At 40.9% G+C, this 144,179-nt stretch overlaps 8 protein-coding genes across 15 annotated transcripts in view; 2 read left to right on the top strand and 6 right to left on the bottom strand.

The window, feature by feature from the left end:
* The window catches only part of tns2b (tensin 2b), a 24,709-nt gene extending 4,565 nt beyond the window's left edge, over window positions 1-20,144 (bottom strand). For 2 of the 5 annotated variants that reach the window (XM_053683605.1, XM_017480485.2), the window contains exons 1-18: window positions 19,821-20,144; window positions 14,817-14,913; window positions 14,587-14,624; window positions 10,100-10,131; window positions 9,835-10,018; window positions 9,689-9,739; window positions 7,843-7,965; window positions 7,496-7,560; window positions 7,327-7,410; window positions 7,100-7,212; window positions 4,737-4,797; window positions 4,576-4,651; window positions 4,351-4,480; window positions 4,163-4,228; window positions 3,921-4,037; window positions 1,636-2,910; window positions 992-1,085; window positions 87-859 (exon numbers count right to left, since the gene is read on the bottom strand). In XM_053683605.1, the coding sequence (XP_053539580.1) occupies window positions 87-859; window positions 992-1,085; window positions 1,636-2,910; window positions 3,921-4,037; window positions 4,163-4,228; window positions 4,351-4,480; window positions 4,576-4,651; window positions 4,737-4,797; window positions 7,100-7,212; window positions 7,327-7,410; window positions 7,496-7,560; window positions 7,843-7,965; window positions 9,689-9,739; window positions 9,835-10,018; window positions 10,100-10,131; window positions 14,587-14,624; window positions 14,817-14,913; window positions 19,821-19,934 (3,493 nt within the window). In that variant the 5' untranslated portion in view covers window positions 19,935-20,144. Of the gene's footprint in view, window positions 1-86; window positions 860-991; window positions 1,086-1,635; window positions 2,911-3,920; window positions 4,038-4,162; window positions 4,229-4,350; window positions 4,481-4,575; window positions 4,652-4,736; window positions 4,798-7,099; window positions 7,213-7,326; window positions 7,411-7,495; window positions 7,561-7,842; window positions 7,966-9,688; window positions 9,740-9,834; window positions 10,019-10,099; window positions 10,132-13,191; window positions 13,313-14,586; window positions 14,625-14,816; window positions 14,914-19,820 lie in introns of those variants that run through there. The other 3 variants (XM_053683606.1, XM_053683607.1, XM_053683608.1) reach the window with 3 other exon arrangements.
* A 7,724-nt stretch (window positions 20,145-27,868) lies between these two features.
* eif4bb (eukaryotic translation initiation factor 4Bb) lies at window positions 27,869-49,398 on the bottom strand. Of its 2 annotated transcripts, none has more exons than XM_047158727.2 (15): window positions 49,306-49,398; window positions 44,259-44,399; window positions 43,703-43,908; window positions 43,108-43,224; window positions 42,948-43,002; window positions 42,146-42,286; window positions 41,922-42,053; window positions 41,694-41,837; window positions 40,893-41,139; window positions 40,600-40,673; window positions 34,232-34,451; window positions 34,114-34,148; window positions 33,876-34,023; window positions 33,517-33,583; window positions 27,869-28,019 (listed from the first exon to the last, which is right to left on the bottom strand). In XM_047158727.2, the coding sequence occupies exons 1-15, from the start codon at window positions 49,316-49,318 to the stop codon at window positions 27,942-27,944; spliced, it is 1,818 nt and encodes a 605-aa protein (XP_047014683.1). In that variant the 5' UTR covers window positions 49,319-49,398; the 3' UTR covers window positions 27,869-27,941. The 2 variants fall into 2 exon arrangements, with proteins under 2 accessions (XP_047014683.1, XP_017335983.1); XM_017480494.3 differs by having other exon boundaries at window positions 42,134-42,286; window positions 49,306-49,396.
* Window positions 49,399-56,262: 6,864 nt separating this feature from the next.
* On the bottom strand, window positions 56,263-60,068 carry LOC108272229 (serine protease 27). The gene is made up of 7 exons (XM_017480528.3): window positions 59,960-60,068; window positions 59,613-59,633; window positions 59,347-59,515; window positions 58,971-59,242; window positions 58,404-58,549; window positions 58,097-58,272; window positions 56,263-56,576 (listed from the first exon to the last, which is right to left on the bottom strand). The coding sequence occupies exons 1-7, from the start codon at window positions 60,006-60,008 to the stop codon at window positions 56,570-56,572; spliced, it is 840 nt and encodes a 279-aa protein (XP_017336017.1). The 5' UTR covers window positions 60,009-60,068; the 3' UTR covers window positions 56,263-56,569.
* A 12,570-nt stretch (window positions 60,069-72,638) lies between these two features.
* LOC108272230 (serine protease 27) lies at window positions 72,639-75,653 on the bottom strand. The gene is made up of 7 exons (XM_017480529.3): window positions 75,528-75,653; window positions 74,585-74,605; window positions 74,294-74,462; window positions 73,918-74,189; window positions 73,434-73,579; window positions 73,127-73,302; window positions 72,639-73,012 (listed from the first exon to the last, which is right to left on the bottom strand). Exons 1-7 carry the CDS (start codon window positions 75,574-75,576, stop codon window positions 73,006-73,008), a joined length of 840 nt encoding a protein of 279 aa, XP_017336018.1. The 5' UTR covers window positions 75,577-75,653; the 3' UTR covers window positions 72,639-73,005.
* Window positions 75,654-79,629: 3,976 nt separating this feature from the next.
* On the bottom strand, window positions 79,630-82,675 carry LOC108272226 (serine protease 27). Its single transcript, XM_017480522.3, has 7 exons — window positions 82,492-82,675; window positions 82,193-82,213; window positions 81,914-82,085; window positions 81,552-81,820; window positions 80,370-80,509; window positions 80,065-80,240; window positions 79,630-79,964 (listed from the first exon to the last, which is right to left on the bottom strand). Exons 1-7 carry the CDS (start codon window positions 82,538-82,540, stop codon window positions 79,922-79,924), a joined length of 870 nt encoding a protein of 289 aa, XP_017336011.1. The 5' UTR covers window positions 82,541-82,675; the 3' UTR covers window positions 79,630-79,921.
* A 14,073-nt stretch (window positions 82,676-96,748) lies between these two features.
* On the top strand, window positions 96,749-113,389 carry LOC108272228 (transmembrane protease serine 9). The gene is made up of 14 exons (XM_017480525.2): window positions 96,749-96,878; window positions 98,206-98,226; window positions 98,310-98,478; window positions 98,567-98,835; window positions 100,116-100,261; window positions 100,387-100,579; window positions 102,415-102,417; window positions 105,114-105,188; window positions 106,376-106,396; window positions 106,523-106,691; window positions 106,787-107,058; window positions 107,333-107,478; window positions 107,871-108,071; window positions 113,180-113,389. The coding sequence occupies exons 1-13, from the start codon at window positions 96,818-96,820 to the stop codon at window positions 108,063-108,065; spliced, it is 1,740 nt and encodes a 579-aa protein (XP_017336014.2). The 5' UTR covers window positions 96,749-96,817; the 3' UTR covers window positions 108,066-108,071; window positions 113,180-113,389.
* A 21,916-nt stretch (window positions 113,390-135,305) lies between these two features.
* On the top strand, window positions 135,306-139,362 carry gpr84 (G protein-coupled receptor 84). Of its 2 annotated transcripts, none has more exons than XM_017480512.3 (2): window positions 135,306-135,466; window positions 136,794-139,362. In XM_017480512.3, exon 2 carries the CDS (start codon window positions 136,795-136,797, stop codon window positions 138,007-138,009), a length of 1,215 nt encoding a protein of 404 aa, XP_017336001.1. In that variant the 5' UTR covers window positions 135,306-135,466; window position 136,794; the 3' UTR covers window positions 138,010-139,362. The 2 variants fall into 2 exon arrangements, with proteins under 2 accessions (XP_017336001.1, XP_017336000.1); XM_017480511.3 differs by having other exon boundaries at window positions 135,312-135,466; window positions 136,791-139,362.
* Window positions 139,363-140,016: 654 nt separating this feature from the next.
* The window catches only part of stat2 (signal transducer and activator of transcription 2), a 26,342-nt gene continuing 22,179 nt past the window's right edge, over window positions 140,017-144,179 (bottom strand). For both annotated transcript variants that reach the window (XM_017480488.3, XM_017480490.3), the window contains one exon: window positions 140,017-143,733. In XM_017480488.3, the coding sequence (XP_017335977.1) occupies window positions 143,438-143,733 (296 nt within the window). In that variant the 3' untranslated portion in view covers window positions 140,017-143,437. The remainder of the gene's footprint in view (window positions 143,734-144,179) is intronic.

Below are 144,179 nucleotides of genomic sequence, written 5' to 3'. Positions count from 1 at the left end.
CAAAAACAACAACAAATTATTTAAATTACATCCTTTTCTAAAAAGATCTTTGGGTATAATATAGAAAAGTCTGTTCTATATCTTACATTGATCTCTGGAGATTCCAGGCTTGTACCAGAACTTGGAGGTATCCTGCACAAACTTGGCACTGACACTATTTTCCGGTTCTGGAGTTACTTTTTGTCTGGTGTCTGCAGTGGGTAAGAATGTGATTTGAGCCTGGAAGGAAGAGGTGGAAGATGCTGTGGATGATCTGACTGAGGATGCACTTGTGGAAGAATCCTGGAGAGAACTAACACGCTGTTTTTCAGGGAGAGGGGGTTGAGGAGGGTAAGAAGGAATGGTAATTGCAGTGTAGCCAGTGTACGGAAGATGAGGCACAGTCAAGAGAGGGTAGTTGGATGATGACAAAGGGAACAAAGGTGTGATGTAGCCATCAGGCACTGGGGAGGGAGCTCTCAAATCACTATTACTACCATCCTCATTGGATGAAGCCCTGTCGGTTAAAGAGGTCAGGCTCTGTCCCTCAGATCTGGGGCCCAATAAAAGAAATTCACAGGTGGAGCTTCTTTCTGATGGGCATGCAGAGTTCTTTTCCATCTCAGTAGGTAATGAGGTATTCCCTTGTACCTGAGTGACATACACAAGAGGCTCTGCTCCCAAAGCTGTGACTGGTTGTTCAGCGGTTTGGCTAGGCTCACTCGGAAGGATTGTAGTGGATGTGGACTCTGTGACATCTGCATTTTTTGCCTCGGACTGTTGTACCTCTTCGGTGAGCTCAGCTGAGGTACTGCTGTTAGGTGGAGAATCTCTAATGTCATTATTGCCCGACTCTTCTGGGTCTATTGGTGGTCCTACACTGTGAAATTCAGAGGAGATTTAGTAAATACCAACCATTGACGTAAATATTAGAACACAATTCCTAAAATTCATGGCAGAAATGGAGGCACAAACAGAAGAATATGAAAGAAAATATTAATATTGTATGTACTTGTTTTGGACTTGCAGAGAAAGAGCATTATTACAATCCTCTTTTGTAGAAACCTCATGGGGATTTTTCAGCTTTGAATGTTCATCTGAGACTTCTGTAAAACAAGAAAATCTGTTTATATATTTGAAACATATGATCTTATTTGATGATAATAGTGTTATATAGGTCAGGTTCGGGTTAGGGTTAGGGTTAGGGTTACCCTAACCCTTGCTTGGCTCCCAAATGGTGCAACAGTAAAGTTGCCCCATCAGTTTAAATGCTGATAATGCAACAGTCATCCATTGCTGGGAGCAAAATTGGTTGTACTCTCTGGATGGGAGGGATGGCATTACTCTGTCCCCTGTCAATTAAAGTGACACTAAGCAGTCATGGGTAGAAGAGGGCAATAAGCGCTTTCCTCCAAGTGTGATCATCTGCCCTGTGACATAGCATGAGCAACAGATCAAAAAAACATGCAGTGTCTGGCTTCATGTCTTAGCCCTCACATTCCCTGTTTGGTAGCTCTTGTGTGATAGGTGCGAGCTAGCTAGTGTGTAGGAATTGGCAAATGACTAAAAATTGAGAAAATGAATTAAAACTTGATATGTTGCTTGATATGCAATATTCTGTTTAGAACTGTTTATATAAAATGCAATAGGTCATACCTGTGTGGTTGAATTGGATATCTTTTCCAGACATGGGGTTCTGAATGTGATGTTGGGTAAGACTGGTCCTTTTTGGGGAAGGGGTGTGAGTTAGTGGAGATGAGTTTGGAGACTGAGCCATGGAAGCATAGCCAGGACTGTCTCTAATATGTGGGGGGGAGCAGGGCCAGGGTAGATGGGGGCTGTGGTATCCACTGCTGTGGGGGCTTGTATATGGACTTGATGAAGGGTCTGGTCGGGGATCTGCTCCATAGACTGGACGGTCTTGTTTAGAGATGGAATGGCAATGTCTATGTCCATGTCCAAAGGATGCCATCATGGGTGGCATAACAGCTCTGTGCTGCCAGCAGTCTGGGTCCTGAGACTCCATATCTCCATCTCTTGTCCAGTGCACAGCCCCCTCCCGCCTATATCCAAACCTTGGCTCTCGGTGCCAAGGGAGGCTTTCGAGTTGGCTCACTCTGAGAGAGTGGGACAGATCCTCCCGCAGGTGTGAGCAGTCCCTGCAGGAACAGGAAGTAGGTGAAGTTGAGCTGAAGCGTAACTCGTGATAAGGACTGGAAGGCAGGGATTGGTGGGAAGACTGAGATGGTGGAATGTGGGTGTGGTTGTGGGCTAGAGCAGAGTAATGGAACAGAGGGCATGTATCCCCTGAACAGAATACGCGAGCTTGTACAGGAAGTGTGTGCGCATGGGACGGACGAGTACAGGTATGAGTGTGTGTTTCTGGCGAAGAGTAAGGGTAACAGGACCGAGTGCAGACGTGATTCTGACAATGCCCTCTCTCCCACAGAAAGTCCGGCTGAGACCCACACGGCTCACAGACAGGCAGAGTGGAAGTACGAGTACAAGGCAGCGTGTAGTGTTTGGGATGGAGTTTTTGAGGGGGTGTTTTGGACAAATCAGGGCCCAAGTAGGAATGAGGGTGGGAATAGGGACGACCACAGCAAGAGCGCTCCACCCGGACATGAGAGCAATCCCCATCATCAAGTATAGCTGTCTCTCGATCCTTCTGTCTCACATTTGGTTTATCCCTTTCCCTGTCACTCTCTTTGTCCTCCCTTTGGTGAGGATAATGGGATGAAGAAAGTCGTGGTGGTCCCTCAAGCTCTGAGTGAGTGGAACGGTGACCTGAGTCAGAGCTAAGACAGGGTAACTGACTGGGAGTGGAGCAGTTGATGACTTGTGGGTTATTGGTAGTGGATCCAGGTACGCGGCGCTTCTTCACCTGGGCGTACAAACTGCCATCTAGTGGGCCGCGAGTGTGACAGATATCTACACAACAAACAGAGACACAGTAAGGTTACTTTATGGATGTTTATGTAGAATTGAGTTAAATTTACCTAGGAAGAATGATTGGTGTGATGTGTGTATTCCACTCTGCTATAAGAGGACAAGCCACCAACTTCTCGAGACACTGCAGACAACCATTCACTTTCAGAGACACTTAGACCAGTCCCAATCATTTGCACACATACTTAGACCACTCCTGCAGATTCTGTGACCACTCATGCCTGCTTTTGCTGTTAACTTGGCCATGCTCACCATGCCCAAATACTCTAACACTTCCCTCCTATTCCTGCAAGTTCTGTGATGATTCCTGCTATATTTCATAACTGCTTAGACCACTCCCACAAACACTCCTGCCTCCTCCTGCAGAGACTCTGACCATTCCAATCCATTGTCTCAGATACTCTGACTAATTAATAACTAATTGAATAATTAAAGTACTCTGACCACTCCTGTCCATTACTTTAGATATGCTTACTGCTACCACCCATTACCTCAGATTCTCTGACCACCCCCATCTATTGCCTCAGATATATTGACCACTCCCATCTATTGCCTCAGATATTCTGACCACTCCCATCTATTGCCTCAGATATATTGACCACTTCCATCTATTGCCTCATTTACTCTGACCACTCCTGTACATTACCTCAGATACTCTGACCACACCCCTCTATTGCCTCATATACATCAGGGTATACCACTCCTGTCCATTACTTTAGCTTTTCTGACTGCTACCATCCATTATCTCAGATGCTCTGTCTAGACAGCTCCTTCCTATTATCTTGGATTCTCTTACCACTTCGGCCTGTTACTTCAGATGTTCAGACCACTTCCACAGATACTCTGACCACTCCCTCCTACTTTTGCATTTACCCTAACCAATCCTCCCTGCTCCCATATACTCTATCCCAATGCTGATTCACACCTCTAGTGTGCGTATAAAGTGAGTGTATATTGTGTTTGTGTGTGTGTGTGCGTGTGTGTGTACATACCCTCTATACTGTCCTCATGGTGAAGATTAAAGTTTTCATATGAGTCCCAGCGCACTACAGGATCCGTGCAGCTGATAACTGGACTCCCCCCAGGATCCTTCCTCTGAATCTCCTCTCCTGAACACACACACACACACACACACACACACACACACACACACACACTGCAGTTAAAGGAGATTGGGTATAACTGTTGACAGGTATGATGGATGATGTGGGTGATGAAATGACAAAATCAGCACCTCTCTTTTGGTCTGGATTAGTGGAGAACACAAGCTCCACTGTAGCATCAGCTGGATAGCGTTTATCTAAAAGAATAAATAATGTCACATATAACATCAGACAAATGCATTGTGTGCATATGTGTGTGGGGGGGTTGGTTTTCTGTTTATTTTAAACTTCCATACTTGCCGTGTGTGTAAATACACACCTGAGCATGCACGATCCAGCTCTTTTTTTCCGAACCAAAGCTGTGATCCGTGAACGGTACATGTATGAAACTGCACTCTGAACACACACTCTCTTTCACACACATTTGAGCGCCGATGATAACACTTCACCTAGAGATGAGAAGATAGAACTTACAGGGTTTTCATTTTCTGACTTATTATGACAGGTTATACACTGCATGGCAGTACGGTTCTTCATATCGTACCATAATGTCCCCCTTCAACAGTAGAGCCGGTTCTATTTTGATGCACAACATTTGCTTCCTGGAGCTGTTGGTTTCACTGCAACAAATACAAAAGAGTTTAGTCCTGCAGCAGATATTAATGATCATTAATTTGCAATAATGAAGCTTGAGACTCGACTTACTATATTCCTGTGGCGTAGACCAGTTTCAGAGACTGATAGATCTTCAGAAATGGTGCATAAGCTGAGAGAGAGAAATTTACAACCATGCTCAAAACATCAGTACATAACATATTTTACACAATGCTATGGCAATATTGATCCATCCATTTTCTGTATCGCTTATCCTACACAGGGTCGCAGGGAGCCTGGAGCCGATCCCACGGAACTTGGGGCATAAGGCAGGGGACATCCTGGACGGGTGCAAACCCATCACAAGGCACAATCACACACACACACTCACACACCCATTCACACACTTCAGACAATTTAGAGATGCCAATCAGCCTACAACACATGTCTTTGGACTCGGGGAGGAAACCGGAGTACCCAGAGGAAACCCGCAAAGCACAGGGTGGAAGCAGGAAACCTCCAACCCAGAAGCAAAAGTCACTGTGCCTCCCGTCTATATTAATGTTTTATCCTAATACAATTAAACAAAGTACACAAACAATATACATTCATATATTATCCTGTAGGTGGCAGACATGACACTATTAATATTTCTTTAAAGAAATTTAAAATATCTATTTTTTTTTAGAAATTAATAATTAATTTAGGAAATAAGTAAGAAAAAAAATCATTTAAGAAATAAGGTTCAAGAAATGTAAGAAATATTTTAGAAATGAATAAATTAATCTACGAAACAAGATTAAGTAATAAACATTTATAATTAAAATTATAATTATAAAGATTATACTTAACATTTTAAAGATACATATGTAATAGTTATCCTTATATATATATATATATATTTCACACTTTTGTGAGATACTGTGTATATATATATATATATATATATATATATATATACATATATATATATATATATATACAGTATCTCACAAAAGTGAATACACCCCTCACATTTTTGTAAATATTTGATTATATCTTTTCATGTGACAACACTGAAGAAATGACACTGTACTACAGTGTAAAGTAGTGAGTGTACAGCTTGTGTAACAGTGTAAATTTTCTGTCCCCTCAAAATAACTCAACACACAGCCATTAATGTCTAAACAGCTGGCAACAGAAGTGAGTACACCCCTAAGTGAAAATGTCCAAATTGGGCCCAAAGTGTCAATATTTTGTGTGGCCACCATTATTTTCCAGCGCTGCCTTAACCGTCTTGGGCATGGAGTTCACCAGAGCTTCACAGGTTCCACTGGAGTCCTCTTCCACTCCTCCATGACGACATCACGGAGCTGGTGGATGTTAGAGACCTGTCTTCAGCAAACTGTTTGCGGGCTTTCTTGTGCATCATCTTTAGAAGAGGCTTCCTTCAGGGACGACAGCCATGCAGACCAATTTGATGCAGTGTGCGGCGTATGGTCTGAGCACTGACAGGCCGACCCCCCCCCTTCAACCTCTGCAGCAATGCTGGCAGCACTCATACATCTATTTCCCAAAAACACCCTCTGGATATGACGCTGAGCGCGTGCACTCAACTTCTTTGGTGGACCATGGCGAGGCCTGTTCTGAGTGGAACCGGTCCTGTTAAACCGCTGTATGGTCTTGGCCACCATGCTGCAGCTCAGTGTCAGGGTCTTGGCAATCTTCTTATAGCCTAGGCCATCTTTATGTAGAGCAACAATTCTTTTTTTCAGATCCTCAGAGAGTTCTTTGCCATGAGGTGCCATGTTGAACTTCCAGTGACCAGTATGAGGGAGTGTGAGAGCGATGACACCAAATTTAACACACCTGCTCCCCATTCACACCTGAGACCTTGTAACACTAACAAGTCACATGACACCGGGGAGGGAAAATGGCTAATTGGGCCTAAATTGGACATTTTCACTTAGGGGTGTACTCACATTTGTTGCCAGTGGTTTAGACATTAATGGCTGTGTGTTGAGTTATTTTGAGGGGACAGAAAATTTACACTGTTACACAAGCTGTACACTCACTACTTTACACTGTAGCACAGTGTCATTTCTTCAGTGTGTCACATGAAAAGATATAATCACATATTTACACAAATGTGAGGGGTGTACTCACTTTTGTGAGATACTGTATATAATTATGGATATATATTTTTAACAGGTCAGCAGGAATAATAATACAATTTGAACCTTTTAGGCTTATATTTAAATAGTATTTAATAATTTATTAATAATTATATTATTAAGTGATTGATAAATAAATAAATAAAAAGTAAAATTGATAAATCATCAACGTTACGAACAAGGTAAAAAGTTCAGGATTGTTTGTGTGGGGCTGGTTAGAATATTTTTTTCTGTAATTGCAATTTCAGGTAGAAGAGGGCGCTAAACATTATAAACTGCTATTTGAAGGCTGTTTATCAAGACGGTATAAAGTGTGAGTACCTTCACCGGGCTCATAGTTGGTTATAGCTGGAATGTGAACCTGGTGCAGGAGCAGGGATGAGCTGTTTATCTTGATTGCACCAGACAGAAGCCCGGAAAAATAATAAACATATCTGTGTGGGAGAGGAATAAGATTCAGCGTGAATGAGGAAAAGTATTCTTTAGATTAAATGCTTCATTATTATGATGTCAGATGTCAGTAATCAGGCTTCAGGCTGGTGAGGAACCTGTTCTGAGACGGCTGTAGAGAGGAGGAGATTTTATCCTCACAAAACTTCCTCATGGCGACGGTGGTCAGAGCGTGATCTGCCCTGAGACACAACCATCCACGGATCATGAAACTGTGTAAAGTGCGTAACACGACACGACTGTATGAATGTGTGTGTAAATGCTTACCCGGCTGATATCTTGCTGAAGTGCATGTACGCTGATATTATTACTCCAGTCTTGCCACGGTTACCCTGAGAAAATTGTGTCATTAACAGTTATTATTAAAGTCGTCGTTAAAGGTGTAGTTCATAGTCCAGTAATAACCACGTCATTTCAAATCCCCGTATTAAACTGTCCTTTGTAATAATTCCAGCTAACAGATCTGATTAGAGTCTTCATTTCTGGCTTCTGTTTGAAATTTTCTGGCCCTGAAATTAGCTCCTCCCACAAGATGCTCAGTTCTAAAGTTACTCAGTTCTGCACGTGTAATGCTTTAAACAACATGACATTTAGGATGAACTTTAACCCCTGACCTTGCAGTGAAGCACGATGACATTGCGGGGGTCGGAGTTCAACCAGCCTTCCATAGTCTTACACACGGTGCAAATCTTATCCAGGGGTGGGGCATGTAGGTCCGGCCAACCAAACTCTTCGACCTGACAGGTGCAGAACATGTTCAGCTCATTGTGACTTTACTAATAATTTTAATCAAATCTGAGACGATGGTGATGGTCAGCACTGTAAGAAGGATTATTGTGTTTTCCTTTGTGATGTTGATCCCAGATGTATCTCCAGGTAAGCAGAGTGAAGAGGAGAGTGGGACGGTCTATTCAGAAAGGGATTTGTTTCCAGAAGTGATTAACTGTTGTGTGGTCCCATATGGCATGTATGGTTTATTTTGTGTGCACTGCGTACAGACGTCAGATTCCCTGAAGCCCATTCTATACATCATATGACAGGTGTAGTGAGTTCTATGGATTATTTTGCATTGTATCAGGTGCAGACCTGATTATTAGCTATGAGGGACATGTTCTGTAAGAATTGTGGCCAAAAATCTTCTCTAGGAGAGACTGGTAAGTCGTCTTCCAATGAGGGGGATGATGTAAAGGTGTTGTTTTGATGAGGTGCGTAATGCCCTTTTCTACCCATGTGGAGATGTTTGTTATCTGCGCTGTGTTTGGGGTCGTTCCATATGGGAGTGTGTTCGGTTAGTCGAAGTGCTGAATTTATAGTTTTATTACATTTCCACCAAGCTGTTAAAGTTGCTGCAACTGTTGGACTTTTGAAGCAGGGGTGGTGTTTGATAGCAGGACTAATGAATGGTAGTGCCTGTTCTGCATCTATCCAAATCTCACTTATCTGACTGGGTTTTATCCATTTGATTATATATAGGAGTTGGGTAGTGAGGTAACGTTGAAAGTCCTCCCTGATATAAATAAAAGTAACTGGAGTTGAGAGATTTATACCAGGAAAGTGGAGGTCGAGCAGGGATCATTGAAAATAAGTAATTAATTGTGGGTAGTATCGTCAGTTCTATGGATGCTGTTCTGCCAATGAGAGAGAGGGGAAGGTATATCCGGCATTGTAGGTCATTATTTATGGTGTTCAATAACTACTGAAACGGTGACTGAAAAGTTAAACAAACCTTCACCAAGTGTGAGTAGAAAACCTCAAAAGTCGGTTGAACATGGAAAAAGTGCTAAATAAATGATTTTATAATGATATAAATAATACATTTAGGACGTTTTATGTGTCGCATGCAGTGTTTCTTGGTCTGACTCTTCAGAATACATGGTATTTCTGCAGTGCTACAGCTCTGTGCTTTGGCTTTGCTTAGCAGGTCACATTTACAAAAAAAAAAATAAAATTAATTAATAATGCTGGCAGGTTTGATTCACTTCCTGCACTCGGGTCGATTCAGAGTCTAATGGCGTTCTCACTAGGGTTTACGTGAAAGTGGACTGAGACCACCTCGCTCAGACACTTTCAGACCCGAGTGTAATTGTCGTGTTCTCGCCTGCCTAAAGAACCTCACCGAGGGGCAGAACACAAAAGGGTTCCATGTGGAAAGCATCGTGAATCAAACCAAATGCAAGAAGTGAGTCAACACTTGATTCATTGCTGCTGAAAGAGTCGCGAGGTACAAACTGAGCCAAGGAGAGACCTGTAGAGCATCAGAAATGCCAGAAATTTGGACTGACCAACTGAAAGAGAAAATAAATGGATGTGATACAGTCATTTAAACTGTTATTTACTGCATATAGTAATCTAATCATTATTTAGCAAATAAACCAAGGAATCAATTTCACCATGATTCAGACTCGGATTTCCAAGCATAGTAACTTTTTAGAGTATTGAGATGTCGTCTATAAATCGTACCTTGGGGTTTAATCTGTAGATGTCATGACGCTTCTCAGACAGATTTATGACCTGAAAGAGGAAAGGATGCAATTTAACCATCAGTTCTGTTTCACCGTGATACAGATTACGAGCTGCTGCTGCTGATGTTGATTAAAATAACCGACCAGAAACTTCTCCTGATGTCTCGATTTCAACATGGCCGCCACTTCCTTCAGGTTTCTGCGATAGTGGTGTTCATCCAGGTCAGGCAGGAAAAAGACAGAGATGATCCTCTCGGTGATGTAGATCAGGTCGAAATCATAACGGCTCTCCATGACGTTCTCCATCACGCAATCCACGCTGTCACTCCTTTAAAAAGGAGAAAATAGCTGCAATCATCAAAGAACAAATATCCTGACATCATTATTACATTGGCATGATTCTTCATACCTGGGAGGAGCGGTGCTTTGACTTTTAGATGACTAAAAGAGAGAGAAAAAGGAGACAGGGTTGCCAAATAGATCTCGTACATTTCAACACTTAAAACTGTAAACATGCCAGACTTCTGAGACCGTTGAATCCTGTTTTATCCCATAGCCCATGTTATCTTCACAGTATTCATACGAGGAAGACCAGAGATGGAGATCTGAGAGGCCAGTTACGTCCAGACATCTTTCAGAGATCTTTCCATGTTCCTGAACATTTTGAGGATCTAAACAGCTACCGCATGAGAGAAAACACCACGACATCCTATTTCTATCACATAGTTTATGTGACAAGCCGTGGATAAGACAATAAAACCAGAACGAAGAGAAAGAGACGAAACTACAGAGATGAGTACGTTTGAAATAATGATTGCTGAATACTTGATGCTCCAGCTACGATTAAAAATTGAATCTTTGTATATAACACTGGACGCTGAGATCCCTCCATCCCGGAGTGTTTCTACAAGACGATAGGTCCTCGTGAAATAGTGGCCCAGTGAAGAGAACTTCATGGCACCGATTTCAACCAAATCCCTTCATGCATCTACTTTTACCTGGGGATTTAACAGCAATTAAATGGCAAATGTATTCAACTTCATTTGTATTATTCATTGTTCAATTGTGTCATGCTTGATCTTCTTCCTCAGTTTAAAGGTGAGTGTCGTCTCAGACGCTACTCTCGAAACCTCGTGATCTTCACACTGGCGATTTTTAATACTCCGCGTCCAGAAGATCGACTTAAGCGTGTGCATAACCCAGCTCTGAATACACAAAACTTTCCCCACATACATGCTGATATATCTTTTGGACTTTCTTTCTTTTATATGAAAGAATGTACGTATCTGTTCTGTCTGGAGGAAGAGAATTGTGTTTAAACACACACTTAGACTCACACGTACATGTACATGTATACAGGCTACGCTGAAAGACTTTCAAAGCCCTCGGGTTAAATGTTAGGCGACTTCAACTCCCCGAGAGAAAACAGGAAGCGAGTGGAGGATGAAAGAGAGCAGGATAACTTCAAACCACACATTTATACGAATGCTCTCCTTCTAACATGCTACTGTCGCAGCTCGTTCACAGGGACTTGTACAGAACACACTCCATACACACGGATTAAAAAACACGTGTAAGTGTTGATATTGTGAAATTTTCTGTAAAGAGATTAAAACAACAACAAAAAAAGATTCATCAAAGGTTTATTAAGTTGAAAGTAACACACTGGTGTACAATACAAACTGTTCATAAAACATGCACAAAAAACCTGATATAAATGTGTATAATGTGTTTGTTTAAAACAGCGTGATTGTCAATGACAAGTGCTTGTGTTTATTTATTATTGTTGCCATAGTAACACAAACAGATGTGCACAAACACTGCGGAGTGTCCCGGTGGTTTTAAAGACATCCTCTTAGTTCATTAATTTAGTGTCACGCTGGGAGACATCTGCTAATGCTTAACACCAGCATGTGTGTGTGTGTGTGTGTGTTTATCACTGTGTTGATATCTCTTTAACCTAATATAAACAAATATAACAATATGATTGAATGTGAGTTTCCCCCTATTTACACACAATATGACTGTGTGTTTTTTTTACCATCCAAATGGCAGAAACACTCCATCTCACTCTTACAGCTCTGTTATTCCTCATTAAATACTGAAACACTGCAGACGATACAAACATCACGGGGAAGTGTTTTCCAGGAGAGTGTTTTATAGATTATAGGTCATATGACCAACCCTAGGCATTTAGGAATTTCATTTATGTCCCAAATGTTGACACGCAAAACACAGAGAAAGAAGTAAAGTTAGTGAGCTTGGTTAAAATAGCGAGTTGAGTGACGCAGAGGGAGATGAAAAGAGAACCGGAGAACAGCTGATGGAGAGAGAATGGAGGATGAGTGAAATGCTTACTGGATTTAAGGAACTATTTCTATAACTCTATTTCAGAGGATCAGCTGGTCTCACTGACACACTGCGTGTGTACATTTAACACTTGTCTAACAAACACTACACACACGCACACACACACTGCACACACTAAATACTAATGAATTTAATATCTGCATTAGTGCAGTCTGGACACAAAGTTCAGAGCAGACAGGAAACAGGTCAAGAGAGTGTAATAATGAGAGACATGAGAGAGACTTTACTGCATCCTGTCTCAGCAGGGTGATAAACAAACCCCTCCGAGTGACTAACAGATTTACTGACCAACTGACTGAATGACTCTCTGACTGACTGACCAAATGACTGACTGACTGACTCACTGACTGACCAAATGACTGACTGACTCTCTGACTGAATGACTGACTGACTGACTCTCTGACTGACTGAATGACTGACTGACTCTCTGACTGACTGAATGACTGACTGAACAACTCACTGACTGACTGACCAAATGAATGACACTGAATGACTGACTCTCTGACTGACTGACAGCAGGTTGATAAACGAACCCCTCAGACTGACTGACTGACTGAATCACTGACTGATTTACTGAATGACTTATTGACTTTCCACATTAATGCCACCATCAAACACACACACACAAACACACACACACACACACACACACACACACACACACACACACACACAGACATTATTCAAGGCATTTGTTTTACAGAAAATTATTCACTTTAAAAAGTATTAATTATTTCACTATTACATCTCCAGGAAAAAAGAGAAGAGAAGAGAAAAGGAAATATGAGAAGAGAAAAAAAGAAAAGAAGAGTGGAAACGGGAAAAGGTAAGAAGGGAAGAGACAAAATGGAAAAAAAAACCCTAAATAACAGAGAAAAAGATAAGAAGCAAAAAAGAACAGATGGAAGTTTACAGAAAAGAAGAGGAGAGAAGAGAATTGAAACACTAACGGATTAAATAAAGTTCTAATGGTCTAATCTGTTTGGAACACTGTGCTTCTATCTACAAAGCGAGATTAAAAGCACACTGAGAGAATTTCGTACATGCGACCACTCCGTTAAACCGTCACTTAAATTACTGGCGCCAAGCACACGTGGCTTTCAGGTCCGATAAACAGGAAGGTGTTTTTACCTTTCAGGTGACTGGTTCTCCGCTCTGGTTCCTTCTCATGACACGGGTTCTAACAGCATTTACAACAGTCTCCGATCCTGTTCTCCCTCTCAGCGTCACTACACCCCCTGTCCCCCCTGTCCACCCTCGCCACCCTCGGTCCCACCCTCGTGAGAGAAATCGGAGAACTCTGAGATTACAGCCGAACAGCTGCGCTCTGTGGTTTGGATCAGCTCCAGAAATATTGGCACCCTCCATTAAAATGAATACTGTATATAAAATGAAACAGCAATAAGTGATATTTTGAGCTTATGGGGACAATGTCTCTCTTTTTTATTCATTTTATTCTTTATTTTTCAAACCAAAATTTTACCTTTGGAAATGCTAGTGTAAAAAGTATTGGCACACCGGTGGCAACACTTTAGCGGATCTTGAATGGATTTCAGCTCTCCGTTGTGAGAATCCTGAGACTGACATGGTTATTGCAAAGCAGCTTGGGTTCATCTAATCTTAATCTCATGGCAGAGGCAACCAGGTTAGCCAAGTTTATCAGCCTCAAATCAACTCAAAAGCATCACCGGATTTTAGTCTTCATTTTTCAATGTCTGGAGCTCCAGTGAGACTTGGTAAAGTTCAGGAGCTACATTTTCTGGGTTTGTGTGGAAACATCTATGGTTCAGCCTTAATCGTTTATGATTGAGGACCAGGTGAGAATAAAACTGACCTGCGGAAAACCCGATCCACTGAAGGGGAAAGGACGCAGGATGTGAAAAGTGCATTTGCAGTCAATTTATCTAGGTGAACTTTGACCTTGTGAACCTCATGAACAAATTAGTGAGGATGATATGATATATTTTGCATTTCCATGTTGATATATCGGTCATTCGCTTACACAAGTACATGGTACAAAGTGCAGAATGGCACGTTTTCTTTCAGGATGTACTACTGAGTATACATAACGCTTTCTTTTTTTAATGTATTGACGTACGTTCTGCTCAAGAACTTGTTTGGTGTTTTTCTTGATAAATATAATCAGGGTTTCATTAATCATTTGTAGCCACAGTGGTAATCCTGTTACTTTCCAGACACTAATTGGAAGTACTGGACTTGGTTCTGGACAGATATCACAGTTTGACTCGTTTGTTTCAGAAATAATGTTGAATTTTTATGTGAAAAGGGGGAAAGTAGCTGTGTATCACAACAGCACTACACGTCCACTTCCTGCTTGTTACAGGAAAAGCTACGTGATTTGGTGAAACAAAACCGTCAGCTACTGCCACGCTACTGAAAGTGTGGTTCGGCTAGTAGCATCCGTACTTATAGCTAGGTGTTCCTGACAACGCTAACAGCGATGGAAAACACTGCAAACTTCTCAATATACTCAATATCTTACACAGACGCTGATCAGAGACATACCTTCATTTCACTGTTACTCTTAACTGCACTTTTACATTCTGTAAGAGAAAAGAACATCATGTTAGAATGAACCTTTGTCTTTATTGTGTGTGTGTGTGTGTGTGTGTGTGTGTGTGTGTGTGTGTGTGTGTGTGTGTGTGTGAGAGTGTGTGTGAGTGTGTGTGTGTGTGTGAGTGTGTGTGAGTGTGTGTGAGTGTGTGTGTGAGTGTGTGTGTGTGTGTGTGTCTCACCTCTATAACAGGCTCCATCACTGTCTAAAATCTGTCTACACACAACACAGTGGTTTTTCTTCTCAATCTTTCCCCCTTTTAAAGACTGTGCTCCAACCTACACACACACACACACACACACACACACACACACACGCACACAGAGACATTATTAAAGCCTTTTGTTTTACAGAAAATTATTAACTTTAAAAGGTATTAATTATTTCACTGTTACTTCTCCAGGAAAAAAAGAGAAGAGAAGGGGGGAATATGAGAAGAGAAAAAAAGAAGAGAAGAGTGGAAAAGGGAAGAAGGGAAGAGACGAAATGAAAAAAACAGAATAACAGAGAAAAAGAAAAGAAGAAAAAAGAACAGATGGAAGTTTACAGAAAAGAAGAGGAGAGGGTTAGGGTATTCCTCTCTACCACAGTAATTTGCCAACGAATAAACTTTTCTTCACATCGTACTTTTATCCGTTTATAGTTACATTTATTATTGGTGAAGCAGGTCAGTTCCTGTTCTCGCGTACGTTAGAGAAGCTATAAACACTCGTTCCTTATCCATCCCTCTCTTTCTTTTTCCTCTCTTGAAGTCAATAAGACACAAAAAATCCCCGCAGCGTGTCGTGTTACTGAGAAACCGCAAAGAAGTGTAAACTACTTTCTGACTATCACGAAATGTAGACTCCTTCCGTAAATGTTCAATAAACAAACATCTCTTTATAGAAAGTCTGCATGTGAATGATTACACGTGACGGGATCGTTGTCGTTAAGAACGTGTGCACGTGTCGATGAACTCTGTCTCTGTGGAATCTAAACACTGCACTTGTGTTGTTGAGTGAGAAACAAATGAAACGTGACGTGATTATGATGTGTTGTGTTTCTCTGGAACATGAACACGCTGCTCGGGTGCGTTTTCTGATTCTGACACTGTAACACAGTTCACACTGTAACACAGTTCACACTGTAACACAATTCACACTGTAACACAATTCACACTGTGACACAATTCACACTGTAACACACACTGTAACACAATTCACACTGTAACACAATTCACACTGTAACACACACTGTAACACAATTCACACTGTAACACAGTTCACACTGTAACACAGTTCACACTGTAACACAATTCACACTGTAACACGCCAAGACACACGTTTGAGTGCGCTGAGGAAACTTTACTGAATTCAGGGGAAATTAACGGAGGAGAGAAATTTAGGATAGAAATGTTTCCTCGGTTTAATCCTCGCCTCCACCCTCCTCTCTGTCTTCAGCCAAATCCCCGCTCATGACTAAAGTATTTCCCTCCAATACACACGGGGCAGTGCGCGCTCTCTCTCTCCCTCTCTCTCTCCCTCTCTCATTCTCTCTCTCTCTCTCTCTCTCACACACACTCTCTCTCTTTCTCCCTCTCTCCCACTCTTTCTCTCACCCCCGTTTAAACTCCCAGATTATTCTCACATATGTGTAACAATGTAGACGGCATTTTAATCTTAATCTAAGTATCATCAGATTAATGCTATTATTACATTTCAGCAAAGTTTGGCAAAGCTACATTTTATCCCTGTAATCTTATTCTCTTCAATGTTCCTGGGCACTTATAATCTGATATCTTTCATTTTCCTTTTTAATCCAACAGAGAAAGAAGCTCATTTCTTCCGAACCACACATAGACAGACAGACAGACAGATAGACAGATAGACTATTAGAGAAAGAAGCTTAGATGCAGACAGATGGATAGATAAAGGAAAAATAAGTATTGTGACACTTTTGTTTTTTGTTTTTTGCACCATTGTGTGTAAACTCTACAGACTGGTGTGTGTGTGGAAATCACAGAAGATCAGCAGTTTCTTAAATACTCAGACCAGCCGATCTGGTACCAACAACCACGGCACGGTTAAAGTCACAGAGATCACACGTTCTTCATTCTTATATTTGATGAGAACTGAAGCACTTGACCTGTATCTACATGATTTTATGCATTGTGCTGCTGCCACATGATTGGCTGATTAGATAACTGCATATATAAATATATATATATTAATTAATATCAAACATAATTACAATAATAAATCAGTTTCTTGATATATATGCTACAAAAAACTTCTCATGCAAACTGCACGTGTCATTGTCATTATAAAAGATGTTGTATTGGTTGGAAAGAGATCACACAAGTATAAATCAAGGTGAAGGAGCTTCCTAGAGTTCTCAGGGACAATACTCAAATGGAAAAAGCAGCAGAGCTGTAGCAAAGACCTTAAACATCCCTGTCAGTGCAGCTGGTTTGGTAATACGCAGGTGGAAAGTTCTTGGAACTACAACCTCAACTAATCATCACTGGACAGGTACATAGATCTCACACTACACACTCAGATGAATGATAGGTAAAGTACGAGGAAAGCCCACAGTCACCTGAACAGAGTTGCAGGACGACCTGAAAGCAGCAGAGCAGTAGTTACGCAGAGAACAAAAAGCAACGAACTGCACCGCAGTCACCTCCGTTCTTACACCTCACACTAAACTCCACTGAGTAAACGTATTTATACAGGTCAGAACTCTTTTGAAATAAAAGATGAAATAAAAACAGAACTCAGTTCATCATGTTTGGAGAAAGAAGTGCTATGTGTATAATCCCAGGAACACCACACAGAGAAACCCAAACAACATCCAACTTACAGTTGCTATCAAAATGATCAATTATCACCCCCCCCCCCCCCCCCCCCCCCCCCAAATTGCAAATCAGGTTTCTACTTATAATGATTTCTCCAGACTCAAAATTATTCATCCCCTTCATGGCGAGCATCTTTAGTACTTAGTAGACCTCCTTTATGACCGTTATGACCTGCTGTTATGACCTGCTGCAAACGAGATGCAGATCTTCTGCAGCGTTCCTGAGGAATCTTCTCCCGTTCCTCATGAGCACTGGCCTCCAGTTCAGTAATATTCTGGGGTTTGCGTGCTGCAACCGTCTTCTTCAAATCCCACCAGAGATTCCCTATGGGGTTCAAGTCAGGTGACTGTGACGGCTCTGTAGAATCTTCCAGGACTTCTTCTGCAACCAAGCCTTGGTGGAATTTGAGATATGCTTGGGATCGTTGTCCTGTTGGAAGGTCCGATGATGCTCAAGCTTCAGCTTCCTCACAGATGGCATGATGTTTTCTCCTAGGATTTCCTGATACTTCAATGAATCCATCTCACCTTCCACACGCTGCAGGTTTCCACTGCCAGAGGATGCAAAGCAGCCCCAGAGCATCACCGACCCTCCACCATGCTCAACTGTGGACAGAGTGTTCTTTCTCCATTCTTCTTCCTCCAGACATACCGCTGATCCATCGTGCCAAAAAGATCCAGTTTAGTTTCATCGCTCCACAGAACAGAATCCCAAAACATCTGTGGCTGAACGTCTTGGAGTTCTGGCATGGAAACCTTCTGTGTTTAGTACGCTCCTTACTGTGCTCGCTGAAACCTCAGTGTCTGTTACACCAAGTCTTGCTGCAGGTCTTTTACTGTCACTCGAGGGTTTTTCACAACCTGCCTTCTCACAAATCTGCTTGCAGCCGTTTATAGTTTCCTTTTTCTGCCCTTCCAGGTATTTCATATATTTTCTACCCCTGGCCAGTTCAGGTATTTCATCAATCAATGAAGCCCTTGATTAGTTTAGCATCAGGTGTGCTTGAGACAACACCTGTTCTGCATATGTGTGCTGTTGTGAGGGATTCTATTCAGGGAGGTGAATAATTTAGAGACTGGAGAAATCATTATAAGTTGCATTTTCAGTTGAATTTGGGGAAAACACTTGAAGCATTCGTTGTGTTTGTTTGATCTGTTCATCGTAAACAGACGAAAGTCTGAAAATTTGAACAACAAACCTGATGTGCACTGGGGGTTGAATCATTTTGATTGCAGCTGTATATATATTATGAATATAAAAACACTACTTCTAATTAGAAACAGCCCTAAAGTCAAATAAAAATTGTAAATTAAATAAATTTCTATGCATTTGTCAGAAAGAAATCAGATTAGGGAGTAAAATCCCTGGAGTTTACTGAATGTAAATCAATAAAATCAGATTTTATGTTGCAGTTTTTCAGATTTTATTGAAATGAACGTAGACCGCTAACATTCCGATGTGTGCAGCCACAAAGGTCCTTGAAATTGGAACTCTCAGGCCACTCACAGTAACAGATGTGTGCGCACACACACACACACACACACACACGGTAAGTAAATATTCAAAGCAGCAGTAGACGGCAGCAGGTGGGAAACGCATGCCATGACTCCAGGTTGGTCTGCTTCCACCGTCCCAGAATTCCACTGTGTATTTTTATCCTGCCCGTGTGACCCGGGCTAACACGTGTGTGTGTGTGTGTGTGTGTGACTGTGTGTGTGTGACTGTGTGTGTGGGCTCAAATATCGGAATAACTGCCAAATATAGATAGGAAATGTTTTGATCCATTAGGATACAGAGCATGGGAGATTCTTCAAAGCTTGTTGGTCAGATCTACACTTCATTCACTCACACACACACACACACACACACACACACACACACACACACACACACCCCAGTTTCTTATCACATTTAGCCAAAGAATCCATGGATTGTTTTAGATGCTCCATTCCATTAAAAAGATTTGATTATTATTAGTAGTAGTTTTTATTAATAATGTAGATCTTTCTCATAAACACTTGAGTCTGAGAGTCTGAGTGGTTTCAGTGCTCCTGTGTGGCCTTCTGCAAGTGAAGTGAAGTGAAGTAAAATGAAAAGAAGCAAAGGTATAGTAAAATAAAATATCAATAAAAGTATATTTTAAGAAAAATACAATGAATAAAACTGAAAAAAATGTACAAAAATCTAATACATTACTTGAAAAAAACAAAAATAAAATGATTAAAAATAATAATAATAATAAATAATAAAATATAAGATAAATTAAAATTATCCGTTAATCTATACACAGATGTGAACCACCTGCACTGATCTATAAACATGTACACACACACACACACACACACACACCTCAGTGAGGCTGAGGATCTCCGCATCCTCAGCGCAGTCCCGTGTTTGAGGCCCGTCAGTGAAATGGAGAACTCGTTCCTCGACTTTACTCCGTTTGCTGAAGAAGCAGCCCATGATCTCTCTTCCTCTCTTCTCTTCTCTTCCTGTCACGCTCTCATCCAACTTTCTTTTCTAACTCCTGCGTTAGTCCTTTCTTTCCTTCACTGTAAACACTGTGTACTGCTGCTCACACACATTCTCTCTCTCTCTCTCTCTCTCTCTCCCCTGCTCGAGGTGTTTCCCTTCTGCTCCTCTCCTGCCGTCTCCCACATGCATTCTTACCATCTCTCTCTCTCTGTCCGAATCTCCACCCCCCTCTTCCCCCTCCCCCCTTCCCCCCCTCCACCAGACCCTCACCTCTCACTCCCTCAGCTGTTTTTGGAAGCCTTACGTCACAATCTTCCCCTCTCTCTTGGACACACACACACACACACACACACACTTTCTATCCTCAGGCCAAAATCTCCAAGTGTACAACAAGAATCCTTATGTCCATGTTTCAGACTTTTCTTTTTTTTATTTATCAGATCACACATCACTCTCAGTCGGAGCACAAAGACTCTTTCTGTTCTCGCCTTCTTGCCCATTTCCCATTTCTGCTCTACGTCCAAAACTGGTCTTAAAGAACAACTCTGGTGTTTTTCAGCCTCATCTCTGCACTGCATATTGTAATAGTGTGTAATAATAAAAATATCTAAGTAGCAATTGCCTCAAGATTTTCCAAAATATCCAGACTGCAAAAAAAAAAAAAATGTGTGTGTGTATATATATATATATAAAGTGGATCGAAAAAGTCTACACACCCCTGTTAAAATGGTGTAAAAAAAAAAAAAAAAGAAAGAAAAAAGAAAGAAACCAAGATAAATAATGTCAGAACCTTTTCTAGGTTTATTGTGATTTATTTAACCTGTTAATTAAAGTGAAAAACAATCAAATTCATTTTTAGGAGGAAAATATTTAAAAAAAAACAAAAGAACTTCCAGTCTCCAGTTTGCGTAAGTTTGCACACCCTTTTATATTTGGGAATGTGGCAGTGTTCAGAATCAACCAATCACATGCAAGCTCATTTAAATACTAATTAGTGTACACCTGCCATCAATTAAAGTGACTGATTAACCCCAAATAAAGTCCAGCTGTTCCTATAGGATTCTCCCGACATCTTCTTGATACGTAAAGATCTTACGGAGCAGGTCCGGGATCTCACTGTTGGAAAATATCACTCAGGAGAGGGATACAAGAATATTTCCGAGGCATCGGATATACCCTGGAACACTGTAAAGACGATCATCAACACGTGGAGAAAATATGACACGACGGTGACGTCCCTGTGAAACTGATGAGAAGATCAGGAGGAAGTGGTCAGGGAGGCTGCAGAGAGGCCTACAGAAACATGAAGAGATCTGCAGCGATTACTGGCCAGTACTGGTTGCTCCCGACATGTGAGAACAATCTCCTGAATTCTTCATATCTCTGGGTGATGGGGTAGGGGGGCAAGACGGAGGCCTTTTTAACCAAAAAAATAAACAAACAACACATCCGATCTCCCAAACCCATGTGGAATGACGTGTTCTGGTCTGAGGAGAGCAAAGTTGAACTTTTTGGCCAAAATACCAAAAGATGTGTTCGGCACAAACCCACAGCACATCACCAGAAGAACTCGGTCTCCACGGGGAAGCACGGTGGGGGCGGAGTCAGAGTTTGGGTCTGTTTTTCTTCAGCTGGAACTGGGGCTTTAATCAGAGCGGAGGGAAAAATGAATAACTCCAAATACCCGTCAATTCTGGTGCAAAACCTTCAACGCTTCAGATGAAGAGGAATTTCACCTTCAGCACGACAACGACCCGAAGCAAACCTCCAGATCAACAGAGGAACAGCTTCACCAAAACCTGCTCAAGCACGTGGAACGTCCCAGCCGGAGTCCAGACCTAAATCCAGTCAGAGATGTGTGATGACCTGAAGAGGGCAGTGTGCAGGAGACGCCCCGCCCATCTGACGGAGTTAGAACGCTTTTACCAGGAACAACGGCAAAATATCGCCAAGTCCAGACAAGACGCTCCACACTGACCCACTCTCATCCAAAAAGACTGAACGCTGCTTCAACTCGGAATTAGTTTAGGGGTGTGCAAACTTATACAACCAGGTTATTGTACTTTTTTTTATTTTGTCACCTAAAATGAATCTTACCACAAAAAGCTGCCATTTTAGCAGGGGTGTGTAGACATTTTACATCCACTGTAAACAAGTGAAAACATATTTTGTTCTTTAGATGCTTTTACACATTTCAGGCTTCATCTTTACGTCTCCTATTGACAGATAACTTTGCTTCAGTCTAGAAATAAATGCTTAAAATGAGAAAAAAAATGTCTTCCAACAAAACAAGGTTATTTCAATAATAATTCACTTTTTAGTTTAATAATAATTTTTTTAAAAACTGCAAAGAAGTGTAAACTTCTCACTACTTACGAAGCTCTGACACTGGAGACTCCTTCCATAAATGTTACATAAACACATTTCTCCTTACAGGAAACTTACGCGGCGCGGTCATCGGCCACGCCCCTGTGAACGAGCGGTTACTATAGAAACAATAACGTATCAGAACGAGCGCGTTAATATAAACCTGAGCTGCTGTTATAGAGGATGAATCAACGATTCTGACCAATCAGAGTGCAGTATTTAACAGCACTGTGTTAATAGGACATTTCTTTTGATTTTGTTGTTTTTACGAGGTTATTTACTCGTCAGTTTTCATCTGAATGTAAGCGAGTAAACTAATCTCACCAAACTGAGTTACCTTCACTGTGTTTTTAAAGTAAAAAGGAGATTACGCGCGGTCCTGAATGAGACACAGTAATGTGTCTCAGCTGTCTCTGATGGGGTTTTTTTTCCTCCTATTTTAAAAGTCTCTCGTGGAGCATGTGCTCGAAGTGCTGAAGACTAAACAACTAAATCATTTACGCTTCCTGTTCTGTTTATGTCTCTGCTTTCATTTCGTGCACATTTAAAGTGAAAAAAACCTCACCACGTGCTTTATTCTCTACACCTAATTTTGTTGATTTATTTGAGATATTTTTATTCAGTAGTATCATCAGATTAAAAGTTAACATTCTATAGATTATTACATCAATAATATCTGCTCTTAAAAGAGAAAGTATCGTCTGGATCTAATCTGGAATTAGAGATTATTCACCTGTTTGCACTGTTAGATGATAAATTCTCCAGATTTGACTTTCCGCTCTCTTTCTCTTGGCTTTCTAGAACGCTAGTTTGTAAGAATGTCCTTCATTTAACCTACAGATACAACATGATGTATGCTACTGTTGTTTATTTCTCACATTCAGTGCGTCAGTAAATTAGAAACCATTAAAAAGTTCTGGATTGTGATTGGTCAGAAGATTAATTGATTGTTAATGGATTTTCTGTAACAGCGGCTCTGAGAGTAGCGCAGGTTTGTATTAATGCGTTATGAACGCAACTATAAATGAATTAAAAAGTCATCAAGTCGTTCTGTAATTAATGAAATATTGTACTAGTTGGCAGGTCGCTGTGGTGTAGGAGGAATAAAACACTCAGGGACGTGCTGTTAGAGGAAAATAATCAACTTCAGGGTGGGAACTGGAAGTCCGCTTCATCACACCACACCATCTCTCAGTATTTTATTGTAACACACACACACACACACACACACGTTTGTAATGGTAGTTTAAAGGAATGTATGTTCTTAAAGGTTTTCGATAATTTATCTGAGTTTATTCTGATGGCTCGATTAGGTTCTGGTGGTATTTAATGGTGATCAGAAATTCTCTAATGGAAACCATTAGAGATTTTCCTCATTTTTCAACAGGGTTATGAGTGAAAATATTCAGATATTTTGAGCAGGTGTCATTTGGAGTTTTGTGTGAATATGATTAAAATATACAGTATTAATCATTAATAAAGTGAAATGAAGTATTTTACCACTTAATAAACAAAAAGTGTAAAAATATCCAACACCGTGATTGACACACGTCATAATGACACACAACCATGAAGTGGGCGGAGCTTATAGCTGAAAGTTTCAGATCATGTGTTGGTCATCCGTGTCCAAACACTGTGAAACGATCATTTTATTATTAGTGTAAAATAAAACACCATGTAGATGCAATTTATTCTGAAAATCTGAAACGTTTATAAACACTATAGAGATTCATGTCTGTGATCGTCACACTCTACGATCGAGCAAAACAATACGACTTAGATGTGTTATTTATCATGTAAATCATTCCTTAAGTCCATTTCAGGTGATTTAAACTGTCTAACACAACGCTGTAATAAAGAAGAGTTGATTATAAAATAGATTTAGAAATTATTTACAGGTTCAAATCTCTGGAATATTTCTGAAAAGTTGTGTGAGGTCCCTCGAACCTCCACCGAACACCAACTGCAGCTCTGAGCAGCGAGCACAGCAGGAGAGAAGTGTAAAACACACCGTCTACATCTGTCACGAGCCTGAAACTCAAAACACTCGTTTCTGTCACCTTCACTCAGAACGCAACCGGAGATGGAACCAGAAAATATCATTAGCCCTAAAACTCGAGATCAACGTCTCGACACGGCCGATTTCCTAAAGGTTTCAGAGTAAATACACACATTATATAACTACATGTTCATTTCTTTCTCTCTTTCTTTCTTTCTCACCACCCCACTCTATGGAACTACAAGAAATGGACTTTGTTAGCAATATATGAAGCTAATGGTTTATTTTAAAACTGACTTTTAAAGCCATTCCGAAGAGAGGGAGAGGACAAAGTGAAGGAAAGAAAAGAAATGGGAAAAAAAATTATATAAAAAAATCTAAATATTTTCAAAATCGAAATGAGAGAGAAATATTATGTGCATTTGCATGTGTCCTTTAATCAAAAAGAAACCACAATTTGTGCAAAAAAAAGGACAAAAAAAAATTCGAGTGGTACAAACTTTTAAAATACAATCAGTTTTCTTTTTTTTCCCATTAGAATTTTACACTTAAATTAAAATAATAATTATTAAAACAATATACTGTATTTAACAATGAATTGATGATATTGATACAGGAATTTCTGCAGTGGAACTTTTAAAAAAAAATGCACATTTATTTATGGAAACAAGGTTTCATCTACAGGTGTGTCTCAAAAAATTAGAATATCGAATATAATTTCATTTTCCTCGTAATGTAACACAAAAAGTGGAACATTCATATATTATAGATTACTTACACGTAAAGTGAAATACTTCGAGCCTTGTTTTATTTTAATCTTGATTACAGCTCATGGAAATCAAAAATCCAGTATCTCAAATTATTAGAATAAAGAATTTATAATACAGAAATGTGGACCTTCTGAACAGTATGTTAATTTATTAACTCGATACTCGGTCGGGGCTTTAACCCTTTTGCAGGAATTACTGCATCAGTGCGGCGTGGCATGGAGGCGATCAGCCTGTGGCACTGCTGAGGTGTTCTGGAAGTCCAGGTTGCTTTGATAGCGGTCTTCAGCTCGTCTGTATCGTCGGGTCTGGTGTCTCTCGTAGATTCTCTATGGGGTTCGGGTCAGGCGAGTCGGCTGGACAATCAAGCACAGTAATACCACGGTCAGTAAACCAGTTACTAGAAGTTTTGGCACTGTGGGCAGGTGCAGAGTCCTACTGGAAAAGGAAATCAGCGTGTCTATAAAGCTCGTCAGCAGATGGAAGCATGAAGTGATCTAAAATCTCCTGGGAGACGCTGCATCGACTCTCGACTCGAGAAAACACACTGGACCGACACCAGCAGATGACGTGGCAACCCAAATCATCACTGACTGTGGGAACTTCACACTGGACTTCAAGCAACTCGGATTCTGTTCCTCTCCACTCTTCCTCCAGACTCCGGAACCTTGATTTCCACATGAAATGCAACGTTAACTTTCATCTTCCCCGTGATTGTGTGTGTACTGAACCTGAATAAATCTTTCATTCTAATATTTTGAGATTCTGGATTTTTGATTTCCGTGGGCTGTAAGCCGTAATCATCCAGATTAATAAATGGTAAACAGCGCACTTATATAGCGCTTTTATCCAAAGTGCTTTACACTGTCTCTCATTCAACCATTCACACACACACACACACACCAATGGTAGCAGAGCTGCCATGCAAGGCGCTAACTTGCCATCGGGAGCAACTTGGGGTTCAGTGTCTTGCCCAAGGACTCTTCGGGATGTGGTCACGCAGGCCAGGAATCAAACCGCCAACCCTACGATTAGTGGACAACCCGCTCTACCAACTAAGTTACAGCCGCCCAGCTCGAAATATTTCACTTTATGTGTAATGATTCTAGAATATATGAAAGTTTCACTTTTTGAATAAAATTACAGAGAAAACCCCCAAAACTTTTCCACAATATTAAAATTTTTTGAGATGCACCTGTAATTAAATGTGTGTACACTTGAGATGCTCTCGCGTTTACACTGACTATTTTGAATGGTTTAGAATTAATATTTAACGTTCTGGGTACGTTTTTCAAAGCTTCAACAAAAATTCCTTTTACACACCTACTGCACAAATTAAAGAGAAAAAAACTTTTTTCCACCTCAGTAAAAAAATTTTTGCATCAGAAATAATCTCCATAAGCCACTGGGTTGGTCACATGACCTAGTTTGGATTAGACCGCGGGCTGTGTTTGTAAAAGCAGAAGCCGCTCTTATAAACACGAGGGTGGAACGTCTGAGAGAGCCGCCAGCGCAGGACCTAGTGAAGAACCGGCTCGAGGTGTTTGTTTAATTATTTTTAACCGAGGATCTCTTTATAGCCGGATTTACATTCCACCGTCGCTCCATCTAAACACACAGTGAGAAGAACACTGTCCAGGAGCTGCAGGAAGGCAGAAAGGGTTCTCTTCTGATCCATCAGAACACCAAAAACACTCAGAGGAACAACTACACCGGACTAGCACTCTGTCCATGCTACACTCTCTCTCGAGTGCTCTTCAGCTCTCTCTGAGCGAAACCTTCTTAGTAGTATGTAGAACACTGCTACGTGGAGACTGGAGGCTCAGTGGGTAGAGCTCTGGCCTGCGGATGGGAAGGATGATGGTTTGAATCACGATATAAGCAGGCTGCCACTGTTGAGTCTCTGAGCAAGCTGTTTACAGTTTTAAAACCCAGTGGGCGTGGCCTAAACTGGAATATATGCATATTTTCCTACTTAAAACAGAGAACAAACAGTGTTAGTCAGCATTATAAATTTATCAGGACAATACATCTGTATGTTGATTGATCTAAAGCTAATATATAGTTCATGCTGCGAGACATGTTGATCAGACGTCAGGGACGAGAAGACGGTCCCGATTTCCTTTGTCTGCTAACAAAACTTTTAAATGAACGAGAGATGAGACGACGAATGACGACGCCATGTTTACAAACGGTCTGGCAACCACTACGCTTCTCCCCTTCTGCGGTCGATTAGTTGTTACTTTGTCGCCGTCCTGGATGCACCAGGACTCGTTTGCTTTGACAGTACAAAGGTTATCTGGCCCCAGACCACGTCCGAAGGTGTTTTGATTGATTGGATCACACATTGGATCCGGTTCAGATCTGTACGTAGGGCAGATCTGTACTTACGATCCGATCACCTGGATCTAATGCTAACCGCTCTCAAGCGTGAATGCAACTGGACACAAAACGTATGAAATGAACGACGCAAGTCCAGAACACAACACAGAACAATGAATAAATGCACAAACGACTCCTCTTTTTTTTTTTTTATACATACTTTTCGAATTTATTTATAACAACAACAACTTGCAAATTACTCATTTTTAAATCCCTAAATGCATGTACGAGCTTATATACGTTTATACGCTGTTCTTTACTGTTACTAATTAAAACTAGTCAAATTTTGGATTACCTTTTAGAAAATTTCAATAAACATTAAAGAACAGCTCTGAGAACCCATGCGACGGTTCTCCTCAGTCTATCACCACCTTCACTGCAGAAACCGGTAGATCCAAAGTCTCAGCAAGTATTTGATTTTTTTTTATTATTCAGTATTATCCACATTTGTGTGTTTACTCTTCTTTTCTTTCTTCTTGTTTAATCCTCAGCACCTTCGTCCTCTACCTGCTCACCGTCCATCAGCAGCGCAGCATATTTACTGGCTGAGCTGAATTTCTGAGGGGAGAATTATTAAAAAAAAAGAAAACACATTCAAGCAACTAAGAAAAAACAAGAACTGATGAGTATATAATATACAACAGGAATAATTTCTTAAATCAATTTTTTAAATGTAGACGGTGGCGGATGTGGTGGATGTGCAGGACAGACGGTGGCGGATGCGGCGGATGGGCAGGACAGACGGTGGCAGATGCGCAGGACAGACGCTGGCGGATGCGCAGGACAGACGCTGGCGGATGCGCAGGACAGACGCTGGCGGATGCGCAGGACAGACGCTGGCGGATGCGGAGGATAGACGGTGGCGGACGCGGTGGATGCGGAGGACAGACGGTGGCGGACGTGGTGGATGCGGAGGACAGACGGTGGCGGACGTGGTGGATGCGGAGGACAGACAGTGGCGGATGTGGTGGATGTGCAGGACAGACGTGGCGGATGCGGAGGACAGACGGTGGCGGACACTGAGGACAGACGGTGGCGGACACGCAGGACCGACGGGGGCGGACACGCAGGACCGACGGGGGCGGACGTGGTGGATGTGCAGGACAGACGGTGGCGGACGCGGCGGATGCGCAGGACAGACGGTGGCGGACGCGGCGGATGCGCAGGACAGACGGTGGCGGACGCGGCGGATGCGCAGGACAGACGGTGGCGGACGCGGCGGATGCGCAGGACAGACGGTGGCGGACGCGGCGGATGCGCAGGACAGACGGTGGCGGACGCGGCGGATGCGCAGGACAGACGGTGGCGGACGCGGCGGATGCGCAGGACAGACGGTGGCGGACGCGGCGGATGCGCAGGACAGACGGTGGCGGACGCGCAGGACAGACGGTGGCGGACGCGCAGGACAGACGGTGGCGGACGCGCAGGACAGACGCTGGCGGACGCGCAGGACAGACGGTGGCGGACGCGCAGGACAGACGCTGGCGGACGCGCAGGACAGACGCTGGCGGACGCGCAGGACAGACGCTGGCGGATATGGCGGATGCGCAGGACAGGCGCTGGCGGATATGGCGGATGCGCAGGACAGGCGCTGGCGGATGCGCAGGACAGGCGCTGGCGGATATGGCGGATGCGCAGGACAGGCGCTGGCGGATGCGCAGGACAGGCGCTGGCGGATGCGCAGGACAGACGCTGGCGGATGCGCAGGACAGACGCTGGCGGATGCGCAGGACAGACGCTGGCGGATGCGCAGGACAGACGCTGGCGGATGCGCAGGACAGACGCTGGCGGATGTGGCAGATGGGCAGGACAGACGCTGGCGGATGCGCAGGACAGACGGCGGCAGATGCGCAGGACAGACGGTGGCGGATGTGGCGGATGCGCAGGACAGACGGTGGCGGACGTGGTGGATGTGCAGGACAGACGGTGGCGGACGTGGTGGATGTGCAGGACAGACGGTGACGGACGTGGTGGATGTGCAGGACAGATGGTGGCAGATGCGCAGGACAGACGGTGACAGATGTGCAGGACAGACGGTGGCAGATGTGGCGGATGCGCAGGACAGACGCTGGTGGATGCGCATGACAGACGGCGGCAGATGCGCAGGACAGACGGTGGCGGATGTGGTGGATGCGCAGGACAGACGCTGGCGGATGCGCAGGACAGACGCTGGCGGATGCGCAGGACAGACGCTGGCGGATGCGCAGGACAGACGCTGGCGGATGCGCAGGACAGACGCTGGCGGACGTGGTGGATGTGCAGGACAGACGGTGGCGGACGTGGTGGATGTGCAGGACAGACGGTGGCGGACGTGGTGGATGTGCAGGACAGATGGTGGCAGATGCGCAGGACAGACGGTGGCAGATGTGGCGGATGCGCAGGACAGACGCTGGCGGATGCGCAGGACAGACGCTGGCGGATATGGGAGATGCGCAGGACAGACGCTGGCGGATATGGCAGATGCGCAGGACAGACGCTGGCGGATGCGCAGGACAGACGCTGGCGGATATGGCAGACGCGCAGGACAGACGCTGGCGGATATGGCAGACGCGCAGGACATCCGCCGGCGGATATGGCAGACGCGCAGGACATCCGCCGGCGGATATGGCAGACGCGCAGGACATCCGCCAGCGTCTATGGCAGACGCGCAGGACAGACGCTGGCGGATATGGCAGACGCGCAGGACAGACGCTGGCGGATATGGCAGACGCGCAGGACAGACGCTGGCGGATATGGCAGACGCGCAGGACAGACGCTGGCGGATATGGCAGACGCGCAGGACAGACGCTGGCGGATATGGCAGACGCGCAGGACAGACGCTGGCGGATATGGCAGACGCGCAGGACAGACGCTGGCGGATATGGCAGACGCGCAGGACAGACGCTGGCGGATATGGCAGATGCGCAGGACAGACGCTGGCGGATGCGCAGGACAGACGCTGGCGGATGCGCAGGACAGACGCTGGCGGATGCGCAGGACAGACGCTGGCGGATGCGCAGGACAGACGCTGGCGGACGTGGTGGATGTGCAGGACAGACGGTGGCGGACGTGGTGGATGTGCAGGACAGATGGTGGCGGACGTGGTGGATGTGCAGGACAGACGCTGGCGGATGCGCAGGACAGACGCTGGCGGATGCGCAGGACAGACGGTGGCGGACGTGGTGGATGTGCAGGACAGACGGTGGCGGACTTGGTGGATGTGCAGGACAGACGGTGGCGGACGTGGTGGATGTGCAGGACAGACGGTGGCGGACGTGGTGGATGTGCAGGACAGACGGTGGCGGACTTGGTGGATGTGCAGGACAGACGGTGGCGGACGTGGTGGATGTGCAGGACAGACGGTGGCGGACGTGGTGGATGCGCAGGACAGACGCTGGCGGATATGGCGGATGCGCAGGACAGACGCTGGCGGATGCGCAGGACAGACGCTGGCGGATGCGCAGGACAGACGCTGGCGGATGCGCAGGACAGACGCTGGCGGATGCGCAGGACAGACGCTGGCGGATGCGCAGGACAGACGGTGGCGGACGTGGTGGATGTGCAGGACAGACGGTGGCGGACGTGGTGGATGTGCAGGACAGACGGTGGCGGACGTGGTGGATGTGCAGGACAGACGGTGGCGGACGTGGTGGATGTGCAGGACAGACGGTGGCGGACGTGGTGGATGTGCAGGACAGACGGTGGCGGACGTGGTGGATGTGCAGGACAGACGGTGGCGGACGTGGTGGATGTGCAGGACAGACGGTGGCAGATGCGCAGGACGGACGGTGGCAGATGTGCAGGATGGACGGTGGCAGATGTGGCGGATGCGCAGGACAGACGCTGGCGGATGCGCAGGACAGACGCTGGCGGATATGGCAGATGCGCAAGACAGACGCTGGCGGATATGGCGGATGCGCAGGACAGACGCTGGCGGATGCGCAGGACAGACGGTGGCGGACGTGGTGGATGTGCAGGACAGACGGTGGCGGACGTGGTGGATGTGCAGGACAGACGGTGGCGGACGTGGTGGATGTGCAGGACAGACGGTGGCGGACGTGGTGGATGTGCAGGACAGACGCTGGCGGATATGGCAGACGCGCAGGACAGACGCTGGCAGATGGGCAGGACAGACGCTGGCGGATGCGCAGGACAGACGGTGGCGGACGTGGTGGATGTGCAGGACAGACGCTGGCGGATGCGCAGGACAGACGCTGGCGGATATGGCGGATGCGCAGGACAGACGCTGGCGGATGCGCAGGACAGACGCTGGCGGATGCGCAGGACAGACGGTGGCGGACGTGGTGGATGTGCAGGACAGACGGTGGCGGACGTGGTGGATGTGCAGGACAGACGGTGGCGGACGTGGTGGATGTGCAGGACAGACGGTGGCAGATGCGCAGGACGGACGGTGGCAGATGTGCAGGATGGACGGTGGCAGATGTGGCGGATGCGCAGGACAGACGCTGGCGGATGCGCAGGACAGACGCTGGCGGATATGGCAGATGCGCAGGACAGACGCTGGCGGATATGGCAGATGCGCAAGACAGACGCTGGCGGATATGGCAGATGCGCAAGACAGACGCTGGCGGATATGGCAGATGCGCAGGACAGACGCTGGCGGATGCGCAGGACAGACGCTGGCGGATATGGCAGATGCGCAGGACAGACGCTGGCGGATGCGCAGGACAGACGCTGGCGGATGTGGCAGACGCGCAGGACAGACGCTGGCGGATGTGGCAGACGCGCAGGACAGACGCTGGCGGATGTGGCAGACGCGCAGGACAGACGCTGGCGGATGTGGCAGACGCGCAGGACAGACGCTGGCGGATGTGGCAGACGCGCAGGACAGACGCTGGCGGATGTGGCAGACGCGCAGGACAGACGCTGGCGGATGTGGCAGACGCGCAGGACAGACGCTGGCGGATGTGGCAGACGCGCAGGACAGACGCTGGCGGATGTGGCAGACGCGCAGGACAGACGCTGGCGGATGTGGCAGACGCGCAGGACAGACGCTGGCGGATGTGGCAGACGCGCAGGACAGACGCTGGCGGATGTGGCAGACGCGCAGGACAGACGCTGGCGGATGTGGCAGACGCGCAGGACAGACGCTGGCGGATGTGGCAGACGCGCAGGACAGACGCTGGCGGATATGGCAGACGCGCAGGACAGACGCTGGCGGATATGGCAGACGCGCAGGACAGACGCTGGCGGATATGGCAGACGCGCAGGACAGACGCTGGCGGATATGGCAGACGCGCAGGACAGACGCTGGCGGATATGGCAGACGCGCAGGACAGACGCTGGCGGATGCGCAGGACAGACGCTGGCGGATGCGCAGGACAGACGCTGGCGGATGCGCAGGACAGACGCTGGCGGATGCGCAGGACAGACGCTGGCGGATGCGCAGGACAGACGGTGGCGGACGCGGCGGATGCGCAGGACAGACGGTGGCGGACGCGGCGGATGCGCAGGACAGACGGTGGCGGACGCGGCGGATGCGCAGGACAGACGGTGGCGGACGCGGCGGATGCGCAGGACAGACGGTGGCGGACGCGGCGGATGCGCAGGACAGACGGTGGCGGACGCGGCGGATGCGCAGGACAGACGGTGGCGGACGCGGCGGATGTGCAGGACAGACGGTGGCGGACGCGGTGGATGTGCAGGACAGACGGTGGCGGACGTGGTGGATGTGCAGGACAGACGGTGGCGGACGTGGAGGACAGACGGTGGCGGACGTGGTGGATGTGCAGGACAGACGGTGGCGGACGCGGAGGACAGACGGTGGTGGACGCGCAGGACAGACGGTTGCGGACGTTGGGGACGCGCAGGACAGACGGTTGCGGACGTTGGGGACGCGCAGGACAGACGGTGGTGGACGTTGGGGACGCGCAGGACAGACGGTGGCGGACGTGCAGGACAGACGGTGTCAGATGTGGTGGATGTAGAGGACAGACGGTGGCGGATGTGGTGGATGTAGAGGACAGACGGAGGCGGATGTGGTGGATGTAGAGGACAGACGGAGGCGGATGTGGTGGATGTAGAGGACAGGCGGTGGTGGATGTAAAGGACTCACCGGAACAGCAGTCTCCTCGAACGGCTTTGGCTCTGGTGCGGGCCTGGGCTCTCGCCTGCTCTCTTTCCTAATGATCAGAAATACATAAATTTATGTGGAATTTCCTAATATTTACATATTCATACTGAAAAACAACAACAAATAAATGCAAGCAAATAAATAACAAAAAAGTAAATACACAAGCAAATAAACAAACAAGCAAATATCTAATTAAATAAATAAACAAAGTAAATATGCAAGCATGTAAGCAACTAAAGAAATGTATATACAGAGAAAAAAAAAACACCCCAAATTAAAACATTAGGAATTTATGACACACTATGCAATTTTCCAAACATTAGATTTGTCAATGTTCTCACTTGTCTGTTGGTTCTCGTTGTCTGTCTTGGTCAGGCCCATCCCCTGCTCGATCAACTCCTCGACCCCATCCTCCTCCTCTCACTGCCCCGCCCCCTCTTCCCTGAGACACGCCTTTCTCCCGTTGTACACCATCCAACTGATTCTCATCTAAACACACATAAATATAATAATGTGCCTGCATTTGCTATTTAAGCTGCATTTCTGTTTATGTGCACTAAGTGGGTGTGGCACTCAAACCTTTTTCAGATATAGGTTCATCCGAATTTGAGGAGCTGGAAAGAGAAAAAGAAAAAAGAAAAAAAGGTTAAACGCAACAAGCAAATGGTGCGAAAATACAGTCACTGCGATTTCTCACCTGCTTGACTTCGGAGCCGCGCTTCCGCGCGCGGATGAAGGTGCAGTATTAGGCCCACCCCCTGTGCCCCGTTTTGCCCAGGCATTCTCCTTTGGCGGAGGAGCCGGCATCACCTTTAGTTGCAGAGCTCCTTGACTGGGGGAGACTGGTGGGCGGGACCCAGGAGAGGTGGGTTCCTCCACTTCATTTTCTGAATGCTCACTTTCATGATGCTTAGAACCTACACACACACACACACACACATCAGATTTAATCAGCGATGTCCAAAACAAACCCTAAAATATTCATAGATTTCTGTAAAGCTGCGTTGGGACAGTGTCCTTTGTTAAAAGTGCTACACAAATAAAACTGAATTGAATTAAAATATAGCAGAAAGCAATGATCAGTGGGGTCCAAGCACCTTTCACAAACAGTGCCCCCAGTGGCCAGTTCATTCCAAGTTAGATAAAACACTAAAGAGGCCACAGATAAACATACTGTTCAAGTCTCATGACAGCGGCTATGTAATTAATTAATTTATTTTTTAATATAAATAATGCCGACTATTAGTTTTGCACAAAAAAAAAAAACAAAAAAAAAAAAGATTACCACAAATATGATGTACACCAAATTTCAGCTCAAAATGGCTTACGGTTCCCAACAAGCATCGATTGAAATTTAACCCCGCTTCCTTTAAATGACCACGCCCCACACGTCATCAGAATCTTCTCCTGAACGTGCTTTTCGACTTTTTGCAAATCCACACGACCAACCATGAGTTACAGCTCCTTGAGTAAATAAAGCTCTGCGAGCATTGATAGCTGCAGCACCTGGCGGCCATGTTGTTTACACACACGTTTCTGAAAATGATTCCGATAGAGACAGGTCATTTTACAACCAAGTTTGTCACAATATTTGGGGAAAATCCCAAGGATTGGTCCTAGACCTCTAAATTAATTTAGTATATTACGCAAAAGATTATACTGTAAATGTGAGTGGGCGGAGCTAAATGGTCCAAATGTAATGATAGCACTTGGTGCATGGCCCCCTAAAAATGTCCGCTGTTGTTAATTCATTGGTTGATATTTGTTGAAATGTCAAAGCTGATGAAGCGTCACTATTTGCAGCTAGTTGAACAGCATTATGGGTAATGTATTAAACTGTTAACAAAAGTGAAAACAGACCAACAATAAACCCTGCAGATTTTACTACAAAAAAATGTAGGATGACATTAAACGTCTCATCTAGTGCGTAAGGTAATGTTTAGTGCCTCCTACTGTCCGTGAGGTGATCTGCAACAAAATATAAACAACTTATAACGTTTCTTTTGAAGTAAATAACCAAATCAATAAAATAAAAAAAAATAAACAAGCAAATAAATAAACTAATTAACTAAACATGGAATCAAACAGGTAAATAAGCAAAAAGCCCCAAAACTGACTAAATAAGTAAATAATTAAATAAAGAAGCAAGAAATCAAAGAAACCCCGAAAAAAAGAAGTAAATATCCAAACATGCATACAAGCAAATAAATAAATAATAAACATAAGTAAATACACAAGCAAACAAACAGCCTAATTACTAAATCAATGAAAAATACATAAATATCAGTTTAAATAAAAGTAGCAGAATTGAGCAGTGATTATGGGGCGGAGATAATTTCTGGCAATATATCTGAAAATTTTTAGGCTTGTAATAATCACATAAATGTTACAAACTGCAGCTTTAAAACATCTACATTAAGCAAACAAATAAATGTAAATTTACAGCAAAATAACCTTTCGCTTCACCCCCCCCAACGTTATACACTCTTATTCTAGGACATCCAACCCAAATCTGCTGATTTCCATCCTTTAGCACACCCGTCAGGCGCGCCACTGTTTAAACCCGTCAGGCGCGCCACACCCATAAACCCCGACACATGGCGTTCCATTCCAATTACTTATCGGACATTTTCAATTAGTATAAGCAAATGAATTATTGTATCACCGCAGTTCTGGTGTAAGATTAGTCAGGACACTGTTGCTTTCTGTGTGTGCAGTTTCATGACTGTGTGCTTAACTGCTGGTGAGCAGGGGGATGGGAAAGGGGTGGAGTTTGAGCCCCCTGCTGGGCAAGCAATTCACACCTCCCCATAAAAACACTGGTACAGAGATAAATCGGAGAGCACGACTAAAGCTTTTTTGATTATAAAACACCGTATACAACTGCCACAATAAAATTATAACATTTAAACCCAAGATCGGATTGTATAAAGGTTTACTACCTTACATTACCTACATAGACGAAAATCCAGTTCGCTCGAGGTTTTATAAATCACGCACATTTCCGTCGGTATAAAGTCCATCAGCTTCATTGAAGAAAACAAATGCAAAGTTCCATATTTAGTCAAAAATGTCCTCTTCAAAATGCATTAAGTGTTTTGGTATCCCACTCCTCTGGAATTTAGTAATTAGCCATAAACTGAACTGAGATACATTCTAAAAAACCTAATCAAAACCTGGACCAATTGTAGACAATTCGAGCTTTCAAACGACACCTCAATTGCTAAAATTGACCATTCAGAGACAGAGTTATAGCAATGCGTAAACGTCGGCACTCGCCAGTTTACACGCCACTTATTGGTCTAGAGCTGTCTATATGCTGGCAGTCAGCGCGGACAGGTGAATCAGCTTGTAGGGCCAGACGGGTTTGTTATGCAACCACCCTTGATGGCTATTTACACCTAGTTGACTTCCCCCAAAAGTTGATAGTGAGTTTTGGTGTGTTTTGGTCTTTGTTACATTTGCGGTCTCAGATAGTTTTCTCAGCAGTTTCCTTTGTTTTTCGCTCAGCACGCGGTTTATAACGATGGCGCATTCCCAAAAAAGCCTGGCTTTGCCAGAGGTTTTGGAGGAATATTTAGGAGTGACACTAGCGAAGAATTCGAGGGTTTTTCGGAGGAAGATAGCGTGGATACAGATGAGGAGCAAGCATTCCAGCAAGGATTGGACCCGCTTCTTGACATGTAAGCTATTTTGCTATGTTTTTTTCTTGTATTGTCAAAATTCCCGTTTACGTGTAGAATGGCACTGATTTTTTGCATGTAGCATGACGGCAGGTTTTTTTGGCATGGCACATGACTGCGGGGTGGTTTTTGGCATGTAGCATAAAAATGTTTTGTCTTGCACTTCATGTAGTAATAAGCAACTTGTGCAAAAATTATACAATAAATGTTGTCTTTTATACTAAATATTATGTAATAATTATGTTGGGTATTTTTCGTGATTAATTATTATTGCAAGGAAGAAGAAAATGCTCCCGATCCTCCACACACTTCTTCCGAGTCCTACTCCCCCAGCACTCACCTAGAGCTTTCCATAGCAACTACAACCCCTCCCCCAGCCAGACCTGTCAGAAGACAGAAGAGGCAGCACTCGTATGTCACCCATTTCTACCATTAGGAGAGCTAGTGCTCCTGCACTTGCAACACAACCGGAACAGGACAGGTGGCACAATATTGATGAAGATGATGTGTCTCCCATACAACATCCCTTTTCTCCTTCCCGCACTCCTGGGGTACAGCTTGACGGGCATCAGCCACATACCCCTCTTGAGCTGTTCCAGTTATTTTTTGATAAAGCTGCAATTATGAGTCTCTGCAACAACACAAACCTGTATGCAGAGTACAAGCAGCAGAAGGGCATGAAGACACCGTGGCGTTCAACAACTAGCCTGGAAATGCACAAATTCCTGGGCCTAGTTATTTATGGTGGTCTAATCAGGTCAACAAGAGTTGGAGATTTATGGAGAAAGGATCAGCTCCACAATTTCCCATTCCCCACCTTGGTCATGTCAGGCTGCAGATTTGAAGCAATATTCTGGAACCTGCATATGAGCAATGTTAAAGACGACGAGCATAATGACCGGCTGAAAGGCTCCACTGGCCACGATCGTCTCTTTCGTGTGAAGCCCCTTATGGAGCAGCTCTTAGTGGCATGCAGGGCATATCACCAGCCTCACCAGAACCTGGCCATTGATGAAAGGATGGTAGCCACAAAGTCTCATATTGGCCTGAAACAATACATGAAGGAAAAACCCACAAAGTGGGGTTTCAAATTGTTTGTCCTGGCCGATCCGAGGAATGGCTACACCTTGAATTTCAGCATCTACCACGGAAGAGTTGGAGTTTGCATGTTCTCCCCGTGCTGCAGGGGTTTCCTCTGGGTACTCCGGTTTCCTCCCCCAGTCCAAAGACATGCATGGTAGGCTGATTGGCATGTCCAAAGTGTCCGTAGTGTATGAATGGGTGTGTGAACGTGTATGTGTGCCCTGCGACGGATTGGCACCCTGTCCACGGTGTACCCCGCCTTGTGCCCGATGCTCCCTGAGATAGGCTCCAGGCTTCCCCGTGACCCTGAAAAGGATAAAGCGGTATAGAAGATGGATGGATGGACCAGGGAAGAGGACAGTCCCATTCTGGAAAGGGCCTGAGCCATAATGCTGTTCTGGACCTGTTGACATCCTCCTCACTTGGCACAGGGTACCATATATATGTAGACAAATTTTACACTAGTACCACTCTCTTTCAGGATCTTCACAGGAAATGGTATGGGGCTTGTGGTACCATCCAGGAAAACAGAATTCGTTTTCCAAAGACAAAAATCAATGTTCTTCCTAAGAAAGCCACCAGGGGGAACATTAGATGGAACATAAAAGGTTCATTCCTGTATGTCAAGTGCATGGACGCACGCGAGGTCACGGTCTGTTCAACAGTCCACAAGGTATATAGTGGAGACACAGTTCAGCGTTGGGTCAAGAAACCAGATGGCACTTGGTCTTCACAAGCCATCCCTGTTCCTGAAGCAGTGAAGGCGTACAATAAGTACATGGGGGGAGCTGACCTCTCCGATGCTCTCATTAAATACTTGACTGTGTCAAAAAAGACAATGAAGTGGTACAGGAAACTCTTTCTGCATTTTATTGATATAGCTGTGGTAGACTATTTATATTATTCATAAAGAGCAAACGCAAGATAGACAGCAGAAACCTCTCACGCAGAATAAATTCAGAGAGGTCCTGTGACAGCAGCTTGTGGATTTTGGGAGTGCTGAAGCCACAAGTTCGGATGGAGCCCCCGAGCCAGTGGAAGCTGCAGCTGTTGGCGAAGTGTTGCAGGTTGCAGAGAGCTGGCCATGCTACCCAGTAACCATCATGGACGTCTTTGCCTCTGCTAAGAAAGACAAAGCCTCAGCTGGGAGGAGACACGGTGTACTCTGCCTTCAAAGGAAGAAGTACAGCAAAACAATTTATAAGTGCCAGTCTTGTGATGTCCCTCTCTGCATTATACCGGACCGTCTTTGTTTCACTGAGTGGCATGATCTCAAGGACAGCCAAGCTCTGTGAGCTCAACCGTTCAGAGCAATTTTCAAACAGTCTTTTTTTACTTGTTCAAATGTTTTGTACTTCTATTCATGTTCTCAATTTCTAGTTCCAATTTTTACATTTTTCTGCTTTTTTTAAATAGTTTTTTTTGCCTCCTAACATCCAACCTCACGTCCATGTCATCAGAGGTGGAAACAGCACCTTCTGCATGCCTATATGTGACTAGAATATTATGCGACAGTGCTGGCTAATGGGGCTCTGGTGCTATTTTTAATAAACATTATATTTTATGAGTAGGTTTCAGACTTTTTTTGTGTGTGTGAAATTACACATTGTGTAACAGACTTCATGCTACTGCTATTTGTTTTTATATTGAGAGGTTATTTTATGCATTTAAAAAAAAAAGTTTGCTATTTCTAGAAGTCGGCAATTTATAAAGGTTTTGTGCCTTTTTTTAAGCTTTGTGCCATTTAGAGAGGTTTTATGTCATTTGGAGATGTTTGGTACCATTTGGAGATGTTTGGTACCATTTGGAGATGTTTGGTACCATTTGGAGAGGTTGTGTGTCATTTTGGAGAGGTTTTTACCTGTGTTTTGATAACCTTACACACAATTTTAGTGGTTAGAGATAACGTCCTTTTATTTTGGGTGTTCATGGACAAGTACTTGGGGCATCTTTGAGACCAGAAATGGAGTTGATATCAACATTTGCTGTGAAGATATAACATGTGTGTTAAAAGTAAACAACAATTTAATTTTTTTTTTTTTCCAGAATATATTGCCCCAGGTAGGCTAGGTAAAAGAAGAAATACTTGAAATAACTGCTAGTTCTTAAAGTATTAAGTGTCCACTTTCATATGAGCCATTAACCACTACTGTGGTGTGTGATATTACAAAACAAATCAATGCTGAACACAGGTACCCCAAAACAGACAAAAATGCCATTTTTGGCTACTGCGAAAAGAACTTAAACCAGTCAGGCGCGTCACTGTCGGACAAATGCATGTGTTAACGTGTTACTTTACCTCTATAGGGTGTGGACTCGCTCGCTGTGCGCTCGTGTTCACCGGGCGTCGCCTCGCTGCGCCAGCTCGGGTCCCTGCACACAGCAGAACGGAAACGCTAGTTAACGTTACCTCACCAAGCACAACACTGACGCGGTAAAGCGACAAATACAAACGACTGGCACGAACTATAGTATAGGACATAGGATAAAACGTTCACTGTGCCGTATTTTCTCCCCATTTTCCCCTCAATCTAGATTCTCTCCGTCTTTATGCAGATGCTTTATGGCTAACTCCATCCTCCTCGTCCTCACCGGTCTCGAGGTCGTCTCTCTGAAGGTCTGGGCTTGTCCTCCTCCAGCTGTCTCTGCAGTCGCTCCTGCTCCTTCTTCAGACGCTCCTCCACTTCCCTCTCCTTGGCCGCCGTGTCCACGGGTTTCGCGCCCCCGAATATGGAAGCAGAGCGGCTCGGGTTGGCCTGAGGAGACGAGCCTCCGCTCTGCTCCTCCTCTTTCGGGAGGCTGCGGGGTTTCAGGTTCAGTTTGGGTCTCTGAAGAGGAGCTTGGGGGGGGGTTAAAACAAGATCGTATAAGTGGAATCGCATTAACTGGATGCTTGAAAAAAAAAAAAGCATAAAAGATCTGAAACGACTCCATTTATATTAAAAAGTCAATTAAATACATTTTACGCTACAGTAGGAACCTTGTTTACATCTTTACAATATCTTTATAACGCTATATTATGGTTGGATGAGGAGGGAAAAAATATCTATTAAGAAACACCCCCAATTGTACAGATTTACAAATTTTAATTAATTTTAAGATTACATTTTAAAAAATGATCAAATTATCAGCTTCTATTCAGTCTATAATTATTAATAAATAAATAAATAAATAAATAAAAGTTTACAAAAAAGCCATCATGATACCCATGATCTCTCCGAAGTGTCAATTTATCACAAAATCATAAAATTTTCTATATTATAAATAAAAAGAATGTAAAATTTATATATATATATATATATATATATATATATATATATATATATATATATATATATATATATATATATATATATATATATATATATATGAGAATGAGAGACAGTCCTGTACCTCTCTCTTCACGCCCGGCGTCACGCCCGGGGTCACGTCTTTCGTAGCGGTCCTCTCCGAAGCGATCTCCATCTCGCTTGTCGTCGAAATCACGCCTGTAGCCACTGCCGAACGCCCGCCTTCCTCCGCCACGGGAGTCGTAACCTGCGGATCACATGACCACGCGCTGACCAAAAGCTCACACCGAGACAAATAAACATGATAAATATTTTCCGCTGAGCCACTAACCTCCACGGTCATAGTCCCTGCCCCCTCGGTCATCGTAGCGCTCCCGGTCGTCATAGCGATCGCGGCCGCTGAAGCGATCGTCGCGCCGCGGCCCATCCCTGAATCGATCGGGCTCGTACCGGTCACGTGACCCTGAGAAAGAAAAGAGGTCTGTAAACGATAAAGATGTAAACACATGGAGTAAAACTGTGGTCATGTGATATATCACACACTCTCTCCGAAACCGTTGTCTCGACGCGGTCCGTCATCCTGCTCCGCACTGGGACGAGCCCTCCAATCGGAATCCGTCTTATCAGGACCGCCATCGCCGCCACCGCCACCACCACGCCCACGATCACGCCCCGACATCGAACCTCCATCTCGCTCTGCGGAGGAAAGAAATCACAAAAGCGCTCATGACAAGCATGTACCGATATTTATTATCACACAATAATATGTACATTATTATTATTATTATTTCCTTCTTTATTCAATTTTTTTTTTTTACAACTTTAGACTATTTACTTATTTTTTATCATTTACTTTCTATTTTATTGCTTATATAAATGAAAGTCGTGCTGCATTCCACTAGCAGGCAAATTGCCTGCTAGTGGAATAATAAACTAGCTCAAGATGATGACCTATAATTCATTTAAAGAATAAAAAAAGTCTAGCAACGGGTTTAATATTCTCTTACATTTACAAATACGATCAAATCGATAGCAGAACACGTTTATCTGTAAAACACATAAATAAAGACGTGAGGTTTGGTTTCTTCTACAACTGCATTTTCAGATAATAAAATAGGTGTATATTATTATCACCTTTAAAGGCAATATAAATTAGATCTAAAGATATTTCTCTAAGGAAAATATATAAACATGACTTGACCATCTATACCGTATATATATAGATATATATATATATATATATATATACACACACACACACATACACATATACATATATATATAATTTAAATATATACACACAAACACACCAGTCTACAAGAATCTCTCAGAGTTTATCTCCACCACATTCACTTACCTTTATCATTGGACTGATCTGCGATATCTACTCGAATGCGTCTGTTCCCCAGGTTCTACACACACACACACACACACACACACACACACACACACACAGTAAACACTGAATGTAAAGCACTGAACGATGACGTATATAACAGTCACGTGTGTAACTCTACCTCCTCATTGAGAGTGAGCGCACGGAGCATCGAGTCGACGTCATCAAACTCGGCGTAACCGAAGCCCTTCAGTCTCTCAGGGTTACTGGGTTCACGTGGCAAACGCACGGCACTGATCTGAGAACACACAAACCACAAATTTACACACTTACTCTCTTACATGCGTGTTGCAACACAACATAAAACAGACACAAACGTTCCCTAAAATGACGTGAGGTGTGTCCTTTTTTAAGTTGTGTTTGACTCGCTTCCTCAAGGTGCAACATCAGACTGTAACGTGAAACCTGAAAACGTAACGTCAAGGTGTAACAGGAAAGTTAAAACTATCAGACAATCAGCCTACAGAACATGTTTTTGGACTGGAATGTTTATTGGGCATTAGGTAGGGTGCCATTATTTATTTAGAGCGCTTCAGAATATCGGCCCGGCTGTGTCCTGGAGGATGAGGGTAAAAACGTGAATCCCTGGTTGCTGAAGAGAAAAGACCGAGTGGCAGTTTTCACTGTTTGTGTGTGTGGTTTACGAGACATTATAAGCTCATGAATATTCATCTGAAAGCATATTAATTCTAAACACCGGACTACACCCGTCTCACCGCGAGGCCCCTGAAGAACTGTTTGATGGACTCTTCAGTGACATCATAGGGCAGATTTCCCAGGAAGGCGGTGTAGGGTGGGCTGCGGGGCAGACGTGACCGGTCGACGTTGGGCTCCCGGGCCGCACGAGGAGCCGTGGGCAGGATGGAGCGGTCGATGGGCGGGGCACGATACGAATCTTCAGGGTTGTGCCAGGAAGTGGACACTGCGGAGAGACAGAGAGGTGTGTGTTAGAGGTTTTCTCACACTGTTTTCAGCTCACTAGACCACGAAGTTCACGAACTCACAGTTCAAAGTTCACATAGATCAAATCTATGAAGTAAAAAGGTTCAAACTGTGTGCAAGAGCGGCTTCCACATCCCGCATCCTTTCCTTTTCTTACAGCGACTGGGATTTGACAGCAGGAAAGTTTTATTCACATAACAACTGTTTAGTTTTCAGTGATATCGCCATAGCGATGGGTCTCAAATTGTACACGCTACAGCCAAACCCTCCGTGTTAGCACCTCTGCAGAAGTTGTAAAAACATTTAGCCCCTGTTTTAACTCTTGCTCACCTTCTCCTTCTAGGTCTTCAGTCTCATCTGCCCAGCTGGTGGCCTTCGCGGGGGGATACACAGTCGTTCCAGATCCACTGCTGTCCTCTGCCAGGAAGTCCGTCAGAGTTAAAGTCTTCCCCTTCTTCTTAGTCTTCTTCGCTGCAGAAAGAAAAAGAAACACCACGATCGATCACTAGAGGTCTAGCGATAGCGGATTTTACGATAACCGTTTGATCACCCGATTTTAAAACCGATACTGAATGAAAACAAACACTCAATATACATATTAACCATTAATAAATGTTAAAGTAAATAAAATATATACATCCTAACTGAACCAAAAAATAACGCTCCGAATAACAAATAAAAATAGAGAAAATGAATTTAAAAAAAAACCCCTTCAAATAAAATGGCAAAATGTGTCAGCGATAGTAACCCAGATAGTTCCAGCGATGGATTATCGGTTATCAAAACCAACCAAACAGTCAATCCCTAAAGATTTAAACCCCCATTTCAACAGAAACAAAGCCCTATTACTTATAAACATCAAAGTGCTGTCGAGTTCTGGATCATGATTGATCAGAAGGTGCTGATTAATTTTCTCTGACAGTAGCGCAGCTGCAAATCACAGGTTTATATTAATGCTCTATTATATTAATATAATCGCTGGCTGTGGTATGAGAGGAATAAAACACTTCAGGACGTGCTGCTGTAGGGAAATTATTAACATCAGGAAGTCTGCTTATCGCTCACTCATATATTAGCAGCAGGACACAGTGGTTTCTTCTGTGTGTAAGTGTCAGTGGGTTTAGACGTTGAAAGCGATACTCGCTCTAAACCACGTGGACTTGAAGATAAACATAGTCAGCGGGGTGAAGAGAGATAAGCAGTGCGATATCTCCAATACGCCTAAAAAACCGACTGATATTTGACTTGAGCCCTTTCTTTTTTTTTAGAGGGCGACACCCAAATAAATAAATAAATAAATAAATGCCTTATACTAGCCATGGCACAGCGACATGGACAAGAACTCGTTGATATTTGTGCGTTTTTGGCTTTACTTTTAAGAAAGGACAGTTTACGTTCTTTATTTCTCTCAATAAATACAATATGATCAGGACCGAGCCGATACGCTGGAGCCGAGATACAAGACGAATCCATGTACAGGCTTCACCAGACGTTGACACAAATAAACCATTAAATTTGAATCCGTGTGTTCTGTAATGATAACAAATCAAACTGCTGCAATATCGGCACACTGTACTGTAAGACAAGCGGATCAGGGTTTATAATGTAAGGTGTAATTTCACCCTTTTGTTAACGTTATTGTAATCTGCTCCATGGCAGCGCGATTAATATGGAAAGGTTGTTTGTTTGGCGATAGATTTGACTTGAAACGACTAAATGAATAACAAATTATTCTCCTCACATCAGCTCCTCCTCCTCCTGCTGTCTGACCTCCACCTGAACGCTCGAGCGCGTCACACTTGCCTGTTTCACCGTACAGATCAGGAAAACACTCGCCGTAGGATTTCGTACATTTCCTCATCGCTCTGAAACGAGTTTCTGGTCACGTCACAGCACGCAGTGCTTCTGAACGGTTTTAGACGTGAGAGCGCCTCACATCAAGCACAGCTCTGATTTTAACTCGTGTTTCAGAGTCGTGATAGAAACCCGACTGCACGAATACTCGCAGGTTTACGGTAAATTCCTCCAGAAACTACCTGTTAAGTAGCACGCATCGAGGCTGTTCGGTTCCCACTCGCAAACTTCCTTCTCTGTATCTTACCTCAAACACCGCCGCCGCCTCCACGTAGTGTGCACGAGGACGTCGAACTCACTCATAATGAATATTACACAGAAATATCACGATGCGAGCAGCAAATTCCTCTCTCCGCTATTCTGTATCACGATATTCAAGACCATGGAGTTCTGTCTCACACCTAATTAACAGCGTAAGGGAAAATGTCCGACGTTAGGAAGATAGTAAACAAGGTCAGGTAAATTCAGGGCTGCACCATTAACTGTAGTAACTATCACAATTTCTTTAAACTTCCTCAGTTAAACAAGCTCACCAATATCCTAACTCAAGTTTAACTACACTGAGCAAACTGTCGCTTAGCTAAAGTACTACTCAACTGACTGTTAGCAAAGGCTAAATACTCTTACTTTCTTCCTTCTTATTCTAGCAAATATAGGCTGCATGTAATCCGATCCAAAGTTGTGTGTTGGATTGGAGCAAGGTTTAGTCTCAATGTTACCGTGACAACAAGAAGCATGTCTCATCAAAATGTTTGGACTCCACCAATCCACAGTCAGACAGATTGTGTACAAATGGAGGAAATTCAACACCAGTGTTCCCCTCCCCAGGAGTGGAGACCAACAAAGATCTCTCCAAGAGCAGGACGTGCAATAGTCCACGAGGTCACAGAGGAACTTCTGACCATCTAAAGTCCTCTCTCACATTGTCTAACGTTAATGTTCATGAGTCCACCATCAGGAGAACACTGAACACCAACAGTGTGCATGGCAGGACTGCAAGGAGAAAGTCTCTGCTCTCCAAAAAGAACACTGCTGCTCTTCTGCAGTTTGATAAAGATCACGTGGACGAGTCAGAAGATTAATGGAAAATGTTTTGCGGACGGATGAATAGACCAAAATAGAACTTTTTGGTTTAAATGAGAAGCGTTATGTTTGGAGAAAGGAAAACACTGCATTCCAGCAGAAGAACCTTCTCCCATCTGTGAAACATGGTGGTGGTAGTGTCAGGGTTTGGACCTGTTTTGCTGCATCTGGACCAGGACGACTTTTCATTATTGATGGAACAATGAATTGTGAATGATACCAGTGAACTCTAAAGGAAAATATCAGAACATCTGTCCATGAACTGAATCTGAAGAGAAAGTGGGACATGCAGCAAGACAACGATCCTAAACACACGAGACGTTCTACCAAAGAACGCTTAAAGAAGAATAAAGTTCATGTTTTGGAACGGCCGAGTCAAAGTCCTGACCTTAATCCAGTAGAAATGTTGTGGAAGAACCTGAAGCAGCAGTTCATGTGAGGAAACACACCAACACCCCAGAGCTGAAGCTGTTCTGTACTGAGGAACGGGATAAAACTCCTCCGAGCCGATGTGCAGATGATCAACACTTACCCCAAACGTTTATCTGCAGTTATCACTGCACAAGGAGTCACACCACATACTGAATGCAAAGGTGCACATACTTTTACCCCTCACAGATATGTAATATTTTCCTCACTAAATAAATGACCAAGTATAATATTTTAGTATCATTTGATTAATTGGGTTCTCTTGATCTACTTTTAGGACTCGTGTGAAACTCTGACGATGTTTTCAATCATATTTATGTAGAACATTCACTGTGAATGCAACACTACAGTTTAGCCAAGCAGTTTGATAGTAAATGCACACATTGTGACACGTTTTGTGCATCACAAAAATGTCTTCAACTATCATGATGTTTTTTTTTTTGGTCATATCGCCCCGCCCCTAACACACCCTAATAATCCATTAATAACCCAGAGCTCAGGCAGAATATAAAACAAACACCTTAAACTGAATAAACTGATTTGATCATTTTAATAATCTGTTAAACAGAATAAAAGTTCAATGTCTACGCACATGTGTTTGAGTCTCCATTCTCTCCTAGTGCAACAAAAACATGGGAAGAACAAAGCAGTGCATGTTAGAGATATTAATCAATCTAAAATAACTGGGAGCGGGTGGACAGGCATGAAAATAACGTTGACTATAACATTTAGAGGACGTACACAAAAAAACAACATGACAAAGCCTTTATTTATTGTGAGGTTATCCCCGGAACAATTATGCCCATTACCGGTAGCATTAGTAAATGAGTAAAAGGCATTATTGATCTTGTTAAAATGAACAACTAGTCAAACAGAAGACAGTCTCAAAATAAAGCCCTATTCAGATGGGATTAATGTATAGTTCTTACTTTACAAGACACTTGCATAACGTTGGATCGGATTACGCGTAGTGAGCATGTACACAGAGATTAAATATACGGAGTGTATAAACAGCTCATTCTGTAATCTGCGCTCATGATTGGGCAATTTGAACGCAAGTCAATACTAACAATCATTTTTACACACAGATTAAACGTACAGGTCCCATAGTGAATCTCCCAAAGTGAAAAGTAATCAGATATCAGACGGCTATAACTCTCGAAAAGGATTAATGGACATTTTAATTCCCTTAATCTATTTGTGAGTTTGTTTACGTGACATTTTAATCATGATGTAAACTGGGTGCACAAATGATCTGATAAGACGTGTGGAGTTCACGTAGCTGGTCAGTACACGCGGACACGTTAATTCTCACATCCTGGACACTACTGCCATGAGGAACAGTGCAGTATTCAGTGGTGCGTGTGTTCAGTCTGTACACTGTAAGCCATCTTGGACACAGCCTCGACCCCTCTGCTGGTTAATAACTGTCTAAGTAAAGATTATATCAATTCAATACTTAGAGTTTCTTAAAACGTCACCGGGATGTTGTGTTTTTTTTTTGTACAGGCTGCGTACAAATCGTAATAAGAAAAAAATAATAAAAAAACGTCTGCGGGTGACAACCCGTGTGCGACGACACTGCTGCGCACTACACGTGGAAAAGCCCTCCTCTGAAAGCGTTGTGCGCATGCGCAGAAAACGCACTTCGTCATTAGCACGCCACTTCGCTGCGCACAAAACTGCACAATTCAGCGCCGATTCTTATAAGAAAACTACTCAAGAACGGCACACGTTTGCATACGACTCAACGACGAGACTAAATAAAACAACCGACAGCGCGCGAGCAAGACAGACCACATGACTTGCTAGCTAGCTAGCGAACTGACTGGCTAACCCGCCGCTTGCTTGTACAACACTCTTTTCCGGTAATTTTTCCCCACAAACGCCTCACTGGTTATCATGAATAGACAGTAAATATCGATCTCGCTAAAGCAAAGCTCCAGTCGAAGACATTGCTTTTCGAGTTTCCTTCAAAATTCACACAGACCGCAGTGCACATTCAGCTCACCTGACGCCGCCATGTTGGAAAGTGTGCACGTCACACAGAACCCGGATGAAAGCGTCACGCGTCATAGAGGCGCGTCAGAAACGTTGACTGACTGCGTCAGTGCACAAAATCCAGCTTTTGAGACCTAGCATGTGATTTTTCATAAAGCATGGTTCTTGTGAAATTTCTTTTAAGCTTTAATTTTGCACAGCACACATTTACTTATATGGAACAATCAACACGTAATATCAGATAGTGAACTGATCTGAATATTTAATAAATGAATGAACATGGGGACTTTCTTGAGTTCTTGATAACTTCTTGGTATTAAAAAGAGATGAATGTTTCTGTGGAAGATTTCATCAACATTACAAAAAGCATTTCAGATCATTTTAGAGCTCTATTATAGGACACACCTTCGTTATAGGTCCTCAGCCAATAGCATTCCATTACTCTCAATCAGTGGTAGTGATATTGTACATTTTAATAATAATAATAATAATAATAATAATAATAATAATAATAATAATAATAATAAATAATAATAATGGTAAATCTTTAATGTCTGCGAACAGGCTTGTGTCCAGTATATGCTCTAAATGGAAAACGTCATATGTCATATGTGCAAAGATAAGTGAAATGTGGATTGCTTCTCGCAAAGTACTTCTAAAATAATATAAGTTTATAATAAGATTCTTCATAATTACTCTCCATGTAACACATTTTCAACAGATTTTTAAAATACAACATTTTCTGAAAATTTGCAATGATACTTTTTAATCATTTATTTTACCAATCGAATATGTTTATGTTTTAAACAAATGTTGCAGATTTCAGATTGTATGATATTTGGCTTACACACAAAGACAAATGTTGTCGAACTTGATAATGTGATAGTTTTATTTTGTCTTTTAGGGAGGTTCCATATTCATAAAGCCAGAGGTCTTAATACTAAGCCTACATTTAGGCGTTTTTGTTTCGCTCATGATAATAAATTATCTACAACTGATAGTTACAAAAGACATTTACTGTTAACTGACTTTTTTGTGTTGGATCATATAGACTTTGATGAGTAAATGTGTTTGTTCTGACTGACGTGGTAGGATTCAAAATCCTTAAATGCTACAGCTAAACTGTACTTATTGACATCTATGCAATTTGTGATGAAATGCTTTGTGTAATGATGTCACTTCTGGTCGCCCAAGGTTTGTTTTGGTAAAAAGTTGCATGTGACAGGTTTCCATGAAGAATTTTTTTTATATATATAATGAAAATCTCTGCCTTGTCCCTTGCCTGCTGATAATTCAACAAACCAAATCTATTGACCACAGTGCATGGTCACCTAAAATTTCAAGTCTGCCCTTTATATTGTCTGACTTCCTCTTACAACTCTGATGCATGTATCCTCTACGCCACACGAGTGTCTTCTTACACAAGAAATGTGAGTGAGACAGGAGCAGAAAAAAATATCTACCCTAGTAATATCATCGTCATAAAACAGCACTGGACTGTATTGGAATCGCCAGACTGGTCTATGGTAAGAGGAAGTCAATTAACATATTCTTACTTCATTATATAATTATATAATTTATGTAGAATTACATAAATTATATAACTTACCAAATACTGTATATTTTATATTTGTGTGTCAACAAATCTGACTCAAGGTTTATAATGACATAATTAGTTGGCACAGATGTATTACAGCAAGCCACCATCCCAATGATATAATAGCATGTCTCAATACCTACAGGAATGACATTTAACCAGTGGCATGACATTCCTATGTTTAGAGTTAATTACAAGTACATTTGACAGACAATTTTCACACTAACATTTGGAAGTGCAATATTTTTTTTATTTTTATTGTGACACAAAGGTTAATTAAACAAAAAAAGCAGACATTTCTTGGTTGCACATGTATTCACGCACATAGGGGGTAGAAACATCTTTGGCTTGTCACAGATTCTCAATCACATTGAGGTCTGGACTCTGACTGGGCAATTCTCACACATTGAAGCACTCCAGTGTTGCTTTGGCCGTGTGCTTAGGGTCAGTATCCTGTTGGAATGTGAAGCTCCAGACCATTCTCAAGTCTCCTGCAGACTGGAACAGGTTATCCTCTAGGGTTGCCCTGTACTTTGCTCCATCTATCGTGTCCTTAATGCTGACCAATTTCCCAGGTCTACCTGATGAAACATATGCAACAACATGATGCTACCACAACCATGCTTCAAGGCAGGGATGGTGTTCTCAAAGTTATGGTTTCTGCTAAACCTAGAACTTTGTGCCAAGGACAAAATTTTTAATTTTGCCCTCCTCACACCAGAGAAACCTTTCCCACATGTATCCAAAATGGCATTTGGCAAGCCTACAGTTTATGACTTATTTTTCTCTCCTCACCACTTCTCCATAAAGCCAAGCTTTTTGGAGTGTCAAGGTTATGAGTTGTCCTGTGATCAGTTTCACCCATCTGAGCTGTGGATCTCTCCAACAACACCTTCAGAGTTACCCTTGGCTTAGAGCATTAATGCTCTTCTAGCTGAATGAACAGAAATCCCCACAGCCACACCCCAAAACTTAGCGGAAAGCTTTCCCAGAAGGGTGGAGCTTATTATAACAGGTGAAATAAATCTGGAATTCAACAAACACATTTGTCACACAGAACCATGACAGACCTGGTAGCTTTTTTCTTAATTTCCAATGGGAAACCAAATACTGTATATTTTATATTTGTGTGTCAACAAATCTGACTCAAGGTTTATAATGACATAATTAGTTGGCACAGATGTATTACAGCAAGCCACCATCCCAATGATATAATAGCATGTCTCAATACCTACAGGAATGACATTTAACCAGTGGCATGACATTCCTATGTTTAGAGTTAATTATTACAGGAATAGAAAGGGTAAAACCTCTTACAGTAAAATGCTACAGAATAAACAACAACGCATCATTTCGAGAAGTCACTACACGAAAAATAGCATTGCATAATCACATCTTACATAAAGGCATAGCGGAAAAAAACTTAATAACACAGCTTACAAAAATCATGCAAGAAAAACAGCACATGCTTGCATTTTGGTTTATGAAATTTATAATACATTTCCCACTAGTACCTGTTTTCATTTTTAGTACCTGTGCTAGTCTGTTATATTTTCAAATACACAAGTGTGTGTGTGTGTGTGTGTGTGTGTGTGTGTGTGTGTGTGTGTGTGTGTGTGTGTGTGTTTTAATAGCACTGTGGTCTTTGACAAATGGTCCTGGTGCAATCATTTTCTCTTCACAGTCTTTTAAACATGCCTTAAGAAAACACGCAGAGAAACGCTTACCCTGTCAGTATATGAAGCATATTTATGGTCAATGTAGATATTTATTGTTACCAAAGTGATATATACATATACAGTTCGTGCACGGTGTATTAAATAGAAATACTCAGTGAACTTTCAGTGAAAGCCCTCGATGGGAGAGGGGTTCAGGATGTACATGGAATACATCACACATGGAGTACAGGGTGTGTGATTGGTTTTAGTAGAAAGGTGTTATAAGTGGGAGCAGTTATATATGAAGGTGTTAATCCAGGTGGGGTCCTCTTACTCTTATTGAGTACTCTTACATTTCTAAGAAGAAAAAAATAACGCTTTTTATTCATTATGTTTTTATTTAAACCTTCAAAGTACTCATTACAAAAAGGTCTCTTCTTCTCTGATCCAGCTAATCACTGTATGCTATACGTCAGTTGCATTTTATTTACATTTCAGTTTAAACTCTGGCAGATGGGATTTGGAAGTGGTTCCAAAAGTCTCCAATGTTCCAATGTTCCAAAGGTTTCTGATGCAAAGAATAAACAAATATACAGGATATTGGTTTATATTTGGTTTTGTGAACTTTCCTCTCTGAACACAACTTTTTTGAATGATTTGTCTCAGCAAAGATATGGCTGATCCATAGCTCTGGTTTTATGGTTATAATCATACATATACCTATCAATAAGTCAGTAAAAAAACCAAAACTATATATATATATATATACATATATATATATATATATATATATATATATATATATATATATATATATATATATATATATATATATATGTCAACATTTCAAGCTCTAGAAAAAGAATCTGCTTCTGACGATTAGATAATACATGAGATGACTCAGCAATCAAGAGGCTCATTATAAGTAATTAAAGTCGATTACAGTATGTAGGCTGGTGTACATGTAGTAACATACAAGACTTCAAACATTCATCATAATTTCAACAAAACTTAAATACAATGGCTAAATATTAAATGTATTAACCCACTGAAGACCTGGGAACAACAACTTCTGTCCAGGAGCCTGTACCATGAAGGCAGTTGAACAAACTCAGGGTTACAGGATTAGTTTCGAGTTGACAAAACCAAACCAATCCAATCGGGCTTTATTGGTACCATGACGCTGGTTATCAGCATTCTCTGCCAACTCAGGTTTTGATCCTTAAGCTATGATTAGTCCACTTGAAAAGCAAGTAATTATATTGGAATTTAAACCTACACTAACCGCAGACAGCAATACTGTTGAGGCTGCCAAAGCTCAGGAACGTTGCTGATTGTGTACATGCGTAAGTTTACTTTTAAAGGCTTACAATGAGAATAAACGGATTGAAACTTATAACGCCAACATCTTTCATGTAATTTCATTTAATATAAATGTAAATTGTTTTAATTAAATGTTCCTCTCCAAAGTGCTCTTCTTACAGTTTGCATTGGGGAGTTGAATTAGATGCGTCACTTATATATCCCTTTGCTCACAGCTGATTGGGTTTTTCTCTTACCCAGAACATAACCCGCCCCGGAGCAGGTTAGCCATGGAGCGTAAGTTACTATGGCAATGAACACCGGCAAAAGCCGAGCCACTTTCATGGTACATAATACCCAGGGTTGGCACAAACTAAACTGAAACATACCTGGCTAGACACCTAAACCAGCTTCATGGTACAGGCCCCAGGTGCAAGACCATTTAGTGCTTTATAGGTCAATCTTAAATTTGATTTGGAGCCAATGCAGTGTGGATAAGATCGAGGTGATGTGGTCGTATCTCCTGGTTCTAGTTAGGACTCTAGCAGCTGCATTCTGGACTAACTGGAGTTTGTTTATGCTCCTACTGGAACATCCAGACAGTAAGGCATTACAGTAATCCAACCTAGAGGTGACAAAAGCACACAGTAAAATCCCTAGTGTTGAAATAATACCCAGAGTGTTTATTTGAGTCCAATGGACTTATATAAACACTGTAGGGTGTGAATTCAACACTGTGGGTGTTAAATCAACACTAGTGATTTTGCAGTGCATGAACTAATATTTCTGCATCATGTAGTGACAATATATTTCTTATCTGAGCAACATTTCTGAGATGAAAGAAGACTATCCTAGTAATATTATCTACATGAGCATCAGATGATAGACTGGAGTCAATAATCACTCCAAGGTTTTTAACTGCTGTACATGATGAAACAGAAAGAACATCCAGAGTTACTGTGAGATCAGAAAGATTATTTCTAGCTACACGTGGGCCTAGTACAAGTTCTTCTGTCTTATCAGAATTAAGTAAGAGGAAGTTAATAAACATCCAACGTCTAATGTCCTTTACACATTCCTCAACTTTACTAAGCTGCTGTCTGTCATCTGGATTCGCTGAAACATACAACTGTGTATCATCAGCATAACAGTGGAAGATAATTCTGTGTTTATGAATAATTCTACCCAGTGGTAGTGTAATGGGTATGGAAAATACTCCATAAATTTAATGTGTAGAATTACACAAAAAGCATGTGTACCTGGTGTGACTGCCTGTTTGTCTGAGTATTTTTCCGTTTATTGTCATGATGTCATTGGTTTGTGTAATTTCCTGTTTTGGCTTCTCCTCTTCCCTTTCGTGTTATGGTTGAATGGGAGAGGTAGATTTAATTTTGAATTTTCAGTAATCTTGTTTCATCTTTATTTAAATCATCATTTATATACTTGTATACCCATTTTAGTTTGTGTGTATAGTGTTATTTTATTTATCTGTGTGATTATTTTTGTTGTTTTACCCTTTTTTTGAGTGATTTTTTTGTATTTTGTTTCAACATGTGCCCTTTTGTGTTATGGTTGAATGGGAGAGAGAGAAGAGAGAATAAACAGAGTTGACCCAGTTGCCGTCCGCCTACGTTTTTTTTCTGGATTAAATAAAACACACAACGCAGACTACAACCAGTTAAAGTAGCATATATAAAGAAAAAAGCAGTGGGCCTAAAGGAAAAGGAAAATGTAAGGACATCTGTCCATGAACTGAATCTGAAGAGAAAGTGGGTCATGCAGCAAGACAACGAGTCTAAACACACGAGTCGTTCTACCAAAGAACGGTTAAAGAAGGATAAAGTTCATGTTTTGGAACGTCCAAGTCAGAGTCCTGACTTTAATCCAGTAGAAATGTTGTGGAAGAACCTGAAGCGAGCGGTTCATGTGAGGAAACACACCAACACCCCAGAGCTGAAGCTGTTCTGTACTGAGGAACGGGATAAAATATCTCTGATTTAGAGATATCTCTGATATCTCTAAATCTGATGATGTTTTGGGTTACATTTATGCAGAAATATAGAAAATTCTAAAGGGTTCACAAACTTTCAAGCACCACTGTACATCTACAAAATGATAACGATTAGTCAAATAAGACTTGAGCCAGGAGAGCGCTGTTTTCTTAACTCCAGAAAGATTTCCTAGTCTATCAAGGAGAACAGTATGATCAATGATTTAAAATGGTGCACTAAGGTCAAGCAACACATGCAAAGAGTCACAGACCCTGATCTGACTGTGGGGTCAAATGACGTGCTGTAGCTTTATTATTGCTGATTATGTGCAGTAGCTGTATGAATATTCGAATGTTTATGTTGTATAGAAAGTTTTCTATATTTAATCAACATGAAATAATAACTCACCAGCCAAGAGGTTTATGTAGGTAATTAGCATTTAATTATGTACTTAATTAAAGTGATTACATTATAAACTATCAGCTGTACATGTAGTATCATATAAGATGATTATCACAACATTCATCATTATTACAACAAAGCTTAAATACAATGGTTGTATATATAGAGGATTTATTAGAATAATCTCAGTAAAAAAATATATAAATATAGACCTGTATTGAAAAACATATAGACATTCTGTGTAAAATAATAAATGCTGCTGTTAAATTAAAATGCGTTAATTCTGCCGGATCCATCAGTACCGCCACCGATCGTCCCACTGTGTTAGTACCTGGGAAGACACAAGAACACATTATGACCAAGTCAATGACTCGTGGCCTGAGATTGTTTATATATATATATATATATATATATATATATATATATATATATATATATATATATATATATATATATATATACATTTGCTGTGCCCTCCACTAAAGAAGGCTATGAAGAATTGTCCTTGTTGTTTAACCTTTGAGCTTTTGTTAAAAAAAATCACAAAAATACTTTGCTCTCATGGATCTCAAACAATTGCAAAGAAAATACAGGTTTATAAAAAAAATCTTCATTAAATATAGGTGTGCAACAGTTATTGGCACCTCTATCAAAAATATATTTGAAGTATATTCCCATTGACATTTTACATTTTCTTGAGTACACTTGGGTGACTAGGAACAGGAGATTGTTCAACCATGACTTCCTGTTTCACAGGGGTATAAATATGAGGTAACACATAGGCCAAATTCCCTTAGTCATTCACAACAATGGGTAAGAGCGAGGAATATAGCTGTGATGTGCGGCAAAAGGTTGTAGAGCTTCACACAATGGGGCGTGTCTATAAGAAAATAGCACAAGCATTGAAAATGTCCATTTCACCATCAGGGCAATAATTAAGAAGTTCCAGTCAACTGGAAATATTATTACATTTACATTTATTCATTTAGCAGATGCTTTTATCCAAAGCGACTTACAAATGAGAAAATACAATGAATCAACCTGGAATTGGACGTGTGTCTATATCGTCTCAACGCACTGTGAAGAGGACGGTTCGAGTGGATAAAACATCTCCAAGGATCACAGCTGGAGAATTGCAGATGTTAGTTGTGTCTTGGGGTCAGAAAGTCTCCAAAACTACAATCTGAAGTCACCGACATCACCACAAGCTGTTTGGAAGGGTTTCAAGAAAAAAAATCCCTCTTCTCTCATCCAAAAACAAACTCGAGCGTCTTCAGTGGGCCAGAAACTACTGGAACTTCAACTGGGATCAGGTTCTATGGTCAGATGAAACCAAAATAGAGCTTTTTGGTAATAAACACCAGAGGTGGTTTTGGTGCACACAGAGAGGTAGCCATATGTAAAAGTACCTCTCATATGGTGGTGCCAAACCTATGGGGTGAACTGAAGAGGAGAGTCCACCAGTGTGGACCTCGAAATGTGAAGGATCTGGAGAGATTCTATATGGAGGAACGCTCTCAGATCCCTCGCCATGTATTCTCCAACCTGATCAGGCGTTATAGGAGAAGACTCAGAGCTGTTATCTTGGCAAAGGGAGGTAGCACAAAGTACTGACTAAAAGGGGGCCAATAACTGTTGCATACCTATATTTAACAAAGATTCTTTTGATAAACCTGTGTTTTGTTTGCAATTGTTATCCATGAGAGCAGAGTATTTTTGTGAATTTTTGTAACAAAAAAATCAAAAGGTTAAACAATAAAGATAATTTTTCACAGCCTTCTTTCCTCATATTTACCAAGGGTGACAATATTAGTGGAGGGCACTGTATATGTTCATAAAAAAATATCTTACGTGACAAAGCCAGGCAAGTTTTGGCCGACGACGCTGGATATCCAGGTCTGGTACTGGGACACCAGAGTATACACACCAGGTGAGAAGCGCTGAGCACAGCCATTACCCCAGCTAGTGATACCAGCCTGAATCCAGACTGCACCCTGCTTAGTCACAAGAGGACCTCCAGAATCCCCCTTTTAAAAGAGAAATAACTTTTGTTGTTTTTATTGTTAAGTACCATACACAATTCTATTATGTGTTCACACTACAAGGATGAGCTAGGTTGTATTATTCAGATATTTCTTCATATCGTATATCTATGTACCTGACAAGTGTCGGTGCCTCCTTGGATATAACCAGCACACATCATGTTTGTGGTAATGGATCCAAATCCCAGTAGAAAATTACAAAGATTTGTACTGAAAGTGGGCACCATTGCCTCCTGCAGCACACCAGGAGATGGCAATTGCACTACAAACAAACACAAACAAATACAAACATATATTAAAAAAGCAATAAATGTTAGCCCAGATTGTCTGCCAGAACCCACCTATGCACCCATTTGCTCTGCTTTCGGGTTTCAGGTTCATCAACAACTATTCACAACCCTTAAAATCAGCCCCAATGAGGAACAGAGTCGCCAGATAGAGGAATTTCGGGCAGCTCATTCTAGATTAGTTGTAGCCACCCCAGGCACTTTCAGAATCCTTACACAATTTCCTGTCATTTGTGTCACTGATCAGCAACCAAACCCTGAACACCTCTACTACTACTGAGACACTTACGTGATGATGCAAATTAAAAAACCTCTTCAGTTGATAAGCACAATATTGGTATGCTTAAATTTGCAAAGAAACCTAAGTTTGTTCGTGCCTGTGTATATATAATTTACCTCCAGAGGCAATGCTTCCCCAGCCTGAGATCCAGCAATTGGTGCCATCTGGAAAACGGATGCCTTGACCTGCCAGGCACACTGGTCTGATGTAGTTTGTGAAGGTAACAGAGGAGTTCAGTTGTAGAAGGGCGATGTCATTGTTTTGGGTTGCAGTGTTGTAGTTGGGGTGAAGGATCACCTGTGTAACACCTCTTGCAATTTGATTGGGATTAGAGCCATTTAGAGTATGTTTCCCCAAATACACAGTCAGGCCAGAAGGGATTTTTTTGCTGAAGGGATAAAAAAAGAAATTCAAGTGTTTATTAGTTTCTTCAGTTACCTTTCTGAGTAGTGTCAGTACAGTGTTATGTGCAGAAATGTGTGTGAATTTAACCTGGAGAAACAGTGGGCTGCTGTCAGAACCCAGTCTTTGTTGATGAGCGATCCTCCGCAGAAATGGCCCCCGTAAACAGGGCTCTGTAAACTAACCTGCCATGGCCACACCCCATCTGAGGCATTCTGTCCACCCACAATACGCGTGTTAAAAGGTGCACTACCGCATTCTGAAAAAAAGATTTACATCAGATACAATCCATTGTCATGAACAGAGGAAACTAAATGCAAACAGTGGAAGTGATTAAGATTAAGAAAAATACCTACCACTGAGCTGGGAAAGGGAACCTGCAATGAGAAAAAGAATATGTGTCACAAAATGCAGTGTTGACTCTGTTGTAATAGAATATATGGTTTGTATTCAGAGTTCAATTATTTATATATTTATGCCAAAAGTCCTATTAAGAAGTTACATCAGAACTGTGTATGCAGGATCGAATTAGCCTAAAACAGTAGCCACATTTGCAGTGATTAATGTGATAATTAGAACTGTGAATATTCATGCAGCAATGTTTTTCTTTTGAACAGTTTTGTGTTCAATTTCCATCACAGGAAATGTAAAAATAATTATAAAAACCTTTATCAGCTAAGAGTGATAATTGCAAATGCCTTACCTTTTAAGTACAGGACCAGGGCCACGACCACACACTGATATCTCAGCATATTTGCATTCAGCGCTCTGTCTCTGTAAGTCAGCAAGTACCCTTGTCCTCTCTCAGCACTCTCTTATATCTACCCAGTATTGCCACAACTAACAGTGTTACTGGTTAAACCTGTTCCATCAATTACCCAATTACACATACAGTTCAAATAAATAGTTTGAATTCCATGAATCTGAGAGTGGAGAATGACACTTGGCAGCAGGTCAATACATACTATACCTTACTAAATCCTTATTACCACCAACAGGGCATAGTCCTTTGCCAGGATGTCTATGAAGGTGGGGCCACATTGAAACCTGTCATCGTTCAGGAAGTGTATTTTTAACATCTTAATCTTGATTTCCCGCTCGTCATGATAATTGCACATCAAGTATGTAGACTATATATAGTTTGACTAACCAAAAAACTAACTAGTTTGACTAACCAAAAAATTGGTAAAAATGTAAAAGGAAGACAATCCACTGATATATTGTTATATTAGAAAATATAAAAGTTTAGACATAAATGAATGTCCAGAGAGGACAAGAGCACTTGGTGAGTGCTAATATACGGAGATTTCAATGTGTGGTCGTGGCCCTGATCTTATATTTAAAAGGTAAACCATTTGCAGTTATCAGTCTTAGCTGATGAATGTCTTTATAAATACCAGTTTTAATAATAATGACTATAAATGGTCTGCACTTATATAGTGCTTGTTTTTTTTTTTAACCTTAGTGGTTCTACAATGCGCTTTACACTGTGTCTCATTCACCCATTCACACTCACACACCAATGGTAGCAGAGCTGCCATGCAAGGCGCTAACTTGCCATCGGGAGCAACTTGGGGTTCAGTGCTTCGCCCAAGGACACTTCGGCATGTGGAGTCATATGGGCCGGGAATCGAACCTCCAACCCTACGATTAGTGGACAACCCTCTCTACCACCTGAGCCCCAGCCACCCCACATTATAATAGGAAATAGAGCACAGACTTGTTCGAGAGAAAAAGATGCTGTTTTGCAGTTTAAGCTACTAGGAAGTTTTGTTTGATGATATAAAGAATATGAAATCAGTGTGTAAGATTTTTCCAGCAAGACTATGTCAGCTGGCAGAGCTGCGGTCAATGCTTTTCTTTAAAATAAACAAATCCAAAACACAATCTTAATCACAGAATCCAAAGTCAGGCAGTGGGTCGGGCGATGTACAAACAGGTATTCAGAGGATAAGATAATAATCGCGAAACATGAAAAGAATCAAGGAAATAGCAAAGATAGTAAATATGAAAAAAATTAAACATAACAGAAACACCAATCATGAAACAAATGCTTGGAATGTCAGATGAGAAACAGAGCTGAATGAATACTTCACAAAGAGTCTGTGATGTGAGCATCCTTATGTAGTGTTGTGGTGATTGAGTCCAGGTAAATGGTACCAGTAATAAGGTGAACTTGAGTGTGTGAACTGGGAGTTGGTGTCCACAGCACCAAGAAATATGGACAGAAGGGTCACATATTGGTGTAATAATCTAGTCAGTAAGAGGAACTTGAATGTCTGAAGAAACAGACATGCCACATTCATTTGGTTATTCCTCAGCACTCCTGAAGCAGACTCCTGCGAAACCACACCCCCACCTGCCACAAATCGATTACCATTTTATCTGTATGAGGTATATATATATAAATATAATTTTCTAAAAACCAGCGGTGCTATAGCATTACATTGTACTTAATTCAACAACATTAGGTGTAGAACTTTTCCTGTTATAGTTCAGGAAGTAATAAATTTAAAATCCCTGCTTTTGTCATCTAAGTGGAGTTATGACTCTAATTTCATATCAAGTACGTAGACTGTAAATGCTATAATCATTTCCGTAAGGCAAGGGGGATTTCTAAAAGTAAGGTAGGACATTCCAGTGACACTGAGTATTATACCACTAATTGTGTGAATATCCCTCTTCCTTAGGCACCTTGCAGATGGCTGGTCTCATGGGTTTTGAATGTTGGTAATGAACCATATAGGTGTATGCAAAAGTTTAGGCACACCTTTCCAAATGACATATTTTGTTGCTTATATTTTTTCAAGTGAAAAGAAGGTACTGTTAATGCATAGATTCGTATATTTGATTAACTTAAAAAATAGAAAACAATACTAATTGTGGCATGTGCAAGTTTGGACACAGAGCTTGCAGGACTTAAAGTCCCAGAACTCAGGCCAATTGACTCAACTGGGAAGGTCAAGAGTTGTCATTAGGAATAATAGTTCCAGTGCGTAATAAATTCTCTGACCCTTCAAACACTGCAGCAGTCCCTGCTGTCATCCCTGCTGTGAAACTGAATAGTGCATTATAAGCTGTAACTATTGTGGTGGAAGGTTTTTGCTCTGAAGATCCAGTCGGATCACTACTGCAGAATGGCTCCAGGATACAGGCCAAGAGAGGGAGGGAGAGAGAGAGAGAGAGAGAGAGAGAGAGGGGGAGAGAGAGAGAGAGAGAGAGAGAGAGAGAGAGAGAGAGAGAGAGAGAGAGAGGGAGGGGGAGAGAGAGAGCGCGCGTGAGAGAGAGAGAGAGAGAGAGAGAGAGAGAGAGAGAGGGAGGGGGAGAGAGAGGGGGAGAGAGAGAGAAAGCGAGAGGGATAGAGAGAGAGTGAGAAAGAGAGAGTGAGAGAGAGAGAGAGAGCGAGAGCGAGAGTGTAGTTGTCCTCTAAAGTTCTGCATCTGGAACTCCCAGCTGAGACACTTTCACATACACATGTCTGGCCTTTCAACATTCAATATCTGTTGTTATACTGTAGGACCCCTGTCCATTCAGTAATGCCGCCACTTGCTCTCAGGACTGAAGATTTTTAAAAAATGCTGTAACTTTACTACAAAAAGTAAATGATGACAGGCTTGAAATCTTTCCAAGATCAATACTTTGCTTACTATATATAATACTTAACTTTGTTCCTTTACTTTATTTACTCTGTGTGCACTTGACCTAAATTTCTGTCTAGCAGATTATCACATACCATTTCTGTAGACTGGAAGTTACAATTATAGACTTTCCAGCTACGGACCAGCTTGAGATTTGGGGTATGACTGGGTACAAGTCAAGTTCAACACAAGACAGTATAGTAACTACTAAAACAGGACAATAGGCACAATAAGTGACAGTGTAGCGACAACCAGTACACAGTTCTAGTGTGGAAGTGTCCGATATAATAAGTAGTACAAAAGAGTAACAATATAATAAAAAATGCTGGGATTGTAAACATAGCATGCTATGACAGCAAAAACATGGAATATAGTAGAATGTGCAAAAATTGCAATGGCAGTGGGATGGTGTTCAGTTCAGAATGTGTGTGTGTGTGTGTGTGTGTGTGTGTGTGTGTGTGTGCTTGTCAGTCCAGTCTCTGAGTATTGAAGAGTCTGATCTCTTGGAGGAAGCCATCTTTGCAGATGCAGCATGTGGTGTAAATGGTAAATGGTCTGCACTTATACAGCACCTTTTAACTTTATCTTTACACTGTTTCTCATTCATACGCCCCAATGACAGCAGAACCGCCATGCAAGGCACTGGCCTGCCATATATTGCCCAAGGCATGTGGAGTGGTGTGAAGATAGATGAGTTTGGTGGAGGGACTGTGATGAGTTTGGTGGAAGGACTGTGCTGAGTATGGCGAAGGGACTGTGCTGAGTCTGGCGGAGGGACTGTGATGAGTTTGGCGGAGGGACTGTGCTGAGTTTGGTGTAGGGACTGTGTTGAGTTTGGTGTAGGGACTGTGATGAGTTTGGCGGAGGGACTGTGATGAGTTTGGTGTAGGGACTGTGTTGAGTTTGGTGTAGGGACTGTGATGAGTTTGGCGGAGGGACTGTGTTGAGTTTGGTGTAGGGACTGTGATGAGTTTGGCGGAGGGACTGTGTTGAGTTTGGTGGAGGGACTGTGCTGAGTTTGGTGGAAGGACTGTGATGAGTTTGCTGTAGGGACTGTGATGAGTTTGGCGGAGGGACTGTGCTGAGTTTGGTGGAAGGACTGTGATGAGTTTGGCGGAGGGACTGTGATGAGTTTGGTGGAAGGACTGTGATGAGTATGGCGGAGGGACTGTGATGAGTTTGGCGGAGGGACTGTGCTGAGTTTGGTGTAGGGACTGTGTTGCGTTTGGTGGAGGGACTGTGATGAGTTTGGTGGAGGGACTGTATTGAGTTTGGTGGATGGACTGTGCTGAGTTTGGTGGAAGGAACTGTGATGAGTTTGACAGAGGGACAATGCTGAGTTTGGTGGAGGGATTGTGCTGAGTTTGGTGGAAGGACTGTGCTGAGTTTGGTGAAGGACTGTGCTGAGTTTGGTGGAAGGACTGTGCTGAGTTTGGTGGAAGGACTGTGCTGAGTTTGGCGGAGGGACTGTAATGAGTTTGGTGGAGGGACTGTGCTGAGTTTGGCGGAGGGACTATGCTGAGTTTGATGGAAGGACTGTAATGAGTTTGGTGGAGGGACTGTGCTGAGTTTGGTGGAGGGACTGTGATGAGTTTGGTGGAAGGACTGTGCTGAGGATGGCAGAGGGACTGTGCTGAGTCTGGCGGAGGGATTGTGATGAGTTTGGTGGAGGGACTGTGCTGTGTTTGGTGGAAGGACTGTGATGAGTTTGGTGGAGGGACTGTGATGAGTTTGGTGGAAGGACTGTGATGAGTTTGGCGGAGGGACTGTGATGAGTTTGGTGGAAGGACTGTGATGAGTATGGCGGAGGGACTGTGCTGAGTCTGGCGGAGGGACTGTGATGAGTTTGGCGGAGGGACTGTGATGAGTTTGGTGTAGGGACTGTGTTGAGTTTGGTGAGGGACTGTTCTGATTTTGGTGGAAGGACTGTGATGAGTTTGGTGTAGGGACTGTGTTGAGTTTGGTGTAGGGACTGTGATGAGTTTGGCGGAGCGACTGTGCTGAGCTTGGTGTAGGGACTGTGTTGCGTTTGGTGTAGGGACTGTGATGAGTTTGGCGGAGGGACTGTGCTGAGTTTGGTGTAGGGACTGTGTTGCGTTTGGTGGAGGGACTGTGATGAGTTTGGCGGAGGGACTGTATTGAGTTTGGTGGATGGACTGTGCTGAGTTTGGTGGAAGGAACTGTGATGAGTTTGACAGAGGGACAGTGCTGAGTTTGGTGGAGGGATTGTGCTGAGTTTGGTGGAAGGACTGTGCTGAGTTTGGTGAAGGACTGTGCTGAGTTTGGTGGAAGGACTGTGCTGAGTTTGGTGGAAGGACTGTGCTGAGTTTGGCGGAGGGACTATGCTGAGTTTGATGGAGGGACTATGCTGAGTTTGATGGAGGGACTGTGATGAGTTTGGTGGAAGGACTGTGATGAGTTTGGCGGAGGGACTGTGCTGAGTTTGGTGGAAGGACTGTAATGAGTTTGGTGGAGGGACTGTGCTGAGTTTGGTGGAGGGACTGTGATGAGTTTGGTGGAAGGACTGTGATGAGTTTGGTGGAAGGACTGTGCTGAGGATGGCAGAGGGACTGTGCTGAGTCTGGCGGAGGGACTGTGATGAGTTTGGTGGAGGGACTGTGCTGAGTTTGGTGTAGGGACTGTGATGAGTTTGGCGGAGGGACTGTGATGAGTTTGGTGGAAGGACTGTGATGAGTTTGATGTAGGGACTGTGATGAGTTTGGTGTAGGGACTGTGTTGAATTTGGCGGAGGGACTGTGCTGATTTTGGTGGAAGGACTGTGATGAGTTTGGTGTAGGGACTGTGTTGAGTTTGGTGTAGGGACTGTGATGAGTTTGGCGGAGGGACTGTGCTGAGCTTGGTGTAGGGACTGTGTTGAGTTTGGTGTAGGGACTGTGTTGCGTTTGGTGGAGGGACTGTGATGAGTTTGGCGGAGGGACTGTATTGAGTTTGGTGGATGGACTGTGCTGAGTTTGGTGGAAGGAACTGTGATGAGTTTGACAGAGGGACTGTGCTGAGTTTGGTGGAGGGATTGTGCTGAGTTTGGTGGAAGGACTGTGCTGAGTTTGGTGAAGGACTGTGCTGAGTTTGGTGGAAGGACTGTGCTGAGTTTGGTGGAAGGACTGTGCTGAGTTTGGCGGAGGGACTATGCTGAGTTTGATGGAGGGACTGTGCTAAGTTTGGTGGAAGGACTGTGATGAGTTTGGTGGAAGGACTGTGCTGAGGATGGCAGAGGGACTATGCTGAGTCTGGCGGAGGGACTGTGATGAGTTTGGTGGAGGGACTGTGCTGTGTTTGGTGGAAGGACTGTGATGAGTTTGGCGGAGGGACTGTGATGAGTTTGGTGGAAGGACTGTGATGAGTTTGATGTAGGGACTGTGATGAGTTTGGTGTAGGGACTGTGTTGAATTTGGTGTAGGGACTGTGCTGATTTTGGTGGAAGGACTGTGATGAGTTTGGTGTAGGGACTGTGTTGAGTTTGGTGTAGGGACTGTGATGAGTTTGGCGGAGGGACTGTGCTGAGCTTGGTGTAGGGACTGTGTTGAGTTTGGTGTAGGGACTGTGTTGCGTTTGGTGGAGGGACTGTGATGAGTTTGGCGGAGGGACTGTATTGAGTTTGGTGGATGGACTGTGCTGAGTTTGGTGGAAGGAACTGTGATGAGTTTGACAGAGGGACTGTGCTGAGTTTGGTGGAGGGATTGTGCTGAGTTTGGTGGAAGGACTGTGCTGAGTTTGATGGAGGGACTGTGCTAAGTTTGGTGGAAGGACTGTGATGAGTTTGGCGGAGGGACTGTGCTGAGTTTGGTGGAAGGACTGTAATGAGTTTGGCGGAGAGACTGTGATGAGTTTGGTGGAGGGACTGTGCTGAGTTTGGTGGAAGGACTGTGCTGAGTTTGGCGGAGGGACTGTGATGAGTTTGGTGTAGGGACTGTAATGAGTTTGGTGGAGGGACTGTGCTGAGTTTGATGGAAGGACTGTGATGAGTTTGGTGGAGGGATTGTGCTGAGTTTGGCGGAGAGACTGTGCTGAGTTTGGTGGAAGGAGCTTGAAAGCTTGAGTTATAACATTGAGAAATTTTTTATGGAGGTCAATGGGAATTTTTGGCCATTTTGGCCACCTGTACTGTGAATTCCATAATTCCGAACTTCAAAAAGATACAGCAACTCAAGTCAGAACAGACTGAAAGTCAGTGCTGACCTTGGTGCATGTAGTTTGAAAGCCCTAGGAGGAGATACAATTTCAATTTTGGGTCTCAGAAGAAGAAGAAGTATTTTATAAGGGAAAACAGTATGTTGGCTTTCTCAATCCATCATAATTAGAAAATTCTCAGAAGGGCAAAAACTTTTTCTCCTCCTTAGCATTCATGCTAACATTCACCCGCTATCACTGATTGATGACGTTCAATCCACACTTTTATCTCAAAATCTCTCTGTTATTTCTCTAATCAGTTTTGTTTGTTCTAAATCTATTTTCCTCTTCTTTTTCAGGATCGTCTAGTTGGAGCATCAGGAGCAGATTCACCAGCCTTTCAGAAACAGTGTAAAGTGCTTTGTAGAACCACTAAAGCTAAAAGGTGCTATATAAGTGCAATCTACCTGTGCAATTCATGTCTTTGACCAAATTGCACTGAAATGAATATTGTCATTCTCTATTGAAAATATGATTTGAATTCAAAACACATTAGAAAATGTGAAATTAACTCACTCAGACCTTACCTTTTAGCGAGAAAATCAACCCTTTTTTAGCAGAACCGTGGACTAAAGTGGCAGGAAGCAGCAAGTCAAATTTGTTAATGTACAGTACTTGTACTTTGGTGAGTGCCACTGCACTGGCTCCAGGATACAGCCCAGGACAGTGAGTGTGCCTGTGTATTAAATTCCTGCATCTGGAACTCCTGCATGCATCTATAACTCATTTACTTTACATTTATTCATTTAGCAGATGCTTTTATCCAAAGCGACTTACAATTGAGAAAATACAAGCAAAGTGGATATATCAAGCAGAGAACAATACAATTAGTGCTACCATACAAGATCCATTAATTGAGTTCCAGAAGAAGCAAAGTGCAAGAGTAATTTTTTTATTTTTTATTTTTTATGGGTTGGTTAGGTGTTGACGGAACAGATGGGCCTTTAGTTGTTTTTTGAAGATAGTGACAGATTCTGCAGTCTGGATTGAGGTTGGAAGTTCATTCCACCACTGAGGAACAGTTAGTTTGAAGGTTCTTGAAAGGGACCTTGAGCCACACTGAGTAGGATCTACTAAGTGTCGGTCATTGATTGATGGCAGATTGCATGAGGGAATGTAAGCCTTCAGGAGAGAGTTGAGGTAGGAGGGTGGTGTTCTCTTTGGGTTCTCTTCGGCTGGTTGAAGATGAGCATTTTGCATTCTGAATCATTTGAAGGGGTTTGATGGAGCTGGCTGGGAGGCCCGAGAGTAGTGAGTTGCAGTAGATCAGTTTCGAAATAACAAGAGCCTGGACTAGTATCTGTATAGCCTGTTCGGGGAGGTAGGGTCTGATTTTCTTGATGTTATACAGGATGAACCTACAGGACCATGCAGTTGATGAGATGTGGTCTGTAAAGGTCAAGCTGTCATTGAGATCACCCCAAGGTTCCTGGCCATCCTGGTTGGCTTGAGTGTGGTTGAGCCGAGCTGTACAGTGAGGTTGTGGTTTATTGAGGGACAGGCTGGGATGACAAGAAGCTCAGATTTTACCAGGTTGAGCTTAAGATGGTGTTCCCTCATCCAGACCGAGATGTCTGACAGGCAAGCAGAGATACGTGCAGAGACAGATGGATCTTCAGGCTGGAAGGACAAATAGAGCTGGGTGTTGTCAGCATAGTAGTGCTATGAGAAGCCATGAGACTCAATCACCTGCCCCAGAGATGTAGTGTAGATAGAAAAGAGCAGTGGACCCAGAACTGACCCCTGTAGAATGCCAGTTGTGAGTTGCTGAGTTTCAGAAATACCTCCCCTCCACAATACCTTGAAGGATCTGTCTGAGAGATAGAATTCCACCCAGTGCAGAACCGTTGCGGTGACGTCCATGCTGGAGAAAGTTGACAGGAGGGTCTGATGGTTCACAGTGTCGAACGCAGCAGAGAGGTCGAGTAGGATGAGGACAGATGATCTAGAGGTCGCGCTTGCTAGTCGTAAAGCTTCAGTGATGGAAAGCAGAGCAGTCTCTGAGGAGTGATTGCTCTTGAAGCCAGACTGCTTGGTGTCTAGGAGGTTGTTCCGTTTTTGAAAATTGGAGAGTTGATTAAAAAAGGCTCTTTCAAGAGTTTTGGAAAGAAAAGGGAGGAGGGAAACAGGTCTGTACTTGTGAACCGCAACAGGGTTAAGTGATGGTTTTTTATTTTTTATTTTATTTTATTTATTCATTTTCATGTGATTCATTTTCATGTGATTCATTTACATGTGATTCATTTTCATGTGATTCATTTACTGATTTGCTTCTCTTTAAATCCAGTTTTAGACTGTGATATTACAAAGGTCCTTCCAGATTATTACTTGCCACACTGTGTGAGATAACCCCAGTAAAATTGCCTGAATTCTATAATATAATTTGTTCACCATGTTAGGTTTAAATCCTCTAAAAACAGATTCGCAATTGGCTAACATTACTCCATTCCAGTTCACATCCTTCAAAGCATTGGCATGTTTTGTTTACTCTCACAATCCCCCAAACACACACACACCCAAAGTCTCCATAAAAAAAAAATGAGACAGCAGTGTTTCCCACAATAACCAAAAGTTGTCCACAATATGAAAACAACTCGGAGAGTAAGCTGAACTAACCAACAAAATTACCAAGACAAAAAGTTCCAGTAAGAGAAAAAACCCCTACTGACTTCAAGTCTGATAAACAGTCTGCGCACAGTAACAAATATGATGTCCTTAACTTTTAAAGACTTGTAACAAATAATATAACAGCGTAGGACGTAAAGCCGAGGGAAAAACACTAATACAATTAAATAAACAGAAACTCTAACACAGTCAGAGGCTCAAAACAGAGAACCACATTATTACAGAGGTAGATTTAAGAGGAGTGAATCCACAAAATCTAGGCGAAGTAATGCAACGACGATATCTTCAATAAAAATCCGAATTCTGTAGCGCTGGAAGGCCGAGTGCAAAAAATAAAAATAAAAGAAGAGCGGAAAAGACGAAGCTGTGTAGGTGATGCAGTTCACCCTGATATCAAGCGTTTAACATAGTCTCCTGCTTCCTCCGCTGAAATAAAGTCCTTCTGAACACGTTATGTGTAATGCGAAGCCAAGCTGGGTGAAGTATTCCATAGTTAGCGCCCTCAATACCACGAAGTTGACGCCGGACCTCGTTAAACGCAGCCCGGGCCCAGGCTATCTTGGCTGTGTAGTCAGGGGAAACGGAAATGGTCAAATACCTCATTGTAATCCGCTGGAGCTCTCTTGCACGGCATAAAATGTAAACACAGTCACTGTGATAGTGGAATCTGCACACAATAGCTCGTGGTCGTTCACCAGGCTTGGGCTTCGGCTGAAGGGTCCGGTGGGGCTGGTCCAGAACCGGTTCCTTCTCCAGACCAAACGCCTCTTTTAACAAGGCCGCTACAGCAGCAGTTGTACATGTTTCAGCGCCTTCCGGAACTCCGACTATCCTAACGTTTTCACGGCCTGCAGGTCAAGCTGGATAGTAGACAGCGCAACCCTGAAAGTCTACTGGAGCTCCTTTTCAAAAATATCGGCGATGTCCTTCCTCAGTGAAGCCAACAGCTCAAACCTGAGTGCGGCGAAGTCAAAGTCACTGCTCGGCGACGCGGATTCAGGGGAAGAAGGAGACTCGCTCGTGGTGCGCACACTAGGCCTCAGTCGTGTCTGAATGCTACCACGGGTTTTCATGTTCTTTCCAGACATTTTAACGTACCAAAAAGTTAAAAGTGCAAACAAGGAAACGGAGCAGAATAAGTCAAAATCTATTGTATGACCGAAAAGCGCTAATTAATTACAATTTTAATCAAAATCAGCAGAGCCTCCAACTTCGCATCCTACTCCATCGAACTCCGAATTCAAATTCAAAGTGATGGTTTTTTAAGCAGTGTGCCCATTCAAGAAACTCTCACATGCTTCTCTGGCCTTTCATGATTCCATATCATGTCATGGTGGTGTGTATAATCAAGTTGCCTGCAGTACCATGTCTCACCCATTTTTTCCATGTCTCTTTCCTCAAGTCAGTTTTTCCAGGACCCTTCAGAAATGCCACCACTTGCTCTCATGATTGAAGGATCCCCATAAAATATAAAAGTACTAAAAGATTTAACCTATTTACAAAAATCAAGGAGCAGTTTGTTTTGTAAACCATTCAGGACAGGCTCAAAATCTTTCCAGGATCATTATTTACTTACTGTACATAACACTTAACTTCCTTCCTACCCTGGTATTTTCTGTGTGTGCACTCATGACCACTCTTCTGATTTTTGATGCCACCCTTCCAATCACCCTTCCATGGTATGTTGGCAAAGCTCTGATATTTTCTACTGAAGCCAGTGGGTGGGCCTGAAACCACAATGATTTCTAAGTTTTTATACAACAGAGTTAGAAATTGGAATAAGTGGCATTACCCTGGTCCCCTGTTGAGAGCACCTTGCCACATCCCAGAGGCTATTGTTTGTCAAGTTACAAGCAACATTTTCCGATGTTTCTCCACATTCCCTTGGTCACAATAAGCTCATAGAGCCCCACATAGAGACCAGAAATGGTTGTGCATAACCTTTTCTATCATTTGCCCAAACTTACTAAGCAAGTATTCCAGAAGGAGCCATGCTTGATATGTGATTGGTCCTGATTTGTGATCCTTGTGCCCACAGCAGACAAGGCAGTCTGGTTCGGTGTGAACTTTAGAAAAGTGAATGTGCTCTCAAAATTTGAGGTGTGCTCACTGCCTCACATTGACAAACTGCTTATGCCACTTTTACCTGGCACAGGATTTAACTATGGGAACCCTAGGCAGATCCCCAGCATCCCACAAAAAAAACATTTCATTATGGTAATACTAAATTGTCACTCTTACCCCAGCCACATACCAACATCTCATATACAGAATCCTTTGCCTTCCTAGTGCATATAGCAGTGTCTACCTAAATGATATATAATTATGTATAGCAATGATTGGCAGCTGCATGTACAGCAGTTGAGACTCACAGATGGGACTCATGGCAAACTCATAATTGTGGCATTAACTGACAGAGAAAAATATTTGTTGGAACTGGATGCTGAGGTAAGAAAATGTCCGTCTCTCTGTGCTAATTTCATAGTTAGTATTTGAGTTTGTTTTTGATATGGAAATAACGTGTTCAGAAATGCCATTTGTCTTATAATAAATTGCATCAATGCTGCTCTCATAGAAACATGCCTGCAAGCAGTGTCTTCATTCACTCTTCCTACCTAGCAGGCTTGGACAGTAAAATACAGCTTAGGAAAACAACTATTTGATGCCATCAGTGTTCTCACCCTTTTATCCTTTTAGAATATTGTACCCAATGGCAAGATGTTTGTCTGTTTGATGTGTCTGTAACCCTAAATGTATTGTGTTTCATTTGCATACTAAAGACATCGAGTGCATTACCTAATGCATTAAAAGATTCACAACAACATTCATATCCATCGTTTCTTATCATCTTTATTGCCCCTTTCCTAGACTAACACTCAGTCTGAGCAGGGATGCTGCTGATCCGTATCTTTCAGGTTATGGTTATAGTTGGTTTGAAAGCAAATCTTTCTAGGATTGTTTCAATGTGTCAAGCTCTATAAATGTTTCTGCTCAAGCAACATATACCTGTGCATGAATTGTTCACAATTAGGCAGATGAAAGGAAACTCAGTAACCAAGAGGCTCATGCAGGAAATTATTTAATTTTAGAAGTAGTTAATTATCTTGTGCATATGTAACACAAACATCATAATTACAAAAAACTCAAGTATAATGTTCATGTATATAAAACTTATATACAAATAAATACAGACATGTATAGTAAAATATGTAGATATCTCATGTAAAATAATATATTTAATAAAAAATGCTTTCATTTTGCCTAGTCCATCAGTACTGCCACCAGTCCTCCCTCTGTATTAGTACCTGACAAGACACAAGTACATATTATGACCAAGATTTACTGAATAGCTGCAAAAGCCAGTTAAAGACTCCTTGCCTGAGTTTGTTAAATATACTTATGAGCAGATGATGTCTTACGTGACAAAGCCAGGCAAGTTTTGGCCGACGACGCTGGATATCCAGGTCTGGTACTGGGACACCAGAGTGTACACACCAGGTGAGAAGCGCTGAGCACAGCCCTTACCCCAGCTAGTGATACCAGCCTGAATCCAGACTGCACCCTGCTTAGTCACAAGAGGACCTCCAGAATCCCCCTTTTAAAAGAGAAATAACTTTTGTTGTTTTTACTGTTAAGTACCATACACAATTCTATTATGTGTTCACACTACAAGGATGAGCTAGGTTGTATTATTCAGATATTTGTTCATATCGTATATCTATGTACCTGACAAGTGTCGGTGCCTCCTTGGATATAACCAGCACACATCATGTTTGTGGTAATGGATCCAAATCCCAGTAGAAAATCGCAAACTTTTGTATTAACAATGGGCACCATTGCCTCCTGCAGCACACCAGGAGATGGCAGTCGCACTACAAACAAACACAAACAAATACAAACATATCTTAAAAAAGCAATAAATGATTGCCCAGATTGTCTGCCAGAACTCACCTATGCACCCATTTGCTCTGCTTTTTTTAGACAACACCAGGTTTCAGGTTTATCAACAACTGTTCACAACCCTTAATCTCAGCCCGATAGAGGAATTTCGGGCAGCTTGTTCTAGAGTAGTTGTAGCCACCCCAAGCATTTTCAGAATCGCAAATTAAAAAACCTCTTCAGTTGAAATTTACTTAATAAGCACAATATTGGTATGCTTACATTTGCAAAGAAACCTAAGTTTGTTCGTGCCTGTGTATATATAATTTACCTCCAGAGGCAATGCTTCCCCAGCCTGAGATCCAGCAATTGGTGCCATCTGGAAAACGGCTGCCTTGACCTGCCAGGCACACTGGTCTGATGTAGTTTGTGAAGGTAACAGAGGAGTTCAGACGTAGAAGGGCGATGTCATTGTTTTGGGTTGCAGTGTTGTAGTTGGGGTGAAGGATCACCTGTGTAACACCTCTTGCAATTTGATTGGGATTAGAGCCATTTAGAGTATGTTTCCCCAAATACACAGTCAGGCCAGAAGGGATTTTTTTGCTGAAGGGATAAAAAAAGAAATTCAAGTGTTTATTAGTTTCTTCAGTTACCTTTCTGAGTAGTGTCAGTACAGTGTTATGTGCAGAAATGTGTGTGAATTTAACCTGGAGAAACAGTGGGCTGCTGTCAGAACCCAGTCTTTGTTGATGAGCGATCCTCCGCAGAAATGGCCCCCGTAAACAGGGCTCTGTAAACTAACCTGCCATGGCCACACCCCATCTGAGGCATTCTGTCCACCCACAATACGCGTGTTAAAAGGTGCACTACCACATTCTGAAAAAGAGATTTACATCAGATACAACCCCACTGCTTAATCAAATGTCATCATAATCTGACTGAGCAGAACAGACATTTAATGCCTACAGAAAACAGGGGAAGTCATTAAGATTACCTACCATTGAGCTGGGAAAGGGAACCTGAAATGGCGAAAGAGTTGCGTTAAGCACACATAGTAAGGATGTTATACCGAAATTGCACTTCAGAAGTTATACCAAAGCTGCACACAATTCTGACTTGGAATTTAAATCCAGTTTTCTTGCTGAGTACGAGCTTCAGTGAGGAGCAGCATTCAATCAATTCAATTACATTCCATTTGATTTAAATAGCACTTTAAACAATAGACATTGTCACAAAGTCGCTTTACATAAATCTGAATAAAGATTAAAGATTTAGATTTATCCCTAATGAGCAAGCCTGAGTCAACAGAGACAAGGAACAACTCTCTGACGTGACATGGGAAGAAACTATGAGAGGAACCAGAACCCAGTGCCACTGACAGTTTTATGTAACCACAATATCTCTTTACTGAAATTGAGGTTTTTGGCTATAAAATTTAATTATCATCCTTTAATGATCATGAAAAGCTTTTTTTTTATTATTAACATGGAGGACATTAGAGACACATCTTAATCAGACATATTATCTCAAGGACTATAACAGAGGAACGATCAGTCAGTGCATCTTTAAATTTATGTGCACTTTTTTTTTTAGAGAAGTGTGCATCAAATTATTTAATTGCATAATCTTATTGCATTATTTTATTAATTTGATGTCTCAAAATACAAATTAAAAGGGTGATAATATAGCCTACAACCAGCACACATGTTATGATTTCATGATTTTGATTTAGTATCTTTTGGCTTCATTAAATTGTCTGTACAATCAATGGTCAGTGCATAATATAATCAAGTTCAACTCTAACTATTCATGCAGCATTGTTTTTCTCTTGAACGGTTTGGTGTTTAATTTCCCTTCGTAATATAAACATTTATATAGTATAAAAATGATATTAAAAGTAAATATAGAAACATTCATCAGTAATAACTGCAAAAGCCTTACCATTTAAATACAAGACCAGGGCCAGCACCACACACTGATATCTCAGCATCTTTGTATTTGGTTCTCTGTCTCTGTCAGCAGTTGTCCTTGTTCGCACTCAACATCTTATATATACCCAGTCTTCTCACAACTAACAATGTTAATGGTCTGACATCACTGTACTGTCCTCCTTTACTAGGGAAATAACATTTGTATAAATTACATAATTTCCAGTCTACACTCATAGCATGCAATTATCTTTGTGACAAGAACTCACAACTCACAAGTATGTGACAGAAGAAAACAAACAGGAACAACTAGTACTTCCTTAGCTATAACTATGAACTGGTATCCAGGGTGTAATCCGGCATGCTTGGCTTATTGACTGTGCTTTTGGTAAGTACTTTCAAACTTTTCATATTTTATTATCTTATCACTTTTAATATTTTATTCTTCATGAGAGCAAACAGTGATATTTCTGCAGCATCTGCAGGGCTCCTGGAACTACAGGGTTAAGGTGAGAGACATGGATTGAGGGTGATTTATAGCATAGTTGATGCAGCTGGATTCTATTTATCTCCCTATTCGTGCATCGGTGAATCTTAAAAGTCTGACACAACGTGTACAGGAGTCTCAGGTGCAGGCCTTTTATGGACCACACTCACTCTCTTGTTCTGTTTTCTGGACCCTTCCTGCAGTGGTGATCAGCCTGGCACTTTAGTGTAAGGACCTCTGACCCAAGTAGATAGAACTAACAGTATGTTGTTGTTCTCAAACTCATGTCACAACACGTCTTTAAATAAACATATAAGAACTATGTTTGTTGTTCCAAGGTGTGGCTGTTGATGACACCTAACCTTTCCATCAGTGGGTGGGGGAGAGTCCAGACTCACAATGTGAATGTAAGTAAGCCTGCAATGGAAACCAATGAATTCCAGCAAACTGAATCAGATGAACGCAGAGGAACGCATTCAGGGCAGACCTGGAAAAGGTATCAGACAAGCTTTAGAGAAATGATTCACCAGATCCAGTATGGTACTGTTACCTTCTGATTCAAGGCACTCCACTGAAAGGTGTTTCTAAGGCCTTTGGGGTGCTGGTAAGAGTTCTAGATTGCCATCATGTAGTTGTTTGGGAGTCTTGGCGTGATCACAAACAGAACAAGACCTGATGCATTTCTGAACATCAGGATGTAGACTAGGCCTCCAATACTAATCTGACAGAGTATTAGAGTAAATAGATCTGACAATCATTTAAAGTAATGATCAAAATCTCACTATCATCACTCAAAATAGGATGGGTTCTCTTTTACGCTTGTTCCTTACAAGGTTTCTTCCTCATTCCGTCTCAGGGAGGTTTTCATTGTTGACACAGGCTTGCTAAAAAGTGATGCATACAAAATTAATTCTTGCTTTTGCCACCTTGAAGGTGTACAAATATAGTGCCCTGCTGCCTGGAATTTCCCATAGGTTCAAAAACAAGCCCCAGTTAGTTGAAAATGCAGCAGCCTTAATTTCAGAAACATTGCTTACACGTTCATGTTCAAGACTCATTTTCTGGATATCTATGATTTGTTTGATTATGGTTCATCCATCCATCCTGAAATATTTTTTGATCATAGAATTTTTATTGAAAAGTTACATTTTACATAACACCCCACCCAACAACCCCAACAACAACCACAGCCAAAACCAAAAGAAAGGGGGAAACAAAAAAACAATAAACAAACAACCAAAGAAAAAAACAAAACTAAACAAAACAACAAAAAAAACCCCACAAAAAAACAAAAACAAAAAACTAACAAACATAAAACCCCAAAACAACAACAACAAAAAAGGGGGGTAAGATGATCAGGAATTACAGTCCACCTCTCCTCAATACACCACCAGGGTGCGTACATCATTGAAGTAGGTAATAAATTGTGCCCATTTTCCCAAAAATGAGTCACCCCTGCCTCTGATGTTGTACTTGATTTTTTCAAGTTTTAAAAAGAAGATTAAATCTTTAAGCCAGACTGATATAGAGGGGGGTTGTGGAGAGGTCCAAGACAACAGTATTCTGCGCCGAGCAAGTAACGATGCAAAGACCACAACACTAGCTTGTTTATGGTTCAGAGGTTGACGCTGCATCCTGAAATATTAAGTGGTATTTACTTTGATTTACTTTAAGACTATCTGTTCCTATAGATTTGCTGACCTAAAAATTGGGTTATCTGCCACCAAAGGTGCCATGTTTTATATTGTTTAACACATCTAGACATAAACATCAAGAAATGAATGCCTGAAATTCTGAATTCTATTGTTTCATATTCATCTTTTGATCTCAAACCCAAATGTCTTCAGTGTATAGCAAAACTAAATAACTGGCCTTGCCATTTCAGTACTTTCAGAGGGGACTGTATTCTGCCTATTTGATGACCAAATAATGTTTGATAATACCAAATAATGATTCTTTTGGATATCCAGATTCTTTATTGGAATACCAGAGAATACACACCAGGTGTGTTGGTATTTGCACAGCCCCTACCCCAGTTAGGGATATCACCCTGAATCCAGCCTGTAATTTGTTTAGTCACCATGGATTCAGTGCAGTAGGCATGAAGAAACAAATAACTATAAAGTACATGAACATACTATAAAGAAATTATAAAGCATATTCCTTATGATTATGGACAAGCACATATGCATATAATATCCAAGTTTACCAAGTTAAATTGCATCTATACATCCTTGCTGTTTTGTTATCACTGATAGTCACTAGAAGACAACATTACTCATCATTGCTTGAGAACTACAGCAAACTATGGCAAGTCAAATAGTTCAAAATACACAGCACAGTTTTTTTTCCTTTGTGGTGACAGTCTCTTTGTTCCAAATGGTATAAATCCCTATTTGAAGGGCACTTTGAAGGGAGAGTAATCAAGTTAGTCTTGCTGCAGATTGCTTCAAAGTGAATTTCCAATAAAAATCACTTAAAAATTGAGTTCCGAGTGACCATTAATAATAGTTTTAAAGTAATAGTTTTTTGATTGTGTATAAAAATGAAATCAATGATTTAAGTAAAACCTTGTGTTCTTTATTAGACAATTTTGAATAAATGAACATGACTTGTGTAGAAGTAATCAGTTTTATTATTTCAAAATTAATTTAGCCTCATACACTGTTAATTATAATAACTAGCTGAAATAACTTTTGCTAAAATTAGAACAAAGACATGAGACTTGACTGGGATCTCAGGGATTTATGAACATGTCTGGGATACCTGGCATCATGGAGTCTATTAAACATCAACAGATATTAAATAAAAACTCTGCCAGAAAGCCTGTAATGGGCCGTGGTTGGATCTTCCAGCAGGACAATGATCCAAAACATACATCAAAATCAACACAAAAATGGTTTACTGACCACAAAATCAAGGTCCTGCCATGACCATCCCAGTCCCCTGACCTGAACCCCATAGAACACCTGTGTGGTGAACTGAAGAGGAGAGTCCACCAGCATGGACCTGAAATTTGAAGGATCTGGAGAGGTTCTGTATGGAGGAGCCCTCTCAGATCCCTCGCCATGTATTCTCCAACCTCATCAGGCGTTATAACTATAAAGCTAACCTATGTCCCTGCTTTCAAGCTGTTCCATGACAAAAGTAAAACCAGCAACAGTCAAATTTGTGCAGAGAAAACATATGACAAAGTCATTTAGGATATTTGGCTTTGGGAAATCATTTAGTCAAGAGATTAGGGTTCTTTACTTCACCTATAGCCTATGGCATTAATACTAACTCATTACACATATTTGTAGGTACCAGATAGGGATGCCCACTCTCCCTGTTTAAATTTAGGCTGGTGTATATATATATATATATATATATATATATATTACACACACCAGCCTACTGTATATGCAGATATTTTATTCTTCCTAAGACTGACAATCGCGTGCCTGCTGCCTAACTTTGCACCTGACCCCCAACTCCATGTCACCATTTGCTCTTTGTCTGATGTCTCACCCCAGATATGTTCACTGTTCAAGGGTGGCCCTACTAGGAGCATTAGGCTCCTGGTGACATAGCTCTGTGGTACACATGCCCTTTCACAATGACAAGGTCTCAATACACAAAGGAATTCAAAAAAACGTTTATTTCAGTAAAAAGCTTTATTAATATACCTGCTTGAGGTAAAATGTAATTTATCCCAAATTGTTCACAAATAGTCCACAACTGAAATAAATACTTGGCAACTAGACATTAATTCATTTGTCTACAATTTAATTATGCAAAATAAATGGATTATATCATAATTACAGTACTGCTTTACGATAAAAGCTATATATCAAAACTGTTCTCTTCATCTCCAGTAAAAAAATAAATAAATATAGACATGTGCAGTAAAACAATCTCATGTAAACTAATAAATGTTGTTATCCATCAGTACTGTCACCGGTCGTCCCACTGTATTGGTACCTGGAAAGACACAAGAACACATTTTGGCGAAAACTTAAAGCCAGTCATTGAATCATGAACTGAGTTTGTTAGATAAATTTATGACCAAATAATGTTATACCTGACAAATCCAGGAAGGTCTGATTTGATTATGCTGGATATCCAGATCTGGTACTGGGACACCAGAGTATACACACCAGGTGAGTTGTGCTGTGCACAGCCCTTACTCCAGCTCATGATACCTGCCTGAATCCAGGCTGCACCGAGCTTCGTCACCAATGGACCACCAAAGTCCCCCTTTCAGAAGAGAAAATAACTTTTGTTGTAATCTCAGTGTTTTGCAGACATGATGTAAAGGACCAAACAGTTCTATTATCCGTTCACACTAGAAGGTTGATCTAGGTTCAGATATTTTGCTGAGTGTACCTGGCAGATCCCTGGGCCTCCATTTATATAACCAGCACAGATCATGTTTGTGGTAATGGATCCAGGATTCAGTAGATAATCACAAAGATAAGCATTAGCAATGGGCACCATTGCCTCCTGCAGCACACCAGGCAAAGGCACTAAACACAAACAATAACAAATAAACATCACTATTTATTAAAAAGATAGCAGCTTATATTCATATCTTTGTGTGTATGAATTTGTTTGATTGTAAGTCTGGGACTAAAGTCGGTCTTAAACCATGCCTTGAGAGGAGTTAGTTTAAACTCTATTTGCTCCCCAGACACTTGAGGTACTTCACAACCAGTAGTATATAAAGTTATCAAAGAGGACAATATGTTCAATAATTTTTGAAACTTTAACACAATCTCACATAAAGAGGAAACACTGTCGTGCATCCACAATTAAGATATGTCAAGACACAGGAAGGTGCTACTGTCCATCTTTTTTGTTAATTCATTAATTCATTCATCTTCAGTAATGCTTTATTCTGGTCAAGGCCATGTAATCCATATCCTGGGAACATGGTTGGAGAATTCACTCAAGATGGGACACCAGTCCATCACAGGACACCACACACACACATGCACACAGTCATTTACTGACTAGGGGTAATTTAGAGTAGCCAGGCCACCTAAGTACATGATTTTGGATTGGGAGGACACCGGAGGACCCAGAAGAAAGACACATGAACCCTGAAAGAACATGAGGAACTCTGCATGGACAACAACCAGAGCTCAGGATTGAAACAGGGACCTCGGAGCTGTGAGGCAGCAATGCTACTTTTTCCATTACTCTGCCCCCCAGTTCAAACTTAATCTGCATATGAGTACACTGAACAACGTTATAGCTTAGCTGGACTAATGTTCAGCTGGAGACTTGCCAGATAGAGAAATGCCTGGCAATCTGTTCTGATATACAGTTGTTCCAGCCCCAGCCATGCTCAAATTAAGATTTAATGGTCAGCTCGTTAGGGTCTGGAGGCTGTCTGAGTATTCTCTAAACACATCCTAATTCAAACACTCGAACAGGAGAAATCCAAGATGTTTCCTCTCAGACACCACTCATGGTCAGTTGCCTTTGAGTTGTAGCGTTTCTCTAAAGAGAACACAGTCAATGAACTTCTTGTGCATGGAGCCATGGATTTGTGTTGGATTTTACCTGTAGAGTTCATGTTTCCCCAGCCTGTGATCCAGCTCATAGCATCATCAGGGAAAAGGCTGCCTTGTCCAGCCAGGCACACTGGTCTGACGTAGTCTGAGAAGGTGACAGAACTGTGCAGACGCAGAAGTGCAATGTCATTGTTTTTGGTTGTGCTGTTGTAGTTGGGGTGAAGGATCACCTCCTTAACATATCTGATCATCTGATTGGGATTGAAGCCGTTGAAAGTCTGTTTCCCCAAATACACAGTCACAGCAGACTTTCTTTCCCTGAAAGAAAGAAAGATATTCAGTCATTTGTTCATTTACCTCTCTGAGTAGTGTCAGTACAGTGTTATGTGCATTAATGTGTGTGATGTTAACCTGGAGAAACAGCTGGCTGCTGTTAGAACCCAGTCTTTGTTGACGAGGGATCCTCCACAGAAATGGCCGTCCTGTTTACCATGGCTCTGTAAAGTAACCTGCCATGGCCACGCCCCTTCTGAAGCATTCTCTCCACCCATAATACGGCTGTTAAAATGTGCACGACCACATACTGAGAAAAGGAGAAACTCTATTACACGTTTATTTATTACTCTCTTTTCACTGATTGAGCAGAACAGAACAAAATAAACGTGACTTAAGATTGAGATGAGTACCTACCACTGAGTTGGGAAAGGGAGCCTGTAGTGTGAAAAGATCACATAGAATACGCATTATGAAATGTAAAATACAATGTTTACATACAATATAAAATCCATCAAATATTTAGTAAGCTGTTGATCACAAAGCCTATTCTTATTAGTAGGACACAAATGTTTTGAATCAGTTTAAAATTCAGTTGAATTACATTTTGCCGGCAAAATCTTTTTTTATATTCTGATCTCCTTTATTCAAGCAAACAAAGAAAAATAAATATTGAAACATTTATCAGCTAAGAGTGATAATAGCAAATACTTTACCTTTTAAATATAGGACCAGGGCCATGACTACACACTGATATCTCAGCATTTTTGCATTCAGCCCTCTGCCTCTGTCTCTGTTCAAGTCAGCAAGTGTTCTGGTTCTCTCTTGGCACACTGTTATATCTACCCAGATTTCCCATGGTGCTATTTGTCAGATCTATTACATCACTGGAATGTCCTCCTTAAGTATGTAAATAGCCTACTAGCATATTTCTAGGTTAGGCACATAGCATGCAATTATCTTCAGCACAAGAATTTCATGTCCTTGACAAAACAAACAAGCAGAAAATATATATAATGAGGTTAAAAAAAAGCACTTCCTCAACTTTAATGAGGGCAAAATCTAACAGCTATTTTTATTTATATAATGTTTTCAGCAACAGATATTGTCACACAGTAGTTTTACAGAAATCCAGATGTAGACTTTTTTGCAAATCGTTAGGACTCATATGGGACTATCCAGAGCAGGAAAAGTTAAGTGCAGAAGCTCCAAGTGGAAGTAGAGCATCAGGATAAAATCAGGCAAGGTCCAGAATTCAAGAAGACCCAGAGCAGTGTCAGGATCAGACTTCAGCATCAAATCAGGCAGCAGAGGTCCAGTGCATTGTATTCCACCCCTGTCCAAATCTTATCCACCCTTACAGCCTTGCCACTATGAAGGCATCAACCACAAAGATTCTCAAAAGTTCTCAAAAGTAGTACACCAGAGATTTCTGGTCTACTGAGTTAAGGAGTTCCTCAACATGCTCCTTCCATCACTCAGCAATTTCCCCAGTAGAGGACAGAATATCAACACTCTTCCACACTTGCTCAGCAGAGCTTGTGCATGGCCTTTTCATTTTGCAATTGCTTTCTTTCTCCTATACCCCTCAGTTGAATCACGAGAGCCCCAAACTCTGATCCCTGGCCACGGGAAGCCTATCCCAGGGGACTCTGGACGGGGTGCCAACCCATCACAGGGCACAATCGCACACACTACGGACAATTATAGATGCCAATCAGTCTACAACGCATGTCTTTGGCCTGGGGAGGACATTTTTATTCACTATTTTAGAAAATAACTTTTGTATTACCGCATCACTTACTGCACCAGTTACTGCACTGCACCAGTTACTGCATTTCCAGTCTAATTACATGCTATGTAATTATCTTCTGGAATTCAGGTCATGCACGCTCACAATGTAAACACCAGGGTAGAAAAGGAAATAAGTGGCTAATATTTATAGTTATGATCAGAAATAATTTCCTTGGAATTTCCATTTCATGGACATTTTAGGTTTATTATAATACAACTACTACAACTACTACTACTACTACTACTAATAATAATAATAATAAAATGTAAATATTTTTTGACAAACTGTGTATTTATGGCATCTTTATCTGTCTGTGTAACTGCTGTGGTTCTGACCATAATATCCTTCATATAACAATATTTCTTGGATCTCTAGATGCAAAATCAAATGTTTATCAAGAGGAAGTGTGTGTGTGTGTGTGTGTGTGTGTGTGTGTGTGTGTGTGTGTGTGTGTGTGTGTGTGTGTGTGTGTGTGTGTGTTGGGGGACTGTGCAGACTGTTTGCAGTGGTCAAATTAAATTTCAGTGCATGGAATTCTCACCACAATAGTTGTCCTACAGTGCTGAAACAACAGAGCAAACAAATAACTTTCTAACACGACTCGCAATCCATCTATCCATGATCAACTTTGACTGATCACACTCTCCTGCAAACAAATAATCACTTCTATATAAACCATTAACTGTGCATTCACCTTTATTGCCTTGTCAACTGTACCTACTTCTTTAACCTTTAAAAGTCTATCTGATTTCAGCAGCACCAGAAAAAATCATGTCTTAATTCAGTTTTATTTGTATAGAGCTTTTAACAGTGGACATTGTCCCAAAGCAGCTTTAATGAGCAGCAAGAGGTGACGATGGTGAGGAAAAACTCCCTCAGACGATATGAGGAAGAAACCTTGAGAGGAACCGGACTCAAAAGGAAACCCGTCCTCATCTGGCTGACACCAGATAGTGCGATTATAAATAAATACACCCCTTCTATAAATGTTCTAAGACTACATGCTGAAATAGTGCAGTTGTGCAAGCAGGAAATTCATTACAGTTTCTACAGGAAGTCTGTTTTGTTGAACTTCTCCACTGTTCACTGATGGAGACTCGAGTGTAGAACTGTTTGTGGTGATTGTAGTGTTAAAGCTATCATAGCATAACTGTTCATATGAATTGAGGTCCAAAGCATCTTTATGGTGTTTAAGTGGAACCGTCCTCAGTAATCTCAGTGATCTTCAGACTGCACCATGTGGGACATCCTCAGCAGCAGCATGTGACCTCCAACTGATGAGAACTCCAACCAGAAGTAGAACATCAGGATGGATCAGACCGGTCCAGAAAGCAATCTTACATATCTTACATATTGCTCAGTAATTTAGGAATTATTTTGCATTGAGACTTACTTTAAATTTCATCTTGCTGACAAGATCAGTGGCTTAACTGTAAACATGAACTCAGAATAGCAAATTGTGATTTTACTTTTATTGTAAACCAGCAGTATGCAAAGATTTTATATTTTTATTTATTAACTGTTCAATTTTTAAGGTGGAGGTTCGCAGGCTCCTACTGCTTACAAGCAATATATTTTGACCATGTTTTGTTATTCAGTCTCTACATCAATCAAGTGTTTGGGCAGGGGAATCCTGACACCTAGTGGTAGATGTTAGCTGTGTGTTACTGATGGCAGTTCATGATAAAAAAAAAAAACAGTTTTGGCTCTTGGTATATAAAATGGAGGAGTTTGTGTAGTTCTTCATTCACAAACTTTAATAAACTTGCATCCAGCAAGTCTGCATTCATGATAAAGCTTATGCTACAGACTTTTTTGGCTTGAGATTTTTTTAGGGTCCAGGCAAAAAAAAAAAGTTTTTTAAAAGCATTAAAATTAATGTTTTATTTAAATATGCCTCTCAACAGTCAATATTGGTATTATCAGAATTATACACCATCCATCCATTTTTTCATACTGCTTATCCTACACGTGGGGGAGCCTGGCACCTAATGCAGGGAACTCGGGGTACCCTGGACTGAGTGCAAACCCATTTCACGGAACAATCACACACTACGGACAATTTGGAAATGCCAGTCACCCTGCAGCACATGTCGTTGGACTGGGGGAGAAAACCGGAGTACCCAGAGGAAACCCCTGAAGCATAGGGAGAGCATGCATACTCTGTGCACACAGGGCAGAAGCGGGATTTGAACCCCCAACCCAAGGTGTGAGGCAAACAACTTAACCACTAAGTCATCATGCCCAACCCATTACAGACCAAATTACTGACATGCTGACCTCATCTGTATGAGTTGCACTGAATGGAGTCAGACAGGTTTGTGTAGTTCTGCTGATATCAATTCTGAAAAATATTTCACCCACTTCCTGATTACCCATCAGCAATTCCATCACATTTATTTGTTTACCGGAACTATTTTTTTCAGACCTGTTCTCTCACCGCAAAGTCATTTAATTTTTAACTTTTGTATTACCGCATTATTAGCGTGCACCAGTCACCGCATTTCCAGTCTACACACATGTTATGCAATTATCTGCTGGGATTTCAGGTCATGAGTACTCACACAGTAAACACCAGGGTAGAAAAGGAAATGTCTTAAATACTATTAGTGATGATCCTGTCAAAAAGATATTGGAGATATTTCACTCCTGTCACAGTCATTTCCTGATTATAATAATAATAATAATAATAATAATAATAATAATAATAATAATAACAATAATAATAATAATATACGACGGCGGGGCTAAAGGGACAGCACCATTCCAGCACCTTGGTTGTTTTGGACAGGAAGAGCAAACATGGCTGTGAGGTGGGGCAGCAGAATATGCACTGGTGGTCAGACAGTGGCCCTACGGTGTCCCAGAGGCTCACCCTCAAGCTATTGAGGAGGAAGTCACCCGGATGTTGTGGGATGGAATCTTCGAAGAATCTACCAGTCCCTGGTCCAGCCTCATTGTGATGGTTCTGAAGCCTGACGCCAGTACCCGGCTGTGCAATGATTTCTGGAGGCTCAACCAGGTATCGGAGTTTGACAGCTACCTTCTGGTTCAACAGCACTCTGGTTTGGAACAGCTTCTCTCCACCATTCGAGCTCCACACGCATGCATGCTAACATCTCTCTCTCTCTCTCCCTCTCTCTCATTCTAGATGCCAACGCAAAAGACAATGACGAGGACAGTGGAGAAGAAACTCCTCGGCTGCATTACGCCTCTGCCGACCCTCCTCGGCCTCCTCGACGGCTCCTGGGTCTCTCCTCACGGCAGCTCCAGCACCCTCATCGCACCCTGCGCTTGCAAGACAGCACTGCCCCCGCTCTCCCTCCTCTCCCTTGCAACTATACTCCCACTCCTCACTGTAAATAAATAGCACTGTTTAGGGCACCATCTCGGTCTCCCAGTGTCTGTGTTCTGCCTGCCCAGCCAAGAAGGCTCACTAATAATAATAATAATAATAATAATAATAATAATAATAGTTTTGTTATTAGTGCTCAATTTATTTTAGCTCATTCTATAATCTTAATTTTTTAAAATACATTTTAAATCAACAGAACACATTAGGTCCAAGTCGACATTTCATTAATAAATACATCAGTTTTGATAATAGTGGGCTGTGATTTCCAAAACAATAACTAAAATTTTAAAAATCACAAACCCCCTTGCTTTGCTTCATGGATCTCCAGACCCCATGACAAACTGAAGAAACTAGCACTATTTACAAGCAAATTACTGGATTGCAAAAGTTCATTTAGCAATAGATGATTCTAAGACTTTTTTAGACTGTTAAGCACATAGCACTGCTTCGTATGAAAAGATCAAATTTACAATTTGTATTTTTACAATGCAGTATTCAAACTCACAATCACCAGGCAAAATGCCTTTGAGCATAAATAAGGTATTTATATATAGATGTAAATTCCATATAAGACCTAAAAAACACAGGGAAAATAAATGACTAAGTCTTTTAAGAAACAAAATCGTAAGACCAAATGACATGCCATGCCTATTACTTAAAATAAAGAAACAAAGAATAAAAACACTTTAAGTGTATTTAAAAACAGTACTGTATACTATGAACAATGTATGTGAAAATTGATTAATTTAATATCTGAATATCAGTAAGATGCTCCTGTTTCGATTTTATAAGTACAGGGAAAAGTGTGTGAGACACACTTTAGTAAGCTGAACTAACAACTACATGTGTAAAGGCTGAAGTCTGTAAACTGACTGAAGATTTCAGGAGCAGAACTGAAAAATGTAGCATAAAGTTCTTTCTTTTAAATTACTACTAGTTTTTCTGTAACTAAACTGTCACGAATCGTGACGGAGCAGAGATAGGACGGATATGCGGACATGATCAGCATCTAAACCGCTAGCAGCTGAGAGCAATTCAGACCCACGTGAAATCCCAGCCAATGACAGAACAGGGAGGAGACATGACAGAAACATAAACAAAACCCATGTGTCCAGATGTCATTACAGTCAACAACGGAAAAGCAGGTGCTCACGCATTCGCGCTTAGAGCACGCTGCTTCAAGGGGGAATCGTGACATAAACTGTCTATCTACAAATGCCATAACCTTGGTAGTTTTCTTTGCTCTCTTGCAGGAAGTTACATAACTTGTAAGTAAATTACCAGGCTAATTATTATGACATCACTTCTTGTGTTATACACACCTCTGAGCTGTCAGGTAAAGTCCATTTTAATAATTACTGGAATAAAGGAACAAGCTCTGTGTCACGTAATCCTTGTAATGAAGGTTAGGATGCAAATCCGAATCATGAGACAATAGCGTGGTTGAAATAACAGGCAATGGGTCAGGAGATCTACAAACAAGCATAAACTGGGCAAGGCTGGAATCAGAAATGAGAAACAAGAAACAAGATCAATAAACATGAATCAAAAACGAGAAACAAGAAATAACGGCTTGGTAAGGAGTAAGGAGTTAACACTCAAAACTACACAAGGTACAAAAGAGACACGAGGGGTTTAACATTTATTACATGTACATTTATTAATTTAGCAGACACTTTTATTCAAAGCGACTTACAAATGAGAAACTACAAGCAAAGCGATATATCAAGCAGAGAACAATACAAGTAGTGCTACCATACAAGATCCATTAATTGAGTTCCAGAAGAAGCAAAGTGTGCAGAGTAGAGGTGTTAGTGCGATTTATTTATTTATTTATTTTATGAGTTGGTTAGGTGTTCACGGAAGAGGTGTGTCTTTAGCTGTTTTTTGAAGATGGTGAGAGATTCTGCAGTCTGGATTGAGGTTGGAAGTCAATTCCACCACTGAGGAACAGTTAGTGTGAAGGTTCTTGAAAGGGATCTTGAGCCACACTGAGTAGGTACTACTAAGTGTCAGTCACTAATCGATCGCAGATTGCGTGAGGGAACGTAAACCTTCAGGAGACAGTTGAGGAAGGAGGATGGTGTTCCAGACAAGGTCTTGTAGGTGAGCATCAAGGCCTTGAATTTGATGCTGGCGGCTACAGGAAGCCAGTGGAGGGAGATGAAGAGGGGTGTGACATGGGTTCTCTTGGGCTGGTTGAAGACGAGGCGTGCTGCTGCATTCTGAATCATTTGAAGGGGATTGATGGAGCTGGCCGGGAGACCCAAGAGTAATGAGTTGCAGTAGTCCAGTTTTGAGATAACAAGAGTCTGGACTAGTATCTGTGTAGCCTGTTTGGTGAGGTACTCAGGTGAAACACAAGACAGCTGAAAACAATGACAAGACAGGGGCGGAGACAGGACAAAAACCATAACAAAAGCACATGTAGAAAGTAAACAAAGTCAACGTCACTGAAGACCCAAAAAATGTGCGTTCAATAAGAGCTTGCACATCGAACTCGCGGTTCAGTTCTCTTCAGGCCATCTCTTGGACCTTGGACAGGAACTTGGCTTGAGAGGCCATCTCCTTGACCTCAGACAGGAACATGGCTAGGGAGGTCACCTTATTGACCTCTAGCAGGAACTTGACTTTATGCTGGAGCTCTGAGGATAAGACCGCCTCGTGGGTGTCATGCTGTAGCTCTGCAGATTAGACTACCTTGTGGCTCTCAGGTTGAAGCTCTGAGGAGGAGGTCGCCCCATTGACCTCTGTCTGCAGATTGGCAGAGGAGACCACATAGTGGGTCTTAGGCAGGAGCTTGGGGGAGGAGGTTACCCAGTTTGCCCACCCTTAATAGGTGGTGAATGGCATGGTAGGTGTTTGTGTGAGGCAGGCCTCCCCCAACAGATCGTCCAGGACGGCCAAAGATTCTGGACAGCTGAACACCTTCACGAATAGTCCCACAAACTGAGTTACATTCTCCAGTCCCCTGGATCCCATGACTGCTAGACGCTGCGTCCACTGGCCGGCTGAGCCAAAAAACCAAGACAACATTAACCTTATCCATTACTTCTCACTGGGCTTGGGGTCCATTAGGCTTGAGAAATAGACCTCGCAGTAAACCAGAAAGTATTCAGGGTAGCCAAAAAACCCATCATACCGATCTGGGAGATCTATGAAAGTTCATTGAGGAAACTGGATCGAATCCAAAGCTGGGATGGTTTGCTTGGTTTGTAGAGGTCTCAAATACTTTTTTAGTTATTGTGGACAAATTCTCCAGATGGGTAGAAGCTTTCTCATACTCAAAAGAAAATGCCAACACCGTTGTTAAAATTCTAGCCAAAGAAATAATCCTATCCCATCCTCATCTGGGTAACAACAGATATTGTGAAAAAGTTCATTATTGACTTATGTGAAGTCTGTATGGCCTTAGAAGCAGCCATAGTGGATTCACACCAGCCATACTGATATATGTGCTTGAGCACTGCCCATCTGTAACATGAGCAATACTGCAATCAAGTAGCCCTTAGGGGGCCTCTTCTCATCTCACCTTAACACATACAAATATAGCATTATTTTGTACCAAAACTCAGTCTAACCTGGTGCAAATAGTGGCCCACAGACTCCACCCCCAGGCTTGAAGGTTAAACAAATAATAATGGTAGTAAAACAAATAACAAATATAACAGACAAAGCAGCTAAACCCACCAGCAAACAAACATCAAAAGCAGCAATAGTAAGAAATTATATAAATGATAAACAACACAAAACAAACAACGAACAAGCTTAAAAGCCGGCAAGAAGGAAACAAAACAAAAATATTTAAACAACCACAGTGCCAAAATGCCTAAAACAACCAAAACACAAAACAAAAAAGAGGAAACGGAACAGAAGCAAAACAGAAGCAAAACATGTCAAGCCATGCAGTGACAGAACAGGAAGAGAGACACGCTAATGGCTGGTTTATGCACGTAAAATGCAAAGAAAAGTTAAAAAAAAAATCGAATCCACATACCTTTAAAGGTGGCTGTAGAGAAATGAGTGGGTTTTACATACCAACACGCAGAGATCATACAATCTATCCAGCAGCCAACTACAAAGTTTACTAGATCATGCACCTGTGCAACATACTGAAACCACCTATGATGGTAAACAAAAAAAGTACACCTACCAAGCAGGAGAGCAGCAGTCACCAGACACGCAGCGTGGTGTATGCAATCAGTTCTTTAGTGTGGAGCGATCTGACTCCAATATACGGCAATCAGCCGCACTATGCAGTACAGCGAGCACACCTGAGGAAATGCCAAAAATTTTACAATTAGCAATATACAAATGACTCTAAACAACAGTCCAGAAATTCAGAACAAACATATACCTCTGACCTCTGGCAGCAAAATCACAGAAACATGCAGCAGAATCCCCGAAACAGTGATCAGCTGACCAAGTGACTCAAAGCCTAGTGATGCCTTTTTATATATCCACTAAATGAGGCCCAATAAGGAATACATGCCAAAGGGGCATGAACATCACACAGCCTTGAGGGTAGAGACAAATAACAGCGTCTCACCACACATACATTGCTTAACTTGTTGAATTAGCACTCGCTATGCCCAATCTCAGAACCTAGACACTTGTTCTGTCAACTGTTCGGGCAAAGTCCTAATTGTAGTCATTGTGACCCTATCGGAGAGAAAACGAAGTTGACCTCTAGCAATGGCCCATCTAGAAGGGATCCCAATTCTTGTCTCGGTAATTAGTGTAATCGCAGTTTGTGCCTATTCTGCATATTTCAGCATTGACCTAAGAAGCTTTCACTGAACTCTGTGTCTGTGTGACTTCTTCCCGAGCTCAGTACTGAGAGGGTAACAGCAGAGTGGGTCCAAGAATTTAATTCTGAGGCAGGGATCAACGAAATCTTAACAGTGGCCCATGAATACTTATCATTGAGTTTAATGTCAAACACTCAATACACTACAGGAGTGAACTACATTCAGATGAGTAGTTGTAATAACCTAAATGCAGAGCCCAAGCACGTATGTAACCTGACTCTGACAATGACGTTTGACCTTAATTCGCCAGCTCTGAATATGGCCTTATATGTTTTTATATGATTTATTGGACGCACTTAAGAGGAAAGAGTGAGGGCAAAGTGACTGGTACCTTCTTTTAAAATGCAATTTTTGCACAAACACTTTTACTCAACAGTGTTTTAAAAGTGCCTCATGGGTTGAGAAATTCTTAAAAGGGCTCCCTCTACAATACACCAAGTACAGAGGTAGTGGATTGTCTCATCTCCACCTTCTGAGGCGCCAATGGTTTGCTAGAATATTTTTGGGGCCATCTCGAAATACTTTTTCCATAGCTTCTCCATATACCTCCCTTGCTCAAGCTTTCACTAGAGCAGCTGCTTTTGCCACAGCCCTTGAATCAGGAGAGTCAGCCTTGATCAATTCTCAGAAGGCTGACTTCTTCAACTTGATGACTTCCCTCACCACAGGTGTCCACCAGCTAGGGCCACCTCTATGACAGACCCCGAAAGCCTTTTGGCTACAGTGTCTTGCAGCTGCCTCTATGATTGTGAACCATGTTCAAGTCTTCCACAACCTCCCTCTGTACACATATTTCAGATACACTCCATGGAAGCTTCTGCCAGACACTCAAGCAAACTGGAAAGCTCTTAGAGTTTAACAGATAAATCTAGCAGACACTCCATATAAATGGATTACAAAATGTGTGTAATTATTGATATGGTGAAGTTTTCTGTAAGGAGACATTTATTTAACATGTATGGAAGGAGTCTCCAGTATCAGCGGTTTGTAACAGGTGAAGTTATAACTTTGAGGCTGTACTGTATAAAGAATGCCACCAGTGGGTGATATAATCAAAAGGGAATAATCCGTAGTCTTTAGTGTTTCTGTGTTGCCACTAGACACACACTAACCACACTCAGACCGGTACGGGCACATATGTGTGAGAGTATATTTAATGCGCAAAAAAAAGAAGAAAAAAAACCAACAAATGTTAAACATGAACAGTGTACAATACAATAGAAGTGAAACTAAATACATGAGACATCATTAACTGACTGAAACTAAGAGATTGCCATACAGGGAAGTAAGAAACTGAACAATAATGCTGCACGGTAAAGGAAGTGCTTTTAGTCTAAAATTAGATTCAAGGAAACAATCCGGGAAAATTATTTTGAAAAAAGAAAAAAGAAAAAAAAAACACTTTTTTTTTGTTTAATTACCTTTTAAGTACTAAGTACACACCACTTTAAGAGAATAAACATAAAAATATATGCTTTAATGTTATGAAAAATGTATTCAGTGCAATAATGTTTTTTGCATAATACTAGTACAACCATAAAATCAATAGTACAATAGTATAATCATTATGTGATAATAAAGCAAGTGAGAGCATACTCAGTTATTTATTAGTTATTTTACTCAGTTATATTGATTAATCATATTAGTTGTTTTAACTACTTTAGATTAATTTCTGAAAGAAATATTAGAATATTAGTAGTATATCAGAGGTAGTAGTCTTCTCAGTTTTCACAATATTTCTTTTGTGCTAAATATCTTTTGTAGTACCTCATCTAACCTGAGCGCAATTTGATTATTGATTATTTTCCTATAACAGAACACCCCCTCGTGCTTTATTCCCCTTAAACCACAGCAATATGCCAACTATTAGGCTACATTTTATTATTTATTAAAGAATGACACGTCATCCCTGTTCTCATTTATGTTAATATATAGCAGCTATAAACAGCCCTTCCTTCAACAGCATCTCTTCTTTCTTGCTCTTGAAGTTAATAAGACAAAAAAACAAGATTGTCTCCGAAAGCATAAACTCCTCTGTCCTGGAAATGCCAGAAAACTTAACGTTAGAGCTTTAACTTTGACTGTTACAAAGTGTTTGACACTGGAGACTCCTTCCATATATGTTACATAAACATCTCCTCGCAGAAAATTTCACCTTATCAATGACTACACACAGGTTTTTTTTTAATTAACAACTAAACTCCTGTCAGAGCTGCTCTTACAGGAAATTAATCGACACATTCCGACCAATCAGAATGCAGAACTCAACGACTCTGTGGTATAAAGGCAATATAATATAGGAATGCTAAGAAATAGCTAGTAGGTTGGATGGGAAGTTGGGTAGGAGGCAGATGTTCTTGAGAAGAGATGAGCTGTTCTTGCTTTTCAGCATCACGTCTTTCATCATGAATTCAAAATCAAAGTCAGTCATTGCACTATTTCACTACTGACTGTGTTGAAGTTCACCATCACTGCTTGCTGGGCTCCACAGGTCTTTGCTTATTTCAACTTACTGACAAAAGAAAGGCATGGAAATGGGATTCAGTTATCCACAAATAGGTGTATATAATTACTTGTTTACTTTTTGTTCTCCACGACCCCTCCTTCTCCTTCCAATGCCTTTGCTGCCACAATGGGATAAATACAAGCAAAGGTTTCCAACTAGAGTCTCTTTAAAACCCAAAAAAGGCAGAGTCAGAGGGAATAAGTGGTTGGCATGAGCGTGCACCTGTGGGTAGTTTTACTAATAGGTGTTTTGTGTTGAAGTGAGTGACAGCAGAGAAAATAAAAGTAGGGAGTGACATGGAATGCAGGCAGTGAGACTATGATATAGAAAGTGCTGAAAAGCACTCGCAAACAACAACAAAGGGAAATATAATCCAGGCAAAACAATACTAAGACGTAATCCAAAAAAACATGGTTAGTGAACAGGCAAGGGTCAGGTGGTGTGCAAACAGTGTAAACAAGAGCAGGCAAGGTCAAAAACGCATACAATAAAAGGAGGTGAAAACTGGAGAAAGAAAAAGGGAACAATGTCTTAGTATAGACTGGTACAAGAGACAGAGCGTATACTTCTGAGAGAGTGTATGAACTGAGAATCTATTTACACTGTGAAGTGCTGTGCGGGTAATTGAGTCCAGGTGTGTGTAATCTGTAATCTGGTGTGTGTGAAAGCAAGAGAGTCTGATTGTTGTAGTTCTCGGTGGCCATGTCTGTAGGCCATGCTGTGCTTTGGGACGTGTAGTTAGACACAGATTCCGGAGTTGTCTTTAATGTTGTCACAAGCCTGCTTCATGTTTCCTCCTTTTCCTTGTAACTCATGAGAATGTCACACACATTAATCCCTGGTTTAATTGAACAATATTATCATATCATCATATGATTATCATAATATCAATATATCAATTATCAATTATCATAATATTAATATAATCAATTATATTATAAGGGTATTGGAGCTGGGCTACACCTACTAGATGACTGTCCCTGGAATGGCGAAGTCCTCAAGATAAGTCTATGAGATCAGCCGACTCCGTGGGAACAAGGTCTCTCGAAATTGTTGATTCGTGTACATAATGGTATTCTGGGAAAGCTCTGTCTAAACGTATTGATGTTTGGGTTTAGAAAACTGTATAAATAAGGGAGTTTCAGCTCCGGGTGTCAGATCACATTTTGGGACGTCTCAAACTGTGGGGATCTCGTGTGGTGGAACAATAAAATTGGATCTTGCTTTTCCTCACTCTCTGGTTCCGTGTGGTACTTTACTCTGCACCCGGGCAATTGGTTGTAAGTATACTTGATTTTGTAAATGACTTATAATAGTAACTGTGTAGTGGTCAGAATTATAGCCCACAATCACTACAAACAGAGGTTTTAATATTGTAAATGAAATGTACTACAGGTTCACCATGTGTTAAAATTAATTAAATGTATAAATTATCTCAAACATTTTGATTGAATAAACAAAAGTATCTGAGCTCCAAAGTCGGCTAAAATGGCTGACTTCTGCAGCCTCTGTTTTAAACTCATTTTAACTCTTATTGAACAGTTTATTCAATAAAACTTCGAACTGCACTTGCATCCATTTCAGCCTTCCTTACCTGACAAGATCACAGTGAAATGGATTTTCTGGTTGTAAAAACATAAAAAAATATATATAATCTATGGGCTAACATTCAAAGCCAACATGAAATAAGTTTCATGTTAGTGTAAGCCATATTTCCTACTCTTGATCCAAATGTAACACAATTCTTACGAAATTAACATGTTTCTTATTAAGACTTGGGTAAAAATTGGACCCCCTGCCCTAACCCTAACAAACAAAAAAGCACATAAATACTGGCGTGATCAATTACTTAATTCTATTATCCCTTTAATGTCCACAAGAAACTTTTTTTTTTTTTGCACACAGGACATTGGAAGAGACACATCTTAATTTGAGACCTTGCTTATCTCAAGCATTGAATATTCATATACAAGGTTATGAATTATCCTAACGTGAGCTGTAAGCGTAGCAGATGTGCGCTTCGAACCGTTCATTATTGTATTAATTTGACAAATCAAAATACTGAAATAGAGTCTGTAACAATAGCCTGAATCTGACAAACATTATGATTACATCACTTAAATGAAAAGTCTAGTGACTTCGTTAAGTTTTGCTCACAAGTCACCCTGCAGTTCTACATATTTTTCTTAATGAAGCAGACTGTTGAACCAGGTTTACAGTCATTCTTGTTTATTTCTTTCAAAGAGTAAATTACCTTTACATTTTTTCTGGGAGGAAACATTTGTGTATCAATTGTTAAATAAATAAATAAATAAATAAATAATTAAATAAAAATTGCTTAATATAATATTGTACTGTATGTACTGGTGTTCTCTCAGGTACACTGCTATTGTTGATACTAAAAAGTTCCTATCATGACTGTGCACTAATCCTTACAACATTTCCTATTAAGTGTGCACATACAGGATTTCCCCCTGGCTATTGTTCACACAGTATACACCTGACATTCCTGTCCAACCAGTGACTGGAGAGAATATAAAAGACAGCATGATTAGACAAAAAGGGGATCATTGCCATGAGCGCAGATATGCTGAAGTTGGGGTGCATGGTCTTGGCACTGCTTTTACTTGTAAAAGGTAAGACATCTGTGATAGCTCTAACAAGCTTATCAGCATTTATCTGTATTGTTACAATGCCTGAGACGAGAATTGAAGATACATACACCTCAAGAAATGTTTGCAGCTATATTAGTTTAACAAAAAAAATTAAACTAAATAAGAATATAATGATTAAAAATAAAAATCGTTATTTAACCATCTCCTTATATCATTAGAGAGCAATCTTTACACATAGTTTTAGAGATGTATTTGCTGAGTGTATATAGTTAAAGGAATGCCTAGAGCATATACATGTTTCCTCTGACTCTGGTATATTGTTCTATCACTTGACATCTAATAAAAAAAAAAAAACAGGTTCTCAGGCTAAATGTTTTTTTTTTATTATTATTATTTACACGGAGAAGAAAACTATGTGTCAGTTTTCCACTGAACTATACAACTAATCAACTATAATAATAATAATAATAATAATAATAATAATAATAATAATAATAATAATAATAATAATTATTATTATTATTATTATTATTATTATTATTATTACTTAATTTATTCATATTTTTGTATTCGCCATTGGTTAGAAAAATAATAAAACTGCTGTTTATTTTAAACAGCAAATAAATAAATGTAAAGAATAAAAGTAAAAAAAATAAAAAATAGATCAGCAGAAAGCGCTCACAACGTTAATAATAAAGTGTGATGCTGGGTGAAGATTATCACAATATCATCATATTCTTAATGACATATTCCAAATGAAAGTAAACGCTGCATTTTTTAAAAACACATACCACTTTTGATGTCATTGTTTGGTATTTTGTTGGTTCACATGTTTCTTATTCTGATGTGCTAGATGTCTTTCGTGATTTTTTTTCCCCCGAATTCAAGTGACAAATGATTAAACAGAGGAACAAAAGATCGTTTATACAAAGTGTTATTTCATAAAAGGCAACAGCTGTTTATCAGGTCTTGTCTTCTCATGAAAAAAAAGTAATTTTTTCCAGACAAAGTGGCATCTTACAAAAGTATAAAGTTATTTTTTAGGCAAGGTGGCAGCTCATCAAAAAATAATGCTTTTGTTTTTGTTTTTTGTGTTTATTTTATACAGACAAATAGGGATCTCATGAACAACAGAATAAAGGTTTTTTTTGAGACAGAAAAGTGTTATCTCTGTAAAACAAAAAAAAATGTATCAGATAAATAAGGCATCTCAGAAAATAATTTTTTTTTTCAGCCTTTAAAAAATACATTCTACACGAACTAAAAGTTCGGACAGAATGGAGTCCACTGATGTGTCACATTAATGATATGGTATTGAATTCGTATTGTATTCTCTTTCCTATCGCAGGTTCTCTTGGCCAACTAAACAGTAAGTGCTTCTGTTGGTCTTCCTCTCACAGTGGTCATCAAAAACGAGCTATGATTAGCAGTAAGATTTCTCTCTTTTCTCAGCATGTGGTCGTGCACCTTTAAACAACCGTATTGTGGGTGGGCAAAGTGCCTCAGCAGGGGCGTGGCCATGGCAGGTTAGTTTACATAGCCCGGTTACCAGTGGACATTTCTGTGGAGGATCCCTCATTAACAAGGACTGGGTTATGACCGCAGCGCACTGTTTCGAAAGGTTAATATCACACACATTTACATAACACATTTACATTACTAATGGAACTAGCTGAACAAGTGACTGGATATCTTTTGTCTTTGTCCAGCATTGGAACTTCTGGCCTGGTTGTGTATTTGGGGAAGCAGACTCAGGTGGGCGTTAACCGCAATCAAATCACCAGAAGTGTCACCAAGATTATCCGCCACCCCATGTACAACAGCATCACTTATGATAATGACATCACCCTGCTGCTTCTGAGCTCCTCTGTGACCTTCACGAACTACATCAGACCCGTGTGCCTGGCTGGTCAAGGCAGCAGTTTCCCTTCTGGTACTCAGTGCTGGATCACAGGCTGGGGAAACATTGCCTCTGGAGGTATGTTCATTCATGTACACTTAGCCGCTTAGCTGCTTTGTGTAGAACCGAGGGTGCTTCCTTGGGGGTGTCCACTGACAATTCATTAAGCCAATGTCTGACGGAAATACGGAATATATATATAGCATCAACCAGTTTCTGCACTCGTGTGGCGCTTATCAAATATATCAGAAATTCAGCATTGTTACATTACCATTACACATATAAACAAATGCTCCAGTACACTTCATTCACAATTACATCAATACCGATACATTGAAAGCAATACATATTAAGATATGTATATCTTATATACATATCTCCATATGCAGATTATGCAAATGACCTGAATGTAGTTGAGTAAAAGTGTCTGAGAAAGGATTTTTATTTTTATAAAGTAACATGATGATATATGAACTCTAATAGGAGTCTAGTGTATCACCAATATGTATATTGCTGCATAAATAATCCTAGATGTAAATATCAGATTAATCACTCATTGATCAATTTGGTTTAATTGAACAATAATGTTTCCACACACATTATTCAGAGTGTCTAAAATAGCACTTGATCCAGTGCATCTGTTATATTGCATGATATTTATATATCACGCTCTGACTGACACTCGTGAGCACAACTTGAAGCGACAAGTTGAAAATCAACATCAAGGTTATGAAATTGTAATTTGTGTGAACGATGTTGGCGAATTTATCAGACTTTTAAGTCACTATTTTGATGCTGTTGAATTACTAAAACAATGGAAATGTTTGGGTTTTTTTGTTAATTTGATGCCTTCTCCAGTAAAGAAAGTGTAAAGAATGTAAAAATCATAAAGAATTCCTATGGTTTGATTATTATGGTTAGATAACATTTTAAATTTTAACCATAAAAAATTCACCCCTTAAGATAAACAATGTCTCTGATTACGATGTGTAACATTCGATGTCCATCATGCAGGAAGAAATCTTTAAAGGCATAACATTATCAGTTAATTAACAGTGTCATGGTTATATATTCAATAATACAGCTCGAGAGAGAAAGAAAGAGAGAGAGAGAGAGAGAGAGAGAGAGAGAGAGAGAGAGAGAGAGAGAGAGAGAGAGAGAGAACAGATTATTAGGTATGCTCCTACCTTTCAGTTTAAAAGGGTGTACATGCAAGCAGGGACTCTGGCAGGTCTAGCTATAACAGTAAAACTAAAAGGAAGAGCCAAAAGGTAACACAGGTATGATGGCATGCTGGGACATACTGTAATACACAACAAATGTTAGTGACTTCTCTGTGTTTGTGTTTGTGTGTGTAGTGTGGCTGCCTTCTCCTGGTGTGCTGCAGGAGACACAGGTTCCTGTCATTAGCAGAACTCAGTGTGACAAGCTACTGGGACCAGGAGTCATTACCAACAACATGATCTGTGCTGGATTATTACAAGGAGGCAAAGACACCTGCCAGGTACACCCAGATTCCTCAGAACAGTCCTCAGAACTACTTTTAGCCAGCAGTATTTGATCCAGAGTATTTGACATACTTGTACATATCATTTCAGTTCAAGTTTCTCTTTATCTATTTCCTGAAAGGGGGACTCCGGAGGTCCGATGGTGACTAAACAGGGTGCGGTCTGGATTCAGGCTGGTATCACTAGCTGGGGTATAGGCTGTGCTAATAGAAATTCACCTGGTGTGTACACAATGGTGTCCCAATACCAGACCTGGATAACCAGCATCATCAAAACAAACCTACCTGGCTTTGTCGGCTTTCCCGCTGTGGGTTAATCCAAGGTAAAGCGCACATATTTAAACTTGTCTGTTACAACACTTTTTTAAATCTCTGAAATCTCACAGGTTATAACATCAGGCTTGTTGTGCAGTGAGAAGTGAGGGTGTGAGAGTATATTGAAAACTGTGTAGAAGTTTGCTGAGTAAGGCCAGAATGATTAATTAAAACAATTTTGCTACCTGGGATTTTTAAAATACCTTCTCTATTCCAACCAAAAAAAACAAAGAAAAACACTTTCCTTCCCTTTCTCACTATCTAACAAAAAGCAGGAGAAAAAGGCATATTTCCCCCAAAGAAAAGCACTCATCCCTACAGTGTCCAGGCAACAATAACAACAATAACAATTTATCTATTCTGTCAGCGTGAAAATATCTGATGTCTAATGTTATAAATGTAAAGAAGCTAATAAATTATATACATATGTCAAATACAGCTGAACATACAGTACAAAGCTAGCATAAAGCCACAATGTAAAATTCTGCTGGCATTGAGCTGAAAATGGAGTACAAAAGCTTGTGTAATGTTGTATTATACAAAGTTTAAAGACTGTTCTATAGCTAAGAATAAACCGCGTATCCAATATATATATATATATATATATATATATATATATATATATATATATATATATATATATATATATATATATATTCATATATTCATATATGAATATATATATATATATATGAATATATATATATATATATATATATATATATATATATATATATATATATATATATATATATATATATTCTGAAATGTACAAAAGTGGGTGTTGACTGTTAATGGGACTGACGTGATGGGATCAAATGTGCCAGGAGTCTCCCTTTTATAGTCTTCAAAAATTTGATATGATTCATGATCTGGCAATTGGATCTGGTTCTCTTCTGGGAGATCCTAAATGTCAAAATACATCCAGGGTCATAATGGTTTCTCAACTAGCCCTAGGTGTTTGTCACTACAGCATTATTTAGCGGGATAATAATTACCTGTTAATGCTCTTAGTACAGAACAGAATTGTATAGCCCTTTTTAACAATTGTAACAGAAGCCAGGGATGCTGACGAAGATGAAACTCTGGGGAGGAACCAAGACTCTACCCATTCTCCTCTGGCCAGCAATGCGAAAATTTTTACATTGAGGAGTCTGGGAATTCTAATTTATATACGGTTTATAAAGATATACGTCTGTTAGTTTTCAACAGAATCAGTATAAATGTTTCTTTTAGCAGTATGTAAGGTCAGAGGTCAATTAATGAATGTCAGAGATAAGAGGCTGAGATGAATGCAGATGAAGTTAGAACGGTTTATTAAACATTCGGCAGACAAATCCAAAACGTTAAGCAAGTTCAAAGCCAAAAAACAGGCAGAGGTCAGCCGTTCAGTAATGCACACAAGTGTAGTAAAAACCAAAAATATGGAAACCAGGAAACAATCAAAGTCAAAAACCAGTGTAGCGATATTATGAGTAAAAGGCTTGGGTCAGAGAACGCACAACAGAGTTACTTTACATCGTGTTTAGGAGTGAAAATCGTGTGTGTAATTGGGAAGAGGTGAGGGTAATCAAAAGTCCAGGGATTGAGAACATGTTAGGGGTGATGTATTCTGGGAAGTGTAGTCTGGGGCTGTAGTCTCTAGGGAAGTGTGTTCTGGGAAACTGAGTTCATGGATGGAGTTGACCTGACAGGAGCGTGTTGTCTGCCATGAACCTGACTAGAATGATAAGCGGTATAGAAGATGGATAGATGGATGGACCACACATTCATCAAAATCCATCCTGGAAACTTCTTTATTCATCTCACTATAATAATGTGTATTTGTGTCTCAGCAGGTGCTAACTCAAATAGAAGACAGAAGATGTGAACTTTTACTGTTACATACCTCCAATTTTAACACCCACTTTTATAATGATTTGTTTTTCTGTGATGTAAATGTAAAAAGATGTAAATAATGAGTTTTAAACTACATGTTTGGGTAATGTGATAATCTTGTATCTATGATCTATACTGGATAATGGAATTATTGGAAATATGTTTATCCTGCAATAATTAATCATAATAACGGCCATGAATAAATAAATAGCACCATTACCCTAATGAGTCATCATTTCTGTTATCATTTTGTAGAAAAAACAGATCGTTATCAATTCCATTTTAGCTCAAGTATACATTCAGTCATTCAGACATCTTCAGTAAGGGTTTGGGTGATGGTGGATTTAGGCATAAAGCATGCCTTTGGGAGGTCAGAGGAAACTGGAGAACCTGACGGAAAACCAGACTAGGTCTATTCCTTTAGGATTTTCTGGTAGAGAGCAGAATTCATGTTTCCCTCAATTATTACAAGTTGTCCAGGCCCTGAAGCACCAAAGCATCCCCACAGCATCACACTTCCTCCACCATGCTTGACTATATGGTGTTTTTTTTAATGGATTTGGGTGTTTGGTTTAAGCCAGATGTAACAAGACCGCTGTTCCACTTTTGACTCATCAATGCACAGAACATTCTCCCAAAAGGTTTGAAGATTATCAAGGTGTGTTTTGGCAAAATTCAGATGAGTATTAATGTTCTTCTGCGTTAGCAGTGGTTTTCACCTCACTACTCTTCCATGGAGCCATTTTGGCCCAGTGTCTTTCTGATAGTGGAGTCATGAACAGTGATCTTTATTGATGCAAGAGAGGCCTGTAGGTCCTTTGATGTTGTCCTTGGTTCTTTTGTGATTTCCTGGATGAGTTGTCGCTGTGCTCTTAGAGGAACTTTGGAAGGTTCACTACTATGAAGAGCTTTTCCATTTGGAGATAATGGCACTCACTGTAGTTTTTGGAGTCCCACAGCCTTTGAAATAGGTTTGTAACCCTTCCCAGACTGATGTATTTCAATCACCTATTTCCTCATCATTTCTAGAATTTCTCTCAACTTTACCACAGTGTGTTACTGCGTAAGATCTTTTAACCAACTTCTTGCTGTTGAAAAAGTTCTATTTAAGTATTGATGTGATTGAACAGGGTTTGCAGTAAACAGACCTGGTTGTTTCTAGTCCAGCTGAACACCATTTTGAATGGAGTTTAATAGATTTGGGGAATTAGTAACTACGGGGGCAAATACATTTTCACACAGGCCCAGTTGGTATTGGATAACTTTTTTGCTTCAATAAATAACATTATAACTAATTGATTCTCCACATGACTCCACATGCCGAAGTCTCCTTGGGTAAGACACTGAACCCCAAGTTCAAGCTAGTTCAAGTGCCTTGCATGGCAGCTCTGCTACAAATTGATGTGTGTGTGTGTGTGTGTGTGTGTGTGTGTGTGTGTGTGTGTATATGTATGTATATTAGTTAAAAACCCCATGATTCATAGCTAGAACATGTTCACCAAACCTGAAACACAACAATGAGCCATTCCTAATCACTCAAGCAGGAGATATTTAAACACAGCTTTACACATACGCACGCACATACAGACCACATGTATATGTAGTTTCATTAAAAAGTTACAAAACATTTATGTAATAAAAAAACAAAAAAACAAACAAAAAAAAAAAAAAACCATTTAAGAACATTTTCACGTTACCACAAACCACTGAAAATGAATTATCACCAAACGTATGAGGCTGGACTATTTAAGTCGGTTCAGCTATACAAACAGAGCTATGCGAATCAAATTGAACTGCAATTGCATTTTGAAGGTCATTACTGGCGATCTGATTGGTGAATTTCGATCATTTATGAATTATTACTGATGACTTCTGTCATTAAAGCAGTGCTCACTGAAAAGTGCTGCATTGTATGTTCTGTCATAGTTCAAAAAGTATTATATATATATATATATATATATATATATATATATATATATATATATATATATATATATATATATATATATATTACACAGTTCTGAAGTAAATCTGGAATTTCGTTCAATTTTGGCATAATGTGTTACTTTTTAACCAACTTCCCACTGTTGATAAAGTTTTGTTTAAGGTCTGTTTAAGAACTTTTTTCTTCAGTAAATAACATCATTTAAAAACTGTATTTTGTGTTTACTCAGGTTGTCTTTGTTTTATCTCAGATTTTGTTTTGCAAATACTTTTTCACAGCACTGTATACTATAGCATGTATGTATGAATATACTTTAGATTTTTGTTCTTACTTTTGCTGGCATGCTTAATTATTATACTTGTCTTTTTGTAGCAGTTTCTTGTCAATTCTTTTTAGATTTTACATTATAATTTTCTTTTTTTACTACTATTAATTTTATTTTTTATTACTGTTAGCATTTTTTTTCAAATCTTTTATTCTTTGTGTTTTTTTTAAATAAGAGCTCATAAATAAATATAGTTTTTTATTATTATTATTAGTGGTAGTAGTAATAGCAGTAGTAGTAGTAGTAGTATTATTATTATTAGTAGTAGTACCAGCCAGTAACAATCAGGAAGGGGAGGAAGAATGCAAAGCTAAAGGTTACTGAGAACAAATGCCAAAGGAGACAGAGACAATATAAAATAGAGTGTGAGGAGAGTTTATGAACAGAAAGTGACAGAGTGGTGAGTGCAGATATGATGAGGTCCGGGTGTGTCGCTTTGGCCCTGCTCTTATTTGTAAAAGGTAAGTCATCTGTAATTTAATCTGTGTTTATTTCAATGCAATAAACTGTGAGCTAATTTAATTCATTTAATGAAAATATTTCATTATAAAGATATTTGTGTAAACATTGGACATGAAAAAATAAGTATAGGTCAAATTATTATTATTATTGTTTTTATTATTATTATTATTATTATTGTTGTTATTATTATTATTATTATTATTATTATTATTATTATTATTATTATTATTATTATTATTATTATTATTGTTAAAGAGCAACACATCATTCTTTTTATCCATTTATAGTTACATTTAAACTAGTTCCTGTTGCGACTTATGTTTTAACAGCTATACACAGTCGTTCCCCCACCAGCCTCTCTTTATTCTCTCCACTGACGTTAATAAGACACACACACACACACACACACACACACACAAAAGATTTGGGGAAAACTTACAGAGGTTAAAGTTACAGCTTTACCTCTGACTGTTACAAAGCGTTTGCACTGGAGACTCCTTCCATACATGTTAAATAAACGTCTCCTTACAGAAAACTTCGTCATATTAACGTTTGCACATGTTTTTAAATCTGTTTATGCTGCGTCTCTGCCGTACAAGCCTATATTATTGTAAACCTGCGATTTGCCCTCTGACCAATCAGAATTAAGAATTCAACAGCACAATGCCATAATTTCAGTTATATTTCCATTTTCCTTAGTATTTATTTCTTTGCTCAGTTACAAACCTTCTGTGTCCTACTGATAAGGTCCGAGTCCAAACAAGAAAAACAGCTCTTTAGTTGGTTTCTGATCTATAAAGTTAAGAACATGGGGAAGTCACTGGTGTTAAATAAACCCACTGAACCTGTTCTTAGTAATCTCTTTCCTAAGTGAATGATGTGAGACTTAGCCTTGTGATGTGAGACTGAGACTTGAGCCTTAGCGTTGGTTATAGTTAAAACAAAAAATGATTTGCAGAATAAACACATCAGTCATTTTTGCACATGATGAACAAAGAAATGTTGATAACAGATTATAATATATTCCACAAGCACAGGTATGAACTGTGCCGTTCCACTCAGCTGAATTGTGGAATGTACTTGTCTGATTACACATCTTGTTATTGTTATAAAACAAATCAGATAACTAAAATACTATGACTACTCTGTATTAAACTTGTTAAATGTTTGCTCTGCCTCACTACAGGTTCGTTTTGCCAGCTGAATGGTAAGTACTTCTTTTGTTTATGTTCTTTTCTTCTACAAAGAAGAATATAATGTTTAAGTTGACACAGTAAGTAGCTTTATTTATTTATTTACAATACCATTGTAACGCGTATCTCTCTTTTCTCAGTATGTGGTCGTGCGACTTTAAACAACCGTATCGTGGGTGGACACAGCGCCACATCTGGTGCGTGGCCATGGCAGGTCAGTTTGCACACCCTTTCCTCTGGCAGCCATTTTTGTGGAGGATCCCTCATCAACAACCTCTGGGTCATAACCGCAGCGCACTGTTTTGAAAGGTCTTCATGTCTCATTCACGTTTTTGTATATAATAATAAACCGACAGTGAATAAAAGGTATGAATCTTTTTTTTTTCTCCTTGTATGGAATACAGCTTCTCTGATCCTAGTGACCTGGTGGTGTACTTGGGGAGAGAGACTCAGGAGGGCTACAATCCCAATGAGATCTCCAGAGGTGTTACAAAGATCGTCAATCACCCCAAGTATGACACAGAAACCAAAAACAACGACATCACTCTGCTGCGTTTGAGTCGCACTGTCACCTTCACAAACTACATCAGACCTGTGTGCCTGGCTGGTCAGGGCAGCAGTTTTGTCTCTGGAACTAGATGTTGGATCACAGGATGGGGAGACATCAATTCTGGAGGTAACACCCATGTATGCACATACACACAAACACCAAAACTCCACACAGTGACCTGAGCTCAAGATCGAACCTAGGACGCTGCAACACTACTCACTGCATCACCTTGCCTCCCCTGTGTATTTGACTAGAACATACCTTTTCATTTCTTTGAAACTTATGAAAATGTCTATTTTTCCTTAGGAACCTCAGATGTCTCGCAGATATGTGAGATTGGTTAATACACAACAAATGATCTGCTACTGAAGCTTAATTGTGTGTTTGCGTGTGTGTATAGTGTGGCTGCCCTCTCCTGGTGTGCTGCAGGAGGTAGCAGTCCCACTTGTTTCTAGAAGTGTGTGCACCAAGCTACTGCAACCTCGAGCCATTACCCAGAACATGATTTGTGCTGGATTCCTGGAAGGTGGAAAAGACACCTGCCAGGTACACACAGAGCCACATATGCTGTACAATGCTTTATTCAGAGTTGAGTTACATTTAACCAGAGCAACTTAAACTTTTATCGCATTCATACATCAGAGCAATTGAGGGTTAAGGGCCTTGCTCAAGAACCCAACAATGGCAGCAGTGCTGGGGTTTGAACTCACAACCTTCTAAGCAGTAGACCAACACCTTAACCATTCAGCTACCACCGCCCTATACAGACATAAGCGCTGTTCAACAGCCAGTTGAGAGTTACGCATGCGGGGCAAAAAGAAATAAAAGAGTGATAAAATAGCCTGCATCCCATGTAGTTCAATTTACTATCAGTTTATGGTTCCAGTGAATGTACATAGATTTTAAGTCTCTCTCTCTTTCTCTCTCTCTCGCTGAAGGGCGATTCTGGAGGTCCGATGGTGACTAAGCAAGGTGCGATCTGGATTCAGTCTGGTATCACTAGCTGGGGGGTAGGTTGTGCTCAGCCTGGCTTACCTGGTGTGTACACAATGGTGTCGCAGTACCAGGCCTGGATATCCAGCCTCATCAAAACAAACCTACCTGGCTTTGTCAGGATTCCCTCTGCAGGCTAGTCCAAGGTAAGACACACATACACAAAGATCCATCCACAAAATGCAGTAATGACTGTATCTAGTAAACACTTGAACCAGCCTTGGGTCTTTGACAATGAAGCAATTCCCATTGGGATAAAGTCATCTTCCTGATGTTTTGCTAAATATTATTTATATAATTTCACACACTCACTCCACAGTATAAAGAGACTGTTGTATGCCAGACAGGAAACGTTAGGTGCATTATTAGACCTAATTGGTCTACAAATACTTAAACATGTTAAATAAATGAAAGTACTCACAGCGATTGCACTTTGAATTTCTTTTTTTCCATTCTGACACATGCAAGATGCTAATAAAAATGAGATTTCCATCCTAAATGCAGATGTTTGATTAACTGGATTGTTTGCTTCAACAATTTGCTGGTATTTGGCTTCTTTCATGTTGCCCAGTGAAGGCAATAGGCTGTCCTGTTCTACTTTATTTAATGTTATTTCTTTAGAGAGTCATTTCAAAATGGAAAAAAATATTCCACTGTAATATTCTTAAAGTTGATGTTGAAATACAGCAAAACGAGACAGTTATGGGGAGTGAATACTTTCTGGAAGCACTGTATATTTTACATGTATCCTGTAGCATACAGGAACTTCTACCAACAAAGGCTAGATCAAAAAACTGCTAGAACAGAAACACCACTCACTGATGCCTCAAGACTAAACATGTTAATTAGAGGTAGAAGAAAAACATACTATAACCAGGAGGAACTGTTTCATTTATCCAAAAATAAAAGCTTACTAGAACCAAGTAGGCTCTTACATTTTCATGCACTATTTGCTGTGATATAACATATGACACAAGGTTAAATAAAATGCCATTTGACTGGTACAGCCTGTGTTTGGAGAACAGCAGTTGTGGAATGTAAAACAACAAGTCAACTGACCTTTTTGTGGTTCTGTAAGATGGCATACATGATAAAAAAAAATTTTCAGAGAAGGCGAACAAAACATTTTTCAGCTTTATAGACAATCACAGAGTTACTGATGCATCTCTAGAATGTGGAAGAACAATAAGTTGGTAGAATAAACAAGAAATATCTCAGCACAAAGCTGAAACATGGCAACATGCAAAGTGTGTTCTTCTCTGTCGTACATATATATTTTATGCATACTTACGCTACATTTGATGTCTAAGATGAGAAGTGAAATGTTCAGAGTGTCATGTGATTGAATTTCCAGAATTGAGAAACTTCAAACAGGTTTTGCAATGCAATTATAGCTACAGTTTATACAGTACTAAGAGACACAGTGGTGTCCATCCTATGTCCAAACCTAAAGGAGTAGGAGTTTGATTTTGTCTATGAGAGAGCTTTTGGCACTGGAAGTGTATTTGGGCAGTGAATATATTAAAACTACATAAAACTCTAGCACAACTGTATATAGATGGAGATAAATTTAATCGTCACAGTAACAAGCTGTACGTGTTGCTCCTGGGGTAGCAGTGGGTCTGACACGTTCTGCTCGCTGGACCGACCTGGACCGTCCTGGTGTCCTGCTTCTAGAGTTCTTGTGGGTTGGATGGCAGTCATCTTTGCTGGGGATGGCTCCATATGGACAGCCTGGGGACACTTGGAAGCCAGGGAGATAGCATTTGACTGCAGTAGATGCGGGCAGTTTTGGAACTGCGGTTGCGATGACTGTTTTGGAACTGTTTAGACTTTGCACCCGGGTCTCCATCTATAGACAGTTCATGATTTCAGTGGAATAAACTTCATGTTGTGACTGTGCTGAATTTCCTAATTACACAGTTGCACACTTTGTTTTATCATGTAGTACACAGTTATAGAAGGGAATTATTTATAATTATACTATCCGGTTTCACCCAGATGAAAATGGGTCCCCTGTTTGAGTCTGGTTCCTCTCAAGGTTTTGTAGGAAATTTGGTTAAATAAAAATGTAAAAGGAAATTTGGATTAAAAAAAAAAAAAAACAGGTGCGAAGGTATTGTACACAATTGATAAAACTTTATAGTGTTTACTCACCCATAACAGAAGATAAAGCTGTCACTCATCCATGGTGAAAGTAGCTCAAATGTGGATAAGGAGGTAAATTCTAAGAAAATATAGATTCTTCAGTGTAAATGATGAAAAATAATGACACAAATAGTGCCAGTCACGTAATGGATGTAATGGAGACTAGGACAGATGCGATTGCAGATAAGAGCTTTTAATAGAGAGAGGCAGGCAGACAAATCCTAAACATGAGACAATAGCAAGGTCAAGAAACAGGCAAAGGGTCAGGCAATTGGCAAACAGGCATAAACAGGGCAGAGCGTGAATCGAGAACGAGTAACAAGAAGAAAGATCAAGAACCATGAAACAAAACAAGGAACAGGGTATAATCATTTGGTACGGTGATAACACTAATACTTCACAAAGAATGAATGCCTAGAAAACCCTTTTAAACTGTGGCGTGATTGTGTGTGAGACTGGATTCAGGTGTACGTGATTAGAATAAATGAGTGTTCAGGGAATTGCAGTCCATGGCAGGATGGGAAATGTAGTCACTGGTTTGCTGTGATATGACAGGCATAAGAAACAGACTCAGGCAAAAGATAATGAAAATGTATGGCAGCATTAAAATGGAAAACACGAGACTTCTTGGAAATAATAGGAATTTACATTACAAGGATACGTGTGGAGACTTGTGATTGGAGGTGTAAAAGGGGAAATGTGTGATTGGTTAAAGTTGGATAAGAGGAAAATGCATGAAGTAAGCCACTGGTACTTTGGTGCAAGTTACTTCTTCATGTGGTGTGTATCTTTGGTACCAGTTGGTTTGTTTGCTGTCTTGCTTGACTGCTAATAAACCTACCTCATCTGAATCCAGTCTTCAGGAGTTCAGCGGTTTAATTTAGCTTAAGTATAAGTCAGATCGTTTAATTAATTTTATAGTTTGAATTTGTGAGTTAAAAGTGTCAATGTAGGATGGAGAAGCAAAATATCTAATATCTGATCAAAAAACTCAAGCCAAGTTTCTGTCAGAGGTCAAAGAGACGGTCTCTCACACCAAGTTCCTGTCTGAGGTTGAAGAGACGGACTCCCAAGACACGTTCCTGTCTGAGGTCGAAGAGGCGACCTCTCAGGCCAAGTTCCTGTTTGAGGTCGAAGAGACTACCTCCCAAGCCAAGCTCATGTCCGAGGTCGAGGATGACCGTTCAAGTTCCTGTCTGATGTCGAAGAGATGACCTCTCAAACCAAGTTCTTGTCCCAGGTCGAAGAGACAGTCGACCAAAGCTCTGCTCATGCCAAGTTCCTGTCCCAGGCTGAAGAGACGGCCAGCCCAAGCTCTGTTCACGCCAAGTTCTTGTCCCAGGTCGAAGAGACGGCCAACCCAAGCTCTGCTTACGGCAAGTTCCTGTCCCAGGTCGAAGAGATGGCCAACCCAAGCTCTGCTAATGCCAAGTTCCTGTCCCAGGTCGAAGCCAACATCACAAACAACAAGTTCCGATCACACCCGAGTCTGCTGATACGGACAACCAGTTTCTGCTCACGCCTGAAACCGATGTCACGACCAACCGAGTTTTGATCAGGCCCGAGTCTGCTGACATGGACAACCAAGTCCTCACGCCTCAAACCGACGTCACGATTATCCACGTTCTGCTCATGCCTGAAACCGATGTCACGACTAATCAAGTTAGGCTCACACCCGATTCTGTTGACATGACCAACCAATTTCTCCTCATGCCTGAAACTGGCATCACGACCAACCAGGTTCTGCTCATGCCTGAAGTTGACATCATGACCAACCAAGTTATGCTCACGCCAAAGTCTGTTGATACGACCAACCAAGTTCTCCTTATGCCTGAAACCGATGTCACAACCAACCAGGTACTGCTTACGCCTGAAGCCGACGTCACGACCAACCATGTTCTGCTTACACCTGAAGCCATCATCACGACCAACCATGTTCTGCTCACGCCTGAAGCCGACATCACGACCAACCAGGTTCTGCTCACGCCTGAAGCCGACGTCATGACCAACCAGGTTCTGCTCAGACCTGAAACCGATGTCAGAACCAACCAAGTTCTGATCACGCCCGAGCCTGTTGACACGGACAACCAAATTCTGCTCACGCCCGAGTCTGCTGACACGAATAACCAAGTTCTGCTCACGCCCAGTCTGTTAACACAGCCGAACAAGTTCAGCCTGCAGAGTCGAAGGAGGACGACGCTCCACTTTCCTGCTCAGCTGAGGATGCTGCTCAGTCTCCCAGTTCATGTGAAGACATTTTGCCCAGAGGGCCAGGACCGCCGGGGGAGGGATGTATTCTGGCCTTTTGGGAAAAGCGCCCTTCAGGGGGGTTCTGTCATATCACAGCAAACCAGTGACCACATTTCCCATCCTGCACTGTGACCTACAAACATGGCTGCCATGGACTGCAATTCCCAAAACACTCACTCATTCTAATCACGCACACCTGCATCCAATTTCACGCACTCACTACACAATATAAAGAGACTGTTTTCTACAATGTCTTTGCAAAGTATTAGTGTTACCACTGTACCAAGCATTTATGCTTGTTCCTCGTTTTGTTTCATGGTTCTTGATCTTGTTCTTGTTTCTCATTCTCGATTCTAGCCTTGCCATGTTTATGCCTGTTTGCCAATTGGCTGACCCTTTGATTGTTTCTTGACCTCGCTATAGACTTGGGTTTTGGATTTGTCTGCCTGCCTATCTCTCATTAAACTCTTACCTGTATTTGGATCTGTCCTACCTTCATTACGAGGAATACGTGATAGGGTGAAAGTTTGGAATTATGCCAGACTTGGAATTGTATGCGAGACAGGAAACGTTAGGTGCATTATTAGACCTAATGGGTCTACAAATACTTAAGCATGTTAAATAAATGAAAGTACTCACAGCGATTGCACTTTGAATTTCTTTTTTTCCATTCTGACACATGCAAGATGCTAATAGCATTATCCATTGGGATAAAGTCATCTTCCTGATGTTTTGCTAAATATTATTGTCGTAAATTAATTAAATTTTGAAATCTTGATTGCACGTGTCAACACTAAATACAAATCAGGAGTGTTCATGGTTCCTTCTTCTATCGTAATGTGTGTTTGTGTTTCAGCAGGTGCTCATACAGTCACAGCGGATGACAGTACTGATGGTTCTGCCAGCCCATAACACAATTACATACATGAGATAAACATTAGTCTACATATAGTATATATTAGTTTAGAAGAGCATTACTTATGGTGTAATGGAGTAGATGTGATCAAATTGTATGCGGGGAAAAATGCTTGCTTTAACTGATTAATAAATATACAGCAGCATGAGACCCTTGGTTGTTGAGTAATTATTTCTGTGATATATTTGTGTATGTTCACGCTATAATAAACATTTTAAATTGTCAACAGTCCCAAAATATAGTGGATATAAAAAGTTCTCACACCCCTGTTAAAATGCAGGTTTTGGTGATGTAAAAAAATGAATCCAAGATAAATCACATCAGCAATTTTTCCCCTCCTTTTTCCATCTGAAATTACAACATATAAAAATAAAGTGGAGAACGATAAGAAACATTTTAGGGGCGAAAAGGAAAAATAAAAAAGTTACAAGAACTTGGTTGTATAAGTGTACACACTCTTTTATAACTGGGGATGTGGCTGGGTTCAGAATGAACCAAGTAATTATCATACAGCTGTCCTCAATAATATTATACTGATTAACCCCAAATAAAGCTCAGATTTTCCTCACACTTCTTGGTTTTATCTGACTGCTGAAGCCATAGTCGGCAAAGAGCTTACAAAGCATGTACGGTATCTCACTTCATATGTATCAGGAGAGGGGTATAAAAGAATTTCCAAAACATTTGATTTACCATGGAACAGCATGAAGGCAATCAATGACAAGTGGAGAAAATGGTGCACCACAGTGAAATTACCAAGAACACGATATCCCTCCAAAATTTAAAAAACGACAAGACAAAAACTTACCAGGGAGCCTTCCAAGAGACCTACGGCAACATTAAAGGAGCTGCAGGAATTTTGGACAAGCACTGATTACTCTCTGCATGTGACAACAATCTCTCATGTTCTTCACATGTCTGGGCTGTAGGGTAGTGAGGCTGGAAAGAAGCCCTTTCTCACAAAAAACTAAATCACCACAAACCATATGGAAAAATGTCTTATGGTCTGATGAGACCAATTCCAAAAGGGATAATAATTCCAAAGTTCCAAAATATATGTTTGGTGCAACAACAAAAAAAGCACATCACCTAAAGATCACCATACATAGGTGGTGTATGTACATTCACCTGGTGAAGAATGGTAGTGGCAGCATCATGCTTTAAGGTTGCTTTTCTTTATCCAGAGCTGGGGCTTTTATCTAGGCGGAGGGAATCATGAATAGCTACAAATACCAGCCAATTTTAGTGCAAAACCTTCAGGTGTCTGCTAGTAAGCTTAAGATGAAAAGGAATTATATCTTTCCGCACAACAATCACCCAAAGCAAACATCCAAATCAACAAAGGACTGGCTTGACCAAAAGAACATCAGTGTTTTTGAATTGGGTCGTTTCCTCTCTGGTTTGAGTGTCTGGCATCATTCAATATAACCTATAATTAATAATTGCAAAATACAGGTGGGAGAGCGCCCCATTAGGGCCTGGCATCACCTCCCCAGCCAATGTTGTGCACATTCCACACCATCTCTCATTACTGCAGGACCCACCCATGAACATTTCCTTCGTTAATGTCTTAAACCCCAGGTAGTTGGTTGCCATGATTGGTGGATGGGTGAGGCAAGGACTAACTGCCACTCCCACTCTACACTTTTGCCCCATGAATTGAATACTGACAGGCACCAGCAGATATTTGTGAACATCACCATGCACACCCACATTGAATCAGGCTTTGATGGACGGTGGTCTGGTTACACCCCGAATCCACCAAGGTCTGATGTGTACTCTCTTGTGTACTCACTGACACCTGGTATGTTCCTGCTCAATTAGGGGAGGCTTGTGGTGCATCAGGATTGAGGCTAAATATTCCAGCTTCTCTGAGGAAGCACTGAACCCGGAAATGTCCGACTTTCCCACTGCACCGACAATCCCACATAGGCTCCACCTGTGTGGAGAAAGAGGGAGTTAGGGGAGGCATCAGAGGTGCTGAAGAAGGAGAGGAGGGACTGAGGAACTAGTTTTGGGGAAATTGGCCCCCATTTCCATAGTGCAGCGATGGGTGGAGGGGGAGGAGGAGGAGTACAAAAATGAGGGAGAGCAAGAGAGAGAGAAAGGAGGGGCTCACCTGCTTCCATATACGCCATCAGGTGGTGTTCTGACAGCTGGATTGCATCATCTAGCATGGCCAGACGATGACACCAGACCCAGCCATCTTTGGCAGGTGTCTCAAAGCTTTTGGGTGAAGACAAATGGACAGCCAAGCTCACAGAGTGTCAGCGAGTGGAAGTGCTGAGGGCGTTATTCAGGTTTGTGGCCGACTCGTTGCCATATCGCACATTTCAGGTCTGGGTACTCCAGCAGGTTCACTACTGCAAGCTGCTGGGCCATGAGCTGAGATTCCCTTGACAGGAGCGGCAGCAACCACCCACTGGGGCTTGGGTCAGCCCCATGTTACCACGGCACACTCAAACAAGGAACGCTTCTGGATCATCCTGCGGACCGATTGCCATAGCGGCCACTGAGGATGCTGCTGGAGTACCTGCATAGGAGTACCCATGAGTACCCAGGCTCCAGAGCACCTGCCAGTCCTCTGCCTGGGCTTCGAGCAGGGCTTGAATGCTCTGCATATGCTCTTTGCATAGCTTGAGGAGGGCCTGATGTTGGGTCTTGTGGAGGCTGGCGAGGGTCTGGACAATCTGGGCCAGTGGTGAGGACTCCATGACAATGCTCTTCCTTATATCCTGGGTTTCAGCACCAGTGTGCTTTTTCCCCAAGTTTGGGGAGGGAAAGAGGAATCAGGTGGAAACAACTCAAAAGGCACTTTATACTTTTACTTTCGCTTTTCAGTGGTTCAACTTTATACACACACATATGCACTCACACATGGCTCTGTGCATGCCGGCTTTCTCTCTCTTCTCTTGAGCTTTTGCTCCTGAAAACGCAGTGAGAACCAAACAAATCACTTTCCCTATTTACACACAGGCGAGAATCATCACGTGTTACCTGTTGGTTACACCCACCTCCTCGCCGTTCACAGCCGACGCTCTACCACACCCCCTCTGCCACAGTATGAAAAATATAATTTTCTATTTTTTAACTGATAGTAAGATAACTATATAGCCAAGCAAGGCGATTTGTCCATAACTCCTAAATGGTTAAAAAAAATCCTTCTCATCATTATTCACAAAATAACTGATAACCTACACCAGATTCTAAACAAATTTGTTTACAGATTGGTCAGAGGCTACTCCATAAAATCAGATTGTATTGGATTTATTGGCATTGTGCTTCTTGTATTAGGAAATGTTCACACTCAGAAGACAGCGAAGTACCTCAAGGATGACAGAACAAAAAGTTACTCTGGCTGAGTGAAACTCAGGTATGGCAAAGCAGGTAAAGCAGCTATGGCATCTCAACAAACTACACTGGAAACTACACGAATTCACAATACTTTTCTAAAGAAAATACCAGTCCAGTAGTCCAGCTGTTTTGCTTCCACTGAAGAGAAATGCAGTGTGTGTCATGTCACAGCATACCAGTGACTACATTTCCCATCCTGTACAGTGGCCTACCAACATGTCCACCATGGACTGCAATTCACAGAACACTCATGTGTCCAATTTCACACACTCACTCCACAGTATAAAGAGACTGTTGTATGCCAGACAGGAAACGTTAGGTGCATTATTAGACCTAATGGGTCTACAAATACTTAAACATGTTAAATAAATGAAAGTACTCACAGCGATTGCACTTTGAATTTCTTTTTTTCCATTCTGACACATGCAAGATGCTAATAAAAATGAGATTTCCATCCTAAATGCAGATGTTTGGTTAACTGGATTGTTTGCTTCAACAATTTGCTGGTATTTGGCTTCTTTCATGTTGCCCAGTGAAGGCAATAGGCTGTCCTGTTCTACTTTATTTAATGTTATTTCTTTAGAGAGTCATTTCAAAATGGAAAAAAATATTCCACTGTAATATTCTTAAAGTTGATGTTGAAATACAGCAAAACGAGACAGTTATGGGGAGTGAATACTTTCTGGAAGCACTGTATATTTTACATGTATCCTGTAGCATACAGGAACTTCTACCAACAAAGGCTAGATCAAAAAACTGCTAGAACAGAAACACCACTCACTGATGCCTCAAGACTAAACATGTTAATTAGAGGTAGAAGAAAAACATACTATAACCAGGAGGAACTGTTTCATTTATCCAAAAATAAAAGCTTACTAGAACCAAGTAGGCTCTTACATTTTCATGCACTATTTGCTGTGATATAACATATGACACAAGGTTAAATAAAATGCCATTTGACTGGTACAGCCTGTGTTTGGAGAACAGCAGTTGTGGAATGTAAAACAACAAGTCAACTGACCTTTTTGTGGTTCTGTAAGATGGCATACATGATAAAAAAAAATTTTCAGAGAAGGCGAACAAAACATTTTTCAGCTTTATAGACAATCACAGAGTTACTGATGCATCTCTAGAATGTGGAAGAACAATAAGTTGGTAGAATAAACAAGAAATATCTCAGCACAAAGCTGAAACATGGCAACATGCAAAGTGTGTTCTTCTCTGTCATACATATATATTTTATGCATACTTATGCTACATTTGATGTCTAAGATGAGAAGTGAAATGTTCAGAGTGTCATGTGATTAAATTTCCAGAATTGAGAAACTTCAAACAGGTTTTGCAATGCAATTATAGCTACAGTTTATACAGTACTAAGAGACACAGTGGTGTCCATCCTATGTCCAAACCTAAAGGAGTAGGAGTTTGATTTTGTCTATGAGAGAGCTTTTGGCACTGGAAGTGTGTTTGGGCAGTGAATATATTAAAACTACATAAAACTCTAGCACAAGTTTATACAGATGGAGATAAATTTAATCGTCACAATAACAAGCTGTACGTGTTGCTCCTGGGGTAGCAGTGGGTCTGACACGTTCTGCTCGCTGGACCATCCTGATGTCCTGCTTCTGGAGTTCTTGTGGCTTGGAGGCCTGTCATCTTTGCTGGGGATGGCCCCATATGGACAGCCTGGGGACACTTGGAAGCCAGGGAGATAGCATTTCACTGCGGCTTTTCCTTGCCACTGTCACCTCTGGCTTGCTCATTAGGGACAAATTTATCAATTTAAAATTTAGATCTGAAATTCATATATTTCTGTAAAGCTGCTTTGTGACAATGTCCATTGTGAAAAGTGCTATACAAATAAAACGTAATTGAATTGAAACTGAATAAACAGCTTTCTCCATTGACTAGAACAGCAGTAGATCTTCATAAGCCCCCCACTCTGCTAACGACTTGCATCTGGCCAACAGGCTGAACGAGTTGCACTGTCGCTTTGAAAGACTATGGGACAGTCCTGACACTATCCCCTGTGACACCAGCCATCAGCTTCATCTCCAGCCCACCAGTTTCACCACCTACACTGCAGTAGAGGCTGGGGCCTCTCCACAGCTCCATACCTCAATGGTTCCCTCCTTCTCCTCCACCTTCTCCCCCACCACAAGTACAACTCTCTCCATTCTGGAGAAAAACGTTAACAGAATCTTCAAGAGACAGAACCCCCACAAAGCAGCTGGACCAGACTCTGTCTCTCCACCCACCCTGAAGTACTGTGTATACCCTCACATACCCTCTCCTGGACCCTCTGCAGTTTGCCCACAAAGTCAACAGGTTCATTTCAATTCAATTTTATTTGTATAGTGCTTTTTACAATAGACATTGTCTCAAAGTAGCTTTACAGAAATATCAACACGGTATATAGATATTAAATGTGCAAATTTATCCCAACTGAGCAAGCCACTGAGGTGGCGATGGTGGCAAGGAAAAACTCCCTAAGATGTTAAGAGGAAGAAACCTTGAGAGGAACCCGACTCAGAAGGGAACCCATCCTCATCTGGTTAACAACAGATAGTGTGAAAAAGTTCATTATGGATTTATATGGAGTCTGTTTGGCCTTAGAAGCAGCCATAGTCCCAGCAATCTGGAATTGGAGTAGATGAGAGCTCCATCCAGAGGTAGGACATCCTAAATGGATCAGGTAGGTCCGGAGAGCAGAAAGGATCATTATCTCTAGTATCTCCACTCCAGTGTGTGGCTCGACAGAAGGAGAGAGGGAGAGAAAAGATTATTAGGACTGTGCTTAGTGTAACAGAAAGTCTAGTCAGGGTAGGGTTGAGTAAACAAATATGTTTTATGCCTAGACTTAAACACTGAGACTGTGTCTGAGTCCCGAACACTAACTGAAAGACTGTTCCATAATTGTGGGGCTCTATAAGAGAAAACTCTTCCCCCTGCTATAGCCGTCTCTATTCGAGGTACTGTCAAATAGCCTGCAACTTTTGATGCAGGACGACCTCTCCAATGCGCTCGTACTCCTTCAGGATCCAGGATACCTGCGCAGCGACATCAAGGATACAAGCACCAGAAAAACAATGTGTGTGCACCTTACCCTTTGTTGAAGCGACGCGGACATTTCGCACAATGGAGTCCCCAATGATCACAGCGTTTGGTATGGTCTGATGGAGAGGGGAGACGCTGTTCCTGGTTGGGATCTTGAACACTGAAAGTGGATAGGTCCTCACCCGGGGTATGGCTCTCGCCTGTCGCTGCTGGTGCACCCAAGGTCCATGGTGAGTCGGCACCGGCGTGACGGAGACCTCGGCTGGAAATTCTTGTGTGCACGGTCCCTGCACAGAGAAACACACGGCATAGAGGGGCTTGGAGTGGTAATACCACGCTGCGTGCTTACCTTGGATGTGTAGGCAGAGGCACAAGATGTTTCCAGCACGGTTCTTCGCTCCAGTAGCTGGGCCTGTTTGTCGAGTAGGCCGCGGATCTGTTTCTCCACATCCTCCAGTTCCAGCAGCACCATGTGCAGCTCAAGCGAATCCTCATCTGCACTCAAAAGCTTTTATAAAAAAAGGCAGTAAATGAGATAAATGTGAAATGTAAACAAGGCTAGCGGTAAGGTGATGCTAGCGGGCTACAAGCTAGTCGCAGATGTTTGTAAGAACCAATATAACTTAGCAACAGCGCAACGTTACGATTGTTTTATCTAAAGTAGTATCAGTTATATTTGTAAATGTTGTAAAGAAATAACGTAAGGTAATATATATATATATATATATATATATATATATATATATATATATATATATATATATATATATATATATATATTAGGGATGTACCGAATATAATGACAAACTTGGCCGAAAGCCGAAGGCCGAATACCGAACACGTTTTTTCGCATTTTTTCCATTTATTTTGCCATTTTTTTCCACCATTGCATAAATTAAATAGTCAAAATGTGCTTTTTACTATTTTGTCTTGCTTTTCAAAGAAAAAAATCAACTGTTTTTTCCGCTCCCAGTCCATAGTACTACTTCATGTTTCTTGTTTTAACTGTTTTCTGTGACCGCGACTCTGATTCCCTTTGCCTGTCTTGACTAAGTTTTTTGGATTACGATTTGGATTTGTCTGCCTGCCCTTAAATAAATACGTCTTTACCTGCTTCCGTACTCCCTTACATCTTGCGACGTGACAGAATACTCCGGAACAGAAACAAAACAAACGCACGTGTCCACAGTAAACATCTGAAGAGCACGTGGCTCATGCACGTAGCTCATGCATGCGCGTGCCCCCTCATCGAGGTCGTGACATTAGCGCATCGTACTCTGGTTGCTAGGCTATTTTGTCACGTCACCAAACACGTCATTGTTCGGTCAAATTTATTCGGCCTTTTCACTTATTCGGCCGAACACCGAAAATGCTTTTTTTTTGCTATTTTTGGCCGAATAATTTCGATTGCCGAACCTTCGGTGCATTCCTAATATATACATGCATATAATTAATATGTATAGAGATTAGAAGAATAGTATCAGCTTGAGGGACACTGTTTCCTGTGACACTTCCTGCTTCCTTGGTTACCAAATTCTCAATTGTTGTTCACTTGATTCCTTGATTCCTTGAGGTCTGTAGATGACCCCCTGCAGTTTGCCTACAGAGCTAACAGGTCTGTGGATGATGCAGTTAACATGGCCCTCCACTTCATCCCCCAGCACCTGGACTCCTCAGGAACATATGCCAGGATCCTGTTTGTGCTTTTCAGCTCTGCTACAGGACAAGCTGTCCCAATTCCACCAAGTGTTCCTGATTCCACCTGCAGGCGGATCATAGACTTCCTGTCTGACAGGAAGCAGAACGTGAGAATGGAAAGAAATGTATCTGACTCCCAGACCATCAGTACTGGTTCCCCCCAAGGCTGTGTTCTTTTCCGTCTACTCTTTTCATTCTATACCAACAGGTGCACTTCCAGCCACCAATTTGTCAATCTACTGAAGTTTGCAGACAATACCACCCTCATTGGCCTCATCTACTGGTGGGAGATTGACCATCTGTTGACCTGGTGCAGTCAGAACAACCTGGACCTCAACGCTGTGAAAACAGCGGGTTACTGATAAGAAGGTCGGGGGTTCAAGCTCCAGCACTGCCAAGCTGCCACTGTTGGGCCCTTGAGCAAGGCCCTGAACCCTCTCTGCTCTAGGGGCTTTGTATCATGGCTGACCCTATGCTCTGAGCCCAACCTGAGTCGACACGGCAGACTCCTTCTGCTTCCTGGGAACCATCATCACCCAAGACCTCAAGTGAGAACTGAACATTAGCACTCTGATCAAAAAAGCACACCAGAGGATGTACTTCCTGTGGCAGCTGAAGAAGTTCAACCTACTAAAGTCAATGATGGAGGTGTAGAAGTGTGCCATCATTGTCATCATGGTCTCACTAACAATACTCAGGATCCACCATGATCTCTTATCCACCTACATGGACATTACACATTACATTAACGAACAACCCCACATTGTTGTTTCATATACATTACATTAATGTACACAATTCAGACTGCTATACTGCACCTTCTTAACTGTGAGCATTTGCACTGGCACATCCTACACTAATGTACAGTTAATGTCTATGTTTATATTTATGCTCAGTATATTATTTATTATATATATTATTTATTTATGCTTCTCATTTGCATAATTGTCTCTCTTTTACTTTCTTATCTCACGTTGCAAATAATTATCTTATTAATATTATTTTATTTCTTGTAATTTACCCACGGTACTTGGCAATAAAGGTGATTCTGATTCTGGTTCTGATAATACAGTGTATTTGGATCACCGAGTTACCATTCAAAGTTCTTCACATAGGAGAAAAAGATCATAAAATGTACAAAAAGATAATACATCGAAAAGAATAAATGAAATATAATCAAGTAAAAATTAATGAAAAGAAGATTAAAAGACAAAATAGTGTAATGTGTAATGTACCAGTGTAAAATAGTGTCATTCTAAACATAAAATAAAATAAAGTCTGAGCTAATCTCTAATCTCAAGAAATATTGTAAATTATATATTCTTCATATTATAATATATTCTTTATATCCTTGTATTTTGGGTAGTTTAACCTAGTGTAGCTAGTGTAGTAATTGTTTTAGTTTTTTTGTTTTTTTTTCCTGATGTACATTTCCCTCTAAAACTATTGGAATGGCAATATTGTTTTTGCTGTAGACTGAAGAAGACACTTGTGTTAAAGATAAAAAGGTGAATATGAGAAGAGAGTTTAGAATTTCAGTGTTTATTTCCTGTTATTTATATGTAGATGTATTAAATGACATAAAACATTTTGTATCAGAACACCCAATTGGTAGGAGATTAAAAATATAAAACTCACGGGTGTTTCTTGTTACCCAGGTGTGTCCTATTAGATTGTTAAAACAACAAATAGCTATGAACATGTACTCCTGGTTTTAGCTTTCAGTTTCACCTGTGAAGACTGCATTTGTTGATAAAAAGGATAAACCAACATGAAGTTCAGCAAGCTGTCTATGGGAGAAAAGCCAGTCAGAGATAAGAGGGGAAATCAATCAGATGCATTGCACAAACATTGGAAACCATGGGTGTACTGAACAACAAACACTGAATGGGCATTTCACCTCCTGAATAAGAGACTGAAGGGAGAAACTCCCAAAACAAGCAACAACTGAAAGAGTCTGCGGTAAAAACCTGTTAAAGCAACACAAATAAAGTAACCAACAATTTGGTGATGTCAGAGAGTCACAGGTTTGATGCAGTAAGCAAGGGATATGCAACCAAATATTAAGTGCTATTTACTTTAATTTATATTACGAATGATCTGTTCCTTTAATTTTGCTCACCTAAAAATTGGGTTGTCTGATACAAACGTCTCTATTTTATATTGTTTAATACATCTACAGTCATGTGAAAAAATAAGTACATCCTATGGGTATTGTTGGTATTTTTAAAAAAATATTTGGACAACAAACATTTGATCGTCTTTGAAACTGCCTATTAATAAAGTTGTTACACTCCATCAAATGACACATAAAATTAACATTTTGTAGAAATTTTCACAATGTAAATTAACAACAAAAAAAAAACCCAGATCAGTCACATGGAAAAAGCAAGTACACCCCTGCATTTATCACACCTTCAAATCCATAAAATTAGAATCAGGTGTTGAAGATTGGTTTCCAACGATTAGAACCTGATTAGGGAGCGCAGGAGGAACCTGTCTTATTTACACCCCTCTCATATCTAATGTCTGGTGTTCCCTTTTTTTTAAACCAACATCTAAAGAGATCTGTAAGACCTTCAGAAGAAAGGTTGTGGATGCCTATGAGTCTGAAAGGGATTTGAAAAGATCTCCAAATGATTTGAAATGCATCATTCCACTGTAAGGAAAATCATCTACAAATGGCACAGATTTAAAACAACTGCTGATTACTCCAGAACCAGCCGTCCCAGCAAATTCAGCCAGAGCAGACCGACTGATGCAAAAACAAATCTCCAAGAACCCCAAAAATTCATCACAGGATCTGCTAGTAAGTCTTGCCACTGTTGGTGTCAGAGTGCCTGCTTCTACAATTAGAAAGAGATTGCACAGATTTGACCTGTATGGGAGGCGTGTCAGGAAAAAGCCTTCACAAGACTACAGTTTGCCAATGAGCATATAGACAAAGACCAGACCTTTTGGAATAAGGTGCTCTGGACAGATGAATCAAAGATAGAGTTGTTTGGCCACAGTAACAGCAGACATGTGTGGTGCAGATCAAAGACAGCTTTTCAGGAGAAGAACCTCATACCAACTGTGAAGCACCGTGGTGGAAATGTTGAAATGGCCAGTGAATGCAAGAAATCCCTCAAACATCTTGCAACTGAAAGAAGGAAGATGATGTCAGAGACTGGTGGACAATTATCCAAAATGCCTACAAGAAGTTATTTCTGCTAAAGGGGGCAATACTAGCTTCTGAGCCCAAGAGTGTACTTACTTTTTCCACAGAAGAACATCACATCTATTGATATTTCTGTTAAATAAAGAATTGAAAAAGCTCATTTTCCTTGCGGTTTTGTTCAAGTATATCAACTTCATTAATAAGCACTGTTCCAAAGAAGGACAAATGTTTGCTTGTCCAGATATGTCAAAAAAGCCAACAATTTCCATGGGGTGTACATATTTTTACACATGACTGTAGATGTAAATACCAGGAAATTAAAAGCTGAAATCCTAAACTCTGGCCTCATATCCATCTTTTGATCTCAAACCCAAATCTTTGGTGTACAACAGAAACAAATGAATTGGCCTTGCCGTTCCAATTGTTTTGGAGGGAATTGTAATTTCTAGTAGTTAGCTTAGCTACTTCAAATACTCAGAGCTCCGTCTTTACAGGGAACATTTTATCTCAGCTAAGTAGTTAATGATCATATTAGTAAACTTAGTCCTATACAAGCTTTGCTTACTAATGAGCTAAAACACCTCATTTGTATTCCTTTAACCACCTTATATAGCTTAACATTTTAGCTAACTTCAAACCAGTTCCTAAATAAAAAAAAATCTTGATGGATTTACCAGTCTGATTACATAGCTATTACTGATCGTTAGTTAACGAAGTAGCATCAGTTTGTTAGGCTACTCAGGTCTTTTTGAAATCACTAAAGAAGTCTAATATATATATATATATATATATATATATATATATATATACATATATATATATATATATATATATATATATATATATATATATATATATATATATATATATATATATATATATATATATATATATATATATATATATATATATATATATATATATATATATATAAACACTAATTACAATTTGCCCCTTGTCAAAATCACTCAGATCCTTGCACTTGGCCATTTTTCCTGTTTCCAACACTTCAACTTTGAGAACTGACTGTTCACTTCCTGCCTAATAAATAAATCCCACCCATCAACAGGTGCCACTGTAATGAGGTAATCAACTTTATTCAGGATACCTGTCAGTGGTGTTAATGTCAGCAGCTGATTGGTGTATATGCTGTACAGTATATACAAGCCACATGGTCCTGAACACATGTAGATATACTGCCCTCTAGAGGTCATGTGATGGTACACATTACTGTATTAATATTGGTATTAAAAACAAAAACATTTAATCTTTTTTTAGCGGATGTCTTTCAATACAATGAAAACCCACAGTAATGATTTGTTATTAGAATAGTTTCCAAATCAATTCCTGTTCATAATTGTTCAGGTTTAATAAAAGTAATAACCTCCGTTATGTTAGAATTCATTTACATGTAAAAAGCCTTTGGTTTGATTTCATTTTGTTGTTTTGAATGAAAGAGTGTGAGGAAGACAGAAATTATGATCTGGTGTAAATTTTACTGGGATTTTTTTCCTTTCTTTCTTTCTTCCCTTCTCCTAACGTTGATGTCAGCGATGATAATAACCATCACATAATCACAATCATAAACCTGAACACACACTCAGTGTTCTTGTATTGAGCAATAACATCTGCACCACTGAGCTCATAAACAATAAAATCATTCTCATGTACAGATCACAATATTGTGTAATATAATACAGAGCTCAGGTTTAGGGTGTGGATCAACTTCTATAAGTTCTATGGGGTTGTTTTTTGTCCAACATAGAGGACAAAGTGCAGGCGAAAGTTGTGTTGTTCTACTACTTTATTGTTTCTATAGCAACAACTCATTCACAAGGACTTGTACGATGGGTGCTCCACTTTATAAACGGATTTTTTAAAAATCTTGAAGTTTTCTCTAAACTTGTTCTCTTATGTAACATTTACGGCAGGAGTCTCCAGTGTCAGCGCTTAGTAACGGTCAGTGTTAAAGCTGCAACTATAATTTGATCATATATAACTATCACTTCTTTTCTCTGTAATATGACAAGCTGTGTTTATTTGTCTTATTAACTTCTAAAGAGAATAAATAGAGAGAGGGATGGTGAGGGAACGAGTGTTTATAGCTGCTATAACGTAAGTGACAACAGGAACCAACTTATTTCATGAACATTAAATGTAACTATAAACAGATGAAAAGTATGCTGCGTCGTTCTTTAATAAATAAAACATTGTAATCGTAGGCAAATTGCTGTGGTGTGAGAGGAGTAAAACAGTTAGGGACTTCATGGTGATAACTCTGCCACATCTGCAGTAGATATGTTGGTTGTGAAAGGGAAGACATTGTGAGGTTTTGTGCTGAGTGTGTGCGTGAATCCCTCACCGGATACTTGGCACACACACACACACACACACACACACACACACACACACACACACACACACACCCACACACACACACACACACACACACACACACACACACACACACACACACACACACACACATATACGCATCATATGTGAGTCATGGATTTTATTGCACCAGAAGAGGAAGCATTAAGAGAGAGTCAGGATTATTGTAATGTGTCTTCACAAACTTTCCAACTTCTCTCAACTCTCTTAACTTTATAATAGCTGCTGTAACCACTTCCTGATTCCTGAGCTGAGTGCACTTCTTCATTTGCCTTTAAAAACTTGGCGTAGAATATAAACCACAATTTAACACCCAGAACAACCACCGACATGAAAAGATAAAACACACGTCCTGTGTTTTATTTATAGCCTGTATTTCCTCTCGCTTCATTATCACGTCCCGGCACAGATAAAAAAAGGATTTGAAAACCTCCAAATTTGCTCATGATGGACATCTAAGATGTTGCAGATGGTAAACATTTAAATTACACAAGTATTAAAACAGAAATGTATCTCCAGCTGTTCTACAGGGACAGTGTTGGTGTGCAGACGAGACAGAGGTGAGAGAAAATCTTCCCAGGTGTGTTCTTATGAACGTTTATCTTTAACACTGAAGCAAACAAAGTAAAAATGATGTACACTTCCGTGAAGGTTTTGTATACGGTACACACAACTACCACAGATTCTTCCCTCTGAAAAAGTAGTTCCATCTTTGAAAGAAGTGATTTCATGTATTTACAACTTCATTTATATACAAACTCCTTTCGGGGGTAATTAAGTTCATTGTCCCCTTCAAAGAAACGCAACCAAACACAACAAAAATACCTTTATATAGTTGAGGCCAAACTTTTCAAGATATTCACTCTCTACACATTTCACCTAATTACCGTACATTTCTTTTGGCGAGTCATTTAGGGTGTCAACTTTACTCACAATTAGAGGTCATTTTAAACCAATTGGTTTAATTCACTATATCAGAACTTCAGTGGGTCAGAAGTTTACATACATTAAGTCTCTTTAAACAGTCTGGAAGATCCCAGAAACTGATGTGATGACTTCTAGAAGCTGCTGATTGGCCACTTGTCACAATTAGAGTCCGTGCCTTTTTGCCATTGATGCCATGGGAAAGTCCACGCGACTAAGCCCTCAGAAAAGAAATTGTGGACTTGCACAAGAGCAATTATCAAACAACTGAAGGTACCAGATGGAAGAAATGACACCTCATGAAACGGTGAATTGTTCAAAGCGATTGTGCTGGAAATTGTTTCGAGGACTAACTTCTTTTCTTTGTTTGTTACTTCCCCAGCCTTTAAAAATAAATTGTTTACAAAAACAGATGTGGAAGACATACACATACTTTTTTGCCATAATGTAAAGGTTTGGATATATACAGCTGATCTGGTTTCACAGTACTCCAGTGGTACTTTTAAAATCCTTTATCTTTTAAATCAGGCTTTATGTTGATATTGAACACACATTGTTACTCAGTAAGAATGCAATGTCGAATAGTATATAGAAAATGGAGCATCTGTGGTTTCCTTTGGCCGTCACGTAGAATAAAGGCATAACTGGGTTACCAAAGTTTTTAAAAAGCCATGTTGTTTGAAAGTCTAGAAATATCCCAGCTGCACTGGAACAATGGATTACTTGTTGGATTTTACGCATACCTTGTTTAAATTGGATTATCTTCATCTGTAATGCCAAGGATAAGCATCTCAAATGGCAAAGCGTAGAAGATGAGTTATTACAATACATAAATAATACATTTCACCTTTAATTAGGATTGTAGGTGGAAATAATTTCACACTGTATAGTGTCGTCTACTCTTGCATGCACCTTCCGTAATACTAACATCCAAACTCGAACCAGGACGTGTCTGAACCCCTTTTAACAAAACTTTCCCACTCCCAGCGCACTTCTAGACATTATGGGAGTTTGTGAGCGAGATTGGATTTGGCATCAGCTGAGGGACGGAGAAACTGAAATCAAAACTAGCTTTTACTGCCAAAGCATTTCAAACCCTCACCTCCTTTCAACTGTACGTCAAGACAATGTTTCAGAACACCAGGACTTGGAATACTCGATACAGCTTTGAAACATCAGTACCGAGCGCCCCATGACCAGTACAAACAATTGTATACGAATATAAAAATCTTCGGATGCAGACAGTGCGTCGTCCATGAAGAAGGCAGAAATGAACTCCCATGGATGAAGGAACATTGGTCAGAAATGATCAACTGAACCTGAAAACTGCTGAAGGAGTTGAAGGCATCAGGTACTAGAGTATGTAGATCCCATCCATCTTTAAGACAGTCCGACGTCGCCATGGCCTGAAATACCGTCAGGAAAGGAAGAAGATCCTACTCTAAGACCGGCATAAAAAAGCCAGACTGAAGTTTGCAGGTGATCACCAGCATTTTGGAGGAGTGTTCTCTGGTGTTTCCCAACTGAGAAGCACGGGGGTGGATGTATCGTGTTGTGAAGATTTTTTGCTGGAAAATGGACTGGTGCACTTGAGGACGCAAGACTATCTACAAATACTGAATCAACACCTTGAGGCATCAGGCAGAAAGTTCAAAGTTGGGTGAAACTGGGCCTTCAAGCAGGAAGATGATTCTGAACAAACCTCCAACGTTTTGTGGACTGAACAGAAAAGGCGTGTTTGAGCAAGGAGGCCCACTGCTGTGAGAAGTTTGTGAAAGGCAACTACAAGAGTTCGATTCAAGTTCAAGCAACAAAAAAAAAAGAAAGAAAAAAAAGGAAACACCCACAAATACTGACCAAAGAATATGTCAACTTTTGACCCACTGAAATCTGATAGTGAATTAAAGCTGAAATAAATCAGATAAATAAGTCTGTTAGCTAATATTTTGACATGATTTCTCATGGAAATAAAGCAAATACTAACTGAACACAGCATATGGAAGCTTCTAACTGGGGTTCTTTAAGGGTTAATCTAATAATAAAGAGTTCTTAGCTTTCAAAACGGGTTCAGATCGGAAGGATTTCTGATAGAAAAATCTAGAATATCAATCGGTTCGAAAGTGCTTTAAATGTAATATATGATAATATATGAAAATCGTGAGATGTTTCTAAACTGGATCTTTGACCAGGTGTTAAACACACACACACACACACACACACACACACACACACACACACACACACACACACACACACACATACAGACGGTTTACTGTCCAGAAAACGCTGCAGAGTCACCAAATTAAACCACGAGCTGGACTTTAAACAGCTGTAAAATACAAAACCACACCAAACAAGAATGTAGTACATTTCAACCATAAAGTTTAAAGTTCTCTTCTGAGTTCTACTTCCACAGCTGAGGCCAGAGATCTTTCACGTTTACTGTTAATATAATCTACACTGTAAAACCAGATAAGTTCATTTAACTTAAAAAATTTGAGGAAACTAATTATGTCAAGTTGATAAATCAATTTCTTTAAGCCAAATACACTTAAATATAACAGGTTTGAGTTGAATTTGTTATATTTAAGTGTATTAAGCTTAAAGAAATTGATTTATCAACTTAAAAAATTTAAGTAATTAGTTTACTCAAGTTTTTTGAGTGAATTGAACTTATCGGGTTTTACAGTGTATGTACAGGAGCAGCCAGATGTTCCCCTGAGGCTTTAGTGGTTGAGATTTGGTGGATTTACATTCAGCACAACACAATACTTCCTACTCCATTCAGAACATGAGAAGTTCTGCTTCGTCCCTCACCCGTCCCTCAGAAGGTTTAATTTTCCCTTTTTTGTACTTTTTTTTCACTTCCCTTACAGTAAATGTCATCTTCGTGACTGGAAGTGGAAGTTTAGTGAAGTTTAGAGAAAGCGATGTTTCCTTCATGTTGCTCCACACAAAACACTCCGGATTAGATCCTCTAGGACAATTAAGATCACTATGAACTGCCCGCGTTTGAGTAATTATAGACAGTACTGTACGTATAGTGCCGTTAGAAAGTATGTGAACCCTTTACAGTTTTCTGGATTTCTGCATAAAAGTGACCTGAAATGCGATCAAGTCCTAAAAGTCGATCAAGACAAACAATCAATCAATTAAACAAATGACGCAAAAACATGATAGTTTTTACATTCATATAATGAGCAGAATTATCCTACATGAAATATCTTTGTCAGAAAACGAATGAGAACCTGTGCTTTCAGTAACCTGTGTGACATTCTTGAGGAGAAATAACTTCAGACAGACGTTTCTGGTAACTTCTGGTCCATCCTGCACATTGGGCTGCAGGAATTTTTACCCGTTCCTCCTTACAAAATCTTACATTTCTTCTGCTTTAACCTTTTCTTTTAGACTTACTTGTGTGTTTAGGATCTTTGACCTGCTGCGTGACCTGCAGGTTAAGCTTCAGTTCACAGACAGAAACTCTGACATTCTCCTGTAGAATTTGCTGGTACAATCCAGAATCCATGGGTCCATCTCTAATGGAAAACTATGCGTGGGGTTGCACCATTAAGGGTGCATCTAGATGAAATCAAGGTTTATCTAATAATTCTGTTGCACAAAACGTTAAACCTTGTTTAAAAATAAGCAGGCTTACATTTAAACCATCACTTTAATCCTGGGTTTGATTTCACAATAAACCTGGATTAACTATAATCTTGTTGCTCCATCGCTTTAAACGCCGATTAAAATTTCAGTTAGGGATTCAATCTAAACTTGATATTGAGGAGGTTTAAATTGTCAAAATGGCAGCACTTATGTGGTGGATTGGAGAAAATGAAAGAGTTCCTCGCCGAAAAATAAGGGACGGTCTGAACCCTCTCGAGTTTTAGGATGGTGCTGAACAGGTACCGATTCAGCAGGGAAACTGTGATTAGATTAAATCAGAAGACTGAACCTGCAGTTAGACATGGCAGGGACCGAATGCAGACAGCACCCGTGCTCCAGCTTTTAACAGCCTCGTGCTGTTACACTACTGCATGTTTCCTGATGGTGCACGGGGAACTCTTTGGAGTACACAAATCAACCGTGAGCAGAACTGTTGGAAGAGTATCGGGGCAGTTGCAGCACTTCCTGCCCCAACAGGACGAACATCTGCTGGATCTTATAGAAGAGCTCTAGGAGTTAGAGGAGCAATCGACTGCACTCGCGTTCCCATTCCAAACCCAGCTGGAGAAAATGGAGAGCTGTTTCCCCACTCCACCGGTGAGAGGTGTGTCCCTGCTCTGTGTGCATCTCTTCACTTTCGATTTGAGGTTTTTCCAGCAGACTTTCACATCATTAACATCTCGCTTGTCTTTAATCCCCACAGAAGCGTTCAAACCAGCGGTTAGCTGGACGCAGGCATCATGTTTCTTTTTAATTGTCATGTTATCTGTCCTTTTCTCTTCGATTTTTGTTCCATATTGCTCCATTAATTGATATAATACATTTTTCATGGCTTGTAAAATTTGATCTTCTAATAATCTGCGCAGCCTGCGTTTCTCAGCCTGTTTCGGTTATGCGAATGAGCGGTTAATAACGGCAGTTGAATTTTTTTAAAATTCAAAGTTTAAAGTTCACGAGCCGTTTGAAGTGAAAGATTTACATTGGAGAATTCATATATTTCCTTGTTTATGAAATCCGCATGCACCGCCACAATGTCGTCAACGCCGAATCCATCATGGCAGAGAAAACTAATCGTAAATGGAGGTTTTAATCGCAGGTTAGAATTCTAACCGCCGATTTGTTAATCTGTGTTTAAAATTAAGCGGTGGGACACAATTCGATTTAAAATAAAAGCCCAGATCAACAAAACCTAGATTAGCTCTAAACTGTGCTTAATTTAATCCTTATTGGTGCAACCCACCCTAAGAGTTTTTCCATCAGGAAGGCTGCCAAGTAGAAACATTCCCAAAGCTAGGATCCATTAATTCTGCAATAAACCCTTAAAGAACCCTTGAAGAACGAACGTACCAAGATAGTTTAGTTAATTGTTAAACTCCTGACAGTTTCTAGGTGGTAAGATAAAATAAAAAAAGAGTTTGTACTGCACACTTATGCAGTTAATACACCACTCAGTATTTATTGGGTAATAAAGAGTTCTAATTGTATCCTCGAAATGTTCACCCAGAGGAACAACCAAAGAACTCCGAGTGCACCATATAGACTACTGTGGTTCTGAGATCATGTAATAAACGTGTGGAGTGTTTCTGCAGACTACAGTGAGCTCTACTACTTCCTCAGGTCTGTGGTTCCTTTCATCAGATTCCTGTTTTTGTTTAAAAGTTCTTTAAAAAGAGAAGTGTGCGGGCATTTAGTGTAAACGTAAAGCAGAGGATGCAGTCCTTCCCCTCATACACATCCATCACACATTACTGCACTTGAACGCATGCGGAGTTCAACTAAAGCTCGTAACTCAGAATTTCTAACCTACGACTAGGAAAAACTGAGGAAAACACCCCCACAACGCAGAATTCCTAGTTGGAAAGTCAGGAAGGCGTTCCCAACATTGAGTAGAACATTAGGTCAACATGATCGCTCACCCTGTAAATAAAAGTCACTTCACTGTGTTTAAATGTGTTTATAGGCATATTTACTACAGATTACTCATCACAGACACATCAGCGGGTTAAATCTATAACACTGACCTACACTTCCCTGCTCTGAGGAAATAATACACCATAAACTCTCAACCTGAGGAGGCTTGATCGTCACTACAAACACATCCACGTTTTTCCGACTTTGTAGCTGGCAAATGACTCCGAATTCCCACTTCCAAGACGACTACAGCAAACGTTTATTCAGAATATTCTGGATTACAATTTTTTTTTTACTCATTATTAAGAATTGTCACATAATGGAGGTTAGGACGGATGTAATTGTAGTTAAAAGCTTTAATGAAAATTATAATATCCAGAGGGGAAGGCAAAAGACATGAACAAAGACAGGCAGTGGTCAGGTGACCAGGTAAACAGGTAAACAGGCTAGAGCAGGTAAGGTAGAAATCAACATCAAAGGCAGAGCTGAATTGATACCAGAATAAACCAAACAATGGAACGGTTGGGTAATATCCAGAGACTATGGCAACTGACCGTATTACTTCAACAAACAAACCCGTAGTGTTCAAAAAGTCTTTTCTATAGCGTGGTGTGATGGTCAGTGTGATTGGGAACAGGTGTGTGATTAGTCCTCAGGAGAAGGTGAGGTGTCTGTGTGTTCCCATTGGGAGTTGTGGTCGTCGGCCATGTTTGTAGTTCGTGGTGCATTCTGGGAAATGGAGTCACTAGTTTGCCATGACATAACAACAATATATAAAAGAAAATATCCACAATTAAATATATAATTTGTACATTCACATAACGTTTCAGAAAATATTTTTACTTTTACTTGCATTATTAAAAAAACTTTAAGATAAGTGTATATTGTATACAGCTTAAATTATGTTAAAGGGTAATAAATAAATAAATAAATAAATAAATAAATAAATAAAAGCTTATTCAAGTATTTCATGATTAATTATATATTTTTAAATGCTAAGCTCCTGCCTGAAATATTAAAAATACATATACAATTTGCTCATTGTAGAGAATACAATTACCAGAAAGTATACATTTAAATCTGTTATATGAAGAGTGAGAAAAATAAATTTTTTACACTCATAGAAAAAAAAAATCTTTAAATACCTTATTGTCTGAAAAATCTAAATATTTGTCCATTTGTCTGACCTTAAAACCTTTAGTTTAATTTTGTGTAACAGGATGTATTTGTAGGTCAGCTTCAGGGAAAATCAAACAGTATAGACTTCTGGGTAATCTGATTGGTTTATAAAACCTTTAGTTTACTGATTCACTGAGAACATGGTCAGCCCGTAGTAAAGTAAGCTCATGGATTTTTTTTTGCAGAAAACAATTAATTATTGCTAATAAAAAAGTAAGAAAACAAATAAAAGACTAGATTAGCGAGCTAACTAACTAATCTCGGTCTCAGGTAACTAGTTTCAGGTAACAGCACTTGACAAATGATGACCTGGGATTTTGTTATGTAAAGAAAAAAAAAACGCAACAAACCACAGAAAGATCGAGATTGAGCAGGTCTAGAAAACAGAAAAGACCTGTGAAGTAAAGTTGATGTGCAACACTGGAAAAACTTCCTCATGATGCACACAAAAAGTCCAGAGCAGAAAAGGTTTATATTACAACTTGATTTATTTATTTATTTATTTATTAACCTTTTTATTAGCCGCACTTTGATTTTGAGACTGCTCTAATTTGCCATGCAAAGCAGACCCGATTTTTTTCAGGGTTCTTTTCGTGGTTCTTCACAGGCCACTCAATGTTTATAAATATTTGTCCCCGTCATAACAGGAACATTCAGTCTTTCTAAATGGGACACATGTTCATGACTTCCTTCCAGTATTGAGAAACACACACACACACACACACACACACACACACACACACACACACCCCTCGGTATTTTATGAACTACGTTGGGCTGAATGGGAGGAGATAAGAGAAGTGAGCAGAGGAACACTGAGAGACGAGTTAATCTGAAGGAGAAGGAAGATCAACTCAAACAGTTAAAGAGACCCGGAGGAGAAGGTAAGATTTTATAATTCTTGTTCTTCAGGTTCTTGCTTAATGTTCTGTTTTGTGATATTTTGTAACGCTAACGTGAGTGCCTCGAAGTTCAGTTACACAACTAACCCCTAAAGAAACCTTGAATTGCTAAATCACAGGTTTGAGGTGTTAAGAAGAAAACATCGAGCAGTCATTTGGAGTTTAAAAGAAAAAAAAAAGGTTCATTATCCTGTGAAGCATTTATTTTTTTTCTAAGAGTGTATGTATTAAATGTGTGTATTAACAAACTCAAGGTATTTAACATTTAGCAATCTTTGTACTTGGGGTCTTCAAGGATTCATCGGACATGGGAGGTTTCGTAGCTTCTTAATTATCCAATTAACCCCTTATACAACCCAAGTACCAACACCTAATGTTAAACTCTCAACAGGTTCTAGATATTAAGAAGAAAGTACTGAGCAATAATTTAAAGTTTGTTCAGCACACTTGCCTGGTTAATACACACATTCTTAGAACTAAGAGTTCTTAGCTTCTTGCTTTCAGAAAGGCTACTTATTATTATTATTATTATTATTATTATTATTATTATTATAATTATTATTATTATTATTATTATTTTATGTAATATTACAGCTAGCCCGTAGCTTGTGTCTACATGTAAGATATAGAGTCTGTTTCATTATAAAGATGTTCAGCAGGACAACAAAATTCCAAGTATAACTCTGAACCACTTGCAGCTGCTTTGGAGATAAATATCTGGTGCTGAGAGACAGTTTCAGTGCCATAAAGAGGAAAGGAAGAAGGTAAATATTTGAGCGTGAGCAGTGTTTGAGTCACAGCAGGGTTTCTAAAGGGCAATAAGATGCACAATCTATAGCAGTCCGATTATTCTGATACAAAAAATCCTAAATTCCAAAATAAGATTCATGTCTCCAGTGGAGGAGAAGTGGTTCCTGAGTAAGTGAGCCACTACCACATTAATCCAGAAGATAAGAATGCCAAGAAGCCATCAGTTGGTTCTGATTTACTCTTCTCACCTTCGTAACGAAACTCTTAGGAAATACTGAAGTATTAGTGCTTCTTCAGATGTTCCTCTGGAGGAACTGTGACAGAAATCAGAAATGATTCCAGGTAGAACATTTTAATGGAAGCTCGGTGTACGTATCTTTTGTATTAGTTTCTGCTGCAGTTTCTGCAGGCACTTAGAATTTCACAGTAAAAATTATGTGGTGTAATGAGTGTTTATATTGAGGGTTTAATAAGGAAATGAGCTTTCCGGCACAATAAATAAACTTTTACAGAACTGAATTAAACCTAAAATTAGCTTTTCTTCTGTTTCATCCAGCAGGATGTCACTAAACACCACCGATCTCTATGGCAATGACTCATTTTCCTGCGCCTCCCCCTCGGTGGAAGGTTACCGCTACTTCGGTGTGTTCTGGGGTTGCGTCGTGACCGTGGTGGGAACTCTGGGGAATGTCCTGACCGTTCTAGCCTTCGCCACTGACGCCCGTCTGCGCACTCGCTTCAACGTCCTCATTGTGAATCTGGCACTGGCCGACATCCTGTACTGCACCATCCTGCAGCCAGTGAGCGTTGACTCCTATCTGCACCTGCGCTGGAGGGGTGGAGCTACCTGGTGTCAGATGTTCGGGCTCCTCCTGTTCCTGTCCAACAGCGTATCGATTATTACGTTGTGTCTCATTGCTCTGAGTCGATACCTGGTGGTTGCTCATCGGACTTCACGAGTCGCACAACGTCTGTTGTCTCAGACGGGCGTCGCCATGCTCCTCGTAAGTTCCTGGGCACTCGGTCTTGCCAGCTTTGCTCCTTTGTGGCCTGTCTATGTCTTCGCACCTCAGGTGTGCACATGCAGCTTCCACCGCATCAAAGGTCGCCCTTACACCACCATCCTGCTCTTTTTGTACTTCTTCCTCGGGTTGGGCTTCGTTGGACTTTTCTACTTTCTGATCTATCGCAAGGTGCGTGTCGCCGCAAAGGCGCTGATCAAGTACAGGCCAAGTCGACGTTCCTCAAGACGCAAACAGCCTGAGCCCGAAGGCACGGATGGGGACGATAGCGGGATTGGGATTGGGACTGCAGCGACTCAGAGCAGTGAAGTCAGTGAGCAAGCTGTAGAGATACATCACAGCAAGACCAGCACGAACGAGCCTCAAACCAGTTCCAGTGTCACTAATGCTGTTAATGTGGTATCAAACGGAACAAAAGATTCCCCCAAAGCGGCAGCTCCAACTCCAGCTGCAAAACCAGCCCAAGCAACATCCTCAGGAGAAGACAACGAGTTTAAACGTGTAACTCGGATGTGCTTCACTGTCTTCCTGTGCTTTGTAGGATGCTTTGCGCCTTTTCTGATCCTGAACATAGTGGATAAAAAAAGCCAAGCTCCACAAGTGGTCCACATGTTCTGTGCAAACCTCACATGGCTTAACAGCTGCATCAACCCGTTGCTGTACGCAGCCATGAACCGTCAGTTTAATCAGGCCTATCAGGACCTGCTGGCCAAAGCAGCGTGGCCAATAATGCACTTATGGAAAAAGAGATGAAAGATATGTAGCTAAAGATTCATCAACCAAGATACTCCTCGCTGCAGAACAAAAATCCACTGGGTGGAGCCGGACCTGATTCAACCGTTCCTATAACCTCTAATACATGAGACAATCCACAACATGGAACAACAAACATACTTACTCAAGTCTGAAGACTCCAACCTCTGGGTTTTTTTGGTTCTGCACCGAGGTGTACTTGCATCAACCTGCAGAGACTCTCACTAATCATAACTAATACTAGTCAATGCTAATGACGCACAAAGCAAAACTACTGACTCGAGCTTGACAGAATCTGTCATCAACAACAGCTAGTTCCATAACGCCTTATTTACTAACATTAAGAGAAATACCTGATTAAATGTAAACTAAAGACCCTTTATCTATATCTATATCTCTTTTTGAAGTATTTTTGTATCTTTACTGCGTGTATTTGAAGACTGTATATTGTTAATAAACTCCGAAAAGCCAGTTTCTGCCTCACACTGCTCATGAGACATAAATATTCACAAATCAGATCATGTTCGAGCACGTAACCGCAACGCATGAACTCGGCTGTCCTGAAGCTTACAAAGTTACAACTTTAACGTTACAAAGCGCTGACACTGGAGACTCCTTACAGAAAACGGCACCATATCAATGGTTACAGGCCGGTTTTACAAGTCCCTGTGAACGAACTGTTACTATAGAAACGACAACATACTAGGACCTGTGTGCTATTTTACTGATCTTTTCCACACTACTCTGTGTGGAATCTGCTGGTCTGAATCAAAAGTTATTCTCAGAAATGATTTTTATTACTACAATGTTATAGCTGGTACAACTTAATTTTTTTAGTAAAGCTTTTTCCTGGATAGATTATATTACACTGTATTCAGGAGGATTCGCGATACATACAGTTATGTGCAACAGCTTGTGCCCATTTGTTTTATAATGGGGGGGGGGTTTAAAAAAATACAAGTTAAAAATGCAGTGGTTGTCTGTTAGCAAGGAAGTGACGGTAACATAAATGATCATAACTGTGCTTATAATTCTTTGTAAGTTGTTAATTGTAAGCGTTTTATTGTAAAACAAAAAAAAAGATAATTATGCCTAATAAAGTTTTATTAAGGTACTATAAATAATTTTACTATTACTAATAATTTGAAAATAAGTTGATAATTTGGTGCCTTTGCGTTAGTTATTTTATTATTTTAGAAATACACACACACACACACACACACACACACACACACACACAGATGCACATATTCACTAGTAAGATAACTCTGGTTCATTTTTGGATGTTTTGGAATATATATTTTTTGTAATATGCCTTTTTTTAATTTTGATATTAAAATGTTCCAACTTCAATGATTTCTCCATGTGTGTTTAATAATTCATCTGGAACAAAATCTTTCCACATTACATTACAAAAATAAAGAAAATAATCAGGTAGTGTCTTTCATAATGACTTCTAATGAAGAATAACGTAACCCGAGCGACAGTTGTATAAAAATGTTCGTTACCAACGTGAAGAGCTTCAGTAGAAGCAGGAAGTTACACTGATCTATGAAGGAGTTTTGCTAGAGTGTTATGGAAGTTATACATTAACGTACATCATCAAACTGGTTTTTGTTGCTTAATTTTTGTTATTTGTGATGACGAGAGAATGTCTGTCTGAAACACAAGATAAATGTCTCGATGGTCGCCGTCATCATTTCGTCCTCAGGGTACGCAAACTTATGTCCTGCACGTGACGATACATGCACTCACACACGGAACATTGCGATATGAATTCCTGCTCGCTGACAAGCTGGGCCTTGTTCTGACGACACACACACACGCACACACACACACACACACACACACACACACACACGTTTCCTCTGTAACTCTGGAGAGTATGAGGACATCACAAATCTTACGTACTGCGTGTTATTTCTTACAGTAGGTCGTGTTCACTGACGGCTGACCTTTATACTGATCTTTCCTCTCAATCTCAAAGATTACAAACAGCCAGTCATGTGCAGGGTGGAGCATTTTATTCAAAACATTACATGTTATTGAAAGAAAACTTTTAGTAATAATAATAATAATTAAAAAAAAGAAGAATTAGACGTGCATGTGCGCATCTCTGACCTGGACAAATAAGGATGAAAAACCACATCAGACATAAAATCATCACCACACCATCATCAGGGCATTACATAAACATATCTTATTCATTAGGATGTAAAGTTGGTCTTTTTTAAAAATTACAGGAAGTAAGACATCAATATGCCAGATAATCTCCCGATTCCAGCTGTGAATTCTAACTTATTTATAATCACTGGGAGAAAATCAGAGTTTTACAGACTTCAAGATGAAACATTTTCTCTTAATGTGAAAATCGGACAGAATTCAAACTGCGATGAAATGTTACGTTTACATAAGGAAAAATTATATAAAGAAAGGAAGAGGTAGAGAAAGTAAAAAAAGAAAAAGTGGGGGAAAAGATCAACAGAAAAGGAGAACGAACGACAGAAATAGACAGAAGAAAAAAAAAGAGACAGAAGAAAACGAGGTTGGAGAATTTTCTTCATGAGAAACAAAACAGAACGTGTGAGTTTTTCTATTTTAAATGACAAAAAAAGTGAGAAAGGGAGGCTGAAAATAAAAGTAAGAAAAGTAACAAAAACACAAAAGTAAGAGAAGCAGAAAAATCAAAGAAAGAGATGAAGAAAGCAAAACAGAAATAAACAGTAAGAGGAAAAAGTGAGAGAAAGGGAAAAAAAGATGTGAGCGAGAGACATAAAAGGAATAAAAAGACAGGATGTTAAACAGAGAAGAAAAGACAAGGAAAAGAAAATGCTCTGCCTCTTTTAGCGTTTCAAACGTAAACGTAAAATGACAATTTGTATTTTATTTATTTTTATTGATTTATTTCACCTTTATTTAACCAGGACAGCCTCTCGGAGATTAAAAAGGGGTGTCCTGGTCAAGATGAAGTGCAGTATACAATCAGTTATAATCACAAGTCACAAACAAAAATCAAGCAAATTAAACACCTCAAGACCGTTACACACCACGGACTCGTCTCACAGCCGCCGAACAATAGATTTAAAATCTCCCATAGACGCCACGTTTCGTCTTTTCAATTTCAGTTAAAGAGAATTCCAGTCAGACGGAGCTGCACACATAAAAGCCCCCCAGTTCAGTTCGGAGAAAAGGAACAGAGACCGTACGGCCATTTTAAGAACGAAGGGAATATTTCCAAAGACTTTTCCGTTAATGAGAAGGGGTTGAAGTGGTTTTGTAAATGATTAAACACCAGTGCATTTTTCTTCTTGTGGAGAAAGAAGGCCAAGCAGTCTTGCAGCACATCACCATAATCAAGCACAGTTAGAAAAGGCAGCAGAAACGCATTTCTTTCTCACGTTAAATGCAAAGACAAAGCTGGTTTCTAAAATAAAACCCAAGATTTAGTTTAAATTCTTTCTTTAGTTTCTTTATACTCTTTTACTGACTCAATCGCGTTACCTTTAAGGTCTGGAGAGAAGCGAGATTATTTACCATTGCTTGGTTTTTATCAGCATTCAAAACAAACTAAGTTATAAAGCCGTGACTGAATGACATCAAAAGCTAACTGAAGCGTACGCGGAGCTCGCTGTTTTGTGGAAGCACTAAAATACATGACAGTGTCATCAGAATAAAAGGGAAAATTAGCCTCGTGAATGTCATGATCAAATCTATTTATGTAAAAAGGAAATAAAAGGGGCCCCAACTCAGATCCTTGGTGGACACCTTTGGCAATCTCCAATAATTCAGACAGTTTACCTTCAGCAAGTACACATCAAGTTCTTCCACTTAAACCAGAAAATGACATGATTTGATAGACCAACACTCTCATCTACGCAGCAATATTTCATGATCCACTCTGTGGCTTTGATAAATCGATAAAAAGGGAAGTGCAGTAATCATCTTCAACCTAAAGATCCCACGATGTCGTTTAAGACTTTCGAAAGCTCGATACACTGTTAGAGCTTTTCCACCGGGTAGTGCATTATGGTTACTACAGTTACGATGCGGTTACAATACTTATGGTACGGTTACTACGGTTACTGTATGAGGTACTAAGGTTTCTATACTGTTACTAAGCATCCAACAGGCCCAGGATGACTCCCAACATGATGCTACCACCTTCATGCTTCACAGCAGTCAGGTGATGTGAAGGTTTTAGTGCTTTGTTCCAAGGACACAGAGTTCCGTTTCGATCTCATCAGACCAGAGAACTTTTCCCACCTGTGCCGAGTTTCCAACGTTCCAACATTTCAGTAAAGAGGATTTTACACGGCTCACTGCGCTTCCGTAAAGACCAGCTCTGTGAAGCGTTTTAGGTTTGCCCCTACACTTGGCCTCTTGGTTACTTCTCTGACTAAACCCCTCTTCACCCACTCACTGAGTCGTGCTTGTGTCGTATTCTTTGCACTTTTTAAATCATGGAATGAATGTCGCTATGACAGATGTTCAAAGTTTGGGACTTTTTTTTGGTTATTTTTCCAGAACTTTGTCCAGGACTTGTTTGGACTTGTTTTGTAGCGAATAAACTGAATTAAATGTACTGAAGAGAGGGAAAATGGGGTTCTGGAGTGGGTAATGTCCATTCATCAGAAACGTGTGTGAAATACGTGTTTTCAATGAGAAAAAAGTGTCTCCCTGTTGAAAATGCCTGAATTTGCTGGGTTAGTTTTGCATAGTTTGTGTCGTGTTGGAAAAATTTTGCTGAAACCTGGCAACCCCGGTTAATGATATTACCTCGAACGAAGGTTTGTCTAAAACCGCACAAAACACGCTGCTAAGCTGCTGTGGGGTCACTCCAAAAACTCACCAGATAGCCTGCAGCACGAGGAGTGAGGCGTTTACACGGAAATCAAATTTAACACTGGACTAAACAAGATCAAAACATCTGATTTGAAGGTAAAATTGCGACACTGCCTTGTAAATACAATGGAAAATGGAGATTTGGGGGGGGGGGGGGGGGGGGGAAGAAAAAAAAAAAACCAAGAAGAGAGAGAGACAGTCACTACACTGCTGAAGATCACTGACTAATCAATAGACTGCTCTATTTTAGCTCCACCCACACATCCCTGTCCAGTACTGTCCACGAGCACCTTTCTTCAGTCCTCATGAAATAACGACTAAAGGCATTACCACAATCTGAGCCGCACTATCCGGTGGAAAAAAAAAAAACGCTGAAATACATCGGACAAGACGTTCATCGATTCCCCCCGCCCCTGCCCCCGATCACTTAGCCCCAGCGGCTGATACGTAGCATAGTGCCACAGAACCACAGCCTAGCATAAGAAAATAAAAAGTGCAAGAAAAGTACACAGGCTTTTGTTTCTAAAGAGAGAAGAACATGACCAAATGATAAACGCTGAAGGTTTCTCCTACTTCGCAGGAATCTTCACACCGTCCACAAGTCTTGGTTGATAAGAAACTCCTGCAGCGTCGTCTGGTTAGCGTTGGGAGAATACGCCTCAGAGAGCATGTCCAGGAAAGTTTCGGCACTGCGGGAGCCCTTCAGAGGAACATCTGCAAAAGGATCTGTAATCAGAGTATCCAGGAGATCTACTGGGACGTCGCAGAGAGAAGGTTCCGGAACGCTGCTGGGCGGACTGGGGCTGTAGCTGGAGAGCATCGGGGAGTTTTCTACCCCTCGCAGCATGACGTCATGGTTCATGTCAGGAGGCGAAGGAGGATCTTAAAGAAAGACAGAAATGTTGATGTGGAACAGAGGAGGAGGTTTCAGCACACATGAAGACAAGAGCACGAAGCGTGTGAATTCAGACCTGACCGATTTTAGAGGCGCTAAAATTTATGATCAAACATCAGCAGACGTCATTTTACAATCTGAAAATTAAACTGGTCATGTTTTGTTTTAAAAAATATATATATTTTATGTATGTATTTATTTATTTATTTTTAAAATAAAATCTCACAAACTCAAACAGCCACAAAGACTTTAATTTTTAAAAATAATATTGTCAAGCCTTTTAAATGATGAAATCACGTCAGTTTGTTTTTTAAATTTAGTCGAATGGTTTAGTCGGGTCCAAAAGTTTGTGCACCCTTAGGACACAATAAAGTCCTAAACGTGACGTGTTCCTTCATCATCATTATATTAAATTTAAATATTTATTTGTTTA

This window comes from Ictalurus punctatus, chromosome 11, assembly GCF_001660625.3.
Source record: "Ictalurus punctatus breed USDA103 chromosome 11, Coco_2.0, whole genome shotgun sequence".
NCBI lineage: Eukaryota > Metazoa > Chordata > Actinopteri > Siluriformes > Ictaluridae > Ictalurus > Ictalurus punctatus.
The sequence above is the reverse complement of the archived record's forward strand: the minus strand, read 5'-3'. Positions and strand labels throughout refer to the sequence as shown.

Bases quoted from the DNA above. Each gene is read 5' to 3' on its own strand.
- LOC108272226 (XM_017480522.3), bottom strand. From the start codon at position 82,540: ATGCTGAGATATCAGTGTGTAGTCATGGCCCTGGTCCTATATTTAAAA. The intron at 82,086-82,192 runs GTAGGTACTCAT...TCCTTTTCTCAG, and splicing joins CTCCCTTTCCCAACTCAGTG to TATGTGGTCGTGCACATTTT. The intron at 80,241-80,369 runs GTACACTCAGCA...CTCTTCTGAAAG, and splicing joins GAGGCCCAGGGATCTGCCAG to GGGGACTTTGGTGGTCCATT.
- LOC108272230 (XM_017480529.3), bottom strand. From the start codon at position 75,576: ATGCTGAGATATCAGTGTGTGGTGCTGGCCCTGGTCTTGTATTTAAAT. The intron at 74,190-74,293 runs GTTAAATTCACA...TTATCCCTTCAG, and splicing joins GCAGCCCACTGTTTCTCCAG to CAAAAAAATCCCTTCTGGCC. The intron at 73,580-73,917 runs GTAAATTATATA...GTTTGTTTGTAG, and splicing joins GGGAAGCATTGCCTCTGGAG to TGCGACTGCCATCTCCTGGT.
- eif4bb (XM_017480494.3), bottom strand. The intron at 42,054-42,133 runs GTGTGTGATATA...TTTCTTTCTCAG, and splicing joins AGACAACGGTTTCGGAGAGA to GGTCACGTGACCGGTACGAG. The intron at 34,149-34,231 runs GTGAGAAATCGC...TTCTCTTTCCAG, and splicing joins GCGGCTCCGAAGTCAAGCAG to CTCCTCAAATTCGGATGAAC.
- LOC108272228 (XM_017480525.2), top strand. From the start codon at position 96,818: ATGAGCGCAGATATGCTGAAGTTGGGGTGCATGGTCTTGGCACTGCTT. The intron at 98,479-98,566 runs GTTAATATCACA...GTCTTTGTCCAG, and splicing joins GCAGCGCACTGTTTCGAAAG to CATTGGAACTTCTGGCCTGG. The intron at 106,692-106,786 runs GTCTTCATGTCT...TATGGAATACAG, and splicing joins GCAGCGCACTGTTTTGAAAG to CTTCTCTGATCCTAGTGACC.
- gpr84 (XM_017480512.3), top strand. From the start codon at position 136,795: ATGTCACTAAACACCACCGATCTCTATGGCAATGACTCATTTTCCTGC.
- LOC108272229 (XM_017480528.3), bottom strand. From the start codon at position 60,008: ATGCTGAGATATCAGTGTGTGGTCGTGGCCCTGGTCCTGTACTTAAAA. The intron at 59,634-59,959 runs GTAAGGCATTTG...TTCTCATTGCAG, and splicing joins CCTGGTCCTGTACTTAAAAG to GTTCCCTTTCCCAGCTCAGT. The intron at 58,273-58,403 runs GTACATAGATAT...CTCTTTTAAAAG, and splicing joins GAGGCACCGACACTTGTCAG to GGGGATTCTGGAGGTCCTCT.